This window comes from Chironomus tepperi, unplaced genomic scaffold, assembly GCF_022539635.2.
Source record: "Chironomus tepperi strain 1889 unplaced genomic scaffold, CSIRO-AGI_Ctep_v1 contig_87, whole genome shotgun sequence".
In the NCBI taxonomy this organism is placed as follows: Eukaryota; Metazoa; Arthropoda; class Insecta; order Diptera; family Chironomidae; genus Chironomus; species Chironomus tepperi.
The window spans coordinates 770,263-891,363 of NW_027226209.1; the positions used below are offsets into that span (position 1 = coordinate 770,263).

General features: G+C 32.3%; 2 protein-coding genes across 5 annotated transcripts; one reads left to right on the forward strand and one right to left on the reverse strand.

Annotated features, from left to right (window-relative positions):
• Positions 1-9,639: 9,639 nt before the first annotated feature.
• Cda5 (Chitin deacetylase-like 5) lies at positions 9,640-109,713 on the forward strand. 4 transcript variants are annotated; one of them, XM_070635247.1, is made up of 13 exons: positions 9,640-10,092; positions 90,834-91,393; positions 91,792-92,006; positions 94,831-94,988; positions 95,093-95,298; positions 97,132-97,184; positions 97,682-98,002; positions 98,594-101,740; positions 104,820-104,915; positions 105,086-105,279; positions 106,523-106,748; positions 108,181-108,817; positions 109,024-109,713. In XM_070635247.1, exons 1-13 carry the CDS (start codon positions 10,035-10,037, stop codon positions 109,192-109,194), a joined length of 6,042 nt encoding a protein of 2,013 aa, XP_070491348.1. In that variant the 5' UTR covers positions 9,640-10,034; the 3' UTR covers positions 109,195-109,713. The 4 variants fall into 4 exon arrangements, with proteins under 4 accessions (XP_070491348.1, XP_070491347.1, XP_070491346.1 ...); XM_070635246.1 differs by lacking the exons at positions 9,640-10,092; positions 106,523-106,748 and adding exons at positions 44,377-44,874; positions 105,355-105,580; XM_070635245.1 differs by lacking the exon at positions 9,640-10,092 and adding an exon at positions 44,377-44,874.
• On the reverse strand, positions 64,215-65,270 carry LOC139086686 (uncharacterized). Its single transcript, XM_070635266.1, has 2 exons — positions 64,934-65,270; positions 64,215-64,877 (listed from the first exon to the last, which is right to left on the reverse strand). The coding sequence occupies exons 1-2, from the start codon at positions 65,208-65,210 to the stop codon at positions 64,366-64,368; spliced, it is 789 nt and encodes a 262-aa protein (XP_070491367.1). The 5' UTR covers positions 65,211-65,270; the 3' UTR covers positions 64,215-64,365.
• Positions 109,714-121,101: the final 11,388 nt, after the last annotated feature.

The window sequence follows — 121,101 nt, forward strand, 5'->3', positions numbered from 1 at the left end:
GAATCATGCCCGGATCGTTAGGTTCACTATGCCACTGCTGCTTTTTTGCTTCTTAATTCAGCTACAATTACATTCCAAAGATTGCCCGAGTTGACAGGTCTTTTTTTTTTGTCTAGTTGTATGCCTGGTCAAGATGCGATTTAGTCGTTTTTAGAACAAGACAGTTGTATGACCCTTGCAAACAGTGAGCATACTCGTCAAAATAAGCGTACTCATGAGTATACTCAATCAATATAATGAAGCATGCTCAATTTTCTGATCATAATGTTCTTTTTTTCGTGTGATATTCATGAGTTTGCTCATTGCCTCTTCTGACTACTCAAATAAGAAACTGTCCACTCATTAAGTGGCTAATCACTCTCAACAATTCAGTCTATAAATTGAGAATGTTTTGCCATCTATTGAGATATGTATGAAAATATTTACAGTTGATGGATGTTGGTGTCATCTATGCTGGTATTTCAGACATTTACAAGCATTTTCCTTGTATCAAAATCTAGTTACAAAACATGCAATTCAACAAATATTTTAATACGAACATTTTTAACAATCACAAGCTGCTGAAAGAACATTGAAGCCACTTACAACTCATTGATTGTCCAACTCTGACGTCGTTCTGTATTACACAAGCCGAGATCATATTAATTACACATTCTATGAATCTTTTCAGTTCTAATTATTCTTTCATGACTTATTTCATTACTATAATTTTTTCTAGAAACTGTAAACTTGCCAGTCAGCCATTCAGTATACTCTGTCAATACGAGATTTTGTTTCAAAGTCGTATAGTAGGTGTGCCACGACCCAATGTTCCAAGATTTTGCAAAGTATATAAAAAAAAACAGCATAAGAAATAGCAATTCAATTTTAATTGCAATTCATTGAAAATATCATGTCCATTCACTCGCCATAGTGTTATAGTTTCGTTGTGGCTGCCAAACCTCTTTCGCCAACAGTCATTATCAGAACAATACTAGAGCTCTACTATGACCTTTATGCCTTTTACCTACTCTTATTTTCAATTTCTGTTTTTTTGTTTCTTCTCGACAATATGGCATATACAGGCAAGCAGCATAATCTAAATAAAGCAAAAAAAAAATTATTGAGTTATAGCTAAATATTTAAACGGTGTGTTTTATGGTCTTTGTTCATGCCATTATGAGCTGTGTGTTATTTTTTTGTTTTTTGTACTATAATATTTTATTTTATTTCAATTTTTTTTTTTTATATTTTGCCAATTGTAAAGAAGGCGAGAAAATGTAGCAATAAGGAAATAGAATCAATAACGAAAAAAAAAACATATTTACTGGTCATATAATGCGATTGTATTACAATTTTGAATGCCTTACATTGTGATCTATTATGCAACATTTGCATTTTTTTTCCTAATAAACATTTAATATTAAATTGAATTTGATCCAATTTTTATCTCTACGGCATATCGATCTGTATAGTTCAATTCTCTCTTTCACTTTACCTGTGCTGCACATTAAGCAAGCTCAGAAATGTCCAATTCATTATATTTTTTTTTGCTTTGCAATGGCTTGATCATGTCGTTTATGATTGATAAATTTCATTGGAAACCTTTTAAGATTTCATTTCTCGTCTATAATTAGGGTGTTCAATGCCTTTTATCTTTAATTCCGAAATATTTCGATGTCGGGTGTATAATAATATCATTGAAGGAGGTCAAAAATATAATTGACCATTTCCATATTTTTGTGCGTTTGCTAATGGAAAGGAATTCCGCGAATATAATAAATTTCACCAAATATGAATTTTGGATTTCTAATTGAATATTATGAGTGGTGGGAGCTTTCTTATGAATTAGTGATTCTTATGAAATTTTGGACAATGATTCAATTTTCAACATTCTTTAAGCATTCCTTAGTAGGTTGAATCAGAGCTGTTAGATAGGAAATGTGTCTAGTTGCATCATGACAGCTGCCATCTATGCATTTCTAAGTGGAAGCAAAATATCTGGCTATGATCAGACATAACCTGGGTAAAGGCAATATCCAGCTAGAAATTATATTAATAAACAGTCTAGACACTTTTGAAAATTTAACAGGTTTAAAAAAAAAGTCATATCTACGACATGTCCACAGGTTGAATGGTAACAACTCTTCTAGCGTTAGCCTACAATGTGTTTTCTCAATTTCGAGACCCGGACCGGGATTTTCCGAGAAATCATCTGGAACTGGGAAATCGGGAAAGCATAGCCCACAAGCGTTTATATGTAGAAACAAGCAAAAACATGCGAAGACTTGCAAATTTCACATTAGCATATTTTTGCATGTGCTTGCATGGGCATGTGACTTAGGCGAATTCTAATAATTTACTTTGGAGCAGATGTAACTTTTCCGGATGTTTAGTACAATTCGGCATAAGATCGGCGTGACTCTAACTTGATGCAGGATTCGATTTAAGTCCAACAACTTGCCAGAGTCACACTGGTTTGATGTCAGACTTTGAATTGATTAACCGAATTGAGATATTTGTGTCTAGAAGATATTCTACAACTACTCTATATCCATCAGACTCAAGAAAATATGAAACAATTCCCATGCAGACTCCATGACTCGGTCTAGATTCCCTAGCCAGCAACACCCTATATCTATAAAATAATTTTATTTACTTAATCATCGATATTTTCTGCTCTTATTTTATATTTTTATTACCATTCAAACTTTAACAGCCTCATGCGACCATTTAATGTATGAAATGATTTCAGTTTAATAAGCTAAGAGATTGAATGTAAATGTAGGAATTAATTGGATGAAAAATTTCTTAACTAAAATGCAAGACACATTTCGCATTAAGTTTTGTTATCATTAAATGGGTGTTTCGATTCTTTTTCATAATATTGCTAAAGATATTTTTGACATGCAAGCTACGTAATTTCTTTTGCCGTCGAGGAACAGTTGAGAAAACTCATTTTGGATTTTGAAGGCTGATTAAAAGAATTGGAATGAATGTGTGGTGGAAAATTTCTTAATGGAATTGTTTGGAAGGAGACATGGTCAGAAATAGACGTGTGTTCAGTAGTAGGGGGAGCTAGTTTGACCACTAACCCCTTTCCCCGTCCTTTTGGAAAAAAATTCTTCATGTTGGTTGGATTTTTAGAAGCGAAATGATCAAAAGTCTAGTTAGGGGGAGGAGACTTAGTGTCAGAGGCTTAATCAGCGGGGAGGGGACTTAGTGCCAGAGAATTATTCAGGAAGAAGGAGACTTAGTGTCAGAAGCGCAGTCAGGGGAGACCTAGTGCCAAAGGCTTAGGTAGATGAGGATGGGAATTAATGTCAGTGTCGCAGGAGGAAGGGGACATAGTATAAAGGATGAAGCCTGGGACCAGTGGATTTAGTGTCAGGGAAGTTGCTATGGGGACATAGATCGCCAAAATTATGGGGGAAATTTTTATGGTTTTTTTTCCACCAAAAAATTGAAGAAGGTTGGGGTTTTAACCCCTAATCCAAATCTTTCCCTAAATACGTCCCTGCTAAATGTTGTCATGCCCCTCGTCGGAGACGATTTCTTCAATTTTCTAGAGTTTTTTGAGGGCAATCAAAAGCTTCAAAATATTTTATAATGTTTAAGAATTCTACCAGCAAAATCAATGCCGGAGGTTCTTAAACTCAATGTGAATGACCTTAAACAATGTTTCAAGTTTTTCCATTAAATTTCTCATTTCTTAGAAGAACGGACCAGATTTTATTGTCTGCATGATACTCAAACCTTCATTAAGATCAAGTTCAATCTTTCATTGCTGCCTACATATTTAAAAAACCATTAAAATTGCTCAAACTTAATTTCCATGCGCTCCACATCTCAACCATTTTATCGACCAACTTTAACTTAATCCCCAACATTATGATTACAGTTCAAAAAGGTGATTACAAAATTTCTTTATAAAATATTGAAAAGTGCTGTTACTTACATGTTGCAAACCTGGCAAGCATTTGACATCTATAAGAGTCCATAGATTTATTTGAACGATATTTTGTGTGCGCAACATTTTCTCTCTATCTCTCATTTCACGACAAGTTGATTGAATTTTTAATTTTCTTGTAAAACTGGATAGAAAAAAAACGATGAAAGTGAAAAATTGCACAAAAAAAAGACTCTATCAACATGAAAAATATATTAAGTTGTCGACATGTGTGCTTTATTTTTTATTTTTATTTAGAGACATTTGTCTTGTGTGCATGTTAAAGATCTAAGACTCGAAAGAATTAATCTTTAATTTTGTTTGACGTATTCACCATATTTCAATCATGTTTAATTGAAATCGAAAATAAATTAGCATCTATCAAAAAAATTGTTGCATACATGGAAGTGCTCTTTGTGGCTATTTGAGAGGTTTCTGCGTTGTATCTTTTGGCTCGGTTGATTGATATTCTAGATGTTAGATGGAATGCTAAAGAATTATTTGAAGGCTCAATGCAAACCATATCTAATAAAGAATAATATAGATTTGCATGCTATTTCCTGAAGTTTAAATAAATTAATAATTTTAAAAAACAGATTGACTGTAAAGTTAGACACTTGGGAATGAAATTTATTGGTTTAAACCTATCGCTGACCAAACTGTTATTCCTACCTCTATTTCTATCGTAATATCTACTCCTATCCCTACACCTGTTTCTGCTCACTTCCTTTCTTTATCCCTATACTTATCCCTATCTTTGCCCCTATCCCTGCCCCTACCCATACTACTGCCACTGTTCCTATCTCTTCCAATCTCTGTTAATACCTCTATTTCTATCCTTATCTCTATCACTCCTTCTATTTTAGGCATACATATTATCATACCTTCTACCTACCCCAAGGCATATCAATTGGTATAGGCATAGATCACAGCTTGAAGTCGACTTGAATTTTATATGAAGTTAAGTTAGTTTTTTCATACAAAATTTGAGTCGACTTTAAGTTTTGGTATAGGACCAGGAGTAAGTGTACATCAAGAAACCGCCCCTCAGCCTACCCTCCCCCTCGAAGCACCCAAATCAAAGTTTTATTATGATTTCTCTTAAGCTGCACATCAATATATTTACACACGTTTCATCCGCATGAATAATTCCTTCATCTTCATACAAAAATTTAATCCAAATGAAAGCGAATGTTGAGAATCTTGCCATGCCATCGCATTGCTGCACATCTAGCCTTATTATTGTCAGAACTACATAGAAGAGCCTTGTAAGTTCAACTTTTGCTTATTCTATTTTTATCACATTCTGAGAGCTACATGATGAGACAGACAACATGATTTCTCGGACCTTGAAAGCATTTAACATTCCAAACAAGTTGATTGAGAATCAAAAGGAATCAACAGCACTAAAAACTATGTGTGTAACTAATTTGTCAAACTATTTCAATCCGATAGATATGCATTTACGGCTGAACATTACTTAATTTTTCCATCAATCGACTCCCGTATCTCTGATTAAGACTTCACTCTAGTAGCTGTAAAATCTATCAACATAGTTTCGCTAACCGATGAAACTAAATTTTACCACGTGCCAATAAACAACATGGTTAACACGATCTATTCGAAGCAGTCAAGCGTCTTCAAAAGTGTTAATACACTTGTGCCACATGGTCAATTGAAAGTGATTATAATGATAAATGTTCATATAGTTGCAACAAGCAAATCGATCGAAAACGTGTTAACGTAATTAAGAAATGGAAAATGTAATCAAAAAGTAAATTAAGTGTAGCAGCCACTGACTGGCAATAAATTATTAAATGAAATATGGTCTGTAACATCCTCATCCAGAACTGCCTGCAAATATAGTCATTGTTGTGGAAACTGTTTGTTGCGGCACGCTAATTGGCCGTTAAATTTTTGTGAAAATGCTATGAATCCAGGCGTCGATTTCTCTGGTGCTTGTGTGGCATGGTAGACCACTGGTCCGGTACAATGGTACACCTGGTATGGCAAAATACTATCACCGTCCCAGTGATGTATCTTTACTGAAGCATGTTGTACCATTTTATAGCTTGTCCTATTGTGCCGTAACATTCCGTACCGCTTCATATCATGCCGTACCGTTAAGTATCGTGTCGAACCGTTCCATTATGTGCTGTACCATTCCGTAATGTGCCGTACCATTCCATAACCTGCCGTACCAATCCGTGATGTACTGTATCATTTCGTAACGTGCCGTTCAAGATCGTACCGTACTATTCAGTATCATGCCTTACCGTTCAGTATCGTTCTGTATTCTTGTTCCGTATTGTCGTTCAACATCGTGCCGTATGTTTCATGCTCTACCATTTTGTAACAACTATACTGGACCGTATAATATTACCATCGGCGAAATTGACCCTTGTTTATAACCAACGAGTACCCAAGAACCGTGGCACAAAAAAGCTTGAACAACCATGCCAATAAACTAATAAAATTATGATTTAAAGTTCTACTGAATTGCAAACGTCAAAAGTTTTTATTATGGCAATTTATCACAATAAAACACATCAAATTATTGTTCTAAATTTTGTAAGACTTTATTAATGCCAACGCTGTCAGTCAATTTTCGTGCTAAATTTCACATCAACTATTTATTGCAAAATTTATTTATTTTTAACAAACAATAAACCTAATAAAAATTGAATAGAATTGTGATTTTTATGATGAGCTTAAATAAATTATGATTAATTTAAGTATGGAATGCTCTGTTCTGTAACGATCAAACAAAAGGAATCAAATAAAAATCAACTTCATATATATTTTTTACGATATGAATCTTTATGTTAAAGTGTGAATTCTTTAAATAATTGTTGAATAATAAATATTATTGTATAAGCACACAGCACATCATGATATGATATATACAATGTACAAAAAAACCGCAAAAATGTGTTAATTGTGAATGAGTTAATATACTTCAAAACTCTTCCTTAATTAGTCAATTGAATAGAAATTCTCACAGTCATTGCATATTATGTAGGAACAAGGCTCCCGCAGATTATAATCTTCAATAATCTTTCTATGAAGATTATAATCTTAAATAATCTTTGTATGAAGATTATTAAAGATTATAATCTTTGTATGGAAGATTATAATCTTTGAAAATTTTGTATGAAGATTATAATCTTTAATAATCTTTGTATGGAGATTATAATCTTTTCCATACAAATCCTTTTAAAGATTATAATCTTCAACTTTAATGTCATATTAAGTTTTTAACTATTACGAAAGTGTAATTTATATTAAACTGTCGAAAAAAGCCGAATTTAGCTTTAGTATTTATATCTATAATGAAAAATTATTCGGAAAAGCCAAATTTTACTTCAATTTTGTTATTTGTCAGGAAAACCCCGCGAAAAACCTGTCAGAAAAGTCGAATTTGACCACGTGTTTCCCATTTACGATGGAAAACTCCTCAGAAAAATCTAATTTGGCCTTAGTTTTCTTAATTAAGATGGAAAACTTCTCAGAAAAGTCGAATTTGGCCTTGGTTTTTCCTAATTAAGATGAAAAACTCCTCACGAAAGTCAAATTTGGCCTTAACTTTCCAATTTGAGGTGAGTAACTCCTCAGAAAAGCACAATTTTGCAAAGGTTTCTTCAGTTAAGGTGGTAAACTTCTTAGTAAATCCAAATTGGAGTGTAAAACCACACAGAAAAGTCAGATTTCGCTTAAGTTTTCTTATACTGATTACAAAAATTCTCGAAAATGTAAATTTTTGTTTCAATTTTCTTAAAACCAGGGTGAAATATTCCTGAAAATAGAATTTTTCGCATCGATTTTCATTGTAGTTTAGTGAAAAACCAGTTTGAAACTTAATATAAAGTGTACAGTTAGCAAAAGCTCAGAAAATATATAATTTCGCAGAAAATGTTTATTTTCCTTATATTTGAAATTAAATTCACTGTATTAGAAGATTATAATCTTCTATATGAAGATTATTTTCAAGATTATAATCTTTCTATGAAGATTATTAAAGATTATAATCTTTGTATGAAGATTATTTGAGATTATAATCTTTGTATGAAGATTATTTCGGATTATAATCTTTGTATGGAAGATTATAATCTTGAAAATCATTTTGTATGAAGATTATAATCTGCGGGAGCCTTGTGTAGGAAGTACAAAAACACAGCACAAATTCATATTCTAATCACTTGACAATCAGCTGTCATTTAGCTTTATGAGCATTGCTATTATGCGTTGTACGCTTATGTTTTCTGTTTGTTGTTTGGGTTTTAATGTTGTCTAGCGAGTTGTGTAAGTTGTGTAAGTTGTTATGCTTGCTGGTTGATTTTTCCATAGAAATCTGAGTCTTACTTGTCTGACTGAATTGTTTGAAAAAAAGCTCATTAAGCATATGAAAAATTCAGATCCAGAAAAAGCTTTGGTTATCATCAAACAATTTTTCAAGTTCAAGAACTCAAATTTGAAATGCAGACCACGACAAGCTTTACTTGCAGAGCTCTAACTCGATGTCAAATTTTGTATTAAGTTGAGTAGACTTAAATAGAATTTTACATTTGATCGGATTGGATAAAAATACGTTATAGCTAATTAAAGGCAAGTTAGTGTCTAGATCACTGATTGGCAACCTGTGTTTCGCTGTAAACTAGTGTGAGACTAAATTTTTTGAAAATCTCATGAATCTTATGCTGGTTGCGGTTTTAATCGAAGTTTACCACCAAAGTGTGCAAAGGTTGTCCAGCACTAATCTAGTTAATGACAAGCTTTAACTAAAGCTTCGCGAGATCAAGTCCATATTTCCATTCTCGAGATTTATCGAGACCGAAACTTCTAAGATTTTCCTTTTAGACTTGGTTTAGGTCTCGAAAATTCTCTACCTGAGAGAGTTGACTTCGTGCTCTGTTGATTAGCAATAATCATAAATCAAAGTGACAAATTGCTCTATCGTGTTCTAATTATATAGCAATTGACTTGTAATCACAGTGTTCAGGAACCATAATACTGGTTTAATGTGTAACTGGATCATTTGTGCTTTGAAATTTTTTAATTACAATGTATAGAAAATTAAATGTGGAATTTAACTGCAAACTTTTGAATCTTATGTTCAATATTCATGTCAACTTTCGATTTCATTTAAATTAGTTATAACTTATTCTGATGAGTTTCATATAAGCCCACTACAGTGAATTTACGGATCACGTGTTTGTTCCCATTCTATTTACATTTTTCTAAAAGCGTTCTTTCATGTCACGTTGTCTAACTCTCAGTTCCCGTCTAAATAGGAGCTTTGGAACTGAATATTCTATAACTTTCAACCAACTATTGTTAAACAAACATCAAGGTAAAGCAAAGTCGTTTCACAAACTTTTCATTGCCCCACAAATCGAAAATCACCTACAAATACAACACTTTACAGCTCGGGCTATGTTTCTCATATCACTCTACCCAGCACTAAGCTTTACATTTGCTATAAAACCAAACCAAACAAAAACAAATACAACGAAACAAATTCACCTATTTGCAAATACATTCAAGCCACACTAAGTCAGTCAATTCTTTTTTTCTTTTCTGCATTCACTCAGCTTTATGCTTTAAAGTTTCATTTTCATTTCAATCGAGAGTGGTAACAAAAAAATAAAATAATAACAAATTTCGTCTTAATAGAAAAAAATTGAAGCTCGTCTCAGTTGAATTGAAGTGCTTGCGCGAATATGAACTAACGGATCAGGTCGCTTAAATTTATTTAAAAAACTGCCGAAAATTTTTTTTAGAACAATTCTTAATGACATTAATCGATACATGATAAGCGAACGTCCATTGATATGAAGAGAAAGAAAATTTAAAATTTATAGCTGAATAAAAAAGGAAAAGTTTAATTTATTGCCGTGAATTTTCTAAAGAGAAAGAAAAAAAAGTGAAAATATCTTTTTATCTTAACATCACAAGAGTGCATTTTACAATATAAGAGATATCCATTACAATCAATAAATATACATAAGAAGAAGAGCTTACTCTCTTTTCATACACGATAGAAGTGAAAAAAAAGTAAAGAAAAATTTCAAGTGAAACTAGAATTCAAAATAAAGTTTTGCTCAAAATGAGGTCAATATGTGGATTATTTTGTCTTCTCGCAGCATTTATGCTTGCTAATTCAGGTTGGTAGATGAGTGAGAAAAATTGATTAAAAATATTTAAATTTTAAATTAATTCTGTGTTGTGAAGGTAAAACGTAGGAAAAATGTACATATAAATGTATATCTTTTTTACTGTGCCTTGTGTCTAATGCATTCATGATCTGAAAACATTATTGCATTAATTTGTGGCTTTGCGGCTGTATTGCCACACATTTTATGTGACGTTCAATTCTTTATTCAGTTTTGATTCAGTTTTGTGGGGTTGTGCATGAATGATGTACATGAAAAATCGGTTTTTAAGTCGAGTTCGGTCATGAACTTCAGGTATGCATTTTCTGCAGTGTAGATGTGCAGGACTGCAATTTTGGACTGTACCTCATAGTTTATACCCGGCTCCAAGCCGGCGTATTATATCTGTTGGCCTGCAATTTTGGATGAACTCTAACTTTATGTATTTTTCGTTTCTAACTGCCGGCCTGCAGATAGTCAGAAAATGCCGGCCTGCACATAGAAAAAGCAAGCCTACAGACAACAGTCGGGTTACAGCCGAAAACTGCAGGCCTGCTCATCTAAAATGCAAGAAATTCCGGTCTGCGTTTTTGACCAAACCCAAATTTTAAGTCATGCATCCACAGTCTTTCATGTCTTGAGCTACTCATGTGTAACTATTTGTAGCTACTCAGGACAAGGAATAACTCCTAAAATTCCAACCAAAATAGATCATGCTTATCTAAATGAGCAATTTATTTGAGCATGCGATTTTAAGATCAAAAGCACACTCCAGAGGTGTACCCCGAAGGCGGGGTTCTGTTTTGAAAATTAGTTGTACCGAACGCAAAAATTGAGGGTTTTTGGACTTTTTCCTCGAAAAGTCCTAACAAAACTCTCAAACACTACTCAAACCCTTGAATACGCCACTGACATCCTCTTTGCCTGTTAGGCTGTTAGAGAAATATTAGACGTCATAATTGCATGAACTCCACAGCGATATCATTGAACTACTGTGGCTGTTAATTGGACTTTAAGGCATTTATCAATCACTGTCTCCATGTATGTATGTAGAGTGAATATAAAGAGCAAATTTTTTTAGTTTATGCCATTAATTAAACTATTTTTTTTTCTTTTTATCAAAATTGCCAATTAGAGGTAAAGTCAATTAATATCATTATGCGTATATAATTTTTATATAATAATCTCTGCTTCATATTTTACGAGATGATTCTTATCATCATTAAATAATACAACTCACATGATTTTTAATAATTGTTTCCTTAAAAGCACCTGCAAATTGTGAAAACATGAAAATTGTGTGGCATAAATATTTCATAAAATTCTTATTATGTGCAGAACTTGAGCGCTATTTTCTGTAAATGAACTAAATGAGGGCTTTTGAGGGACATAAAAATCAGACAATGTGCTTATCAGATAGTTTTCACATTATAATTGCACATAAATTGTATAGACTTAAGTCAGGACTTTACACGAAAAAGTTTCGCACCTTGACACCGTTTATGGGCATTTTGATCTGGATAAGAAATGAGATGAAGGGCTGACTTACTGTTTATGACTTCTGTTTATTGGAAATTGTATTGAAATTTATGGTTGAAGCATAAAATTTAAGCAGTTATCGGCATCGCTTTTTGTATTATTGCCGGGTAATATTGGGTTACTTGCATAATGATAAGGCAAGGAATATAAGTTACTTGATTATTTTGGAATTTCAATTTGTGTTTAAAAAATGCAGCTTACTTTATGCATTTTGGTTTTGAATATAATGGGAAGGTTGATCCATTTTTGCATAAAAATCTTGAGCATCATAATAAGTTGATCTCGAGCAATACAATATATTTGCTAAGGTATTAACCAAAATGCATAAATCGGTTAACCCATCCAAGAGCCAATCCTATGTCGGCATGATTCTGACATGGTGTTGTATTTAAAGCAAACTCGAAACCAAGTCAGAGTCATGCAGGTCTGTGGTTTGATTGATGGTCGATTTCTATTAGTGTATGTTGCTGGGTCCGCGGCAAGACATAAATGAACCTTGATGACACCGTAACTGTTATTTCTTGTTCATTTTCTATCCCTTGTTCTAAAGCAATTACAACAAATTTCATACATTGTGGCTATTCATCTTTGACATACATACACATGTCATCTGAATCTTACTTCACATGTCATATTGTCAACGACAAAACAGACAAAAATTCCTCATCTCAAAAAACTCGCTCATAAAAATAAAATATGAATAGCATCAAAATCAATCTGAATTTATAAAATTGAAAAAAAAAAAGCCTACGTTGAATATAGCGTGAGCAGAAACAAACAAGAAAACGACATTGCAGTATAATTTTTTTTAAAATGCAACGATTTGATTTGCTTTTGCAGTGTGACAGAATTCAAAATTTATAAGCATAAACACACATTCGAAGTTGTTAAAAAAACACAAGAATTGCATAATGCCGTGCACATTGCAAATCATGTCGCATGTCAAAAATAATACTTTTTCCTATCACGAGCTTCTTTTGATTTATTCCTGACGCATATGTGGCACAAAATGCGACAATAATCATCCACTGACTATTTATGATTTGTAAAACATACAAACCGTACAAAAAATATAGTAAAAAATCATTCACGTTCCATTAAAATGCATTATTAATTGAGCGAGAAAATTTTTGGACGTTTAAATGATTGTGAGGTAATCTTACTCATCGTGTGGATATGCCGAGTGACACAATATGAATAAGGGTCTGTCATGGAGCTTTTGGGGCTTCGTTAAAACTCTTTTATCAGCATTGAATGGAAGGTGTTTTCGTTTGGAGTTAATATGGCTCCTGACGGTCGTCCTGAGTGACACAAATGCAGAAGGCTCCGCCATGAACCTCAAATGTGGACTGCAAAATAAAGCTCTAAACCTCTATTATTGACACCAAATGGATACCAACTCTATGTGACAGCCATATTGACCCCAAACGGAGCCGGCTTCCATTCGGTGCTAATAAAAGAGGTAACGTCCTCCTTGAGAGTGCCTTCCTCATTTGTGCAGCTCGGATATCTCACCTCATGTTTGTATCTTGATAGATTTTAATTAAGATGAATGTATTTCGCCGAATGAGTGAGCAGCCCATGTGTTTCGTTTTTACAATGCGATGATTTATGAATGAAAATTTAACACAGAAGCCTTATAAGTATATACAGCAATTTAAATTTTAATCAGCAAAAAAAAAAATTAGTAACGAATTTGCTTTTGGACTTTAAATTGCTATTTCAATTATGTCTGTACGAAGAAGCGAAAGTTTTTCTTTCTGTGAAAATTTTTAATTCAGCTTCTTCTTTCTTTTGCCTCATGCATTTTAAAATTTGTTGATTTTTATCATCCCATTTGCTGTTTAGGTTGGTAATTTGTTTTTAAATGCGCTACTACTGACATTGAAACTGACAATTAAGATTGCAAGATAGAACGCCCTCTGAAAGATGTGCGCGGTGTTTATGTTGCATTGAATTTGAATCAATGCATTTTAATGTGATGAATTTTTGTGTTATTCCCGAGGTGCAAATGATCAGTTATTGAGAATTGTTGAATGTAAAATTGAGATTTTGGTGCATGAAGTCAATCGAATTTTGTCATATTTGATCGATATTCAAATTAAGTTTTATCCAAAATTGCAAGCTTGCAGACACAAAACGCAGGCCTGCAGTCTTGGACAAACTATGATATTCAATCGAAAACTGCAGATCTACGGAACTAAAATGCTGGAAATGTAGAGCTGTAGTTCTTGTTCGAACCCTATTAAAATTAATTTCATTAACTGAAATTCAGTCGAAATCCGGTCGGTCCCATTCATCAAGATATAATTCACAAATTTTCTTTTAAAACTAAATTTTTGTAAAATACCGGCTATAATCCGGAAAGTATACGATGGAAAAATATCGAAATATTCTCATATGCCGGCTAGGAGACGTATTAGGTAAACTAAGCGTCACACTTTGCTTCTGTACACATTTTTCGCATTTTCTAGGTCTTGTCTCTGCTGGATATTGTGATATAGATGGATGTTGAGTCGATAGTATCATGTTGATGAATGCTAGTTTATAATGATGATCGTATCAGGTTCATTAACTTATAGCATTTAATGTGACAGATATCTGCTGACATCCAAACCTCCATATTGCACACCTGTTCAACATTTTAAGCAATAGAATTTCAAATTCTATGTTTTAATATTCATAAGTTACTATGACGTCATTAATCATGAGCCATTTATTTGTTGGTCGCTTAAAAACACATTTTGTGTACCTTAAAGCTTCCTAAAATAGTCTAGAACCATTCCTTTAATGCTCACAGGCAGTATTCAATTTCTTCGTGGCTTCCCTGAAGGTTAAATTTATTGGCGATGATGATCCACAATTAATGTAGCAACAATGATGGCAAATTTAATGAATTGCTAAGTTTAGCGATCAAAACTACTGTTTGATTGCTCAATTAAATTTGCATAATGTCGTTCAAATAGAATGTGATTCACATTTAACTATTCATGCCATTATGAAGAAAAAAGGAGGCACAAAAAAATGAAGATAACCCGTGAGAATTCCGTAGCTCTCTATTTTGCATATCAGTAATATCAAAATGAATCTTCGACACAACTACGGGAATGTAATGAATGCTGAGACATGACATAAACATAAAAGTTTAATGACCAATTGTGAATTGATTTCACTTTCGGTTGTGGCAATAGGAATGCTTTAAAAAAACAAATAAAGATAAATTCTTACCTACTGCTCTCTATATTTGGGTCAGTTACCGACTCTTGCTGGGTTAATGCAGTGATAGTTGACTGGTGTGTCGTGGCACTCAGACAATCTAAAGACAATGCTTTTGTATGTGCTGAAAGTTATCCAATACTGGATTATTGCATTCGAGATGGAAATCTGTTGCTTATTTTTTTGCGGTTTCCTTTTTCGGTGCTTTACAATTTTAATAATATTCCATAACATTCCAAACTGTAAGATGCCATTACACAATATATATTTGCTTTAAATCTCAACACATTTCTCGTTCACGTTTTATGCTGAATCTGTTAATGAGTTACAATTTCTTTCTTTTCAAGCATTAAATTGAATTTCATGTCCATTCTCGATTTTTTAATTATTCAATTCTTATAATTGATTTTAAAATTGAAATTTCCGTCAGTCTTTCTTTCTCTGTTTTAATTACCATTGAATGGGGAGCTCTAAATGAGGAATTAAATAAATACAGCAAGAAAAACACGCAAGATTTTAAAATTCATTAAAACTTGATTTTATGCTAAATTTAAATTTCTTTATGACATAATTTTGAATTAATCGCTGGCCATACCGGTGCAGAATGCTAAGCTTGCAGTAAATAATCATTTAGCATCAAAAAGAATAGATTGAACTATTAATAAAGCTTAATAAATTTGATAATTATGGATATAAAATACACGTCCGGCTTGCATCTGTGATGGTGAATAGATTTTGATTCAATGACTTCTGGACTTGACTCGTGTTTGCTGTGTTTTTAATTAAGATTCTTAGAGTTTTTTCTTCAACATTCTTGACTGTTCGGCTAGAAAAAAAAGAATGCTCGAATAGCTTTTTTTTTTTTTTTTTTAAAATAAACTTTTTATTCATTAAATTTTTAACTTAATTATGTACAAAGTTTGGATACATTTTATTTGTATTTAAATTTTTAAAGGATTCTGACTTATCGCCTTCATCACTTAGTTTTTGATTTTATTTTGAAATTGTTTTGCTTTAATTTATGTTGTGGTTTATTCGGTGTTTCGCGACGCAAGACGAGTGTTGAAGTTCGCTTGCAACTTTCCGACGTAGTCCTCAATAGAGGGTATTTTTGCTTCAGTATGTAGATCTGATATCCTTTCATATCTTGTTTTGTTGAGAACAATTCTCAAGAATTTGTTTTGTAGTACTTGTAGTTTTTGTAGATGTGTTTTTGCCATCCGTTCATATGCTGGACAGCCGTATGTGAAGATGGGTCTCACGGCTAGCTTGTAGATGAGAAGTTTGTTTCGAACGTCGAGATGTGAGTTCCTGCTGATGAGGGGATAAAGTAGTCTTAGTGCAGTGTGAGCTCTGTTGGTCACATATTCTACATGCTGCTTTAATGTCACTCTCTTGTCGATTATCATTCCCAGATATTTAGCTTCGGTTTCCCATTTGATGTTTTCGTTGAGGAATTTGATGTTGTCTCTAGGAAGTTGCCTGGAGTACCTATTTGTGATGAATAAGGCTTGAGTCTTCTGTTTGTTGAGATTTATTTTCCATTTGTTCATGTATTGTTGTACTTTTCTTCCAGTGTGTTGTAGATGTGTTACAATATCGGCTGAGTTTTCTGCAGAATGATACAATGCAGTATCATCTGCGAAGAGTGCGATATTGTTGGTTGTTTCTCTTACAATATCATATGTGTAGATGTTGTAGAGAGTTGGTGAAAGCACTGCTCCTTGTGGTACTCCGAATTTGATTTCATTGGTTTCTGAGAACTGACCTTTAATAAAAACTGAGAAAGTTCTTTCACTTAGGAAAGATCTTACAGTTTTTATAAGTGGTAGTGGAAACCCTAATTTGATCATTTTAAACAAGAGTCCGTTATGCCAGACTCTGTCAAATGCTTTCTCCACATCTAGGAAGATCATTCCTGTTGATTTCTTCCTGCTTATGTTTTCCTTTGCTGTTTTGATTACTTTGATGAGTTGGTGAGATGTTGATCGTCCTGTGCGAAAGCCACACTGTTGAGTCGGAATGATGTTGTTATCCTCCAGATGCTCGTTTATTCTATTCAGCAATACTCTCTCCAATATTTTGCTTAGGGAACTAAGCAAGCTTATTGGCCTATAGCTGCTCACTTCGTTTGCTGGTTTGCCAGGTTTTGGGATCGGGATTACTTTAGCTTTTTTCCAAACTTTCGGAAAATAGTTAAGTTTGAGACACGTGTTGATGATGAACTTCAAATATTCGAAGCCTTTTGGTGGAAGATTTTTGAGGAGTATGTTGTTGACATCGTCTAATCCTGGTGCTTTAGGATTTTTCAGATTTCTTACAATGTATGAGATTTCCTCTACATTTGTAAGTTCTGTGCAGTCACTATTTTCTCCTTCCAATGCTTCCTTCACTGCGTTGTCTACTTCCTGGGTATGTACTGGGTTGTTGTCCTCAAGTGGATTTTCGTGAGCTTTACGAAAATAGTCACTGAGAACGCTGGCTTTTTCCTTATTAGTGATGAACGTTCTATCTGCATCAATCAACGGTGGCATCGATTTTGAACCTTTCTTGCAATGCTTTGCAATCCTCCAGACTGTTTGGTTTGATGGTTGGATTTCTGAAAGCCGCTTATTCCAGTTTGTATTTTTGAGTTCCTTAATTTTGTCTTTGATGACTTTCTGTAGAATGTTTAATTCAGTTTTGATTTGATTATCTCTGCTACGTTGCCATCTTCGTCGAAGACTTCTTTTCGTCCTGATTAAGTCTTTGATTTCTGGTGTGAGCTTTGTCGATTCAAAGTTGATCTTTTTCTTCTTCACAGTTTTGTTTCTGGAATCCATGATGAGTTCTGAGAATACTTTGATATGATGTTCTATCTCCTCTACTGTGTTGCATGGGTTTTCCAGAGTGCTGTCTTCGATGCGACGAGTTATATACGATTTGAATTTTTTCCAGTTGGCATTTCTGTAGTCATATCTGTAAACTGTGTTGTCTGTTCTGTCAACTTTGGATGTCCTGATTTGAAAATACACAGCGCAATGGTCACTCATTGCCTCTGTGCATTTTAGTTCTGTAGTGTTCAGACTGGAATTTGAGAGCATCAGGTCGATTGTTGATACAGATTTCGTCGGATCTTCTGGATAATACGTTGGTGAATCGGGGTAGTAGATCATGAACTCCCCGGACATATCCTGTAGTATTGTCCCGGCTTTGTTTGCTACGTTGCAATTCCACTCTCGATGTTTTGCATTGAAGTCTCCGCAGATGTAGTAGTTTCCTCTGATGTTTGTTATTTTGTTGATGTCATCTCTTAGGTGATCGTCTATTTCCCTTCCTTTGCATCCTCCTGGAAGATAGACGGAGAGGATGTGGCAGCTTATTGATTCGTTGATGAAGACTTTTATTCCGATGCATTCTATTAGCTTTGTGTTGTAACTTGGTTGAAGCTGATGTTTTAGATTTCTTTTGACAATGATCGCAACACCACCTTTTGGTCTATCAATGCGATCAAATCGATGAATTACGTAGTCAGGATGCGAGTCTACTTTGGAGTTTGGTTTTAGGAATGTTTCCGATATGCACGCAACATCAACGTTTTGCATGCTGAGGTAGTCGAGAAATGCTAACATCTTATCTGCAAGGCTGTTAGCATTCCAGTAAATTACGTTGATTCTTTGGTGACTACAATCCATGTTGACTCATGTAGATTTTGGCAACTTTTTGGCCGATGGCTTGTTGTACCTGTTCCTCTTTTAGGTACTCTGGCTTTTTGGTGATGATTTCGATGAATGAGTTGATGAAGAACATGCATTCATCGATTGTGCCTTGGGCTGGTGAAATTTGTTCCTTTGTATTACCACTGGATGAAGGTTCAGGATCGACCTTGTTTGTTTCCAAGGTTAGTGAATTGAAGTCTAGGTCCATAATTTCTACAACCTGCGTTGAGTTCTGTTGATGATTGTTATTGGTCTTTGGCTTTGACCTGTTGTTATTTCCATTCCTTCCCCTTCTCCTGTTTCTTCGTGTTTTGTTTTGATTTCCCTGATTTGAGGGTTTCTGTTGTGGATGATTATTTTGCGATTTTATGGTGACTGGTGCGGAGGTTTCAGAAGCTGGTTTTCTAGATGTTGTTGGTACCGGTTCTGGGATACTCCTAGCTGGTCTTTGTGATGTAAATTGATCAGATCCGCCTGATCGTTCACCTGCTTTTGATGTTGGTGGAGCATTCCTTTGTTGTCCAGCAGGATTTCGTGAATTCCTTTGTTGTTCACCTGATGGTCTGTTTTGATTTCGGTTGTTGTCGTTCATTGATTTAGCTTTCCACTTCTCGATTATTTGTTTCCTGATGTTGCATTCTTGTGAGATTGCTGTATGTTTCTCGCCGCAGAAGTGACACTTTAGTTTTTCGATTGGGACCTTGTTGGTTTCAATCGAAATGTAAGGACAGGTTTTTGAATCATGCTGTTCAGAGCATCTGAAACAGATTAGTGGTTTGTTACAACCACGTTGTCCATGACCAAACTGCAAACATTTCGAACAGAAAGAAGGTCCGTTACGCTTGTTGTTGTATTTAGCCCATTTTACTTTGAAGCCGTAGACACAGTTAACCTTTCGAAGGTTTTCCAAAATGTTACCTTCCTGTACTTTATTAAAATACAGAAGGTAGTTCTGGTCGTCGTCGTTTTCGTGTCTCCTTTGTTTCATTGTCATTTTGACAATTTTAACTGGTGATATGTTTTCCGTTTTCAACTCCTTTTCCAAGTCTACGATCTCCATCATTGGAAGTCCGTAGAGCACGAATTTCATCTGTGGTTCCTGGTTTGCATAGGTGTGAAAGTGGTGTTGTTTTTCTCTGAGGAGTTTGATGAATCTGTCGTAGTCGTCCCAACTCTCCGTTGATACAACTTTTGTTTTGAGTTTATCCTTTTTGACGTTGATCATAAAACTCCTGGGTTGGTTGTTGATCTGGTTCATCAACCTTCTGATCTCCTGTCCTCCACCACTAGTTATATGGATCGGTGGTGGTTTTGGTTTCTGCTGTGATGTTACGTTGTTGTCTTTCGATGATGATGATATTTCACTTTGTTTTGGTTGTTCTGGTGCTTTGCTGTTATCTCCGCTGAAGTTGAACAATCTGTCATCGTACAGATTCGTCCTGGCATTTGAGAAGTCAAATTGTTTTTTGTTGTCATCTTTCTTTTTGCTAGCACTAGATATCTTTTTGGCTGGCGCACTGAAGATTTCAAGTTGGCTGCGACGTTTTTCTGCCCTTAATGGTTGGACGAATTGATCCATTGTTGTCTGTTTTGTTTTGAGATTTTCCATCTCAATGTCATGTTGCTTTTCGTTGTTTATATCCTCGGTGATGAGAGTTGTCACGGGTGCTGAATCTTGTTGTTGAGATTCAGGTTGTTTTTCCGAAAGTTTTTGGTTACTTTCCTCGTTGTTGAGATTTGTTGTTGTTTCTACCATTTTGCCGAACAAGTCAAAACACGTCTGAACAAGTTGAACTGAGATTCGAAACTTTAATCTCTGTTGTTGTTATCTGGAGCTTTTGAGAATTTTGAATTAATTGCGGAGCGAATCAAAAACACGTCTGTTCCCTTTGACGGACCGACGTGAACTGAATGCTCGAATAGCACGAAGAAGTGAAAGTAAATTTTTGATGTAAAACTGTTCTGAAAACAGCCATCATGCTGACTTTAAGATACCATCACGTCTTACCGTTAACACAGGGACGTACATAGTGACAATATTGTGCCAGGGACGTAACGAGTTTTAAGTGGGATGAGGCTTGGATAGGGCTTGTCCCCCAAAACTCCATACCTGTTGGGTTCGAAGATTGTTGGTTCCTAACATTACCTTGTCTATTCTGACTGTGGGATGCAACCCTTCAGTCGAGATTGTAGGATTATAATCTATTCTTTCAAATCCATATACCGGTACAGATCTCGGTTGGCATCCACGTGCCATTTAGTCAGGTTTGGAGTCCGATTTCTTCTTCCTCAATCCTCTATTGTGCGACTTGGAATGTTTCATTCTTAGATGCTGGAATTTTCTAGATTTTTAAAAAAAAATCCTGAATTACGTTTGCCTTTATGTGACTAAAGACACATACGTAGAATATTTTATAGCATATGGATGGCTTAACCTCTGCCAATTGCAGAAGCAATCATTATTTACACACAAAAATGTGAATTGTCTTTCACAGCTTCAAACAGTCAAATAATTCCAAAGATCTATGCTCAAACCTTTTAGCTCTTCTATATAAATAGCAGCTGCTAAATATCACCAACATTCCAATAAATTTAAGGTCTTAAAAATCAATTACCCAAAATATTATTCAAATCCCAATGTTAACCTTTCATCACTATAATCATCGACTCATCACCTTAGCTACCTTGACTTTAGAAATGAAGTTCAGATAATAACAAATAGGAAGCGTGAGCCGACCAATTTTGGAATTGGAGCTCGTGAAAAACATTCAAAAAAATCGCACATAATCAGCGATTATTGTAATAAAATTTTCATATCATTAACCTTCACTTCTGTAGCAGCTTCCCAAAAAAAAGTGAAAAATTTTGATGCCTAAAGCACTAAAAAAAGCGAAAGTTGAGCATCAAATGAAATAAAATTAAAAACATTTATCGATGATGTCTTAAAATGCAGTTTAAATGTCATCTTATTTCTTATGCTGTAGGTTATGTCTTCAACCACGCGCTTCAATTTGATTTGCATAAAATTATAGAGACAGAAAGACGAATAACAATGAATCTCATTGCATTTTTTCAATGTCACTTGTTTACTTCATTTAATTAACTTTGATGCTTTATTCCTCTGATGGTGTGTTTGTTGTCGTCTCATTTAATTCGAGTCAACATGAAAGGGAAGGAAAAATGTGATAAATTTTTTATTTTTAATAGCGGACTGTTTTTTCGATCGAGGAAATTGATTTTTTCCGTCCATCCTGTGTAGTGATTATTGATGGCAGTAAAAGTTATTGTGATTAATTAAAATTGTTGGAATTCTTTAATGCGTTCTGTGACTTTTTGCCACATCACTGGTCATAAAGATCAACTATGGCCTCGATTAGATGATGCTTAGAGATGAATCTGTCACTGAATACCGCTTGCTATTACTTAGTGTATAAATTACTTTAAAATATTCTGATCTTCAAGATTCAGAGCTGCACTAAGGCTTTTCATGGCTAATGATTGTTTAACAAGTGAAGGTGCGTCAAACCTCTACACTTAGTAGCAACTAGGGTTGTCAATTACAAATACCAATATTTGGGTATTTGGTCCATTTTGAAACTATTTGGGTCACCAAATAATTTGTATTTTCAAACCAAATAATTTGTATCTACCAATATAAGAGTTAAATGTAAAGCAAGTATGAATTTTTTCCGGAAAATCATTAAGTATAAAATTTTGAAATACTTTTTTAGAATTTTTGACCATTGTTTTGATTAAATATTCAGTGATTACAAAAATTTAACACATGTTGTGATTTTGAAAGTCATGACGAAGAGATAGAAAATCGCACTTCATGTCATTTGATTAGAATGCTGCAGTCATGAATAGACTTAGCTCTAGATTATTCAAAAATACTAAAAAATAGGACTAAGAAGTTAGAGGAGCGCTATATTTCATTGAAGTCCATTCAACCTACGTCAACAAGTTTTGAACGAACCTTCTGTGCATAATGTTTTAGGTCGAAATTTCCTAATCATATGACTGAAGAGAAGTCAATATTTTATTATTGTTCTTTGGAAAACAATCAATTTCATTACTTCTAAGTGAATTGTTTTACTAATTGTACACTAAGCGTGAATATTCAGGCAATTTTTTGAAAATTCAGATGTTTTTAGGGTCATATTCATGCTTTTGAAAATATTTGGTATTTGTACAATATTTGGGGGTCTCGATATTTGGGTATTTGGTATTTGTACAAATAGTAAAAACCCAAATAATTGACAACTCTAGTAGCAACTTTAACTTAAAGTGGGATAAGGTGGGATAAGAGTCATTTCTTTGATGATATTACTGTCTGCATCCTACAATGGAACACTGTGAGCTGCGTTACAAGTACAAATGATTTGAGAACGTCAAGTGACAGTTGCTTCTGCCGAGTTTCGAACTCATGATCGCAGAGTCAGTGTTTCGATAATTAGTTACCTAAGTACTAAACCATTCCGCTACCAAGGCGCTTCGACTTACTACATTGGGTATGCGCGTACTCCCTATTTGCGTATAAATTCTCTTTTCGGATATGAACTCCTTAATCGGGTATATCCTCAAAAAGGAATTCCATAAGAGTTTTGGATTCTTGAACTTCTTCTAATACGTATCTAGGACAAAACAATTGCAACCTTAGAACCAACCCTGTGTGTTTTCTTTTTCCATAATCAATCTGCATTTCTATACCAATGCAACAATAATCGAACTTCATTCCCGATTCCAAGAAATCCCTAAAAACATATTACTCAGCATGTTCAACTTTAATGATTGATTAATTGCTTACCATTCAAATTAAGTTATCTGAAGTTGTCGCAATAAACGCACTACAGCCAATCAACCATCCCATACGCAATTCCATCTCCAATATTGACTCATTACTTTGTTTACCATAATTTCCGTCTCCTTTATTGCACTTCATTTATTTATTTTTGCATAAAAAAAAGTCCAATATGTATGACATGCGATACATAATTTTTTCAATAAGTTTCCAATCGATTATGAAGTAATTAATGTCTGGATATAACAATCAATAAATTTAGTCATGTATTATAAAATTTCCGCTACATTTAAAATAGTGTTGTAAGTAACACCATATTTTATTAATATTTTTGTAGACTATTATGCGTAATAAGCCTATAATATGCCAATTCCATCCATTTTCATTCGAAGAAGAAAAAAAGTTTCACTTTCGTTTGCGACAATTTACATAAAATTGTCTCTTTTTTCTGTTTTCAATGCCAGTTATTTTCAATTAACAACAGAAAATATGCATCACAATGCAATAAGTAAATAAATAGATGTAATCAATAAATTGCGGATGTTACTTGTACAAAATTAGCAATTAACTGTTCAATGATCTTTCTCTTTGTCGTGATCGGTGAACAATTAGATGCAATAATAGGATGAAAACCTGTTTATCAGCTTATCGATAAGCATGGCAATAAATTCGTGTTTTGTCTCATATCAGTCATAATGTGTGTATTAGAGTATCAATTCAATGGTAATGGGGTTTGTTCAGAAGTGATGTCTTTTGTGAATAGAGATTTTTGATTCAAAACTTTGCAAAAATATAAGTGAATCAAGGAGAAATCAAGAGTTAATCAAGGAGGAATCGAATGGGAATCATGGGAAATCAAGATGGAATCAAGGAGGAATCAAGAGGCAGTCAAGGAGGAATCAAGTGGTAGTAAAAAGGTAATCAAAGGAGAATCTAATGGAGATCATTGGGAATCAAGGGGGAGTCAAGGGGGAATCAAAAGACAATCAAGGGGTAATCAAGGGATATTCAAAGGGGAATCAAGGGGCAGTTAAGGGTTAATCAAGGGGTACTCAAGGGGCAATCAAGAGCTAATCAAGGAAGAAACAAGGGGCAATCAAGAAGGACCCTAATGGGAATCATGGAGCATCAAGGGGGAATCAAGGAGTAATCAAGGGGGAATCAGCAGAGAATCTAAGGAGAATCAAGTAAGAATCTAGAGGAAATCAAGGGGGAATCAATGGTAGATTTTGTGTCGAATGCAAGAATTCAGTCGAGAGGGGATAATGGCTGTGGATTTTTGTCTCGAAAACGAAGCTTCAGAATTCAAAGTCCTTAATTCCTCCTATTCCTCGAACACACTCCTGCTGACCAATTGACAAGAACACATCACTTCCAAACAAACCCCATGATGATTTTACCATTTTAAAATAACTCTTACAAAATGACCATTTTCTCTTTCTGATTACTGCATTCTCTTTTTGATATAATAATATTTTATTACAATTTCATTGATGTCATCTCAGTCAATGATTGTAAAAAATTGTCGGCATGACCAACTGCTATGTGTTGAGGTAGATCCGGATATTTCTTGAAATTACTGCTGCTCGTGTTTAAAATTATAGATCACCCGGTTTTTTTTGCTGTTGTCCGATAGAAATGACAAAATATGTACTGTAGTAACAGTTGGAGGTAGTCATGAAGAAATAAATTAACATGATTTTGTTAATTTACAATTAATTTATTTCGCTAAAATGTATGTTTCCTGGGTTGACGTGCAAAAATGTTGATTTTAATTTGAAATCAGTGGCGATCTGTTTGGAATGTTTTGTGTCTGGGGATTTTCTTGTTTGGTTAAATGGGATAAATTTGTAAAATATTTAATTAAAATCTAGACAAGAGACAGAGATACTGTTGTGCTGTTTATGCGTCACAAGGCTAATTGTTGTATGGCAAGTGAGGGTTCGTTAGTCATTCTATTCAAATCTAGTTCTATACTCGAATAGAACAAGTTCATTGTATGGTGACAGATTTAAGTTGAAATCGTCATCAAGTCATAGTCACGTTGGTGTTTGGTCTGATTTTTGATTCATTATATGACATTTGCCTTTATGACTTTGATGACATTACTGCTTGTAATATCCAAAAGAAGGATATGAGCTGCATTTGCGGTAAACATGATTCAAAAATGGACAGATAATGCCTAGAGTCAAGGGGATCAGGGTACAATGGTCAAATAATGAAGAACGAAACTCTTCTGTCCCTGACACATCTTTGACTCACTAGAAACCAAAGCTCGAGCTTATCTTGGATTTTGTATGAAGTCAAGTCGACTTTTACGTACAAATTCTGACTTTCGACTTTGAGCTTCACATTAGATGAGAAACTAGATGAAAATCCGTTAATTCCATACAAATACGACCTAGTTCCTCAACCTAGTTGTCAATTAAGATCTTAAGCTTCATGAATTAATAAACTCAAAACTTTAAATATTAGCTCTAACATAAATTGCAAACAAAGTAAATCCCACAAATAATTGCAAAATTTCAATTGAAAGTAAATGAATAAAATTTAATTTTAACATTACTGGAAAGTGGAATTTCACAGCTTTACTTAGTTGCTACTGCAGACTGCTTGGTATCGAGTTATTTGTTTCAAGTCACTTAAACACTTATTGCTGATAAATAATTTATTACCATTTACATAGTCTCGTTAACGATGAAATAATGCCAATTGATATAAACTTTCCATCAACTTGAACTATTCAAATAATTCAGCAAATACCAAGTTCCATCAAAACATTTTCGGCTTCTCTTTGCTTTCAATAATTCTGCCTACTACCATTATTCATTATCAGACAATGCTGTTTTTTTTTTCAATAATATCTTATACAATGTCTTCATGTACACGCAGTCTGATGATGGATTACTTACCTTGGCATTTCAGTCTTTGCAGAAAGTGAAGATGATCATGACGAAGAATTCTTGAGTAGTAAAATGTTGCAAAATAGACATTAATTTCTCATGAGCATGCTATAGTGATAGGAAGAGATTTAAACGAGACTGGATGGAGAAAATATGAATGAAAATGGAAACTAAAAGTGCAAAAAAAAAAGAAATCTGATGTATCTTTAACTCTCTCAAAGCTATACATAAAATTGTAATGATCAGTTCCAATGCAACCGTTGCAAATTGGAAAACTTGATAAACATGTGTCTTAAGACTTTTTATATCCACCAATGACTACATATTCAATTACTTTCGTCGGAATTAAGTTTACAGGAAGATTAAAAAAATTATCGTCAAGGTTACGCATGACATCGTTATCGGATGTAATGAGTTTAAAAACAATTAAAGTCTTTAATGAATGCAGTCAGGTATATCCACTTTATTATTTATCATACCTATCATCGCTATCATAATATTTATACCTTTTATGATGCCATTTTTACTGTTTGACTGTCATTTGTTATTTAAGTAGATGAGATTCATATTAATAGGAATTTTAGTGGTAATGAAAAATTTATGGATATGAGTGTGGATCATAAAGGATTACTTTGTATATTTAAGGGTGTATTTGAAGCAAGAATCTGATTTGGATCTTTATTAAGTTGATTCTGTAAGAATGGACAAACTTCCGAGTGGATTTAGGATTGACTAATCGCAGTCTGTTCCATTCAAACCTCAAAAGTATTCCAAAATTATGACTTTATCCATAAAGATTGTTAGAAATTCCGAGTGGGCATAGGATCGACTTTTTGCAATATGTTCCATTTGAAATTCAAAAATACATCAAAACTTAGGTCATGGCTTATACCAAGCTAAAAATCCATAAAGATTGTTAGATTCTTGGAAAAGTATTGGTACGTACTTACTTGCTTACTTCTCTGGCCATAAGGATCAATTGTGATCCTCGGCCTCCCTCAGGTCTCATGGTTAGTAGCTAAGGATGGGCTCGTTAGCCCTACACATCTTATACTAACCTGATCTTTGTTCGACTCCACATCACATGTTTCTAGGATTGATAGTCTCAACCTCAAGACGATGTGGTTGGTACATGGTGTGCTAAGCTAAGTACAGTACGTGACTGCGTATGTTCCGCATTAATACGCCTTTTGCAAACCTTTGTTCTTAATGTACTAAAGTTAAAAACCTTGTAAAAACCTGATTCATTAGTATTGTAATTTTTATAATGATTCTCTCAAGTAGTCGGCTTTTGGACAAATCTCTTGAAAATCGTCGCATATACCATGCCCACAACATCTTATTTCATTAGAACAGACTCGAAAAAAGTATTTGAATGACTGAAAAAATGTCCAAATTTAGTCATTTCAATACAGTTGTCCTAAAGCACATTTACCTGCTCTAACCACCTCTTATAAAAGAACTATAAACATTTCTTTCTTATTAAAAAACTTGTACGACTCAATTTCTTGCTCTCAATTATAATTCCATTAAATTTCTTCGGCCCGTGTAAATGCAAATTTTATTGCCCACTTCTTCGTTATAATTTGCATTGTAATATTTCTTCATTTTTACTATAACTGCATGCAGATGACACGTCAAGATGAATAAAAAGGACAGTAAATAGCTTCTGACACACAAGATGCTTCCTACAACATTTATTGCACTAATTTGAGTAAAATTGAACTTGTAAAATGGAAATTTATGATACTAAGCTGTACTTTAAGCTTCATGTTTTCTGCACTTGCATGTGTTTGTAAATTATTCAATTATTTTGCATGTTATATCATCAGCTACAATTGATCCAGTAAGTTAATTTCTACGCACGCTACAATGCCTCTTATAATTACTAATTGATCATATTTAATGAATTTTATTATGCAAGTTGGTTAAGCATTAATTTTTTTTAAAGTTACCTACACAAATAACAAAAGAGAAATGTCAGTCGCGTATGAAAATGAGATCGATAGTAATCACGTGATGAAATGTAAATATTCTCGACAGTCTTGTTTAAAGGTTTATGAATTCCCGAAAGCATGATGAGTTTGCTAAGGCACTGCTACAGTTGTCGTATCTACGTTCTAGCGACACAAATGAAAAAGGCTCTGATACGAAGCCATTTGGGTGACACATAGGGGCAGCTTCCATTTAGTGTTTGTGTTGCTCGAGACAATTGGACCTAAAGTTGCCCTATCGACACTATAATGGCTGATTTTGATCTATTTTTCAGAAAAACGGCAATTCTTCGCATTATGTCGCTAAGGACGCTAAAACACCAAGTTGCCTTTTGGACACTTTGACGACTGATGTTGATCCATTTTGAAGCAACAACTGCGATTCACCATATTGTGTCGCAAGGGACGGTTGTTCCATTGACACTGTGACTGATCCATTTTGCCAAAACTGCAATTCACCACATTATGCTACTCGGGATTTATCATATTATTAATTCATATATATACCCCCTTGAATGTCACTGGTCTGTGCATAATCGTGTTATGAATGACTTTGCATATAGCGAATAATTAAATGATCAAATCACATTACAATCTGCCATACCCCAAAATTCATAAAGAAATGTTCCTTTCATGAACAGCTTAAATAAGAAAATAAAAACCACGTGTCATATGCGTAATGATTTATGCTCGTTACTCATTCACTTACTTTGTAGCATAAGCTTTTATGCCGCGACCACTAAATAGCCTCGCGACTTAACTTATTTTATGAGAACCTAGAGGTTAAGATCTATACAAAAAATTCACAGGCGATTAGATAATTTTAATGAATTGACTGCTACACTTATTTTTTTGCCTTATAAATGGCATTGAAGTAGCCCCTGACTTCTTTCACGATCACTAAAATGTGATTTGTTATAATTGTCTATATTATATTCGATTGATCATGATCATGCAAAACTGTAGATTTTTTTTTATCTGCTCAATTTTTGATTTCGATTCTTCCGTCATATGTATTATATTCATAAATCAATCTTATTCAGGACTTACATTTCAACTGGAATGATTTAAATTTTTGACAAATTCTTTTGATGTCATAAATAATTCATTATAGGCCATAGATACTTGGCATGCTTCTGAGCTGTTACATCGAATATTTAGTGCCGAGTAGCACAGTTTGATCGTTACTCGAGCTATATAAATGAAGAAGGCTTCGTCAAGTAGCTTTTAAGGCTTCGCTAAACTAAGTGTCATCCGGCTCCGTTTGGCGTCCATATGGCTGCCAAAAATAGACTGCTTCCATTTGGCCCTCTTCATTTGTGCTGGGTTTCTTACTAACTGGAACCATGCTCCGCCTTGGAGCCTATATTATTACAAAAAGCTTTCCATTTGACTCTATTGGCCAGTTAGAACCGCTGGGCTATAGCACCAGTTCGTTGCCGTATCAACAGTTGACTTCGACCCAAATTTAATGCAAAAAATCCAATTCACCACACTGTACTACCCGGTACTCATTTTTTTATCAAACACGTTCTATTTTTAAAAGCATTCATAACTCAATATTCAGCTCATATAAAAATGGAATGTTATATAATTTTTGAACCATTTATGTTAATATCCAGCATAACATTATTAGCTCATGAATTTTTAATTAATTAATCACATTTAATCAACATTATGAGATATTTTTGTCATTTATAATGATTGAGCATCTTATCTTTACCGCTTATGGTGGGCAATCGGCAATTTCCATGTGGCACACCTTTAATATAATTTTTTTTAAATGACTTTCTTGATCATTTGCTTGGAAAAAATCTCTTCCGGTACTTAAAAGAGTAAGACTAATTATTGTAGTTTTTGGGAGATTTGAAAAGGGGAATGCTTGTAAACTTGCATTATTAAGTATTTATAGGAATTACTGCAGAGCTCAAAGCTGACTTGAATTTATGTCGAATCGAGTTGATTTGAGTCTACTATATTGAATACAAGATCTGAGTTAACTTCCGAACAGACATGTGCTGAGGTAGCATTAAGGTACTATATGAGTATGCTCATTGTAAGTTAGTGATTTTAAGTTCTTGTATTTCAAATGAACTTCCATGTGGCTTCCAAATGGCTGCTAAATGAAGCTTCATACCGCATAGGCGCAAGTCTCGAATCGACTCTTACTTTCTTACTTCCTTGGCACTTGGTCGACTCAAGTCGGCTTTTTGATACAAAATCTGAGTCGACTTCGGAACTCTGCCTTTCTGTAATGAAGTGAGCATGTACGAATCATTCAAATCGGTCTAAGGTGGGAATCCCGTGTGCCCGTGTGCCCACAAAAGAGTAATACAAATAGTTGATCTATTGGCTAATTACATGACCACAGAGGTCTTTCTTTATCATAAGCAGACTAGCGTATATATGGCAGAAATATGACTCGATACCCAAGAGTCATTCTGCTAGACACCATAGTATACACTTCCAGTTCCAACATACAACAAATTACAAAATTAAATCTTCAAAGCTTCTCTAATCACTACAAAATAATTCAATAATTCCATCTCAAATTCAACAACTCTGCGAAAAAAAAGTCATCAAGCAATAAAGCTAATAATGTCAGCGAGTTGACGAAAGTCAACAAAATAACAGATGATATCTTTATTAAATCCATTATATTCACATGCTGCAGTTGGTAATTTTAACTTTCATGAAGAAATCATTAAGCGGCTTAGAGTCACAAAAAAAGCACTTATACAAACAAAAATATGTTCAATTTTTGACATTCCGGTAGGTATCACATGATGTTCAGTACATTATGATTCGCCACAGTACATGCAGGTCATATACAGTATATGGAAATAAAACCACAAAATGTATTGCAACAAAACAACATCTCAAATATAATGTAACCTTCCTTTTTTTTTTGCTTCTTTTATTCATGCCTTACATTCTCGATTCTCCTTCTAGGCTTGGTGGCATTTAAATCGTATTAAGATTTTTTTCTGTTGTTGTCTTTTCAATGATATGTGTATGTGAAATAATAAATTGTTTGTCATGAAATTGAAACGCTATTAAGTGCAGCTATTATTCTGCTTTATGTTTCACATTTAGCAGCTTCACAGTTGGCACTAAAAATAACTAATTTTTATTTCCACATATTTTCTCATATAACATTGCGGTGATGCCCTGCAATCAATAATATATTTTTTTGTTGCTGGCTTTTTTCATCTAGAGCAATTGGCCACAGCAGTACCTCGGATATCTTATGCGTCGTGTCTTTATGCTTTTTTTTTTTATTTTTTTCTTATACTATTTATCGCTGATCTGAATATTAATATTACTACTCTTTAAACGTCAACCGAAGTTCATCGATTTACTGCCCTTGAAACATTTTTTTTCCATTTCATTTCGCACTATTGTCCATATGTTTTCTTCTCCTTTTTGTTACTTACTGTTGAGACTATAGATTGTACATTTATGCGTTTTTTAATAAGCATAAAATCAACTGGCCAATATAGTCAATTTACTTTTACTTTATGTGGGTACGAAAGTCATTTTATTGCTGATTTGTGCGCTGAATTTTGAGAGGTATTGTTAAAAGTGATTGAATGGTTGGAGTCGGTTTGGGTATGTCCAAGGTTTGTCATTGTGGCGTTCACTATTAAGTGATGTCCTAGTGGGGACGAAAGAGGATGGAAGAGGACGTTAATGGGCAAAGTGGATTCAGTGGTGAACAAAGTGCTTTGGGGTTTTGAACATGGAACAAGCAGTAAAGCATAGTCTCCCAATAGGTGACTATGGAAATGCAGTCTTTTCCGAAGAATGGCGTGAATCTGACTTGAAGACGGCATTCACCCAAAGGTTCTCGATACCTAGAATTATGAGAGTTCCCTTGCATATTACGGCCTCGGTCTCGGTTTCAGTCACAGTCTCGGTCTTGGTCTCTAAAATCCGTTAAAACCGAAACTTCGGTAAACCTGATTTCACCGAGCTAGAGTCACTACGGCCTAGTGACAGATTATTCAGGATTTGTAAGCCGTGTGTCTCTCAGGTTCATTGCAGATCTTCCCTTCAAGAGCCAGAGTATGAGTCATTAATTCTCCATGAAATGCGCCATATGTCTCTATCACCCATCAACCTTACTCTTAACCGCTTTAAATCCATTTGCCGAAATAAACGAGACACATTTTTATTTAATATCATTTTCATGTCAATCGCAACTATGCATTGAATTTAATTATGTATGTATTTTGTGGATACTGATTGAAATAATTGGGCATCGTGTAGCTACAATTAGCGTAAATCAATTAACATTCACGTGAATTCAATTCGACTGGAATGAAAGAACAACAGCACAGAAACAAAAGGGATGTCAACCATTTGTCAGCTTGAAATTTAATTAATGGTCATTAAAGGATTGTTATGGCAACGAAATTGACACGAAATAAAGAAAAAGTGGAAGCAAAAGACAACTTGTGAGAAAGATTTGATTTTATAGCTTGAGCAGCCAAGACTTTCACAAATGTTCAGCATAGCACGATGAAACATTGAACGACATTCAAGGACGATGCTGAGTGGCAAGTGTGTGTGTGTATATGTTTTTGTTGTTGCATTTCATGAACCTATTGTACTTAGCCTGTAATGATGTAACAGTAATTCACTTAATGACTTTTTGACAGACATTCTTAGCATTTTTATAAATTACATTATAGATGTATATCGATACATCCAGCATAAATGAATGAGTTCATTATCCGTCCTTCGAGCATTTTTTTACTTACTGAGCATTTTTTTATTTTTGACGATTCCATTCATGTGTCATTAAATTATTTTTTAATTACTCATGACCGAGAAGCACAACTTGTTTGGTTACTTGCTTATTTTGTGCAACCATGTTCCTATGTGGAGTTTAGGGTATATCATAAAGCTCTGACTCTGATGCTGGCTCTGCCACTTACTTACTTCGCTGGTCGAAAAGATCAATTGTGGTCCATGAGGTCGCAATCCTGGAATACCACATAAAGGCACACATTTGACATTCGGAGTCAGATTTCGGATTCCCCAGTCTCCCAATATTTCTTTACTTTGGCACCGCAACGTTGCCCAAATGCCACCAAAGTGCCTTATTACGAACCATTTTTATAGCGAAAATTTACGATTTGTCGCAGTGTGCTGCTCGGGACGAGTTCAATAAAATTGTTAAAAGTGCACCTTTGAGGTGGATCAACATTCTTTAATTCAATAGCTCAATAGCTCGATTTATATTTTATATATTTTTATTGTAAGCAATTCCGCATGTTCAATAATATACAATGACTCAAGTGAATATTGATCATCCACTTGAGATCGTAGCAAGTGAGCATATGTTTTTTTGGGATTTTTTATATGGGGAAGTAAATTCCAATATGATCTCATAACATTGCACACAATTAGTATTTCTTTTTAACACATTATCCAATTACACTATATTTCATTCATTGGAAGAAATTGGAATCGATATACAAAAAAATCAATTGAATTTCTTGTCGTTATTTTGTTTAATTTCAATTTTATTATTTTTTTGCATATGAGCATACAACAATGTCAGTAAAAAAGCGATTGCATTTGCTTGCTAGCTGCTGCTGTTGTTATAGTTTTGGATTAAAAAAAAATTGCATAAGATTGAATGAATTAATGAGATCTGAGCTTTTGACATGTGCAATATTTAGGTGAAAAAAAAAATTTATGTAATTTATTGTTACAAATGCTGCATTACCATGCAAAATGTGGATTATTGAATGTGATTTGTCTATAAAATCTGGAATTTTATTGAACGGAATTGTAAAATTAAATTAAATTGTTTGACTTTAAGATGCCGGCTTTATGGGGGAAAGTTTTATTGGTTGTGTAATGTGGAATTATCTTTGGAATCTCATTAGTGACAGATTTTGTAGAGCAAGTTAATAAATGAGTGGATTTAGATTGAAATCAGTAAATTTCCTTAGCAACTCAATTAAATATCTAAGGCACCGCATAACGATAAGATATAAAAGTGCACTTATGGCTGTTTAACGGCTGAATTAAGTGCATTTAGATTTTTGTAGCTTCAGGGATGATTAAATTACATCTAGTTGAACTTACTTTAATAGTACAGGTCGGTTTATTGATCTAATGTCATGGATCCTGACCTAATCCGGTACTAAATCAGAGTCTTGCTGACCTAAAGGCGGATTTTTGATCAATTAATCAGATAGAATTTGTCAAACAAAATTGTGTACATTCGGGAAATATTAAAAATTTCCTTTCTTATACTCTCATTTGTCTTCTAATCTATTTTATTTAAGCTTTACTCTGAGTTACGCCAGCTTAGAAAATACACAACGTAAAAATAGCCAAAAATCCGACTTCAGATCAGAGTGACTCTAGGCTTAAGCAAGATTGAATGGAATCAGCCAGGGGCGTAGTCAGAATAATTCACTAATGCGGGCCCGACCATTTTTAGCGCATTTTTGAAACTTGTTTTCAAAAAGGTAGCTTAATAATGCACTTTGTTCGTTCGTTCGTTCGGTCGGCTGTTCGGCTGGAACGCGAGATCTCGAAAACTAGACATCGTAGAGAGCTCTAGTTTGTTTTAATAGCTTAGTTCTATCGAGTTATTGGGTTATCGGTCATTTAGAAATTTCAAATCAACGCATAAATACTATAAATAACAGTTTTTCATTTTCATTTACATCAACAACAAAAATTACAAAAGTTTTTATATGGGGAAGTAAATTCCAATATGATCTCATAACATTGCACACAATTAGTATTTCTTTTTAACACATTATCCAATTACACTATATTTCATTCATTGGAAGAAATTGGAATCGATATACAAAAAAAATCAATTGAATTTCTTGTCGCTATTTTGTTTAATTTCAATTTTATTATTTTTTTGCATATGAGTATACAACAATGTCAGTAAAAAAAAGCGATTGCATTTGCTTGCTAGCTGCTGCTGTTGTTATAGTTTTGGATTAAAAAAAAATTGCATAAGATTGAATGAATTAATGAGATCTGAGCTTTTGACATGTGCAATATTTAGGTCAAAAAAATTTATGTAATTTATTGTTACAAATGCTGCATTACCATGCAAAATGTGGATTATTGAATGTGATTTGTCTATAAAATCTGGAATTTTATTGAACGGAATTGTAAAATTAAATTAAATTGTTGGACTTTATGATGCCGGCTTTATGGGGGGAAAGTTTTATTGGTTGTGGAATGTGGAATTATCTTTGGAATCTCATTAGTGACAGATTTTGTAGAACAAGTTAATAAATGAATGGTTTTTAGATCTTAATCGGTAGATTTTATGAGCAACTCAATTAAGTATCTAAGAGACCGCAATGACGATAAGACATAAGAGTGCACTTATGGCGATTTAACGACTGCATTTGGTCCATTTAGATTTTAGTACTATTTTTACACGACGTAAAAATAGCCAAAAATTCGACTTCAGATCAGAATGACTTTAGACTTAAACAAGATTGAATGGAATCTAGTCAGGGGCGTAGCCAGAATAATTCACTAATGCGATCCCGACGATTTTTTTTTGAAACTTTTTTGAAAAGGCAAGTAAAAAATTTAATAAAAAATTGGTTCCAAAACAAACCGTTTTCCAATTCTCGGAGGAGGCTCGTGCCCCCAATATTCCCCATTGGCTACGCTCCTGACTCCAGAAAAGGTTCAAAGTCAAGTCAGTCAAGGGTCGGCACACGCGGAATGCCTTCCGTTCAGATAAACCAAAATTCAATATAACAAATCCACAAACATCCAGTAGATTACACATTCAATAGCCACTTCATGTCATAAGCTCAAAACTTATTTGACAGCTTTAACACCTTCGGTACCATTCGGTACTCGCTGTTCCCTATTTCCAAACAATACCATAAAGTAACTAATTCTCAACAAAAACAATAACAGTTGCTGTGAAAATAAACACAAATCTCATTGGCAATAATCCGTAATTCACAGTTGCTTGCTATTTTTCAATCCTTACTTGCCATAACTTTTTACTGCTCTTATTTAAATCAAACTTTTATTCTCCATATTCATAAAAATCAATTGCAAATTTGATTGGGAAATAAGTACACAGAAAGGCGTAAGTTTATAGATGAAAAACTCTTTTTTTATGATGTTTAAGCACAACATGCTTAAATTGCTGAATAATTTATTAAAGTCAAAGTGCTGTTTATTCTTATTATTTCATAATAAATTCGAATAAGGTAATAATAATATTATGAAAAAATTTCTTTATCATAATATAAAAAGAAGTATCGCGCCCATATTGTTCAACCGGAGAACTATTAATCCACATCAGGGTTCATGTTTAACTAAATTAAATTGATATTATTTTGTATTTAAAGAATAAGATAATGATATAATTGTTATATGCACTCTGTTGAAAATTATAATCTTAAACAATGAGCCTTTTACGGTCCATAAGGGGCTGTCTGGTTATTACGTAACATTTACTAGAATATAGGCTTAGATTCTAGGATATAGGCCTAGTATCTAGAATATAGGTCTAGTATCTTGGATATAGGCATTCTATAGAGGCTATAGGATGGTTCAATAGATCAAACCAAAGTGCCGATTTAGTTTATGGCAGTGGTGGGCAACCCTATATGCCGGAGCAACCGTGTGCGGTTTCGAAACAAGCGTACGATTAAGATGTGTCGCAAAAATAGATGGCTGCGAGCCACTGCTATATGCAAACCCAATAAAATGCTCAATTCCAGTGGTGTACAACCTATTAATTTTCGAACCACTCTTTGGTGTTAAGCCACGATCGAAACCACACACACCATACGGTTTATGTCATTTTCAGATATTTTCATGGTGGCGACACACAGTTTGCCCAACACTGTTCTATTCTATTCTAAGGGGGAAGGTGAGGATGTGTTACCCTCCAAACAATGAAACCCTACCGACCCCTCCATACCTTAAAAATCAATTTACCTCGTTACTTCACAATTGAACAGCTCCCCAAAAAGTATTATCGTTAAACTTTATGAAAAATGAAAGCAATAAAAACTTTTGCCCTGAATTTCAATTTATCACCTTTCCATAACATATTCGAGGTCGATATATAAATATGTATAATATGAGAAAAAATATATATTAATTATCGAGTAATTTAATTGAATCAAGAAGGGTGCCGCTCTATGGATTTGTGTCTTTGCCGCACATTATTTAATATTTTATTATTCCTTCTTTGTGTATGGAGACATACTGCATTCTTTTATATGAATTTAATAGATCTGCAAATAGTTGAATGTTGAAGGGAATTAATTTATGTTGAAGTGGTGGTATGGGAGTGATTAGAGCGCATTTTTAGGTATGGAATGTAAAGTTGTATTAGGTGTATGCCAAAGAGACAGAATTCTTTAGTTTTAGGTCTTCTTTGGGGTGTGTCTCAATAGAAGAGAGGTAGGACTCGATCTGGAATTGGACAAGTCTGGTAATCAATCAGAGATCCCACCCCAGACCAGCATGATCCTGACTTGCTGTCGAATTTGGATTAAATTTGACACCATGCCGAGTCACGCTGTGTTGGTGTCGGAATTTGAATCAATTACCGACTTATTCTATTCGATTGTTTGGAATCAATAGTGTTGGAATGGGTAGCTGGTTTGGTGACTGGATGATGTGGATGATTTCAATTACCAGACCTTGTGGAGAACTCGAGTTCAAGTCATTAGCTCAATACCATCAATTTATTGGCTTGTCGATTGTCTTAGAATCTTAAAAAATTCAAAATCCTTCCAAAATTTTCCCCTCGACAAAAATTTGAATTTTTTTCAACCGTTAATTTTCAAAATAATTCTGACAGTTATTTCCCCTGAAAAAAAGAATATTCGTCATTCAGAAAGTAAATTCACTTTCAAGCTATTCCACAACCCAGATCCAAAAATTTCTTAAGATCACTGCACACCATAAATAAAGCAGTTGATTAAAGCCTTGCTAGATAAAAATTAACAGTCCCACCTTTTCCAACCATCACCAAAGAGAACTTCGTACCACATTTTTATTTTTATATGCAGCAAAAAGGCATACATTAAATATATAAGAATTCCGAAAATGCTCATTAACAATTGTAAAAGGTTAAAGTATTGCAGGTTTAAGTCTTTTATGCCCGCAATAATTTTAAAGTTATTATTACTTTTCGAACTTAACGTTAAATAAAAAAAAATCTTTTGCAATATATGAATTATAATAACTAGAACAGGCTAGGATGGTGTGACTCATATCTGCAGCAATTCAATCTCAATTCACAGTTAAACACCATTTTGCTCGCATTCTGTGTCTCTCGGTGTAGCATATCCAATATAGATTTCCATTAAGCTATTTTTTCTGTGTGCATAATTGAATATTTGTGGTATGAAAGAAATTATTTGAATCGTTTAGCACATGAATGTCATTCGGAGTCGTGCCGAGTATAAGAGGAATTGGGCGTGATATACTGGCACATAGCGCGGCTCCAATAGATTGCAGTGTGCAAAAAAAAGTTAATTCATATGCTAAAAACAGACATTCCGTGTACAAAATAGAACGAATATAAATGAATGGAAATCGATTTTTATCAATATGTATGCTCTCAAAAAACTGGCGCTGTTGTTATATGGCTGGCTGTATTGTTGATTGGAGTGGAGAAGGTTGTTACCTATTTAAACATTGCGACATGCAGTACAAGAGGGAAAAAAAATGATATTGTTGATCTGTGTCTTATTTTTTTCCTTTCTTGCTCTCGACAATAATTATTATACTAATATGGGTCTGCCAACAACTAAATAATGATCTAATAAATATTCAGGCTTGACTTAGAAGTGAAAAAGAGAGAAACAGCGACTAAGATGATGAACAGTGTTGTGAGTCTTGTTTCGGATGTCGAAGGTAAATGGGGATTATGAATCATTTAGACAACATGCTGTCTGGTAAACTGTTTAGGTCTAAGGATAGATGAGGCCAGGAATGAGAATTTACTTTGACTTGGTCATGGCATCAAGACACTAATTTGTGTGTAATGCAGTTAGTTTGGGGCAATTAGGATCAAGGTAGAGTGGATTTGGCCCCAAAAATATTCCCTTTGGTACGCTCAGGTTCCCTGAATGCACTCTTGTGTTCAGGTATAGATAACAAGACATTCATATAAGTTATGTTACATCTTCGACAACTTAGGTTGAAAAGTGTCCCTGGATGAGCCTAGATGACAGCCATTTTGAGGAACAACTAAAATTTCATCTCAATTTAAGTCCAGGGTTTCTCAATCTTTTTAACAGACAAGACTCCAATGTAGGGTAGTTTAGAAGTCTTGAGTCCAAAAACCCTGCCAACCTTGTTCTAGCCATGACACATTAATGTATCGCAAAGCATAGCTTGAGAAGAACTGGTCTAAGCTTTCAAGTTTCTAAGTACACTTCAAAAATACTATTCTTGCCAAGTGGCTGCCAATTATACTCCTACCTTATCGTCATGGTGGAATCCATCAGAGTATGTCTGGACCACTGAATCCCCAAGATAACAACACTGACCATCGAAGACATAATAGAGCATAATAGTAATGCCGCTGTTTATTGTTGTTTTCATACTGTTGTTAAGTTTTTTTTTTGGTAAAGAGACAAACAAAAACAAGCCACTCAAAGGTCATACATTAACGTGTAAAGATCCCAATGTTTTGGTCATGTATGAAAGGCTGTAAAGCGCAAACTTCTGAAATTACAAACTTAATTCTGTAATGTGAGCATCTCAAGGCCCTTTAAAGTGCTTCATTTTACCTCTTTTGTTGACTCTATTTTAAGCCATTGTTATGGTAATTTCAGGAACTTTTTCAACACAATTCTTGCTGTGTCAAACTGCAAACTGCTTGCATTCATATTTAGTCCATTTGACTTCCTGGGTAGAGAGCCGCGCAAAACTTTCTGACAATCATCGCAACACGAAATGATTTGTTGTTGACCACAAAAATGCAGTAGCTGACGGCAAATAAAATGAAGTTCCTTTTAGAAATGTTTTCTTTTATGTCCAATACAGTAAGATTTATAGTCATGACACAAAAGAAGAACAGTGGTGAGGAAGCGTCAACAAAAGAGTCCGAAATTCGCGCACATTAAGCAAATTACTCATTCATTGATAATTAATTTTGACCATGAATTCTCTTGCATCCATTTTGTTAAGTGTCATTGTGCGCTTTAATGATGGCAAAATATGAGAAATATTATTATTCTGAGACAATTTATAGCATGAAATGGGCTTAATGAGTAAATTTGTGAATGCTGATGATAAATCATTTGGTTTATGGGTTTTTAAAGGGGGGAGAGGAAGTGATTGGGTTTTGTGGGAATTTTGTTGATGGTGATTTGAATCATGGAAGGAAGGAAGGAAGGTAGTGGAATTTGATTGATGATTCAGTGAATGAAAATGCGAAGAATGTCGAAAATTTTGAGATGGAATGTCTGCGATTTATGCAATTTTGGCCTATAAATGTTCAGATTTTTGGTTATATACTCTGGATTGCGTAATTATGAAGGAACTAGAGTCATATCCGAATAGTATAAATTAGATAATTGATCCGAAATTGGGCCAAAGTCCGGCTTGAATCTGATTTGATGCTAAATTCGGTTTATATCCGAGACCATGCCGTCAGACAGGCTGTCTGCTGCTGGTCTTTGGATTAATTGATCTACTTGTCCTATTGGAGTCATTCATACCTTGATTTGGGGTGTGGACAGAACTTCGTTGTTTCTTGGTTAAGGTTCCGTCAGTGACACATGTCTAATACACATACCTGAAGTAACACGTGTCTGGAAGTGGCTACCATTTAGCATTAATAAAAGAGCTTTGATGGAGCCCTAAAAGCTAAATGGCAACTCATGTGACAGAGTCTTATCAGGATCGTAACTGAGCAGCATATATCATTATTGTCGCTCGGGTCTAAACCCTCCAATAATCTCTAGACCATATCAATTAACTTTCCACCTTTGAATTTCTAAACACCAAACCAAATAAATATTCAGTCACTGCATAAATTGACAATTATTGCTTAACTTTTTCGAATGTCATTGAATGCCAAATCACGGATGCAAATCATTCAATTATTTTCATTCACATTTTCCGCTTAAAAAATTTTTCAAGAATCCGATCACCTTTTTCTGAGAGTTCAGGAAATAAATGACTATAAAATTGCGAAGGTTATTAGAAAGTAATTGCATGAGTCGATGCAAGTCAAGACATTTTTGTGGATTATAAATTGTTAATGGATTATTGGATTAAAATGATTTGTTTACGATAACATGAAAATGAATGCAGATTAAGAAGGCATTGAAATTAGTCAAATAATGGGTAAAAATTATTTCAAGGTGAAAAGTTGTGGATAAAAAAATGGGATTAAAACGTGTATAGAGACACTTACTGGAGATAGATTTGAAATGTGACTGAACTAGTTGGTAGTTCATTGACAAGGTTAGTAAAATTGTTGGAATTTTTGGTGACTCAGTGGTTGAAATTGACTGGATTGCTCTGGTTTGATATAAATTGTTCCGAAACTAGTTTAGCCTTGCGGAATCATATAGAAGCAGCTTCCATTTGGTGTTAATAACATCTTAATCAGTTTTGCACACTTCTTGTAATTAGAAATGATAAGATGTAAAGTTTGGACTTCATTTTCATGTCACTGCACTTTAAGAATCCATAAATTCAGCTTTAATGCTTATAAAGAGCATTCTGAAGCCTCTAAACCCCCATAATACAAAATACCAGAAGCCTTTAGACCTCCAGACCTCAAACTACAAAAGAATTCTCAAAACTCACTTCCACAATCCAAAAAAAGCACGTGAAATATTTCAATCAAACCATTGACTTCAAAACCAGACATAAATAGACATAAAGAAAAATAACTTAGGTCATTCATCCATAATGTCTTTTGTTAAGACTCAAGCATTGCGTGTTATTGCTTACAAAACCCCCAAAAAATTGTTATTTGTTTTAAAGCTAACGATTTTGATGATGATTCGATCATTTTCATTTCTCTTCTTCTATCTTATGAGCTGTAAAGTGCCAACATCCTCCAACAATAGTCATAATAATAGCGGTAACAATAGTAATCTATCCATTCAGTCTAAAGCACAAGCTCGCGCCAATTTTTGTTTTCGTCTACAATGAAAACCGCAAGATATCTCTAATAGGTTTTGTAGCTGTTGCTATTGCTATACACACAAAGTAATTTTTTCCTCAATTAGCCTCGTGCGGAATTCTTTGTTTTCTTTTTCATATTCTTTAACACTTCTTCAACAGCAACACAGTCAGTGGTAATGAAAATAATCATTAGATTAATCTGCACTATATGACATAAGATGAGCGACCTGCGAGGTGTTTTTTTTTGTTATTATTTAGTAAATTCAATTTCCTTCAGAACTTAATTCATTTAGATTGTCAATACAATAGCGGTTTAATTTAATTACAGCGTGGGATGCGGAAAATTGCAAAAATAATGGCAATAGAATTGGTGCCTGAAATGGTGAAGTGCTCGAATTAAATTTGATTTTTTTTATTTAAAGTGCATTTTTTTACATGAGAGCTCGTTAAGTCAACCACACAGAACAGATTGTTAATTATGATTTAATCTAAATCCAAAATTGGCTTTTTGTTGCAATGTTTTTAATGAATTTAGAGTTCTTTTGACTTCTTGTTTATGAGGTTTAAGAATTTGTATGGATGTAAATTGAGATAAAATTGAGATAATTTTGGGTTTTAAGGAGTTGATTGAAATAATGGCATGGTTTATGGAGTAGAATTTTGAATGCAAATTGTATGTAAATTATGTGTTGATTTAAGTTGAGTCCCGGATCTTGTTCAATTAATTTTGTTAGATTTTAAAGATGGATTCTGAAATTTTGAGGAATAATTCAATGAAATCTATTCAAAAACGCAATTTTTTCGGAAAACTAAGCCTAAGTGCCTATAAAATTTACTAAATTTCATTGAAAAATAGGATTAAGCAATGAATCACAGACCTGCATTTTCTTGCATATAAGGCATGTTCGCCTGCAGTTCTCGTCTGCACCTTATAGTCTATAAAAGACTGCATGCCTGCAGTTTTAGACCAAACCCATTGAAAAATGATGAAATTTAATGTAGAGCTTGAATTAGACTCAAGTTTTGTAAAGAAAAGTGGATTCGACTTCATATAAAATTCCGAATTTTAATATTTAATCCGGGACGTATTTGAAGGAACGAGGGATTTTTCAGTCAAAAATCCAAATCCCTCTTCCCCTCCATTTTTGTGTTCCATACAAAATCAGGACCAATGATTGATACTCGATCAATTTTCAACTTTTTTGTGAATATGAGTCATTTTGTAGATTAATACAAATCGTTTGTTGATTGTTCTATACAAACTATTAAATATCTCACCAGAAATGCATAGCCGTATTAACGTCAAGACGCAAAGTTGTCCTGACGACTGAAAATGACCCAATTTTGTTAAATGAAAATTTCGATTCACTAAATCATGCAGCTCGGGTAAATTATTGAATATTCAATATAAGTAAAGTATTGATCCCTGCTCATATGTAGACTCAATCCTACCAAAGATCGAAAATTCAGGAATTTGAGCCAATTATTGCATAATACCCCAACACATGCAAAATACCATTTGACACAAATATCCCCCATTTCCCAATTGTAAAACATGAACAGATCCGTTAAAGTATTAAAATACCATCCGGATACAATGAAGTAATTTGGTACAAAAATTACAAAATATAATAAACTGCTCATACCTGCAAAAAAAGAGCTCCAATTTACCATTTATACCTTGAAAAATCTAATCTCACAGAGTAAAAACTAGGAAGTATTGAATTGCATCTAGTTTGCTATAAAACATGTTGCTATAAAAAGTTAAGTCTCACAAATACAAATACAGCCATAAAAAATAGAGAAACAATTTAGCTACACACAAAATATACATGCGATACACAACAAGCTGAGAGCTTTGAGCTGTTTACGCTCATACAAAAAACTTTTCTGCTACAGTTTACATTTTTTTTTATTTTTTTTTTCTTCTCTTCGCAGACACGAAAAAAGACTTATTTTTTTTTGTTAAATCCATATGCTTCAGTCTATTTTCAGTGCTCACGCGATCGCGAGGCACATTTATTTTAATCTCGCTCGACTGGTCTGAAATATTTGAAAAAGCTAAAAAAAGTTTAATTTTATGTGAAAGGAAATTTTAAAATTCTTAGAAAAAAATTAAAAATGAGAAAGAAAAATTTAATCTTTTTCATATAAAAAAATAAAGCTTAAAGTAAATGAAGTGCAAGTGGTTAGTTTAAATATATTTTTATATTTATTTATCCAAAAATATGTGCTAATTTGCCTATACAAACTTTCGGCTACTGCATAAGAAGAAATTAAAAAAAATATTAAAATTGTGTAACTTCAACAAAAAAAAGTTTAATTTTGCAATACAAAGTCAGGCAAAAAAACACAACAAAGATTTCGACAGAAAATAAAGTCAAAACCGAACTGGTCGACAATCAATTTATCAAATAGGAACAAAAAAATAAAATAAAATATGAAAATGGGATTATCAAGTGGATTTCTAATATTCGCTGGAATATTGCTACTTAATTCAGGTGTGTAAGCGATACAGAAATAAAAAGATGCAATTTCTCGATGATTTTCACTTCTTGAAAGAAAATTTGCAATTATTTTACTTCACACATTCCGATTTGTTGAAGAAAAAAAGAAATAAAGAAGCTGATTTTTCACTTTCAATTGCTTGATGAGAAAGCTTTGGATCAAGTTAAACTAGCTCTTCGATATGTGTGTGCATTAAATTAAATTGACTGCGAGCTTCTGCTTAATATTTATGCTGGATGTGAATTTGTCCTTAGGGGGAATTTCGTGAAAATTTTTAAGTGATTTTCAATTTTATTGAATTTTGAATTTTATAGAATTTAAAATTTTAAAGAGTTTGAAGAAATGTGAATTGTTGAATTTATGTTTAAAAAAATTATTAAAGTTTAAACTAAAATTGAATTTTCACTGAAATTTTAAAATAGTTTCTGAATTAAAAATTATTTTAAAAATTGATTTTTAATATTTTAAATTTTAGATTAAAATTTTTAAAACATTTGATTGAAATTAACAATTTTAAATTTTAAAACATTTGAAATTTTAAATTAAAAATTTCAAAACTTTTGAAATTTTTAATCCTTAAAATTTTCAAATTTTTAATTTTTTAAATTTTTTAAATTCTCTAAATTTTGGGAATTTTAATTTTTTAGATTTTAAATATTTAAAAGTACGATATTTTAATCCAAAACATTTTCAAGTTTTGAAAAAATTCAAATATTAAATTTCAAATTGGAATTTTTATTGAATCGATTTTTATCAATTTTTATTTGAAGCTTAGTTTATGATATTTCAAAAATTATTATTTATTCAATATAAATTTAAATCAAATCATAATTTTTTCAAAACCTGATTTTATTTTGCATAAAATAAAATGATTTGCAAATTTTTCTAAAATACCAACTTATTGCAAAAATTTAAATAATTTTGATTAAAAATTTAATTTAAAAAAATTCAAACTTCAACAATAAATTCAATTAATGTCATCCAGAATCTGACAAAATCTCCATCAGGAATTTCTGCAAGCATTAATTATTTCTCTCCTGAAACTCATAAAAAAATCACCACTGAGCAGCTTTACTTTTTGTCATATGAAGCAACATTCAATTGAGTTAAAAGACTCAATGATGAAAAAAAACCATTTAATTGGTATTTTGCGCTAATTCACTTGTGCCATTGAAATAAAAAATATAAAATTTTTAATACTTACCTGAAAGCATAAAGATGAGAGTGAGAGAAAAGTTGCGTCATATCGTGACGATGATCGACAATTCGATTGTGCCGAGCTTCTTGAAAAAATTGAAAGAAATTTTTTATTTCTGTTGCAAAATAATAATAAAAAAAAGTTAAAAAATCTACACTCGTAATAATTTTAAATGAGTTATAGAAATAAAGTTATTATGTGACTATGGATGTCCATCAAGTAGAACGGTGACCTAAAGTTTAGTGAAAATAATATGTTTTTTGTGCTAATTTGTGAAAACAAGAAAACAATTTTTAAAAATTTTGTGAAGGTTCCTGCACCGAGATATGAGCATTTAAAGATGCAATTTTTGACGTTCTGGAAGTCAAAATGTAACTCCAACATAATAGCACCAAAAAATTTGAAACTTTGCTGTTATTTTGTGCAACCCATACCCAGTGAAATAAGCCAAAAATTTTTTTCAAAATAGCTACAAGTCATATCCATTTTTCGATTTAAGTGCCGAAAAAGTAGTGAAAAACTCGAAAAATTTTCACACTTTTTAATCTGAAATCTACAAACCTTCACCAAAATTCTTTAAATTTTGCCTGTTTTTTGTGCAAGAGTTACCTAACCAAATAAGCATAAAATAATTTTTGGATGTAGCTTATGTGGTAAGATATAGCCGTTTTCCCGTGCAACCTAAACTCAAAAAAATCAAAGTTTTTTACAATTTTGCATGGAAATTACGCAAGACTTTACCAAAATTATTGAAAATTCTCCTGAATATTGTGCATATATTAATTGTTCATAAAAAGTTTAGTTAAATATAATTTTTTAATTATATATAGAAATATAGCCATTTTCCTCTCCAAGAAGTGAAAAAATTAGTTTTTTTTTAGATTTTTAGCTCTAACTTCAACAGGAAGTAACAAAAATTTTTGTAACTTTGTCAGATTTATTTGCAAACATTACTTAATAAAGCAAAGCAAAAAGATTTTTTGAAAAAATTTATTTGAAAAATTATGGCAATTTTTTTCATATATGAAGGTGTAAAAAAGTATTAAAATCTCTATTTTTTCATATTTTTAACTCTCAGATATGCAAATCTTGATTAAAATTTATGAAACTTTTTTTGTTTCATTTAGTAATGATTGCAAATAAATCAGACAAAGTTACAAAAATTTTTGTTACTTCCTGTTGAAGTTAGAGCTAAAAATCTAAAAAAAATCTAATTTTTTCACTTCTTGGAGAGGAAAATGGCTATATTTCTATATATAATTAAAAAATTATATTTAACTAAACTTTTTATGAACAATTAATATATGCACAATATTCAGGAGAATTTTCAATAATTTTGGTAAAGTCTTGCGTAATTTCCATGCAAAATTGTAAAAAACTTTGATTTTTTTGAGTTTAGGTTGCACGGGAAAACGGCTATATCTTACCACATAAGCTACATCCAAAAATTATTTTATGCTTATTTGGTTAGGTAACTCTTGCACAAAAAACAGGCAAAATTTAAAGAATTTTGGTGAAGGTTTGTAGATTTCAGATTAAAAAGTGTGAAAATTTTTCGAGTTTTTCAAAACTTAAATCGAAAAATGGATATAACTCTGTAGCGGAACTATTTTGAAAAAAAATTTTTGGCTTATTTTACTGGGTATGGATTGCACAAAAAAACAGCAAAGTTTCAAATTTTTTGGTGCTGTTATGTTGGAGTTACATTTTGACTTTCAGAATGTCAAAAATTGCATCTTTAAATGCTCATATCTCGGTGCAGGAACCTTCACAAAATTTTTAAAAGTTGTTTTCTTGTTTTCACAAATTAGCACAAAAAACCCATATATAGTGTTTCACTAAACTCGTTAGGTCACCGTTCTACTTGATGGACACTGACTATGGATAGTTCAAAAAATTGTTGAACTAAATTAAATAATTTTGTTTTGAATTTGAGCAAGCAAATTGGTTTTCAAGACTTGCGTAAAATTGTGGCTGATTTTTGTGTATGAAAAGTGCAAGTTAAAGTTTTAGTTATTCTTATGAGATTTGAAAATAAAAAATTAAATTAAAAGTAGAAAAATAAGATTTTAAATTAATTTGAACTTAGAATTTTATTTAATTTTGAATTTTAAGATTTTAAATCTTAAATCTTAAATCTTAAGAATTTAATTAAAATTCAATTTTAAAAATTTAATTAAAATTGTATTTTAAAAATTTGATTAAAACTGAACTTTAAAAATTTAATTTAAAAAATTTAATTAAAATTGAATTTTAAAAATTTAATTAAAATTGAATTTTAGAGGCTTAATCTTAAATCTTAAAAATTTAGAATTCATTTAATTTTTTCTAAACTTAAAATTTGAATATTTTAAGTAAAGCTTAAATAAATTGAATTAAAAGAAACCAAATTCACAATTTCAAATAATTTTCAATTTCTCAAAAATCAAAAGCTATCAAATTCAAAAAGCTTTTAATTAAATAAATTCACTCGACTATATTAATTGGCAACTTGACACCAGCACTCAAAAATTTTATTTTTTTCTCAAAAATAATTCAAGTTATTCGATTTTTTTTATTATTTTAAATTTTTGCAATGTCTAACTTGATATCAAAAAATATATTTTTGGCAGCTTGATAGCCTTGATTTAAATAAACCAAAAATATATATCAAGCTTGAATTTTTGAAGGGTATAAAATACGAGTCAAATCTCATTCAGTTCAACAAACTACTCAATTTTATGTTGTTGATTTTTTAGAGAAAAATAAAGCCTTAAAGTCTGAAACAGGTCCACAGCATAGAAAACTAGAAAAATCTATGAGAATGAAATTAAACATTTTATTTGATTTCCTGCTATGATAATGAAAATTTATTCAAATTCTAGCCTATGATCCTCAAAGAATAGAGACTTAAGTTCCGTTATCATAGAACATAACGGATTCTATAGAATTTGAATATATATGGAGCTATATCGGGTGGCAAAATAAGCTGAATTTGAATTTTTGGTCATAAAAACCAAACTAGTCGTCACAGTACCGTTAGAGAGCAACTTGTGATCAGTGTGATGACGTGGTGGTACTCTAGTGATAGGTTGTGAGATTGTGAAGGATTGAATCCAAAGAAGAGGGTCGTGGTTGATCCTTAATGCTCTGGTGGAGCCTGCATATGAACCTACCTAGTGACTTTGGTGAATAGCTCACCCTAACTGACAAATTAGCATGCTTTAATGGTACAGAAATGCCACTACGGTACCTAAAAGTAGTCTCATTGCCTGTTAACTTCAAGCCATGCCAAAAAATGTCCAAAATCCAAAATAATTCAATTAAAACTTTATTAAATAACATTTTAATAACTTCATAATTGCTGCCAAAATTATTCAGTCTGTTTTCATTTAAAATGCTTACAATAAGCCACAAACAAAACCAAAAACAAATAGTTTCGAATAAAAATTACTCTTGCATATTACGAAATCTTTAATAATTTTTAAAATTAACCATTCAACTGCTCGTAAATTTAATTTATTAAGCATGTGTATAAATATGCTTAAAAAATTCAGTGCAAATTTTTCTTCTTAGAGCCACTTTTGTTTTTCGAGTTGTTTCTCTTATTGAGCGCGAAATTTTATGGACCGCAGATAATTTTTTAAAAGGAACTAGCTTTAAATATTGCGAGGAGAATGACCGTAGTTTATTAATTGAGTACCAAGCCCATCTACATATTGTTCAGTAGTTCTATGGACATTTTTATCTTTTTTATTTAATTTATATTGCAACTTTTATAATAAAAGTTAATCGTTAGTGCTGTAATTAAGTGTTATTGTCTCATAAATTTGAAATCGGAGGAATTTAAGAAGCGGTTTTGTTTGTTTTACTTTGTTGCGGTGATGTGGCTTTGTGGATTAGTGTTGGATACTGAAAACTGTCAATTCAATCTGCTAATCTCACGTTCGAATCCCAAAAATTCAATAATTTCACAATTTCAATTGAAAAACAGCATATAGTCCAATTTTAAAGATTAATATCCAGCAACGCCTCCTCAATCTGATATCCAACCACACGCCACGTTCTTTACAGTCCATATAAATTTCAGCAACTCATCGATCACCCAAGTGATAAATTTAATAACAAATTTATTGCCTTTCTTTTATCCCTCTTACATCAAAAAACCGCAGCAGTGAGAGGCTTTTTAGCGAATAACGCTTTCAGCTATCAAAATATTATGAAAATGAATGTACTTAGCTGTTTCTATGCCTTTATATTGCCATATAAGCTTATCAATAAATCACAAAAACAGCAATATTGAATTTATAAAAATTATGTTAAGGTGAAAAAAAAAGTTTTCGATTTGATAAAGTGAGAAGGAAAAATTGAAATGCCACAAGCTGTGTGGATCATTTATCAATGTGCTGTATGTGCTCATTAAATGGCGAGAGTTAGTGAGATGTGAGAAAAAAATTCTAAAAGTTTAAATGTTGCCAGAGATGGGAAGATTGTGAATTAAAGATTTGGAAAAGATTTTTGATGATTTTTAAGTGCTGGCTTGATCGACACAAATGAAGAAGGCTGGGACGGACCTTTTACGGATTTACTAAACCTATTTAGCAACACTACAGCTTTCAGTCTATATTTTTAAGTGTTTTAGTGAAATTTTGAGTTAAATTTAAGAACGGACTCAGAAATCAACATTAAAAGTCAGTTGGACTCGATTATAATTAACTTTAGTATCTCCTTAAACAAAACTTGTTCCTATTAAAATTGTTTATACCTGTGACATAACCTTCTAGAATTCCCTGTTGTAAATCTCTCGAAAAACTTCGAATTTCTGCAGAGTCATTGTAGCATAATCAAGTTCTGTATTTTATACTAAAACTGGAAATCAACTCAAATTTTATATGAAATTAAGCCGTAAAATTTTCTATACAAAATTTGATTCGAGTTGACTCGAATTCATGCAACATTCGGGTTTACTTCACGTTCTGCTGTATATAATTATTTTGAAGCCACAGCTCGTATTCCTTTCTCTGGCACAGAGTCTGCTCATGAATAATGTCTACTATTTTCTGATTAATAAGAGGATTGATAGCTGTATGTCATTTAAAAAAGTTACAAAGAGGTTCAAAATGTCTTATAAAACCCAATTTCTAGCAATCGTCATTTGTGAAAAATCCTTTTGCTCTTATTGCTGATCAAGGGCATAGCCAGAGGGCATTTTTGGCGACAAACTTTACCAGTTCAACTAGACCTTGTTATAGTCCATGTGATGTTTTTCTTGAATCAAAAAATTACATAGATTTACATTCCTTCTCTCCTCTGCAAGCAATGACAAGCTTGGTTTGATCTCCGACTGTAAACCATGAATCCCAAATCCACCAACTCTGAAACCTTCTCAATCTTAAATTAAATAAATTGTCTAAAAGAAATTTCAAGTTATCACCCGATATATATATTCTAACTATCACTTCCAATTCCTTTAATATCAAAGAACTTAAATGACCGAATAAGCAACGAACATTCTCAAATTCTCATCAAGAGCTGTATATTGTGGCTGTATAATAAAAAAATATAAAGAGAAAAGAAGTAAATTTGCATAATTTTAAAATAACATGTATAGATAAAATCTGAGCAAAAAAACTATACAGAGTCTTAAATTCAGCCAGAAAAACTCGTTTACTGACGAAATAAAATTGACTGCAAAAAAAAAAAATTAAGTTCAACCACTAAAAATACATTTTTGTATTACCGCAGATCAAGCTAATTTTAAATGAAATCGAAAGTAAAATTTTTCGATGTGATTAAAATTTCTGAATTGAGCGTGAAAATGCCAAATGTGTGCCTACATACGGACTAACAAATTACACAAATTGATTTAAAATGCACACAAAAAAAAGAGCAGTAGATAATAAATTTTTTAGTATTCAGCTATACACATGATATATGTGTGGATTGTTAAACGGTAGTCAGTTTCATTAGCAAAAAATGAATTCACTTCACGGCTATTTGACTTTTTTCCTCGCGCATGCTTATTTCCTTTACATTGAGGAAGGAAAAATAAAGTGGATGACTTTGACTAACTATTGGTCATTTAGAAAAATTTACGCATAGTTTTTCCACATTATTTAATGTTGTTTTGTTAGCTATTGCATATCAATTATTTCCTTTGTGTAATGGCTTATTGGTTGCTAATTAGCAATGGGGGGAAGTCGAGTAATTTTCTACTTAGTAGTGCTACATTGAATGATTGTTTGACTTTCGCGATAATTGGAAAATTGAGTAGGTTAAATGTTTGGAATTGTCAATTGATAATTCAATACAATGGTCATTGGAAATTAGTAGAAATCTATAGAAAATTGGGGAAATTTTTGAAAAGATGTTAGTTGATATTTAGAAATTGTTAATGGCATCTTGAGTAAAGAGTATATAAGGATTTGTAAGGAGTCTGAAATGGATATAGAGATTTGTGAGGAATCTGTTGAGGACTTAGGGCATTAAAAATACATAAGCTTCACAAATTTTTCAATAGGAACAGAAAGGTACCCCTCTGAGATGAGAGACAGATGATTAATCTTGCAAAATGTCAAATAATATTTAATAAATTAAAGAATTCTTAGTATTGAAAGGCAGACGACAAAAAAAGTGCAAGAAAAATTGTTGATGTGACTCTGACATGTAATTGGATTCTATAAAATTATTTCTTTGCTATGGGACTTTCAGGAAATGTTCCTGAAATGCAACTCACATAGAATTGGCTGAAAATCCGATCTCAACTCGATTTGACTGAGGCCTGAGGCAGGATTATTTAGAATCTAGTCTTGAGTCAGAGTCATGATTGTCTGTCGCTTGATATTTGAGCATTTTACCCACATATTTGCTTTCTGGCGTCAACATAAAGACTAAATCTAATCCAATCTCAAGATTCTGTTGACTAGTGAGACTCAATGCTTCATTCCTTAGCCATTTAAGAGTCATACGGGGCTCACAGTTCATTTGTATCTGTAAAGGCGTCTACTCCTATTTTGTGGCACTTAGGGAACACAAAGAAATTTAGAATCATCTTTAGATTTATCAAAAATCATCTCAAAATTCAGAAAAATTCTTTTGTAAAAATCAAACTTGATCAGCAACAAAATTAATCACAATTCTTTTGTAGTTTTCAATTTCCAAAAAATGCCACAGAAAAACCCGATTATATGACTTTATGACTTATCACCTTGCATGAACAACTTCTTGTCAAGTTTAAAAGAAGTAATATTTGGCACCTCAGGTCAATACCCCTGAACAAGATTTTCATGATTAAAGCTTAAACACGAAACGAAATTTAAGTCAGATTTCTTAAATAATTACTATGAATATAACCTTAATAATGCATGCTTACGTGCGACTAGTCTATGTGTTTATGCCTTTAATCAAAAGTTCTCGTTAATTCTATTTTTTATTATTATTTTCCCACTTAAAAGTCAACAAGAATTTTGTTTATTAATTTATCGCGCTATTATTAGGTGTGGTAATTGATGAATGTAACATTACCACTTTTAGATATATTCATGACTGAGACTTAATTGTAAATTAATCAAGGAATAGAATCTAAAATTGATTTTAATTGTTCTAAAATCTGCGAGAGACTTCCATGGACGTTAATTGAAAATAAAATTTATTATAAATTGTATGTGTATCACTTTAGGCAGTCACTCGTAGCGATTGCAATTTATTTCATTTTTTCCTTCTACTTCGCATTCGAGTCTCAAAACCAGTTTATTACAAATCATTAAAAATCTGTATTACCTTCAAGGTCGAATTGTGACTGTCGTTAAAACAAAAATATTTTCAGCTCCACTTAAACTGTTTAAATCACTTTTATGATGACGAATTTCCTGTGTTCAATTTCTACTCTTAATAAAGAAATTTAATTTTTTTAAATTAACCAAAAATGGAAGGAAAATTTTTTTTGAAGTTTAAAAAGTTGTGGGTCGTTCAAAAGTGACGTCTGTCGATTGAATAATGAGGGTTTTTGACTGATTTTGACTTGATGTCTTGGCAATAGTCTGAAAGAACAAACAACTTCAAATTGTCTTCATTACTTTAGTCAGGAGCTGAGTCAATGGTAGAGCAACCTTTTTTGTGTCCCGGTACACATTGTGGTCCCATAAGCCAAGACATCCTGTTCATGGAAATTACACAGCATATAGATTGCCCAACGCTGCCTTAGGCATTGAACACAACTTACGCACGAACCCCAAAATCCACAAAATTCAGGTCATTAACAATCCACAATTTAACTAGATGAGATGCATGATTTAGTGATGATATTTGAGGAAATATCTACTCAGCCCCCCGAAAAAAAAATTAAAAATTATTCATACACTTGCCTCATATAGACTTCCGTCATCGCAACATGCTTCATTACATTTCTCAATTTCAATTGAATAGCTAAAAAGCACCGCATGCGAAATTTTTCATAATTTTTAATGTATTCATTGTATTTAAAGCTTAAGTTGAAAAGTGAATTGGTTAATGCAAAAAAAAAAACTTCAATTCAAAATTATTCAAATTTTTAATAACATAAATAGAGAAAAAAGTTAATAGCATAACTGGGGGCTGTTTGGAGGTGATGTCTAAATGGCTATGGGGAAGCTTTTGGCATTGTTAATCCGGCATTATAATGGTTGTTGAATGTTTATTAGATACTTTATTGACTTTTGAGATCAATTATGATTTAAAGCTTCTCTTCGATGTTTCTTAAGTCTGGTTCTGTTGCTGGCTTCTGCCTCATCGCGACCAACTTTACTGCTAGCATTACAAATAGACAACATTGCATTTTTGGCAATCTAGAACAGTTTTCTTCGTTATTGATTGAGTTCAATCCCAATATTCAAAATTATTGTGTAGCCACGACAGTGTAGCTATGTTGCAGTGTAGCCCAGAAGGCATACAATATAGAAAATATTGAAAATCCGGCTCCAGTCAAGTGTGAGTCTTGCCAAATGCCAGATTTGATAAAATCTGCCTTCAAACCATAAATTAGTCAGTCTGGTAGAATTTTCGGCAATTTCTACTCTGTGTGTTTTCAAAGTACCCGTAACTTACACACAAACCCACAAAAACCAGAAGAAAATTATCAATACACAAAAATAATTCGCAAGTGAAACTTACGCACGTTTGGTGTTGCAAAAAAAAGACCTTATGGCAAAATGTAAGATAATACTTTGTTTCGGCATAACTAATTGAGATTTAATGGTACATCTAGTGACATAAATGTCAGCAATTAAGAATTGTGTACAACACAAACTTTTACATTTTTATACTCATAAAAATGTGAAGATACGCGAAAATATGATTTATAAATGCAATAAAGCTACTCTAGCTACTCTTTTTACTTTCCATCTCAAAAATTATCAGCTGATTTTCATCTTTACGACAAGAAAAGAAGTCAACAAAAATAGAAATTTCATGATTTTGTTCAGCCATAAAAAATTATTCTGATTTTATGTCCATTGTTATTAAAATTTATTGTGGTCATTCTGCATTTTTGACATTATTTACTAGCGAAATTGGTTGGTTTTCCAAAGAACTGCTAAACCGGTTGCTGAACACAAATACAATGATGCTTCTGTCAGGTGCAAAATTCATTTTATAACGTTCTGATCTGGCAACAAAGTGATTAGTTCTTTGAGCTTATAAATCTTATTTAGAGTGACTTTTTATTTGGATTAAAATGAATTTTAGAACTTGAAATTGCAAAATGCGGATTTTATGAAGTTTCCATTTTTGGAGCAAAAAATAATAATCCTAATTTGTAACCCGAGAAGCAGGATGCAGCAAATTTCGTGATTTGTATTAAAAATTTGACCAAAAACAGCGATTATGGTTCCATCAGGACACATTCACGTGTTATCAATAAAACTGCATCATCATACTCACTTATTTACTGTAATCAAGTTCCTACGTGAAGGAACTCTGTTACTGGTTCTGAGATATGGCGAAACCTTAACGATTACATTGCACGACTCGGATAAACCGGTCAACTTTACGATTTCTTGAGAAATTTTGATTGCATCCTATTCAAATTCAATGTTATAACACCCAGAATGAGAATGATCTGATATAATTATAACTCGATTTCGAAGAAATTGAAATAAACTAAATTTAATCTTAAATCTTTTAGAATTTCGTAAAGCTGATTATGCATAAAAAAGCTTGAGGCTAATGACCTGGAGTATCTTCCAGTCGATAAAACTTGATTCGAATTTTTTTTTATGTATTCTAAGTCAACTTATAGTTTTATTTTAGTAATATCCATAAAAATTGTGTTTTGTTTCTCTAAATTTCTGGAAATGGACGTTGAACCTGATGACATCACAGAGTTTTGAACAGGTTGTGATTAGTTGATTGGATTCTTTGTAATAAATTTAACGTTTGTGTAGCTTGTGAATATATTCGATTGATTAATATTAGTCTGTTCCACTTGGGGTCTTCAACGAATTTTCGAGATCGAGAATAAGAACTCTTAGTGGAATTTGCCAGAAGGTTGACTTGGCTTTGGCTTGGGACCAGATCTTATCGAATCTGGTCAGAAGCCGATGAAACGCTGGTCAGGCCCCAGATTTTGGCAAATTTGTACGTCTTTTGTGTTCCGGGTTTACATCTTTATATCTTATAAGACACCAGGTTTCAAAAATGTGGGCTTGAGTCAGTTTCATGCCGATTTTATACCCGATTCACATTTAATCCGACTTGACACTGGCCTAGTACTAGATTTAGACCACTTTTATCTTCCGGAAGAGTAGAAAGCTCAAGACACACTGAAATAAATAACCATTTAAAGCTCGTGCAAAACATAATCGTCTTGATCCCCTTCAGCAATAATTCTTGATTCAAACATCCTTGAAAATTTCACACTTAATCACAAAATTCAATCTCAGAATTGATTTATTAAGAATAAAATATAAGTTTATATTACACCATCACTGATCCCATTTATCATCAGACAACATTTAACACGTAAAGCTTATTGTAGCTTAAGCGTCAGCAACAAAAATTTTTCTCAATTTTTCCACGATATGATACTCGTCGACTTAATAAATTGGACTCACAATTTCACATGACATGATACTTGATCATGAAAAATAATCTCTAGACTCTTTTATGAAACATAATGCATCTTCGTAAGCTTCAAGTTGACCATCAATCGTAGCGCGAAAGACACAAAAAAAAAAGAAAATAAAAAAAAAATCTTTTGTTTCATTTCCTTGAATGTTAAGGTAGAAAAAGCAGTGAAAAATTAAATTAATAGCTGCAATAAAAGGTTAAAAGCATGAATGCACTTGAGACACTTGTCGACGCAAAAAGTCACAATGATTCGTGAGAGATCGCGTCACAACATAAAAAATGCTGAAAACGAAAGTGAAAATGCAGCTAATTATAGAGATAAAAAAATTTCAATTTCTTTTATTTCCATTGCATTTCCTCTTTAATTCACTTCTTTTTTTAGTTACTTGCATAATTTAATTTCTTTTTCTCTTTCTTTCTTCTATTCCGCAGGTAAGAATCACATGGAGTTCATTGAACACGGGTTGTAATGAACTTTTGGATTAAGTTCATCTTCTTCGTTATCATATTGGTTTGAATGCATATGTGAATGTGAGTGGATGTACCATAAGTAAGTGGATTATGCATCTGGAATATTAATTAAGTTGGAGTGCAGAGAGAGGATTAACATGCGATTTCGTGATTAAGATTCGTTTTTATCATGAAGTTGTCGGATAATGTTGGTATGATAATTATAGTCAAGTGAGAGTCACACTCAACTCAGAGAAATCAAGTTGTTTGGTGATGTAGTGGTTTAGTGGTCCTTAATTTGTGACATCGTTGGTTGCATCTATCAATTGTGGTCAAAGCTCAAAATCGACTCGAATATTGAGTCAAATCGACTTTAGTTGACTTGTCGACCCAAAATCTGAGTCGACTTCTAGCTGTGATTGTGGTTTATAGCCTTTCTCAGATAGTTTTAGAAGCTGACTATTTCCTGGTTTCATTCAGCTAATTTCCAATATCAAGCGCAATATTATCTCTATAAACAGCCTCTTTCCAAGAGTTCTATGGTCGCCCATGTGAGTTTAGGGTTTCTTGGTTGAAATTTAACCAGGACTGCCATTTTAAGATGGTAGATTCCCAATTTTGCACAGCTATATGACCCACAGTATGGCGATGCGACGTGTTAAACCGCAATTTGTGTGTCTTGAATCACAAAAACTGAATTGTCATGGCTAGAAGAGTGAAAAAGCACCTTTTCCAATTCTATCTTCCCTGGGATCAAACCTAGATCTTTAGGGTCGATAGACAGACATTGACCACTACCGACTCCAAAACTGATTCGTTTTCACAACCTCAAATTCAACCAGTCCCTTTTTAACATACTTTCAATATGCACAACTCTGCAACTCAAAAGAATGTAACAATAAATTCAAGAATTCATCCACGGTCTACAGAAATAAAAGGTGAATTGAAATTCAAAGAAAGCCGAAATGTGAATTAAAATTTTTTATTCACACACGTTTCATTCAACAAGACACAGACAAAAAAAAAGTCAAGTAAGTTTTATGTTAAGTGGCTTTAAGTAAGTGAGCAAGCAAATATTTAAGAAGTACATAAACTGAATAAATTGTTCCATTGTCAACTTATTTTTTTTTGGAGATCATTTTGACATAATTTGAATACAAATATTCGGTATTGTTTTAAGTTAATTGTTTCTGTTACGTCTTAGATGATTTTAGGGTACTTAAGTAAATTAATAGGAAACAATTGAGGGTATTAGACACAAATTAAAGCTTTTTATCAACAGAAACTTGAAATTTTTTTTTGCGTACCAAACCTTGACCTGTCCACTACATCTTGCACTTTACTCCATTCCATTTATGTCTCATTCATCAACCAGTCGTACAATCCAGTTTTTGTTTCATTTGTCCACGCTGCATATGAATGAATTAATAATTGTGTCTTGTTATAGTCATAATTAGGCTAGACTCATGAATATGTTTAAACCTCATTTTTTCGACTAAAGTGAAAGACTTTTATGCATAAAATGTATGTCTTATGATATAATAGCTCACCGGTCGCCAGCCTTTTGACTTCATTTTCGTTTAAAATGATCTACATATGAAAGAAGAAGCAGCGCAACACATTTTGGATACATTTAACTGTATTACCGACAGGTTTAACAATTGAATTAGATAATGGACTATGTGAAGCAGCCTTAAATCGCTTACGGCAGTCAAATACTTCATGCCAATTTCTGTCTATTTAAATAAAACTTTTTTTTGGATTATTTTATAAATGGTCTCTTTTAAATAACTTTACGTACCTTATTTAAATCGATTATTACAATTATTTCCCTGCATCATGAAAAGCTCTGCTGCTTTTCAACGAGATGTAATTGAATTTTTTTCTTATTTTCATGCTCATACAGTATAAATGAAGTGCAATAAATTGCATAAGATTTTTTTTTGTGTTATTTCGAATAAATTGTGAAACATTTTTTTCTTATGTTGCGGCTGTTTGCTGCTTGCTGCTGCTGCCACACATAAGTACACAAACTAATAACAAATTAAAGGCAGAGAGAAGAAAAAAATTCTTCTTTGTGGCTGACGATGAAATAAATACCTTCACTTGTTACACTACGGAATGTGACCTCGTGCCATCATGATTGTCAATTTTTTTTTTATACTTCTTGTGTTGTTTTTTATGCAGTCACGTGTTGAAATTAAAAGCTTATAATATTTTAAAAAAAGATCAATAAATGAAATTCATTAATTTCATCGTCAATTTGACAATGATTGAAATTTTATATGGTGATAAATTAACAATTTTTTAATGATTTTATCTTATGGATTTTTGTGGTCGAAAAGGTGGGCAGTTTTTGGGGTTTAGAGTGTCTTAATTGGGGTCATATTTCATTTAATTTATTTTCGGGGATTTTATCTTGTAGATCGTATTGAAAATTGGCTGGAATAGAGTTAAGTTTTAGTTGCTGGTGGATAGTGTCATAGGCTTATTTAATCATGACTAGTTCTTTTTAATCTACTTTGAATATTAAGGCATTCAGCAGTCGAAAAGGGTTATGTTTTTGACCAAATCATATCCTTGTGTCTCAACATACTTACATACTGTGCCAAAAACACGACGACCTAGTGTCAGATTTTGGATCGATTAATCGACTCAGAAGGCACACGATGGATAAAAGGCGGAAAATTTAATCCAGGTCGGCGTAACTCACGCGTGTGTCCAGATTCAGAGAAGCCTGGTTTCTAGACGGCGACCTGAGGCTCCAATTCTTACATATTATATACTGTGTGCCTCCTTGCTACCCTTATTAAATTTAAAATCTGTAAAAAGATCCAATTTTCCCACTTATCACCTCATCCATGCCTGAAAATCTTAAGCTTCACTTAAAACAAGCTCTTAAGTGACCATCAAAATTAACACTTAATTAATAAAAATTCTGATACCAAACAAAATCCATTAAAAAATTTATAACCCATTCACGTGACGCCCCAAACTTCTCAAATTTCCCATATTCACACCACATCCATCGTCGATTGCATAATTCCATTTAATTTCGGCTTATCTACCAAGTCATCATGCAGTCATCATTCATTTCATTATGCTTATAAAAATTCCTGGTGATGCCAAATGACGTAAAATTTATTATAAGTTATCCATAATATTCAACAAAAAAAAAAACTTGTAAATGTAGTTTTCGTGAATAAATTTCGTTATGCATATCAATGATCATCATTTTTTGCGATTATCAAAAGCAAAAGCGATCATTAAACACTTTTACCAATTTTCATTTACATCGGCTAAAAAGAAGATGGAAAAGAAGTAGAGTTTTATTGATAGGAGACCGAGCTGTGCATGAAAATCAGGGGAGTTATCTGATAGATGGTTGGCTTATGATCAGCTTGACCATAACTTCCATAACCGAAAGGGATACGGGATGAAAAGATCAAAAATAATGTCCACAGGCCTAATTTACAAGAATATGTTCAATGTACATCTTACGGTACCTAGTGAGCATGCTCAATAGGGCTTAACCGTATGGAAGCGGCTTAATGGTATGGATGAGAGTGAGCATACCATTCAGCCCCATTGAGCATGCTCACTGGTACCATAAGGTGCTCATTGGGCATATGCTTGTATGATAAGGAAGACCATCCAGAGTGAGGTTAGATTTTACCCAATCTGAAGCGGAACCAAAGTTTAGCCTCGGTCTTGGATACTCGTACTTATCAAATTTGACAATGATATACAGCCTAATCTACATACTTTTAGTAAATTGCTCTGTTTCTCGGGCTAGACTCAACATCTCACTTTATCTTAACACACTACAAAAAAAGCTATAATATTCAGCATAGAGAAATTGATTCGAAACTTTTTTATTTCATTTTCCTTTCTTCTCTTTGGCATCTTGCAGAGCATTGATCGAAATTTCACTTTTCATATCTCATAGTTGCTTCTTTCTCTTCATTTCTTAAATAAACAGTTTGCAAAGTGTGATATGATTAGTTTGCGTACGATCTCGTGTGTGTGTATATGTGTGTTTTGGACTAAAACAAAACATCTGTAAAATATATTGATGCGTATCTTAATGAAATGAAATGTTAAAAATATATGAGAGATGTGAACCACCTGCCATCACCTCCTCCTACTGTAATTACTATTTATTTACTTTTTTTTATTATTCCATTGCGCGTTTAAACGAGTGAAATAATTTTTTGAAGCATGTAATTCCTCCAGCCAATTATGAAATCTTTCTCCACATATCTGATGTATCTACACAGCTTACTCTCGTATAATAGATGCGTATTATTTTAATTATTATTAGCATATTTTCGTGTGTTTGTTTGATTAAACAAATTTTAAGATACAGCTATGACTCGATGTCTCATAACGTGTAACAATTACAAATGTTTGCTCGTAACTAATCGATTAAAATTTGTTAGTCACATGTTAACACAAAAAAATCTTATGTCACATGGCCTATGTAAACGAGTTACTGTCCCAGATGCCTAAAACATACCGCTTAACAATATCCGATATCATCACATATTGTCTTAATAAAATATATGATTATACAAATACATATCAGTTTGGTGCATCATCAACTTATTTTGCATAATTTTATCGTAGATTCATAGACAGTTTCGCCAAAATCGGATGTTGTTGAATAAGATATGATTGGTAATATTGACTCATTTCCTAAACTATTATTATCAATTTAAGACCCACCGTTGTGGTAGAAAAATATTTGTTAATAGTGATAAATTATGTGATTAAACTACTAGTTAGATATAGTAAATGAGATTCTGATCATGACACCTACATACTGTGTGCTTTTCAACAAGATTTTGGTTAAGTACTGAAATTGATTCTTGCTTATATGGATTGAAAACATGTAAATTTGATGGTGTATTTAGTCTATTTTGGGAAATTGGTCAAGATATTTAGGTAAATAGGAGATTTCTTGATCTTTAATCAGAATTCCATAATAAAAGAAGATTCCGAAAAGATCCTCGATCGACTCAAATGAAGAAGGCATTATTTGGCAACCATTTGGTCCCACTGCTTCATTCCTGTCGCTAATAACTTGACATCTGTTGAAAAATTCAATTTTGAGTGGTCTGTTCTCTTCTTACCCGTTTTCTCTTGACCGTCCACTCATAATTCATCCCAATTCAACTAGTATTCTTACTAGGCAGAAGGTGCTCGCTAGTGCATCGATACGCTTCAATGTGCAACTGGGGTTACCCCTGTAAGCTTGCCTTAAAAATCAGTATTTCTAAATCCTTTAAATCTACTGCAGTATGTTCCACTTGAGTTAAATTAAATTGTCCGTCAAAGCCAGCTTAAGCCTCGAAACAATTCGCCATTCCTTCTAACGACTGTCATAAATATAAAACAGCAAAGTCTCATCAATACACCATTAAGCTCCTAATCATTGTCAACGAAATTACCCTCAAAAATGAAAAACTCCACACAATAGAATTAGAAATTCATACTCAAAATTACCGCAAATGCGCTTCAATTTCCCCTCTAAATTAACGCATTTAAAAACAACTTTTCATTTTCATATTCATCATTATGTTATGCTTATATGTAAAGAGCGGCATTCATGGCTTAGTGAATCTTCACTTTTTTTTTTGCATTTACTAGCTGCAAAGTAAACACACATTTTATAACAATAAAAATAAATCGCATGTAGTACATTTCCAACTATAAATGTTGATGAATTAATCGACTCAACATTTTTTTGAAAAGAAAATTTTATTAAAAACAACATTTGAACATTATAATTAAGTCGAGCATTAAATCATCTAGTAAATCATCAAACTAAACTTTTACGCTATGCGATGTTATTGATTTTCATTAACATTTCAAGTTATAAATCAGCATGAACAGATGATGGTTGTTTTATGATAGGTAAAAGTGTCACAAATCGTAGTGATTACTCAATTTTATGGAACGACTGTGACTCTTTTTGTGCTTTAGTATTGAAACTTGATTGAGACTCTTTTCTATGTCTATGTCTATTTTGTGACATACATTAGTTAAGTGAGCTTCACTTTTGAGATTGTAGGGTTCGGACCGATCTGAAATGCTCACAGCGTGAGATAGTCAGAAAACAGTGCTCCTAGTGCACCACGTGACTCTGGTTTTGAGTAGGATTTGGAACTATCCTGCTTTCTGCTAGAATCACGCTTGTCTGGAGAAACTACCCTAACATGCAAATAGCATACTTTCTTAATACAAATAGATCACTACGTTACCTAAAAGCGGGCTCTTTGCCTGTTTGGGTTATTTTTTGGATTTTTTCCTGCCATGTGCCGGGAGCGACAACCTTTGCTTTATCATATACCACGTACTATGTTGATTGTTCCCCGAGACGCTGAAGTTCTTGATTCGAACTAAAGATCAAGTTCAACTGATAATCTAACTCAGTGGTGGACATAAAAGTTAATTAAGTGAGCTTGGTGATAATTCCCGATCGAAAGTACACACGGCTTACAGCACACAGGTTTGCTCACATCTAGTGCAAAGTGGCACTCAGACTGCCCACCACTGATCTAAAGCATTCAATATTCATTCAGACATTTTAGCCACGTATTAAATTTACAAAAAAATCCCAAAAATTTTATTTAAAACAACTTACAGATCATTACTATTCCTAACGATTTAAAACAGTATTTATTTGTATGTAAGCTTCAGACAAAGCTTCAGTTTAATAAGAACACATTATTCTTAGGCTTTACATAATTTAAGACGGACAATTCTGGTTAGTTATAACAGTTCCGTCCATTTTGAACTCCATGGATTTAAATCTTGGATCTGATTTGCTAACAAAAAGTGGATCTGCTGATTTTTGACGACTTACAATCATTCCCATGTGAATATAGAAGCCTTGTTGACCACCGCATGAGTAGAATACACCATTATCTCCATCATTATCTATAATTGTGGTTTTCATTGGCAATGGAATTGGTGGATTTCCTGGCAATGTGATTGTTGATGTAAATTCACCATAGCTTTTATTATTAATTGGACCAGACATGTTCTTGTAGACCCCTTGTGAGATTAGGGCTATATTTAAGTCTTCAATACCTCCTTGGGATGTTATATCAATATAAATGCATACGGGTGCAACTTCTGGCTTATTTGATACTAAATCAAAGTATACTTTTGTCACATACCATCTTCCAGTAGCTATTCCACTAAAATTTAATCCTTCTGGTGGTGGCAATGTTAGGCATGGCTTAGTTCTTGGAACAGCTAAATTAAAAAATTCATTAAAAAATATTTTAAATTTGTTTTGCTGTTTAACTTACCGCCTCCGGGTGCAGCACCTCCTTGAGGATCTCCTTGACCACCACCACCACCTCCTTGTGGATAGCCACCACCACCACCTTGCCCTTGCATTCCTTGTCCTCCTTGTGGAGGATAACCCCCTTGACCTTGCATTCCTGGGCCTCCTGGACCTCCTTGATAACCTCCAGGTCCACCAGGACTTCCTGGACCACCTCCGTATTGTGGATCTCCACCTCCTTGCATTCCTGGGCCACCTGGATATCCTCCACCGCCACCTGGCATTCCTGGATCTTGCATTTGTGCTTTAAGATATGCGAAGAAACATGATGTAAAAAATACTGTTAATTGAAGTTTATTCATGACTAAAACTAAAGCTGGTCTTGATATTTTTGAGCTATTTATATAGAAAATCATCACTTTTTTTATTCTTCAAATTAATCATATTGTCGAACAATAAAACATGTGGAATTGTGTAGCAACAGAATGTAACAAATTGGGAAAAACTGATTAAAGGAAGTGCCAAAGGTAAAACAATATCATCAAGTTCGCAAAAATAGAAAAAAATTACACATGTTAGGTTTGGGTGACTACTACTAATTTTACGTCTGAACAAGTGAAGCGTATTTTGAAGGGATTTAGTGATCTGTGTTGTGTGGTCAGTACTCAATTATGTATAGAAATGTGTAAAACCAAGACAATGTTTTGAATTGGGGGACATATCCGATTTATAAAAACGGAATCCCTAGTGAGACTCGAACCCACGTCCAAGAGTTTTCGATCACATGCTCCTACCACTGAGCTACCGGGTGATCGTGATATCCCGTTGATATGACATTAAAAGAATTCCATTCCAACACTGTGACCAATTGTGATCCATTGCCTAAGTCAGATGGTACCTGAAGCTGTTTTCTGTCTGCCGAGTGCAATCTTCTGTTAGTATCAACTGCTTCCTTGCCCAAAATCTTAATTAGGCCCTAGAATCGACACAAAAATTGAGCATCTAATCAACAAAAACCCAAACTGCATCAATACATCATTCAATCCATTCAAAAATGTTGTTAAATACAAGCTAAAACCTAAATAACCATAACGAATTAGTGACAACTTAAGTGCTTTTGATTGAGTCATTCAATGAAACAGTAGTAAAATATAGAGTAGTGAGGAATCTTCCATAAAAAGATTTAAATATTTATCTCGTAAAACGTCACAGCCAGCTGTTAAGTTTAGCAATGAAACTCATCAATTCTCACTAAAATGTCAAATTTGTTAATCATTGCTCTAAAAAAAATCATATTTCATGGGAACAAAGCCTGTCTTTTCTATGTGCGGCATCGCTTTATCTCTTAGCACAGTCACAATAATAGCATGTAGACACCCACATTACGTTAACTTAATTAACATCCATTTTCTTTCTGTTTTACTTTAACTTTTTTTTCTTCCACCTTCTTGAATGTCGAATGGATTCAAAAATTAAACTTGGATTTCTGGCATGAAATGTTGGTCAATGTTGCAATAATTTTTGAAAAACTTTCCTTTGTTGAAGCCAATTACGCATGAAAAAAAGTGACTTTCAATATTTTTTTTACTTTTGTTTGTGAGGAAATAATTTCATTCATCTTGAAATGGTGACCGGCATTAATTTTTGGTGCTTGCATCAGATTGAAGTGTGTGTTCCGTGGAATTGATGATGAGAATTAAAGTTGATGGATTTAATGAGGAAATGTTGAGTTTTGATGAAAAAAGTCTGCAAAAAATGCGCTGAAAATTTAACGGTCACAGATTTAAAATTTTTGAAATTTTTAACGGATTTTCAAAATTTTGAATTTTTGACTGATTTAAATTTTTGACAATTTTCAAATTTTTAATTTTTACCGAATTTTCAAATTTTAAAATTTTATAGCATTTTCTAATTTTGAATTTTTTAACGGATATTCCAAATTTTGAATTTTGGGCAAATATTCAAAGTTGAATTTTTAACGGATTTTAAAATTTTGAATTTTTACAAATTTTAAGTTTTTATAAAAATTTTAAAAATTCCATCCAATTACTTATCACAGCCATATCCCATTAACTTCACAATAATACGCTAAAAATTCTTCCAATTCGTATTCATTTCACATGCAAAACTGACGCAATTATGGCTGAGACTGTCGATTTACTATGCCAAAAATAGTATTACAACTTCTTTTAACTGATCACGCTTAATGAATACATTAAATTAACATCGTTAAAAGAGATCGAATGAGACAAAATAGTTTTGCTAGATGTGCAATGCTCGTGAATCTCTAGTTAATTAAAGATACTCATACCTAACATAGTGCCTTGATTGCAAAAAATTATGTGTGACAAATGTCATAAAAACAACAAAAAAATTTCAAATTAATTGCCCGTATCACATAAAGACACATGACATACAATCAAAATCCAATATCGTTCTGGATTGTTGAGCATTTACTTGATTTGAGAATTGCATCAAGTTTTACGTACCTTTTGTTATTATTTCACTTACTTACTGACTTATTCACGGTAATGATTTCGAAATTTAATCTTGCCTTTACATTATTGGATTACGACAATAACAAAAAAAAAAGTAGTTTAAATTTTTTTGTACATTTCGCAAGCGGAACAAAAGTGTCTCGTGTTTGTTACTGCTTGTGTCTTTTTTTGTTGGAATCAAATCGACAATCGCCATAACAATTAAGCTTTTGTTGATTTTTCATCTCAAAAATTTAAATTTAGTCATAAAAAATTGATCGCTTAAAATCCAAGAAAGTTGGAAATGGCAGCAACTTTTCTCTTTCTAGTGCTTGCAATTGCTGAAGGTCTTGCATGCTTCTTAGAATTTCACACTGAACTTGTTCTTTTAATTGTCTTTACGTAGTAAACTTGAGTTTTGTATTCAATTCCATCTTAATGTATTGTACCGTTAAGTTCTGCTCGGACATGCATTAAATTCTATATTTAAATGAAGATTGCCTTCAACGTCCATGAGAGGCATATGATCTTTAAGTGGTATTTAATTGATGTTAAGATTAAAAGAATCTTGTAGAATAACAAGACATTTGAAGATTTTTATGATTTTTGGCGCCTGCATGAAGGTATTGTTCAGCAATATTATGTGGTATTTGAGTCCATTCCTCTGGTACAAGTGCACATGTCACATACACCTGTATATGATTCAAAAAAGGACAGATGATAGTGTCGAGTCTCGATACCATGACCGCTTGGTCGGTATCCAATAATTAGGTACCGAAAAACGAAACCATTCCGTCACTGAGACACCTCGACTCACTTAAAATAATCTACAATACCTAAGAAATAAGAGGCTGCACTATGAATGAACGTGAAGCTTGATCGACTAATCTAATAGTTTGCAGCTAATCACTCTTAAATCATCCGAGAAGTTCTGTTAATTTGATATTTTATGGAAAGCTTCTTATACAAGCTTTTAGTTTAGGTCTTTAACAGAGATTAATGTTATTTATGTGTTTTGTCTGATAACATTTAGCAAATGAATATAAAAAACTCCATAATTACGTCAGTAATTTAGGTTTAATCTAGATAACCTTTTAATATTTCCATAAATTATCATTTAGGCCATTTTAAAGACATAGAAGAAGTTCATTTGAAATTTTAAAGAGTTTTTTTTTGGATTGATTTATTAGGTGTGCTTGTGTCCAGCATATCTTATAAATCAATGAAATTCAGTATGTTACATATAATGTCATTAACAAGCAAAGATACAGCATTTTTTTACCTTAATGGTCTTTCAGTACCATGGAAGCATGCTCTTTGTCTGTTAGAGTATGGAACGGGCAATGGAAACCTGAAAGTTAATGGGCAATTTCGATATTTCCACAGTCTAATATGAAACATCACCTTTGATTTTCTCTAGAAATTGAATAAATTTATTTCTCGTAGAATCAGAATCTTTGCCAAACTCAAAAGTCTCAGCCGATTTTGTTTTGATTCTATTTTCAATAATTTATAGCCCCAACAATATTAGCATAATTTCTCGAGAAAAAACAAATAGAACTCACTAAAATTCTTGACATTTTCGAATTTATCTAATTTTTTTAATGTTTCCTGTTTAGCTATTTGGATTTAAAAGATCCGGAGCTACGCGTTCCATGCGTCTCTGGGCTAATAACAGTGTAACGAGTGAGGGTTCATACTCAATCCTGGATCTACAGTTTATAGTAGGATCCAGGCCTCTTCTTTAAGACATTCCTCTCAATAATGCCCATCAAGTCACTTCGACTCCAATTTCCTGTTTGCCTGACCACAATTCACGCAGTTCCGAAATATAACCATGAATATTGCCATTCACGACCGTATCACAATTCGGAATTTCAAAGAGAAAAGGCTACATACAATCAGGGATTACAATTATGTATCAACAAAAAAAACCACGCGAAACTTGTTCATTGTGCAGCACCAAAAAATACAAATTGCTGAATCGAATTTATAGTAAATATTCATTATTCATTTGATTCGGAGGTGAAAATGAAAAGACCGAGCATGATATGCTAACAATTTAGCCAAAAATAGTTGTCAATCCTTGAGATCTATAGACTAATTTCCTAATTCAAGACTTGATTAATTACAGCATTTTTTTTTGTTAGTTTATGTCACCATTTAAGGTCTAACAAGGCAATGAGCATTCCTTAGTTCCCTCCAAGAAGCTGTAGCTTCTCATTAGGGTTATTTAAACATGTTCAATGCAAGTAACTTTATCGCGATTCTTTGTACATTAATTAAAAACATTTCAATGCAAATCGGATATGCACATAAATTTGTTCATTACTGTTTAAGTTTTGTGCTCTATTGTTTTATTGGTTTTCCGACACAATGAGCATCTATCTATTATTATCTTATACTTTATGTTTGTGTTTGTTCCGCTGTTGTTATCGATCGACATGTAAAAATATTCGAGGTTTTCTATGAAATTAATTTATTCAGAGTTGGTGAGCTCAAGAGAAGCTGGTAACTGGTTTTCTTTTAAAGATATGTAAAAAAATCTATTTATAGACAGTAATTCTGTGGTATTAAGTTTTCATTCAAGATACCACTAAGGATTGAGGTGCTACATCTATGATGTTTATTGTGTTTGTTTTAAGTTTAAGTTCTGTTTTTTGTCGCAATAATTTTTAAGATAATTTATATTTTAATGGGCACTTAATGCTGATTAGCAATTACGGTTGGCGTCTATAAGATCTAGATCTTAAAATATTAAATGTCCAGGATATGCGAGCAGATGCTAGGTATTTAACGACAGTTCATTATGCTGATAATAATGTTGACGTCCTGTTGGATATAGGAGCAAGTAAATTCATTCAAATTAAATAGCCAATGCCATTTATATATGCATGCAGCTGCTAGTCTTCATGATTCCAAGTGAATGATTGCAATATTTCAACTCAATCTTAGAGCTTGAAGTTGATTCGAATTTCATGAAGAGCCACAAGAATCATATTCTAAAGACCCCACCAGGAAAAGCTTGTTGTAAGTTACTCTTAATGAAATCATCCTTGCTATTAGCTTGAGGATTTTTTACATTTCTGGAATTTTTATTGTTCGAATCAGAATTACCCACCTCCCCCTCCGTGCTTACTTACTTCATCAGTCATACCGATCAACTGTGATCCATGACCTCTCTTAGTTGACGTCAAAAATTGACTCTACCGCTAGCTGTCCTTTGTCAATTGCCAATATCAAGTGCTACACTGTCTCTATCAATAGCCTCCTTCTAAGACCTCCTCCGTCACCTGAACGTAGTAAATGAACAGCTCTTTCCTTTAAACTAACTAATCAATTCTCTAGCTGCTGTTATTGCCAAGTCGACTCAACTCAACAATTCCATCCAAAACATGACTTAACTATGACAAGCCCCGCAGTCAATCATCCTTTACCTAATCATCAATTTTTTTTTAGACATTTTCAACACATTTGGTACATGAAACATTACAGAGATCAAGGTTAGATGAAAAGTTCCTTGCTTTTAACCTTATCACACACAGTTCCGAAGCTTTGAAATTTCTCGGTGTGATTCACAGTATGGCACTAAATATCAATGATTCCTCATCTCTTGCATAGTCAGACCTTTACATTGAGACTTATCATATTGTATCTTTAGTAAATTTTTTGAGATCAATTAACTATTAATATTAAGATGCAATAAGCTCCGTGAGAGATTTCAATGATATGTTTTCTGATGTAAATCTATCAAAAAATTGAGAAATATGTTTAATCGCACCTAATTGATCTTACCCTAACTCATCTAAGTTTTGCAATGATTTTTCTAACAATTATCAACCCTGACTGAATTGCGTGTGCATTGAAACTGCTTTAATTCAATTTTTCATGCCAAAAATAATGTTCCTATAATTATTTAATGCAATTTTTATGATGATTGAGTAATTTAGACAATTTTTATTAATCAAAAGAGGTCACATGCATGCTAATAAGAGTACTTGAATGTTTAATTTACTCAAATTATGATTCATAAAAGAAGTAAGTGTGATCCTTGATGCTGTATACACAATTATTTAATGTACATTAATCATTTATTGTGTGCGCGGTGCTTAAAAGACTCCAAAAAAATTTCTGATCCGATTTTTTCGATAATTTTTTTCTGTTTGTTTTCATATAAAGTTAAATATTTATTCGCATGCCTTTAACAATCGACACGTCAGCTGTAGAAAAATAATAAATTAATTTTTATTTTAGAGACGTGAAGATAAAGACCGTACCATATACATGTTTACATCTTCTTCTTCTTTTTCGTCAGTATTTTCAATGTCAGCCGACGTAGACTAAAAGACTTTTTTTTTGCTGCCGAGACATCTTCTTTTCATGCCTAATCTCTCATCACATGAAATCATCAAAATGCCATTTAATAATTCCTTCTTTACCGCTATAAGACATTACACGAGTTACGTTGACCTTTCGGTTTCTTGATGCTTCACATGACTTGAAACAAACAAAGACTTATTGACCATTTAGTTTGATTAATTGCTATTTATTACGCATTTTTAAATAATTTATGCACCTTACGATTTGTGTTTACATTTTATGACTGCGATGAGCGGAAAGCTACATTTTTTTGATTTAAAAAAGAAGTCATTAAAGGGTCGTAAATTGAATAAATGCGTCTAACGATAGCTAATTGTGAGGGAATTGTGGTTTACTGGACGTAAATTTATAAACAATTATTACCTTCGTTTATCGATCGTAATTGAATCATTAATTGAACGATTCTGGAAGAAAATGTCATATCTACAGTGAAGTGAATATTTCTGTGAAGAAAGCGACTTGGCATGCAAATTAAACAAAATTTGGAAGCATTTTGGTTGCTTAATAAGACAAAAGTATGTTGGAAGTTCAAAACGGAACTGCTTAGTTCCAATAAGCATTTGATTGACGACTGAAACAACAAAATTGTCTTTAAATGCTCATAATTCAATAATGGACTGATGAATATCCAAAATTCTTTCAGGTTTCTTTAGTATGAACAAAATGCTAAAAATTGGAAGCAGCAGTTCTGTCCTTTCAGGTCTGTAACATCATTTATTGTGCTTTCAAATTTTTGTAAACAATCAACTTTTAAATGAATATTTTTTCAAAAATACAACAGCTAGAAATATGCAGTAAGTACCAAAAGATCAGATTTTCAAAGTTCTACCAGCCAGTATCTAGTAATCAATGGAGAAATTCATAAATTTTGACAAAATTCAAAAAAAGTTTTTTTGGTTCACATAGAAATTGAAATTTTTTTCGCTACAAAACATTAAAACTTAAATAATATCAATGCTTGCTGACATTGGCTGAAAGTATTTTGAAAACCTGATCGTTTAGTACTTACTGTATATTTGTAGCTGTTGTCGTTTTTAAAAAAAATGAATTTTTAAATCGATGGATTACAGAAATTTGAAAAACGAAAAATGATGTTACAGGCCTAAAAAGACAGAACTACTGCTTCCAATATTTAGCATTTTGTTCATACTAAAGAAACCTGAAAGAATTTTGGATATTCATCAGTCCATTATTGAATTATGAGCATTTAAAGACAATTTTGTTGTTTCAGTCGTCAATCAAATGCTTATTGGAACTAAGCAGTTCCGTTTTGAACTTCCAACATACTTTTGTCTTATTAAGCAACCAAAATGCTTCCAAATTTTGTTTAATTTGCATGCCAAGTCGCTTTATTCACAGAAATATTAGCTTCACTGTAGATATGACATTTTCTTCCAGAATCGTTCAAATAAAAAATTGAATTTTTTTTATTGATGGAAAACAATTTTTCCTTCCTCATTGCTACTGAAACTATTTTTTTTACATTGTTGCAATCATTTTATGGGGTCGGTTGTAAATGAAGTGTGTCTTTGTCTTATTTAAATTTCAGAGCTCGAAAGTGAGCTATAAGTCGACTCAGATCTAGAACACACAATTTCACTACAATTTCAACCCATTTTTAAGAAAAACAGCTTGCTCCATTGTGCCGCTTGGGTTAAGAATCTACTAAAGTTCAATAAATAATAGACATTATACCCGAATAACTCCATTCCGGCACTTTTTTTTTATCAAATGAAAATCTGAAAATTTCCATTGTATTTAAATTGAAAAAATTTTCTTTCTTTCACTTCTCTTATTCAAATGTGCTCGGCTACTTTCAATAATTTTAAATCTATAATAGCAATGAGATTAATCTCATTTCAATCGTTTATGCTGCCTCACTTTCTGTTCATTTCCTTTCATACTTAATTTTGAATTGAAACAATATTTTTTTGATAAGCGTGAAGTTTTTTTTGTTCCTTCCTTTGATTCTTCTTCATCATGAATGTTTTCAACTTAATTAAATATTCATAAATCATTGTAATATGCAAAGAAGCTGCCGTGCATTGTTTGGAACTTCTTCTTACTTGTATGAATTTTCAACTTTTTACTTCAATTTGTAGCTTGTGTAAAATATGATAATGATAGCCATAATCAGCCATAATCATTAATAAATTGATATCAACACTGCAATTACTCAGAATTATTGGAACTAAGTCATTTATTATTAATTAATTTGTAGCCCGAATTGTCCATAAATATGTCTGAATTCATGTACGGAAAATAATTCATTTATTTCCTTTGTTACATGCCATATGGATCATAATGTAAGGCGTAAAATCATGGATGAAGGAATTTCGTAATAATTACATTGGTAGCATTGAACTGACCTTGCTACACATGCCCTGTAAAAAATGAAATATTGAAAGTGAAAAGAATTCTTTTTCATTTCTGTTTTGTGCCTCAATCTTCAATCTTTAGCTCATAAAGAAGAAGGTGGACATGAAAAGAACTTGAAATGAATGAGAAGTTGTGGACGAATTGGTTTTGAATGACACAAAGAGCAAAATAGGCAAATAATTACGATCATTAACTTAAAAAGTTCAATAACCATGAACTACATACTTCATTATTCATATGACTCACAAGTTTAAGCCTTAATCACTTACTTACTTTACATCCAAAACTCTTTTCAATTGATTGTGACTTCCTCCTTTCCTCCTTTCCTTCATGATCAATTTGATTAAATCTTGTCTGCACAAGTTCCATTGCTAATCAATATGATTATACTATTTAGTAAATTATATGCTGCCATAGTAGCTTCATACCTATCCATAAAGATCAAAGCTTTTAGAAAGATTCATTGCTTTTGATACATCTTTGGCATGTGAATGAACAAAGAAGCTCACAATCAATTATTTTATGAATTTTATTGCTACTTACCTTAAAAATACTGGTTATTGTGGTGATGTTGATGGATTCATAACATCCATCGGTTGATGATGATCGTGATCACTAGACTGTAATAAAACTATCAATTCCACGTTCCTTAGAAACATCTTTTTGACATAAATATTTCAATTTTTTTTTTGCTTCCTGATCTCGTTACATGATCTTCTTTCTCCAATTATGATGCAATTCTATGCGCTACTTTTGGTTGCATCAAAAACTGCACACAAAATATTATTTCTTTCCAATTTTTTATTTTGTGTGAGAAAATTGTGAGACTTTTGTGTTGTCAATTATTTGCTTCAACAGTTTTACTTGATGATGAGCTTGAGAACCTTTTTTTCACTGCCTTTCTTCTTCTTCTTTGCATTTAATTTTAAGTCAGTGTAAGATGTGTGAGGTAACTGAGTTTATTTTTATGGTGCAAGCAATAATAATGCCTGTCTATAGTACTTTTCATGTGCTTCGTTCCCACATTGCACATAGTTTTTAACTTTTTTCTAGCAACAAGCAAAAATACATATAATTTCTAGCTGAAAATTAAAGTCACTAACAGACACAAACAAAGGAAATTTCGAATTTTTTTGATTGTTTTTTTGAGGCAAAAGCCACCACGCAATTATTGGCAATAAAACGATAATAGTAACATGACCTCAATTTATTATGTAATATTTTCCATATATTGTGCATTGAACATGCACATCCATTACTACGAGAACTTCCTTTCGCTTCCGTTGTTTGTGCTTTCATCACGTGTGGTTTTGAAAAAATTTGCTATGGAATTTCTATTGGAATTTGAATTAAATTTGGAATCGTTCCAAAATGATGTCTATCAAGGCATTGCATATTTAAGATGCAGGTTGTATGCTTCATTTTGGTGCTGTTAACTTCTGTTTTCGTCCTCTTTTCCTCACAAATTCCTTCAAATTTTATTCATAATTGAATATAATGAGAATTTTTAAAATGATGCAGATTAGAAAGGCTTTTAAGGCCGGTCGTCATTAGCGGCTACATGGGATACCAAGATGCATACTTAACACCCGATTCTCTAAATGATAAACACAATTTCGGAATGAATCCCAAGCCAATTTCAATGCTGAGAGAAATTTAAATCAAGGAAATAATATCCATTGGAATTCAGCAATCCACAAATTTACCGACTGAGGAACTGCTCATCTAAGCTGTAAACTATAACAATAAAAAGTGAGAAATTCCAGTACTGCACCTAATCCATAATAAATCGTCAATTAACGAAAAATCATCAACAATAAATACCTAAAGGAATTTTAATTAAGCATGTTAAGCCTGATGCCTCATTAAAATAGCATTTAAGCATCAAATGCAGCCAACTTACATCGCTTCATCTTACTTGTTACACATGTACATATCACACACAATTCCTATAGTCTCTCATTTCCCTTCTTTTCTTTCTCCGCCTGCCTCTATCGTAAATCATGCTGATGTTACAATTGAGATGATGTTTAGTGCAAAAATTGCAGTTTAATGTAATGCTAACGAGAGAGTGAATTCAGAGCAGATTTTTTAATGCGCTTTAGTGGAATAAAGTCGATGGATGAATGAATGTTATGTAATGCATATTAAACGAAAATCAGTTCACATGGCAGCAGCACCAGCATATAGCAAAAAATGATACATTTTCTTCAATTTTATATTTATTATTTTTATTCTGGTTATTGCATGATACATTTATCTTGCTCATTACACCACAATTTCGTCATACTTAATGTCCACTTTCGGTTTTTTTACTTATTTTAAATTGGGTCTTTTGGTTGATGCCTCTTATTAATTGAAAAACAATTAATTCAATTAAATAACCTGAATATTTAGCAATAAATTGATTGTACATACATTTTATGTAATTATTACTTACACCGACCGACCTGCTGCCTTAAAAAAAACTTCTCTGTTTGTCAATGCTAATAAATTTTATTAAAGCGATATTAATTTCCTGCTTTTACTTTGACTTGTATAAATACGATAATAATAAAGCATTTCGTACGTGCTTGCATACCTTAAGATTTATTTTGTGTCAATCTAATTCATTTGCATAAGCTTTGATGTCCATTTGAGACTTGAGACAATAAAAAATCAATTTTTCATAGATTCCAGCATTTAAAAAAGTTATGAAATTCTCACAATAAATAATCTGTGCTGCCAGAACAGCTGAACAAGATTGAAAATTCAATTGGACATTTTTGAAGCATTTTTGTCCGGAATTTTTCATCTAAAATGTCCTTCAACTTCTTATGTTATGTATATGAGTAATCAACATTCATCAATGAAGTCATTGTACAAACAGCAGTTGAGCTACCAAACATTATGTGGCAAGGTACATGCACAATTTATGATCATTTATCAATTTAAACTTACAAAACTTGTCAAAATCTTGAATTGAATTGAGAAGGAGAAAATGAAGCATTTCTGATCGATTTTCATTTCAATTGCATGGATTTCATTAATTGCTTTAACTTTAGCAGTTCCATTTGACAATTTCTGCTTCCATTTCAATCATAGTTTTTTAGTGTATCAAGTCACATTTCTATTCAGTAATAAAAATTGGATAAAAAAGTTTGTTTTGTTAGGCACAAAAAAGTAAACAGTTTAATGTACAGCCATTGTGACTGAATGAGGAACATGATTTATGAAATAATGACTAGATATACAATGTAGGAGATAGAAAGCAGTTCAATATTCATGTAATGTGCTTAGCAATTTATCGTGGTATCATATATCAATACGTGATTAAGGCACACGCTAAGTATCATCAACATAAATGCAGCATAAATCTAGTCAAATTTCATAATTTTCATCTCCAATTATTTATGGAAGTTATTAGAATTAATTGGCATTTCTGTATGGATACTTATGTAATCTAATACGTTCAATCAATTAACAGTAGCATTAATCAACAGATTTTCTACATCCAAGTCCAAGTCTGAGTCAAGTGAAGAAAGAGAGAAAAAAAAAATCATTTCCATTTGTGGCTTTAAAGTTGTGCGATCTAAATTTTTCTACTTGACTTCTTAAGCCATTTTCATATTAAATTAATTAATGACCATGATTGTTAGTGTCAACCGCCATGCATGGAGAAATTGTAAGCTCTAGAAATGCCATTTTTATTCGTTGCATAATTATTTTGTTTGATGCTTTATGAACAATAACAGTAAATCCAACGCAAGCGTCTCATTCCATTAAGTCATCGTTCATTACTTGCTGCTTATTTCATTGTTAATCATCGATTATGGCAAATTTTAAAATTTAAATGTCGTCTTAATATGCTGCACATTCTCAATATCTTTTGTTGTCCACTTCAGATCGCCAATATTGTTGAAGGAAGGGAAACGACTCTCTTTTTGGAAAATAAATAAGCAAAGGCAAGAAGAACAAACAAAAAAATCGTGAACTTCATTTCAATTTTAATTTTTGTGCTTTTTTGCATTCTTCTTGTTCTTCTCATTTCAATTTTTATGTAGCAGTTCTTATTGTCCCTCAGTCTGAATTAATCACTGAGAAATTGGAGCAATATAATAATGCAATATTATGCTCAGTATACGATATGAAATCATTATTATGTTCAACATCTAGCAGTAATGTTTAATTTATCTCAGAATCGTGACATAAAGTATCTCAAAAATCAAACATTTGAACTGCGTCACTTAAAAAAATGTTGTTATTCTCTAAACATTCAATTCAACAAGGCTTTTGTCCAGTAAGTAGGTCTAAGTTTGTTTTTGAAATATTTTACTATCTACTTTATATTGTCCTCGAGATAATCGAATTGTGAATAACAAATAACATAGATAGATTGACTGATAGATCGATAGATCGCATGTTTGATGAAATAGCGAAATGCTTGTTTGATTATGTGGGCTTGTTGGGGACTTTTCTCAACGGGAGATTGCGAATTTTAATTTGATTTGATTGTGTAGATCAGTTGGTGTAATGTAGTGGAACATAAGATACAGGATGAAGGTGTGATTTCAGTGTCTTAATCTGGTATTGAATTTTGATAAATTTTTCATTACTTTATGATTGTGACTAAACGATAGCATCGTGTTGTTACTTACATCGCTGGTCGTACAGATCAAATATTATCTATGACCTCCTTTAGACGTCTCATAAAGTTGATTCTATCGCTGGCTTCCGTCTGCGAATTATCGATACCAAATGCTATGCTAACTCTATCTCTATCTCTCTGGAATCTTCGGTGAATCTGGCAAAACGCCGACCTGATGTTGGCCAGATGCCGGAACAGTTCCACTTGTGCTCTCCGGACTATGGATTAAATCTGTTTGAAAACTGTGATTTCCTAAAGTTTCAGTTTCGCCTAATTTTCGAGATCAAGACTGTTACTGATACAGAGACCGAGACCGAGACCGTGATCAAGACAACAATCTCAAGACCAAGATTATGAAGTCTATGTCCCAGCCTCAATAACCTTTATTGAAAACTTGCTAGGAATGCTTCATTATATTTCATTTTCCTAGTAGTAAGTGTTGCAAATTTCTTGGAAATTAAGCTTAAAATCGTGATTTCCTATTGGTCATCAAGAATGCTTAGAGCTCTTTTTGTGGCTATTCAGGTAGAAATCTAAAAAGGCCTAAAGAAATATTCAATTAAAAATTTTATGCAACCAATCCACAAAGTCCATTAAAATTTGCCCAACTCTTCAAATAAAAATTATTTTTAATTAATCTATAAATCCCCGAAAAATCGCGATGAAATTATGGATAAAATTTGAAGGACAAAAATCTATTTGCAACGCTCAGAAATGCTCAATGAACTTTATGATTTCGGTTTATTGAAATAAATCTTTCTTTTAATAGATTTTATATTTGCAACACCACACCGCAATGAATTAATCATTGAGAAAAATTATTAGCACTAGAAAATTGTACTAAACAACCAAATCAAAATTGAAATCTTTGCCAACAATTTTTAATGCCTTCATTTTGTTGCTGTTCGGTTATGAACTTATTGCAAGGTAATATTTAAAAATCTAATACGTGACTAATAAGTAAATAATTGTAATGGTAACAGGAGAGGAACTCAGGGTTGTTCGAAAGGGGTTCTTAGCTCTAAGTTGACTTAAAGTTATTGAAGAATTTGATTGAAGTTTGAAGTTTGGAAGGTGTGATTAGAGGCTCATCCTTTTGTTGAATTAGCCTTAACATTTTTGGATGAGATTTTTTAAATTCAACGCTTCATCTAAATTCCAAATAGCTTAATCTGAGTCATTTTCTCTCAAAATCTTAAACCTTCCAATTTGCATTAAATCTAGCATTTTAACAACTTTTATATAGAGCTAGTAAATATTTCTCGCAAAGGTCAAATTAATTAGCATTTTCTGGATTAAAATTTACTAATTAAAATTCTACTAACAGCCGGAAATTCCTAAATAATGAGGATTATCTATCAAAGTCTCTATACGAGATAAATTAATCCGTTATTTAGACAGATCAAACCAGGATCAAACTCGTTTGTTAAATAATTCAGGATTTAAATTCTACATTCTGATTATGATTAATCAAATTAAAGCAGAACTGGAATTCGACTTAAATATTTTATGGAATTTAGTCATCTTTTTCATATGGAATTTGAATCAACTTTGAGTTCTGAATCTACAGGAGAATATGAAATGGAATAAATGCTAATAGTGGACGTTTGCAGGCACGACATAGGCTTAATCAGAAGGCTCACAACGAGAATGGCCAGGATTTCCTGTGTCAACCCAATATGTTTCTTGTGTGTGCCCAAATTTAGTGAAATTCAGCATCATGTCAGAATTATGCCGACCGTCGTGCGGGTTTTAAGCTTTTTTCACACAGTATGCTTAAGGGCACTACATACTTGAGCTCCAATTTTTCCGCATCTCTCCGAAAAGTGCACGTCGTGAAAAAGTTGAAAAATAGTGTCATTTGTCTGGCATGACTCAGGTTTAGAGTCGAAGTCGCTAAAATTCGGCATCATGTGAGAGCCACATTGGCCTTAAAGACCACTTTATTCTGACTCTTTCACTCCAGCTCCAATTTATTGTAACTTAATCTGATATACCAAATAATCACTCCATCTCTGAAAGCTTTATCACCTCTGTCCATTATAAAATATATATCTATCTATCAGTGTAAATATTATCCATAATTTTCATCTAATGTAAATGCATACAAGGCTGAAAATTGCAATTGCAATGCCACAAATTATAAAGTAAAAATACTGGTAAGAGAACGTGATTGAAAACTAATTTTGGTCAGCTGTGAAAAAAATACAAAAAAAATAACACAAGATCGACTGAAAACTGCATATAGCATAATTTCCATGCAATTAATGATTGGTGGTAAAGAAGTAATCATAATTTACCTTAATTATTTCGTATCTCATGTGAATATTGCAGTTGTTGCTATTACATTTTGTGGTATTACATTGACTGTACACAATTGTTCTCCTTCTGTTTTGTTGCCTTGCCCATAACAATCCATGAATAATAAAGAATATAAAAATTAATTCAACAGCATTTTTGCATATCCTTCGCACTCGACAGCGAAACTTCATCACTGTCGAATGTTGTTAAACACTAAAAAAAACTGCATGAAGAATTAAATTGCAGTTTCACACGAGGAGAGGTTATTAATGATAAATGGCATTTACGTGTGCAAAATGCTCCATTTTAAAGTACGTCTTTTTTTTTGCAAACTACAAACCCAGTGCCGAAAGCAATAATCGTGATATCAAAAAGCGTTTTTCATTCCACGAGTTCCTCAATTTGCTACCAATATTACATAAAATATGCCCAAGCTCATAAATGGGTGGCAGAAAGTATAATTGGATTGCAGTTAACAATTTTTTTATTCGTATTGTTTGTGGATTCATGTTGCTCGAAACAAAGACCGAGGGATTACTTGAACCACGGTCGGTTGAAAAATTGACATCGCCAATAAAAAAAAGAAATGCGCATTTCGAACGTGCTTAGCACATACAATGACCCAGAAATTTACGCTTGTCATCTTATATAACAAATGCAATCAATTTATAAGACTATTTTCGTGATTTTCAACTCCTTTTTAGTGCAAAAATCGGTCACAGGAACTGACTTGTGGCTTTTATTTGCTTTTTGTGCATGCACATGTTGCCTTACTCGACTTGATTCATACTACTGGCCTGATTTCTTTAAATTAATGTAAAACGAATGCGATTTATAGATTATTGACCATTTCCGGTACAATACGATTTTAGTTGCTTGATTATTATGATTTGGTATTTTAAAAAAAATGTTCAATCGATTTTTATTAATGAGTGATTTGGAATTATACAGCCTTGATTTATGGAGTGTGAAAAATTTTGCTGGTTTTTGGGAATTTTTGAATAAATTTATATTTGGTATCATAGTTGTTGTTAGGTGCTTGATACCCGGAAAGTATATGGATTAGAAATGGCTGAAAATCCGGTCAAGGCTGACTTGGCTCTGGCCTTACTCGAACTTGATTCTGGCTTGAAGTCAACTTTCATCAAATTTAGCCTGGAGTCAAATTCACGCTTGCCTGAGGTTAGATTGTCATTTTTATCAATAGCGAAGTCTAACTTCTGGGATAGCTAATCGCATTGCTGTGGATCAATAAGTTTGTAATAGTCATTGATGATTTCATTTTAGAAGACAAGTGGTAGGCAGCAATAGAGCCACCTCTAGGTTTCATCTAACAGATTTCTCAATTTGTTGACATCAAATCAGTTCTAGAAACGATTGATCTGGCTTTGTAGGAAAAATGCTTTTCGAAAGCGACAGTTCTGATGAGCTTGATATGTGAATCCCTAACAGCCAAAGAGCATACTTTCATGATACAGATAGACGATTACGGTACCTTCAAGCGGTCTCTTTGTATATTAGGGTATAGTATCTGATAACAGAACGACTATATTGCTTTGAGCAGCTAGAGTGCATTATCAATAATTTATTCATATGCTGTTCTGATTGCAATACATGCGATCTCATTGTACGAGATACTTCTCAATGTTCTGATAATATGTAAATGAAGTTTAAACATAATCAATGATATTTGAGTAATTACTGTAATCAAATTTACTGAGAAACTTTTCAAAATCCAATAAGCAATTCAACTTTCAAATGCAATCTCAAATCATCAAATCATTGATCGATCATCTCAGATTACTTATTTGAATGATATTGAAACAAAATACTCTATAATCTGTTTCATTTTCATACAAAAATTTCATCAATTATCATATCAACGTATTTCCATCTACAGAGAAAATTGCTATCAAATTGAAGGCTTTAACATTTAAAAAAAGCAAATAATGCCTTGAAACTAATATTTTTGATTAATAACATGTAATTTGATGCTTCCCAGCTTTCAAACAAGGAAAAATCGCTCTAAATAATTCACAGCACGTATGTTTTATAACATGATTTACTAATGTTTGCTACAATTTCAAGCAGAATCAAACAATATTTATCCAAGAAAAAGTAAAAAAATGATAAATGACTCAACATGTAAAAAAACCCATTCATTTATTAAAAAAAGAGTAAATTTTTTGTGTTGTTTAACTAACTGAAGCTTAGAAAAATGTGAAAACAATTAGAGCTAATGTTGCTTGCTCATCGTGTGCCTTCAAACTCATCCGACAATGTCTTATTGTCTCTCTTTTCTCCACCAAGCACTTCAGCTGATGTGTTACAAAAGCCATCACGTTATATTGTTGGATGAAGGAATTAAGTAAAATTGCAAAACCATTTTCTTCTGTAACTCAGTCAATTTCACAGTGTAAGTCATTCCAACTTGTTATAAATTACATATTTGCTATTCTTTTAAACCGCAAAAAAAAAACAAAAAATATTTATGCACATGCAGTGTTCAGCATGCCTGTGAAACAAAAAAAAAAAGATATTCAGCTCCTCTATGTTGCAACTGGCGATGTTAGTTGTAAATTAATTTTTATGCTCTTAAATGTGAAGTGCATTCTGACAAAAATGAAAATGATGCAAGTGACCTAAAAAATAAATTTTCATCGCTACTCAGCAAGTGCATTGTGCCTGAGTAAATTGGAAATAATAATGAAAATTGGCGCAGCATGAAAGCTCAATAAATCTCTTCCGAAACATTAAATATATAGAGCAAGTCAGTTTGTATCACGCCGCCTTTTTTTCGTCAAGATCATTGTCATCATAAATTTATTTAATATAAAATTCACCTTGAATTTATAATTTTAAGTGTACCACTCAGGCATCCAACATTGTATCATGATAGGGCAGTGAGATAGTTTCTTTAATGTTAAAATATCGCCGTGAGAAAGTCAGCCTCTCAGTTAGTCTTTCTGTCACAATAAATATTGTTATACAAAATCTAAAGTTGATGCTTATTTTCGTCATCAGTGCTATCATCATCATAAAAATATGCTATGAAATATTTTATAGACAGCTGAAGTGAATTTTGAGAGATTTTACTGCCGCATTTGTGATGAATTTTAAAATATTTGTCAGATTTTTTTGGCTAAGTTTTGCAAGTTGTTGAGTGATTCTAGAGTTGAGTAATGTCGTAAATTTTAAATCTGTCAAAATTGTTTTATGATCTTACTGTAATGTAAAATGAACGGTTGAATGCGAAATTGTGCAAAATTTATGTTGATTTATCACTACAAAAGGTTGGAACAGCACAATCAAGTCGAAGTGCGCTTATTTGATGCATTGAAGACAAGACATTAGGAGGCCCGGCTAGGCTTCTTCATATTCGTCAAATGTTCTAGCTACGCAAAAACGGTACCGCGGTACTGATAATACGGTTACCGAGTAGAGCCCTAAGGTACAAATTTTGCTATTCGGGCTTTATTCCACTCAGCTTAGATGGTAAAAAATCTCAATCTAATTTCGCACTAATCCAAAGCTTCACTAAAATCACATAAACTTTTCTCAAGGAACAAAACCATAAAAATAAAATTAATTCACCGAAATAAAAATTACCTAAATGTGTTGCATTAAATTGAATTTTAACTTGACAACGTCGCTGTAACATTTTTTTTTTTCATCATTCTTCATTCAATTTGCAAATCAATTAAGATTCCATGCCTTATTAGTGCAAATAGCAAAAGAAGAAAAAAACTCATAATATTAAATTTACACCAAACATTTGTCATGACACCGTTTTGACTGTTCGGCACGACATTGCACTCCTTTTTATGAGCCTCAAAGGTGATACAATGAATAAACAAATCAATTTGTTATTTATATATTTTTGCAAATGATGCTGAATGTGTAGTGATTATGCGAAGTGAGTCTTTAAGTTAATTTACTAACACAAAACGCAATAAATTAATCTTTCGTAATTAAAACATTTTATTTAAATCACATTGAGCTGCCTTCAATATGAACGAAACAAAAGAAGAAGAAGTAAAATCAATTTTTGCATAAAAAAGACATCGCGGTGTTATAATTTTTATATATCCAGGCACTTGCTGTAGGCACTGTTTTTTATGCTTCAATTTATGTACTCTATATAGACATATATGCGGTGATTAAATTAATAAAAAGTTTTATGTGACGTTCTCAAGTGCTCGCTTTCGTATTTCCTCGCATTTTGCAATTACAAAGCGGCAGGCTTCATGATTATGATGAATAGATATTCGCGAATGTGATGTACCGCCCCGAAATTTTTTTATTAAAAATCATTAGTTTTATTGTTAGAGAGAAAACTTTACGTCGCACGTGTATTTGAAGATTATGAGATAGTTTCAACATTTTTTAGAAAGAAATTAAATTAAGATTGCTATCGATTTGAAATGAATTATTGGAGTGAAAGGCAAGTGTAAAAGTTGGCATGGGAAGGATATGGAGTTTATGAGGTGCAATTTTTAATTGTAGGGTTAATTTGTGATTTGGAAGAGAATTTTATGTCTAGTCATTCACTTGTTACGTTCACTTTTTGGAAATTTTTTCCAAGAACTTCATGCAACACCGCTAGCAATTCAATCTAATAATCAATTTGTAATTGATCCAACATAAACTGCATTCCAACTAAACACTGCATCTTACAAAATAAGCTAAATAAATGTTAAAGCAGAGGTGGAATTAAAAAGTCTTTTGTTCCATTAATTACAAAATAATAACAATTTGTGTGTGGCTATGAAATACATCGATATATATATCGATAGTAATTACAATGTTATATATTTAGGGCAGTCCATAAGATTGAAAGATTGTGAGACATGACCTTCCACAACAGTTTGATAAATTCAGTCTTCCTACTTTTGTAATAATAAGAGAAATAATTTCAATGCGGCGGCACAACCACAAAAATTGTCATGTTTTTGAAAGAAATTGACAAAATGGAAATTCCATGCATGTTTTTTGTAGACAATTATCTAAGTTAGGCTTATTGTCTATTATTTGTCAACTTGTGACAATTTTTACACTAATTGGTGTACGGCTTTGTAGAGCATAACTTTCCATTACAGCATAATATGCAAAAAAATTGAGGAAAAGAAGAAATTTTACACAAAAAGAAGTGTGAGCAGCATATTCATAGCTCATTTGCAATTATTTCAATTGAAATGGCACACATTCGATAGAAAATTACGTCGAAGTGTCTAATTTATGATCGAACATCAAGTGTAGCTCAAGCACTCCTCTATTGGTGGGACTTTATAGCACCAGCCAGCATCTCCAACCTTGCCAATTCATGTAATATATCGTTCATGTATGATTAAGATACATTTTTTTTATATTCAAGCCGCTATGCTCGCGTTTAAATGTCAATCAAATGTTTTAATGACTCGTCGTGATGATGGAGGTAGGGAAGGGATGGATACTTGGATGGATTGCTGAATTTGAAGTTGGAATTTGCATGAAATATTTAAAATTTATTTTGAATAGAAGGGTTTTGGAGTTCGAGACTCCTCTCTTTTAGTCGAGAATGCTTATGTTGCCTAGATCTTGGTCGCGATCCTTTCCTTAACATCCAGAAAGCATATGACATAGAAAAGGTCAAATAACCTGCTTCATGTTGATTTGTCTCTGATTTGGGACCAACTCAAAGCAGGCCCTGAACAAGGCGCACGCTGAGCTGAAATCAGTTCTTTAGCTTGTTTTACCCCATTTGCCTTTCGGTATACTTCAACAATCTTCAAAAGTTACATAGCAATATTCTTATCGAGTTCCTCCAAAAAGTACCCATCCCTTGCCAGATACTTATTGTCTTTCTATTGCAAATTCCGCCAAATGTAAGCAAAGCAAGTCAAAAGCAAGCCGAGTGAATGAGAAAGAGAGAGATAGAAAAATTATGACGGCAATTACTGACATTTGAGTGCTTCAAATTAGGCTTTTAAACTATTCTTATGATCGTAATAATGTTGATGACATGAGGCGTTCATATTTCATCGCACGCATACCTTTACAATATTTTTCTGGGAAATCATTATTATTGGAATTACAAAACATTTTATTTACTTTACTTGAGAAATGTAGCATGACTAAAAAATTCCATTTAAAGAAATTCTCAATAAGCCATTTTTTAATAAAGTGAAATATTTCAATTGAATTGCTTTTTACAATTGCTGCTTTGACTTTATTTTGTCGCTACTTATAATTTCCTTCTTATTTTACTTTTTTTTTTGACAAATATAAATAGCTGTACACAAAAGAAAATAATGAAAATGAAAATTAAGCATCGCGCATGAAAATCTTTTGTATTTAAAATAAATTTTTTATATAAACACACGAGACATGAAGTCAATGAAATGAGAAAAATTGTAATGTAAACCATGCAAAAGTCACGCAAAATCATTTACTCTGCATCTTGATTATAACTTTTTTTTGTATATTTATTCAATTCATAAAAGGTAAAATACATTTGGAATGGTAATAAATTTTGTAAAATTTTATTAAAATTTTTTGATGATTTTAAAGATTTATTTTGGATATTTTGAGCTGGCATTTAAGATGGGATTTTTTGAGATTGTGAAATCTTTACAGGTCTTTTTTTGATTTTTATCTATTAATAAGCTTTTGATGTGATCTTTATCAAATTGGAAAGACTTTTATCGACTGTAAATTTAACTTTTTAAGACTTAATTGTGAGTTAATTTAAACTTTTGCTTGATTTTTGGATCAATTTAAGAATTTTGCGTGATGTTAAAACATGCAAGACTTTGATAAGTTGAATCTCGTTAGGATAATTTCAATGGATTCATTATGTGTTGCCAGCAATTAGCGATTTCCTTTTGATGTTGATAAAAGGGATTTAGTGAAGCCTCTAGAGTTCTGTGGTGGAGTCTTTTTCATTTGTATTACTCGTGTCATGACTATGATGATCATATGTCATTGTAAATACATCCATCACAATGCATTGAGGACAATTATGCGATGTTTCTATCAAAAGATGGAAAACCAACGAATTGGGTTGGTTTCGCCAAGCGGATTTCATTTGTTTCCCAATAAACCACTACCTCGTCATCATAGTGATAACATTTGATGATGCACTGATCAGGACAGTCATTTAGCTTAACCCCAGCAATATCCTCAAAAATCTACAGCTCAAAATAACACTACTTATAAAAAAATTCCAAAAGTTCACAACACGGCATTCCAAAACATTCAATTCAACCTCTCATACCAGTCGGTAAAAAATTTCTCATAAACAATTTCGTCTACAAAAATACAAAAAACTATATTTACTCAATTTGTAAAAAATATTCACAAAATATCCCACAATTCTTTTTGATCTCTTGCGGTTATATGATCGTAAATTGGATAAAATTAAAAGATCATGATGCAATAATTTTTATGCGAAATATTCCCGTCCTCCCCTTAATTTTTATAGATTTCATCGTACGTCTGTTTACTTATTTTTTTGATCAGCTTTAGCACGTTTCGTACTTAAAGCATGTTGCTTTATATTTTAATTCGTTCATATATCATCTCTTTATATTGCAATTTAAGTCAATTTTAAATCGATTTATATCTCCAGACGATGATATTTTCTCTTGTTTTGTGGATATGTTGGATATAAATGAGATTGCCGGTTAATTGAAATATATTGTATGGTCGGAAACGATGTAAGATGACTGTGCATAGATAAACATGAGCTTTTTTTCCTCTTCTTCTTCTTTTTTGACCTGCATTACAATGCCAATCAATGATCATCTCCGTTGGCTGTTTTATTGATCCGACATTTCACTCCTGTAAAAGATATAAATCCATTGTAACCGTATAATAACGAAGCAGACAGACAATTTTTTCAAAAATTGTGAGAAACAGTCGTCATAATTTCAAGTGGGATGTGGTATTGCTTGATGATTGCATATATAAAGATTCATTAATGATGCCTCAGCGATAAATCATATTTATGTGAAAATTGTATAGTGCAGCATGACATCTTCTTTCTGTCTCTGTACATCAAAACTCATTCGACAATTTAAAATGAGGCACAATTTGTCGAAGTGTAAAAGGGAATCAACTGATTTCTCATAATTGATGCTTGAATGTCGTTCGTAATTGTAATTAATTAAGCAACAATCTTTTTGTGTTCGATTGTGTAATCCTTCTGGCTATTGTGTGATCATGTAATTTTGTCATTAACGTGACTTGGGTAATTACATGTGAAAATTATTAAGGACTGGAAATGGGACAAAAAACGAGTGGCTTTAGGGAATCTTTTCTGTGTGGGGTTAACAGATTGTTTATGTGCCATATAAAGTCTAGACTAGGCATTTTTCGGATACCAAAAGCTTACATTGATTAAAGCAATTATTTACAGCATAATGGTGATCATTATCTTATTGACATGACCATAATCACGAGGATCATGTTGTAAATCCACTGTCCTTGCAATTTTTTTCCCATTATCTTTCAGAATCCAACAATAATGGATATAATGTCTTGTTAAAACAGTTTATGGACACATCAATACATGTTTTAAGTATCCTACATGAATCTTGTGCGTATTGGGTGTCCATAAATTGATTTTAAGCACTTTAAAAGCAGTATACTAGGAAGACACACTTGACTTTACTTTGACTCAAGTTACAAGTCACAAGATCTAAGTTTTTGTCAGTTGGTTGTAAAGAAACCATCTTGATGACATCATTTGAATGCCCGCTGATAGGGAAATGATGTTTGAGTTGTCCAAATTTGAGAAGTTCACATCAGGATTTAGATTAGCCAAAATAAACAGCCATGCATCGACTTTACTTGAAGATGTGTATTTTTGAAATTATTTTGTCTAATTTCATGGGGTTAAATCAAACTCATGCCGAGAAGCTGAATTGACAGTATAATTAGAGCCAAGTGGCACCCAATCAGCGAAACCAATCAAAAATAGTCAATATTGGCCAATATCATCCTGAATAGGTCTAATCGGTTAATCAATAATTTGTCAAAGCTCTGACTTATTGGTTAGGTCATCCTAGTGCCATATATTTGATGGATCAACCGACTTTTGCTTTTCGGGTATTCTCTTTAATAAGCCAGTCAATATTCAGCATATAGCCATCCAAAAACCATCAAAATATATAGTTGTAACCTCCAACTCCACTGAAATTATTTTTCTCCTTTTTAATTGATGTCAATTTTACAAGCAATGTCATTTCACGCTTAAATACATTCCTGATGTAAAAGAAAAAGTTAATTCCTTCATTTTTGTCTCTTAATGTGCTTTACATTCTACAATAGTATAATGTGTGAATTGATATGCAGAAAGATTTATTATTGCATTAACAGCACTAAAAAAGTAGGGGGAGAGGAAATAAATTGACTTTATGGAATATTTTCACATAACATATCACCATATATACACCACAACCTGCCTCTACTTTTTGTAAGTAAATTGAATGAATTAAAAGTGTGTCATGGAATTTTTTTTTTTTCTGTTTTGTTGCCTTTTGAATTCTTGACTGAAGATATTATTTTTCCTCTCTTTGCGTTTATCTCTTTTTTTTGCGGTAAGACAATGCAATAGGTGCTGTTATATATGCTGTAATTGTTACTGATATATGCATGAATATTTGTTGCATATTGTATGCAAATGAATCCATGAATGAATGTCTAAAATCTATGCGAAAGCAATAAAATTAGAAAATTTATGAATCTAATGTTATTTTTTTGTGTATTTTTTAAAGATTTCACAAATGCACAAAGGCGGAACCAGAGTCCACGAGCGGGACCAACAGGAAGAGCATTAGGCTTAAATCCAAAAGGAACATCATCATCATCATCAGAATTTCAATGTCCAGAAGAATTTGGATATTTTCCACATCCATCCGATTGTAGTCTTTATTATGTGTGTGTGTTCGGTGGTGCATTACTTGAAAGTTGTACCGGTGGATTGATGTACAGTCATGAGCTTCAAACATGCGATTGGCCACGTAATGTTGGATGCGAAGTATCCGATGTTAGTCAACCAGCTCCAGCACCAGCTCGTGAGGTGACTCCACGAGTTCCACAAGTTTCAAGTCGAGTACGATTCTCATCTGTAAATAATGAACAATCAGCACCATCAGGCCCATCAGGTCCATCAGGTCCATCCGGTCCATCTGCTCCATCGGCTCCGTCAGCACCAGCACATATTCAACAAATCCAAACACTTCCACCACCACCAAATCAACAAAGAATTTCACCAAAACCTGTGATCACGTCAAGAGGACAGCCACCTAGTTTTACACAAGATGAGATTTTAAAGGTATTTACATTTAATGACTTAATTTAGAAATTGGAGGTTATCAGGGTGCGCCAATAGACCATTAAAGTTGTTAAGTGAAATCTACTGAACCAGTAGTTCTCGTTGACGTTCATTAATTTTTGCAATGAAAGCTAAAAAAGTAGCTGACAATACCAGCAGGATCAATTTCCTAAACTCATATTTTTAAATTTGACAACTGATGTCATTGCCAATCGCTGACCCTGATATTTTCGTGTAGTCTAATCTTAATTTTATGAGTTTTACGCAGTCTCATATCCAGTTTTTGTTAATCTATACTCAATAATTCTTTCGCATGTGTATGAATATAAGACACAATGCTGATTTATGGTCGTTCCTTATCTCATTCCATTCTATCTTTTTTTTTTAAAATTCTTTAGCAGCTTTACGAAGAAACACATGACACACTTCCACCAGCTGAAGAGGAAGAAACCGATAGAAATCAACGTGTTTACAGAGGTCAACCAAGTACAGTGACACAAGTTCAAAGAGATCGTGATGGTATCATTCATCAGCCAAGTCACAATGCAATTCCCACACAAAATAAAGTTGGATCATTTGCATTCACAAATTCACAAATTCCAACATTTACAAGGTAGGCTTTTATGTCTGTGCTATATTTTATTATAGTTTTATTATTTTATTCTGTGTAAGTTTTTAAAATCATCAGATTAAGTTCGTTTGTTTGTTGTTGATTAAAATTCATACATAAGAGAATAAGAAGAAGTAAATCCATAAAGAAGTTAAGTCTTTTCAGTAAACAAACAATGAATGAATGAGTAGTAACAAAATAATAGTAAAAAAAAAATTATAATAAATAAAACAGTTGACTTATTGTTATGTCTATCTCTATTGCACTAAACCCATCATAGTGAAGACGAATTACAAGACCTTGACATTACAAAACATAAAGTTTTGGACCGTAAACGACGCGACCTTTCATCTCATACTGACAGTAATGAAGAATCAAAAATTAAGACTGAGCATATAGAAAATGAGTCAGACGTAGATGATGACAGTACTAAAATAATAGAGAAAAGATCAAATGACGATGAGACACATGTGGCTAGTTTAGATGAAGTGTCAGAAATATTAGAAGGCTCTGAAAATAGCGACGATGTACAGAGACGAACACGTCAATTAAGACCGTCGATAATAAGTAGCCCGTGGAGAATATCAAATGGCCGAGCTGTGAATTTTTCGCCATCAAATCAAAATTCATTCGGAGCAAGTTTCAGTGGATTCCCAAGTGCACAATCTGGATTTTTATATAAAAGTGATGGTCGATTTTACCCGACAAATCCATTTAAGTCATCATCCGATAATTTTTCGCCTGTAATTAGTACATATAGTGGAAATAATAATAAAAATAAATATAATTTTCAATCATTTGGAAGCAACAGTGGATCAAGTAGTGGATATGCATATGAATCGTCAGACAGAGATCAGGAAGCAACGCCAAAATATAAACAATCATCAAAAATTCCATCACAGTCATCTGCTTTATTGCCACTGATTTATTCACTCGAGTCATTCGAACCAAAGGCTAAACAAACCACGACACCGCCACCCATTGAGTCACAAGATAATTATTCTTACTTTCATCTTGGCAAAGGCTCCTCATCACAAACTCAACAACATCAACAGCAGCAGCATCAGCATCAGTATCAAGTGAAAACCTATGCCTTTCCCGTTACTAATCAACAGCCACAGCAGACAACAACACAAAGATCATTCGTTTCATTTAACTCCGTTGGTGGCTTTTTTAATAATAATCAACAGCAGTCGAATCAAGGATTTTCGCCATTAAAGACTATACAGAGTAGCAGCGGTAGTAATAATAATAACAATAGTAATAAAGTAACACCAGCACCAATATATGAAGGAATAAAATCAGCATCGTCATATGATAGCCGCTATACATCACCAGCACCACCAAAAAAATCACAATCTACACCACATTATTCATCAAATGGATTTCTCAATAATTTAGGTTTTAATAAAAATGCAGCGACTGTTTACAATTTTGGCATTGACAGTGCGAAAGAACGCGAGAAGCAGCGTGAAGAGAAAGTAATTGAAATCACAACAAAGAAGCAGAGCTATAAACAACAACAATATCCAATACCAACAAGCACACCAAAATATTATCCATCGTATACGACACCAAATCAATTATTTGATGTTGATAAATTCATAGCTGAATTGAGAGAAACGCAAAGATTACAAAATGGTAAAAATGTTGCGAATAATCTATCACCACACAATATCCAGCAACAACAATCAATATACAAAATCAATAATACTAAAACACAATCGCATTTATTGAATAAGACACCAAATATACGATATCAATATTTTACAAGTCCATCGCCATCATCCACGACTGCTTCACCCGATGAATATTATTATGATGATGAGAACGAGGAAGTTGAGGCTACATATGATAATGGTGCTAATTTATCAAAATTTAAAGTTCAAAGTGACAAGGTCAACAGCAATAAAGATAATTATAGTAGTCAAACACTTAATAAGAAGCCTAATTTAATTAGCTCAAATGCAGCCACATATGATGATGATGAATATTATGAAGACTATGAGGATGAGGAAGAAGAATTTAAATTTTTACCACCTCCAGTAAATAAGCCTAAATATACACCAATGACTGAGACAATGGCACCACGTCCAATTAATGTTACCACACTTCGACCATACTACGTTAGTGGACAGACATTCAGCACACCATCACCAATATCCAGCACAATTCCGTCAATAATTAAATTCCCAGATGACGTTTTTCAAGCAATTCGTCCATTCACAAGCCTTGGTCCGAAAATTTATTCAAATGGTAATAATGGCAATAAAATCATAAAACCTAATCATCTCTCGGGCAGCTACGATATCACGAAAGTCTCAACAACAACACAAATTCCATACACGACAACAAAATTGACAACTAAAGCTCCAACAACAACAACAACAACAACAGAACGTACGACAACACGTAAGACAAAACTTAAAATAAAAACAAAAGCAACGACAGCTGGTAAAAAACAGCAAGTGACAAGTACCACAGTAAAGCCTACTCGGACGTCAGTGACGACGACTAGACGAAAACTTTATACGAGTAAAGCAAATAATAGGGGAACTTTAAGATTCAAGGCATCAACAAAACGACCTGACTTGACTAGACTTGAAATTGACGAAAAATTACCCAACAGGTAAATTAATTGATTCCAGTTACTTATGTGGCTTACAAATTTTTTTTATAATTTTCATTTATGTCGTTGGTTGGGCATTAATAATGTGTACATATCGGTATTTATTATTAATAAATATACTTATTGGAAATGATACAGCATAGATTGAAAATTGACAAGATATTAATGCCTTTTTTCTTAAATTTTTTTTTAAAACAGAGTTGAGCAATCGTCGCCTGCTCCTTCAGCATTCAACATTCCATCGAAAACGCAAATCACCCAAAACAAAAATTATTACAACACAAGCAATTACAACTCCAATTTTGATCCATATTATCCATCATATGATGACGGTGTAGATATTTACTCCGATGTCGGTAAGAAATTGATTTTTTTTTTCGTTGGATCTTACGACACACAACATTTTGTATGCTTTTGGACTGAATGATTAATTATTGATCCTTTTTATATTGCCGCTTAGATTACTCAAATATTTATAATCAACCAAAGTCAACGCCATCATCGACATATCGTCCAACGACAACACAATCGCCACAAACATTTGCAACAAGACCGCAAACTCAATCAACGACTTACTTGACACAAACTCCAGCACCACCAAAACAAAAGTATAATCAACAAAATATTTATTCATCGGCTGATTATGATGACGGTTTAAATGCTCAGGTTTGTAGCTTATTCAGTCATTTAAGTTTTTTAATTTATTTTGTAAGGGTTTCATAATGTTTTTGGGCTAATTCTTTAATAGAGCTTGAGGGGAACTCAGATTTTGTATTTAAAATTCATGTCAAATGGTCTCAACCCGAATTAGACAGAAAATGCTTAGAACTAGACATTATCTTGCCTCAAACTAGTTATAACGTATTTTGGTCTATTCGAGATTCTATACAGAATTAGAGTCGACTTCAAGCGCTATCTTTAATCTATGAAAGATGAATCAGTCTGAGATTATTTTTACCAGTATTAGGTATACTTAAATAATCACCAATATATTAAGACTGAAGATGCACTTAACCGAAAAAGCTACTGTTAGCTCTATCTACAGATTCTGGCTATGCCACTCTTTAATATATTTTAAAAGCCACTCATTTCAATTTCCTCTAAGAAATCACTTAAAACTGTCCCAATTCTTCAGAAAAGACACGCTTTTAAGAAGAAGAGCACTTCATTAAAATGCACAAATAAAATCATTATCAATATTCCATTAATTTTATGAGCGACAATTAGGAGATCTTCATCTCTAATACGAATTTGCAGAGATAAAATGTTCAAGTTTGCTATCACATAAATTATTCTATACGATCATAAAATCAAGAAACGACTTAATCAGGTTACAAAATTCTCAAGAATTTTTTATGTTTATATTGATATATATCATTCTAATACAGAGTTGTTGTTTGTTTTTATGAATGTATTAGAATGTGATTGTTAGCTATTTTGGAAGAAGATCCATTTATTGTACTTGGGTACCCGAGTAGCAATGGAACTTGTACTGTCAAATATATGTATTTATAAAGCCCTAGCTACGACGACAAATTTCCTTTTTGTCATTAAAATGTGCTATAACAGTGTAACGTTCATATAGAAAAGGACATTAAGTAGCTTGAAAAGCTCAAAAGAGTCAGCTTTCTTAAGCTAATGAGCCCACTTTATTTATGTGGAAGCTGCAACAGTCGTTACAGTGCAGTCAGGACACTTTTGAGTCCGACACCGTTACACAGTGATGCTTATGAGTAAACATTATGCCTTTCATGTATATTATTCGTCCATACAGCTAGCATTTAATCATCAACTAAGCTTCAGATTTATCAAAATTATCGTAGATATGTTAATGTCTTAATTTACCAACCGTGCATCATTTCTGTACCTCTCCACTAATTTGATAATCATTTCCAATCAAGAAACTTTCGATCAACTCAAATTGAGGATCAACTATATCTATCTAGTTCCAATACAGCTATCAATTCAAACCTAAGTGACAGCTGATAACCATGACTCTAAATTAAAATCATCTCTACACACCCCAATAAACTTTATTGCATTTATCCTCTATGAAATCATCAAACTGCTTTTTTATCTTTGATAACTCAGCGGCATTAGACATTTGAGCTATAAATTCAACAAATAAAGTTATTTAAGGAAAAATAAATATGTGTTAATATTTTAGCACTAAGAAGATCATAAAGCATTTCAAAGCCATTAAGATCCGCTAGTGCCGCGAAAAAAAAAAAAAACAAAAATTACACTTTATCGCAAATCAGACAGATAATTTTTCATGGCTGCATACCAAATTTTCCGGTGATGTAGTTTAAATTGTAAGACGTTAATCTCGTATGTAGTTTGGGCAACTACTGGTTAATAAATGTACAGTCATTAGTTATTTTCTCTTACTGGATTATTTACTATAGCTTAACATTGATTAATTGTAGACAGACAACAAAAAAATTAAAATGTAAATTTTTCTTATTTTTCTCCCATTCACAAAAAATTTGTGTCTAGTTGGAAGAAAGTGAACGATATGGACAGCAAGAGGAGGATTCATCAAATTTCAGGTAAGTCAAATTCCTTCGTTCAGTTTCGCTTTTAAATGCCATTGTCTTTCCTTCTATCTCTCAGCATGTCTAAATATTCATTTATTATACATAATCATTTGTGTTTATACATATTTATGCATAACATAATCATGTTTTACGTACAATAAGTAATTTGAAACATTTCTTTTTAAAAAAAATTAACCATTTTACTTATTGGCATTAATGAGTTTGACCATTAATATCATGTGATTTTTTTTTGTTTGTGAGAGAGTGAAAATTAACTTTAAATTTTGTATTTTTTGATCTCCAGCATTATCATAAGTTTTTAATGTGTTGTTAACTAATTACCCCTATTACTATTCTACCATGTGTGATATGAACTCTATTTTATATTAATTCGTTAATGTTTTTCTTCTATTTCTTCTCCTTTCTATCCAAAAAAAAATAAACTAATTGCTTTTAACAAATTTGGTCAAATTTGTGTGAAATATAAAATATTATTATAAAATATTAAGGGGAGACAGAAACGAATTGAGTCCTACATTTGACCGTAAATTGCCAAAAGTACAGTCACCATCGTCATTTTCGAATGGTCAAAAATATTCATCTGTACCGGCCATTGTGAAACTTTCAACACCCGAACCATTTTCCTATAAACCAACTGTACCTGTAACCCAGCGTTACTCCTCAACCTTCTCCACTACTCGGTCATACTCATCAACTAAATTCCCACAAACTTTCCCAACTACTACTTCTACTACTACAACTACTACAACTCCAAGAACTACTACTACTACTACTACTACTCAGGAGCCTCCTCAGTATTATCCGACAAGGTATTTTTCTATTTTTATTCATTCTACTCAATAACCTCCAGTGACCTGACTGGATTGTTTTTTCGTAGTATCGCTAGAACATTTATTTATTGCTTCATATGCCATTCGTAGAAAACTGACAATTTTTTCTATTAACTCATATTTGCTATTTGCTGAATTGCTATTTTGCTTGACATTAAAACAAATGATGCTGAAAATTTTCAATTTAATGCACATTAAACTCTTTGTTGATTAACCTGCTTGAAACCTTAACAATAAAAAATCATATACACATATTGCTGTAGATGAACACACTGTCTCCCCTAAGAGTATGAAGTCGTAATGTAGGTAATGAGTTTGATTAATTTAGTGTATGTTTTTTTGTGTGATGCTTAAAAAATTTATATTTGCTGGATGCATTTTTGAATTTGAGAAGTGGAAATTTCCTCAGTTGCTAACAAATAATTTTTTTGGATAAATGTAGTCAAAAGTGCACCCCAGTCAACAGCCTTCGGTGTTGTTAACAAAAAGTATTTTTGTTTTTCCTTTTTTTTTCTATATGCTAACTTTATGTATTCTATTCTATTTATTATTGTATGTGTTTTCCAACAGATCATCGCTGTCAGATGGTACCAACAAGACAGCTAATAATCGTTTAAAAATAACACTTTCTGCTCGCGCGGGTTCCCTTAATCCACTCCAGAAAGTTCATATTCCTTATAATGTCCCAATCCAATCCTTTCCACCTTCTCTTGTACCATCCATAAATTACACTGATACATTACCCTCGACGACTTTGACTAAGACAAGTACAAGCACTTTTTCAAGTAGTACTAGTACCACAAAATCTACAACAACTGTACAACCCTTAATTACTCCTCCCTCTGTGCAAGTTGTTAACATACAATTAATTAGTAATAGTAATAGTAACAATAATAACAATAATAATAAGTTTAATAGTAATAATAACAATAATAATAATCAAGAACCTTTACCTGACCATTATTATTATTCAGAACAGGATGGTCAATTTGATTATTATGATAATGTTGATGAGATATCCATTCCATCATCTAGCATTAAACCATTAGTAAATAATAACATTAAAAATCATCATTCATCATCATCATCATCATCATCATCATTTCCATCTAAATCATCTTCAAATTCTCTTTCTCAATCATCATCGCCGGTAAAAAGTTTTACAAATTATAATGTCGATTCCTATAAAATGCCAAATTTCTCAGAGCTTCGATACGATCAAAGCACATTAAAGTCATTTTTTATGAATTCTAATCCAACAACTGAAAATTTAATGTTGGCAAGTTTAAGACAATCGACAGTTGTTACCACAACACCGTCGACAACCACAACGACGAGCACCGAAAAGTCAACGAGTACTGTAAAAAGTCCATCAATTACTCGTGACTTTGAGGAGCAACGTCAAAGAATTTTATCATTTATTATTTCTGATAATCAACCTTCTAGCTTTAAGGCACCTAGTACAACAACAACGCAAAAATCCATTTTTATTGATAATACTAATAATTATAGTCATAGTGATCGCAGCTCTAACAAATACGAATATTTTAATGCTTTTGTAAATACGCAAAGCACACCAAAATCAATTGAAAGCACGACAACTTCGACAACAACGACGACGCCAAGAAATATTGTGCATAATTCAGTAATTAATCAGGCACCAAAAACGACAGTTTTAATATCTCGTGAACAATTGACACAGAATAATAATAAGCCAATAAGATTGACATTATCGTCATCATTGGACGGATTTGAAAAGAAAAAATTGACAAAAGATAAGGAATATAATAAAGGAACGATTGAAGAGATTCCATTGATTAAATCAAGACAGCCAGAAAGTCTTTACTTGAAACCAATTGAACCAACGACTTATTCACCTCCAAAATTCAGATTTACAACTGAAACAACTACAGAACCAACAACAACAACGACTTATTCACCTCCAAAATTCAGATATACTTCAGAAACGACTACAGAACCAACAACAACAACGACGACTACGACAACGACTGAAAAATTATTTGAAATTTTAAATGATGAGGTTGAAGATCCAGAAAGTTTTGTTATTCATTCAAGACGACGACCATACGTAAATGACTTTTTGACATCCAGTACAATTCCAACTAGATTCCCTCCCAGAACGACTACAACTGAGGCACCAACCTCAACAGAATCAACTACATTATTACCGACCTCTACACCGAGATCAATCGCACAAAGTTTCACATCTCGCGGTCTTGTCTTTAAAGAAATTCTTAATAAAACATTCGAGTCACAGACACCATCGAAGCCAGTTGTATCACCTTACATAAGTTTAGAAACACAAAGGCTAACAAATGCAATTCGTACGACACCGCGTACTAATTATGTCAATAATATTAACAATATTAACCGAGAATCGACAACGACGTCGACACAAAGTACGCCAGTATCAACTTATCGTAGTTATTTCCTTATAACTGCACCACCGAAAACTATTAACCATGATATTAACAATAACACATCAACAACGACAGTTCCTTCAACATATTTATTCCCCGAATCAAGTACAACAAAATTGGTCTCAAATTCCCCAACTGCATCGCCATTAATTTTAAGTACCGTTAAAGAAAGTTCCTCATCTGAACGTAAACGTGGCAAATATCGCCCATACTTTTCATTCACTTCATCCTCATCAAATTCACTTGATGATGAGGCAACGACTTATTCACCACGAATTAGATTTAATGCTCGAACTACCGAATCAACATTGCCAATTTCAAGCGAACAACCAGTGGCAGTGAGACGTAAAGTAATTCGATTAAAATCATCTCTCACGCCATCAGTCGATGCGCCACAAAGTTCATCAACAGAGCGTGTTGATGTCACGACTTATAATCCATCGAAGAAAAATACTTTTGATAAATTTGTACCATCATTGCCACGCGATTCAAGCGATATTAAGCCAATATTGACAAAATTAAATGAATTTATAAGTAAATTATCACATTCAGCTGATATATTTGGTACAACATCAAAGGGAAGCAGTTATAATGATTTAACGAATGAAAATGTTGCGTCAGTTGTTGAAGTTACTGAAAAGCCATTCTTTTACACTAGATTAAGTAATTTAAATAATAATAATAATAATAGTAATTTAAGAAATCTCACTGAATTGCATGATACAACAACGAAAAAATTCAGAGCAACAGTTGAAATGCCTGAAATGAATGTGCCGGAGGAGAAAAATGAGAAAAAAATTGTTAATTTATATAGTGATGATTCATATGATGAGGAAGAGAATGAAGAACGTCCATATATTGATATTATTGATGATCATGATGAATTCATTGGTGCTGTTAATGTTGAAAGTTCAACATTGTCTAGCACAGCAAGTCCATCTCCATCGAGATATTTTTACAATACATCCTTCAGTAGTACTTTACATGAGACACCGACCAGTACATTGACAACGACAAGTACAGTCAGAACGACGACATTACCAGAAATAACGTCCACGACAGTGACAACGACAGAGTCGACGACAACGACTGAAAACGTACTGAGTACATCAACGACAACTAATCCTAAAAGTTTGATCCCGCCGCGCGCTACGCGTGTTAACAATGCAATTAAATCATCAATAAGTGCTGGACTGCCACGCAGAAATTCAAATAGTGCCAGTATAAAATGTAATGATGTTTCCTCCAATGCAAAGTGCAACGAAATTCCCTCGAGGTACTACCAAAAAAAATCATTTACACACACACACACTAGTAATAAATTTTTAGAAAATTTTGAGTTTTTGTGCTTTAACTCAACGACGACATTATATAAAAAAAATCGACAATTTCTTTTCAGTTTTAATTTCATTTTTCTTTTTTGTTTTTTTAATTATGACACATGTACATATAAGTTATTGTATTATTATTTCTCCTCCTAATGCCTGTCTCTAGAGATACACACTGATAAGAAAAATAAGCCAAATAAATGACTTGCACTATGAACAGTTTGCACAAATCACTTTCAATTTATTTCTTACCATTTTGCACTAATAATTATCGAAAAGAAAAAGAATTAAAAAACTTTAAAATCCATCCTGCCAGGCAGCAATAAACATACAAATTGAGCTTAACGCACCCATAGTTTCAAATAAATTACACACTCAAATAAAAAATGAAAAATAAATGCTTTAGTAAAGCGCGGCTGGAACACAACTTTACTGTTTAATTTCTCATTAATTTCATTTAACATTAAGCAAAGATGGAATTGAGTCTTTTTTTGGTTTTGTTTGAATAATGATGTTTTGAGAATCAATTAGTTTATTTAGAATTTTTTGAAATGAATTTTGAATGTTTAAGCTCAAATTTAGAGTTTTTGTTTGAATTTTGAATGACTTTGATTCAATTTCAATTAAATTTAAAAGTTTGGTCAAAATTTGAACTTGTTGAAATTAAATTCGAAACAAATTAAAAGATTTTTGATTAATATTGTACTTATACATTTTGATTAAATTTTAAAAATTTTTGAACTTTAAAGCTCAATTTAGAAATTTTGATTCAAATTTCGAACTTTTTAGTTCAAATTCAAACTAAATTGAAATTATTTTTAATCTTTTAAACTTATAATTGAAATTTTGGTTCAAGTTTTGAACTTTTGTTCAAATTTAAGCCTGATTTAAATATTTTGATCATTTTAATTTATATTTGAACTTTTAAATTCAATTTTGAATTTTTGATTCAAATTGAAACATTTTTGGTTCAAATTTTGATCACAATTTTGAACTTTAAAGCTCAATTTAGAATTTAAAATTTGAAACTTCAAAGTTCAAAGTATTTTAACAAACAAAACCAAAAGAACTCACCCACAAATTGCACCTAATATGCATAAATTTAATATATTTTTCAACTTTATTTTCCAATCACAAACCCCCAATCATCCTTTAAATCCATTTCAATTATCCTCTGACGAACTATAAACCAAACCCCGCCAATGAATTTCAAACCGCAGTTCTATTTTTTGCTATTTCTATAATCTACATTTTTATCTTTTTGAATAATTTATTCTCATTTGTGAATAACAAAAAAATGCTTTTATTTATGTAAAAAAAGTCTCTGTCATACTTCTCCAGGACTTGACTTATGCCCATCATGTTACTAAATCTATGCTATATAAAAATAATAATAATAATCTGAAAAGAATTCTTAATTAATTACTAACTTAATTATTAATAATATTTGATTTTGATTGATGGAATGCATTGAAATGTATGGTAATGAAGTGTAGCGAAGGCAGCTTAGTTGCTACATGTCTAACTCTTTAAGGTTCTCATTCCACATGTTTTAATTTATGTGTTATTTACATATAAGATTCAAATTGAGATTTGCCAAGAAAAATGTACAAACAAACAATTAATAAATCAATTAAGATGAAATCTTGAAGTCAGTTGTGCTTGTAGCTGTTGTGTAATGAGATAATCACAACAAGAAGAACAAATGAAATTAATAGTTTTGAGCATGTTTTAATATTTGTTTGGTTTCTATTCGATTTTTCATTAATCATGAAATTGATTTTGTAAGAAAAATTATTGAAACAAGTTTAGTAAATTTTTACTTAAAATATAATAATCGTTACGAGGTAACTTATGGCAAATATTAAGAGTTATGTAAGAATGCTTTTAATCTATAAAAAGCATACGCACTGAATTTGAGAAATTTTGCACGTTATTACATAAAAAAATTGTTAGTTATGAAAAATTGCGTACGGAAAAAATGTTTAGGATATTACGAATATTTTTGTGTATTAATAATAAATTTTATTAGAGTGAGGTGTTAAGTCCATAAAAAGCTTTGTTGTAATTAAAGCTTATGGAATTCGAGTAGCTTAACATAATCGCTAGATCGCTGCTATGTCACCATGTTTATGGATAATACTTGAATCTGCCATGATGGTATTGTGTCGTCCAGATAGCTTCGATTCTTATTGTCATTATGATGATGAAGCGGTGTTCTAGCTCAATGACCCTCACAATCCGACTAGATAGCTAATCTAACTTTACGTTAACTTGCTGTATACTTAGAAATAATGAGCTAAAAATCACTATAACTAGTAAATATCAAGTAAATGTCTAGTTCTAATATATTCGGAAGTCGACTTCAAGCTCTTGTTTGTAGAACTGCCGGTTTACATCAAGACGACATTAGCCGTTTGTAGAACTAGTCATGATCCTGTTCATGATTCTTAGAATTTGGCACAGAGCAAGTCATCTTTAATAAAGTCTAAAATATGTAACTTTTAATTGAAGTGAAAGATTTTATGAGCACAGGCAGGTCTAGTTTAAATTTTGTGTTACATAACAATGCAATTTTGTGCAAAATCGGATAAAGCTTGATTGATTAGTATGACTTTTCATATCAAAACCCAATAAAAAGTTGAGTAACATCAGTATTCGTAATTTCATCATTAAAATTAATCGTAATATGTGTCAATCTACATCAATTTAACTAGTTCCTTCCTAACAATATCTAACAATCATAAAAAGAAGACATAGGAACTGCATAACTTTAACCATTCATTTCATAGCATTTACTAAATCAATCAAATTTTTTGTATATTTAAGTACTGTGTATTATAAACAAAATTTTTGTAAATATGGACATATCATTTCTAATTCATTTTTTATATTCATTCTTTCTTTTCTTTCTTCCTGCTCTTCTTCATATAAATAAATTACTTGCAATTTTCACATACAAAAAATTTATTAACCTTAAAAAAAATACAAAACTTTTTCTGCAAATATCAAAATTTGTACTTAAAGACCAACAAACAGAAATCCAAGTAGAGGCAGTTCCGCATATGCTGGTGAAACTCAATCAACAGTTACTCAAAATTCTGGACGTGGAACTTCTCCCACGTATGTTTATTTTATTATATATTTTCTATTCAATTTAAAATTCTATGCTGGAAATCTATAAATAATTAATGTCTTTATTTTCTTGCACATTAACACGCTACACGCTATATCCAATAATTCACATAAAAAAATCACACAAAACACAACAAAATTATGTTTTATTTCTATAGACGTACACGACCAACATTGAAGCCAGCACAAACTGTAATTAAGGATGCACAACAATTTGTTGATATCTATCGACATCCACCAACCCGCCCAGAACCTCTCTATCCACAACCAGTGCCAGATAAGACAGCTGCCAAGTGCCGTAAAGATGTTTGCTTACTTCCAGATTGTTATTGCGGCGGTAAAGATATTCCAGGTAATGTTCATGCTTCTTTATTTATTGATTTATGTAAAAAAAACTTAATTATAAATGGAAATTAATCACGTAAAGGTAAGTTACCGTTGGACGAAACACCACAATTAGTTCTCATCACATTCGAAGATTCCGTAAATGATGTACACAATAAAGTATTTGAAATGTTGTTTAATTCATCACGTCAGAATCCAAATGGATGTGAAATTAGAGCAACATTCTTTATATCACATGAATGGACCGATTATGGTCTAGTTCAAGATCTTTATGCTGATGGACATGAAATTGCTTCGCATTCAATTTCGTAAGTTTGATGAGAATCAAAATTATTTTTTTTTATTGTTCTGCTTCTGGCTTGAAACTTTTAATTTCTGATATTTTTGGTTGTTAGTTTTTCCATTTGAGACGATTTTTTGAGTAATTTTTGTGGATATTTAGTGGGTCTGAAGTTGAATTATTCATGTGCAGACTATGTAATTGCCTGTCCTAACAACAGACATAATTTAGTTTACTCAATTTTATGAGCATACTCGTTAGCATGTTCTTGTTAGTCCAAGCTATAGATTGTAATGGCTTGCAATTGGATGATAATTGACTTGTTGAATCATATCTTGCTGGATTGAGCACTAGAACATCACATCTAGCGATGCTTTTGGGTTTTCGGGACAGTATAAAGTTTAAGTCATCTTGAGATTGTTTCGATTTAGCTTCTGTCTGAATCTTGACAATTTATCAATGCCAAGACTGCAGAAACCAATAGTAATGCCTCGAATAGCTTTTAAATCCACCCGTGAGTTACCTAAATTCATCCAAATATCCACAAAAATCCATCTTTCCTCGACATTTTTCCATTCTTAACCAAATAATTATTTCAGCGCTTTTACATCCATCCATCAGCATTCTCCATGCATCATCAACATTCTTCGATATTATTTTATAATATATTTCCAAAAAAAACTTAATATTTCAGTTCATCTTAATTGAAGTTCCTCATTTGCTAATTTATCGATTTTATTTGTTCTTTTCTTTCTATCTTTTCTTCTCACTTCCTCCATAAATCCATTGCATATACTTATATTGTACTTAAAATAAATCAATCATCAACCACCATCATCATATTATTGCTTCCTACTCATCAATAAACCTGTTGTAAAACAATCGATATTCATATTCGATTAAAATTGAATAAAAAAATGTGTGCAATAACTCGCCAAAATGTGACGTAATAATTGGCAAAAATTTATAGGAGATATGCCAGTCGAACAAGTGCCACAGATCGTTCTATTAACCTTCGATGATTCCGTAAATGACTTGAATAAGCAACTCTACGCTGATCTTTTCTCTCGCGGACGTGTTAATCCAAATGGTTGTCCAATATCTGCAACATTTTATGTGTCACATGAATGGACTGACTATAGTCAAGTTCAAAATTTATATTCTGATGGTCATGAAATGGCATCACATACAGTCTCGTAAGTAAAACTGAAGAATATCAACTTGTTCTGCACGATGACACAAACAGCTGCACACAAATTATTATTTTTGATGTAGTTTTGCACACACAATTATACACAATTATAAGTTAAGCTTTTATAGACGATAATCAGGTTTGATAAAGCTGTTCAAATTCATTCACAACACAAAACACATTTTGCACTCATTATGTCATAATTTGTTAATTTTTTACATCCCACACACAAACATTGTTAGTAGTTATAATTTAATAATTTAACCTTATTATACCACAAATTATACTTACATATTAATATGCATGAAGTAAATTGTATAAGTAAAAGGTAGCAAGGTTCGCTCATTTCTGAGACGTGAATTGAGAGCAAAAAAATCGTTGATTTAATAAATTAAAATGTCTTGCATCACGGGAGATCTACAGAGAGGCGAAAAAATCATGTCTTGTTTAATTACGCAAAGTACTGAATATTTCAGTTATGGAGTGCCTCATATCTGTTGAAATTGTGTCATTAAAAAAGCTTGTTGAAAAGAAAAATTAAATTAAATTAATATTTAATTGACATTGATAATAAATTTAGCTATAAAAAGTCGTATTGCCTTATAAGTTCTGAAATAATGAAGAAAAAATGAAATATTTTGATAACGGAATCATGTGGAGTTAACTGCTAATTTTGTAAAGGTTTCCTTGAGGTTGCTTTACAAATGAATTGATTTCTTTAAATTTCCTGCCACAAATTAATGGTCTTAAACTGATCCGGAAGGCACACAACATGAAGAAGTCGGGTGATCGATCTAAATTCCATCAACAGATCGTCGTGACTCTTGCATGCTTACGGAGACAGTTATTACTCTAGCAAGGGACCAGATATTGGCAAATCTGACGTAAAGTTATAGTCAACCCGGCCTAACGACACTAGTTTTCGACGTCTTCATGTCATGTGCCTTTCGAGCGATCAAAACTGATAAAAATGTGATTTTGCAGTTCCACACCCTTTCTTCCTAATCGGAAAGAAGACACGCTGCATAAAAATGGTTGATAATCAAGCTCTACACCAGTATGACTCTAACTCTCAGCTTCAATCGGACGTATAAATTCGAGATTCAAATTTTTTTCTCAAGCCACGAGTCTAATCGAACTAGAACTCAATTAACAGCCACACAGAACACTTTTTTACCTCCAAGTTCCCTCCGACTGACTTCAAGGGGGTCTTCACAAGCTTGTACACTCGCCTCTACAAAATTCCTAAAAGCTCTCATTTTCTATTCAATTAGATTATAAAATTGCATCCATTAAATTAAATGAGCAAACCTTGGTCTAACCATTAAACTTAAATAGCCATACCCTCCCATATAATTTGATATAATTTTATTAATTTATTTGTTTTTCCTTTCTTTCATTAATCAAAAAATAACAACCAACATTAAATAATATAGACATAGTTTCGGTGAACAATTCTCATTGAAGAAGTGGGCACGTGAAATTGCCGGTCAACGTGAAATTTTATCAGCATATGGAGGTGTTAAACAAGAGGATATTCGCGGTATGAGAGCTCCATTCTTGTCAATCGGTGGCAACAAAATGTTTAAAATGTTGTACGACTTCAACTTCACTTATGATTCATCTATGCCTGTTTATGAAAATCGTCCACCAAGTTGGCCATATACACTTGACTACAAACTCTTCCATGACTGTATGATTCCACCATGTCCAACAAAGAGTTATCCAGGTGTGTGGGAAGTTCCCATGGTTATGTGGCAAGATCTTAACGGTGGACGTTGTTCAATGGGTGACGCTTGCTCTAATCCAGCTGATTCCGAGGGTGTTTACAAAATGATTATGAAGAACTTTGAACGTCATTACACAACAAATCGTGCACCATTTGGCTTGTTCTATCATGCAGCATGGTTCACACAACCACATCATAAAGAAGGTTTCATTCAATTCCTTGACGCAATCAATAGCATGAAGGACGTTTACATTGTTACAAATTGGCAAGCACTTCAATGGGTTCGTGATCCAACGCCACTATCGAGAATGCAATCATTCCAACCATTCCAATGCAATTATCAGGTGAGTAATGAGAAAATGGATAATTGGTTCATTTAATTGAGGTTGTGGATGAATGTAAGCGCATTTTTGGGAGATCTGTGAGATTTTCGATCGGTAAATATGTTGATTATAAAGACAAGTCTAAATATGATCTACAAAAATGCGCTAACCTGAAAATTTAATTACTTTTTCAACATCTCATTATCATTCATCTTGTCTATCAACAGGATCGTCCAAAGCGTTGTAATAATCCAAAAGTATGCAATCTCTGGCATAAGTCTGGCGTACGATACATGAGAACGTGTCAACCATGTCCAGAGATATATCCATGGACAGGTAAAACAGGTATCCGATCGTCAAGAATTGACAATGATCTTGAAGTTGTGGAGAGTACTTAAATTGATAAATTTAGAACAATATATGACAACACATCATCATCACCATTACCGTCATCAACAATTGTATTTATTAATTTGATAGTTCATTGAGCTGAATATGATTAATGTTTCTCTATCTTTAATGTATATTTTTTTATATCATTTTATGAAATTTTCAATAATATGGTTTATGTAATAGTAAACAAATCCTTCAATATGTCTTAATGAAATAAGTTACCTTTATCATATCTGCTTGTAACTTTCTTTCTATTTTATTATTGTATTTGATGTGATTAATCAAGATTAATAAGAATTATCTTCACTGAATTTCAATGAAATTAATTTTTTGCGAATATAAATTTTTTTGAGGTTAATCCGTTAATAGATTTGACTGGGATTTACCTCAAATACTGTAAATTGATTTTCATATTTTTGGCGCGATTGTGATAATTTATTAAGAAAATATTTGACAGTAAACTTTTGAGATTTTGCTGATGTAGTGAATAAAACAATATAAAATAACGATCGAATAAATGAAGAGTTAACGGTCATTTTGAATTTAAAATTAAGAGTTTTGAACTTGTTAGGTTCAATTTTTGACTTCAAAACTCAATTTTTGACTTCAAAACTTAATTCTTGACTTTGAAGTTCAACTTTTGCTTCAAAGTTCAATTTTTGAGTTCAAAATTCAAATTTGAAATGAAAACGACTGTTTAACTTCAAATTAACGAAAACAAACCTTAATCTATAAATTTCTGAGGAACTTTAATCCAAAATTTCTCAGAAATTAGAAAATCGAAACAAAAAATTCAGTGAGGAACGAAAAATCCAACTTTTAAAAATTTCAAAATTAATGACAAAATTCCTTAAATGCTTTTAGAATTTTTAAACTTGAAGTTTAAAATATTTTCTACAAATGCATCGAAGTCTGTCTTCTCCTTTCTATTTTGTCGAATATTTTGAATTATTTCTTTTGGATAAATTCTTTAAAAATTTCATTCTTGATTGATAGAAAAATCTGCTTAAATTCTTAATTAAATTAGTGATTGTGTGATTGTTTTGGGAAGTTAAGGATGATTTTCATTTGAGAATTGAGTCACATTCTTGAATGACTTGAAAGCTGCTTGTAAATTCAATGATAATGCCAGAAATTAAACTTCGATTCAATTTATAAGTCTGGTTTTAAACTATAATTATGAAATTAATGTACCATAAAATCGATAAATATGCAGCAACTGCCCATCAATTAACTACCCACAGTAATCATTCAGTCCCTGAGAATAAAATACTTAATATAATTATTATTATAATAATAAAAATTTGCATAATGAATTATGAATGTGGTGTTAATGGATGAATGAAATTGAAATCGTGAATGAATAGTTAGAATATTAAGGCTGTTAATGTCTAATTTAATAAAAAAATATTTGTATAAAAACTTGTATTAAAGAATCCATTATTTTTAAGATTTAAATGGCGAATGACATGTGCTGAAAAAAAGGAAATTTTATAAATTTGAAGGTAGAGATTGATATTGAAGGATGGGGAAGTTTTGGGAATTTCAAGGTTTAGTAAAATTTCAAAAATATAAAAATTTAAAACTCAAAAATTTCGAAGCTTTTTAAAAAAATTTTTTTTGACTTTTAAAACTCTTAAAAATTCAAATTTCAATTTTTTTCAAATTTCAATTTTAAAATCTTCTATTTAAAAATTCATAAAACTTCCTCAATTTTGAATATAAAGTCACTACCTAAAAACCAACTTACATAATTTTAAAGAGCCTTTAAAAAATTTTTTTTCAAATGCATTAATTTGCATTGAAAATTCCAATTTGTAAATATTTACTTAATTCTTTTTTGTGTAATAAAAATTGTAACAAAAAGAAATTCTCTCAAGCTATTCACAGCCTTTAATGGCTTGCAGTGGAACCCTAAAGACTTTAATGATTGCTTGAGATCAATTAGCATTTAGAATTTAAAAAGAAAAGAAAAATGTGGAAAAAATGCTAAGAATTAAATTTAAAATTAATTTAAATGCCATATCAACCTAGACGTGCACAAATTTTCTTTCTAGAAATTTATTAAAAAGTAAATCTTTTGTTGATAAAGTGTCCATAGAGCATCGTGTATTTTAATTTAAGCACAGCATGACGCAATGCATATTTTATCGACACAGAAATATATTAAAATAATATTTTTTGAATGCAAATTTACAAGATAAACTTTTTTGACTTAAAAATTAAACTTTTAAACTTTTTTTTTTCTTGAGATTGACTTTATTTACGATTTTAAGTGCGAATATTATTATTTTACCACTTTTACTCCTATTTTTGGATATACATATTCCAAGTTTTATTTCGTTTTATTTTTCTTACAATTTTCATATTATCTTGTAAATAGCCACACTTATTTTGTAATATTTTGTATATGTACTTATTATTAATGAGAACTACATTGCAATTTCATACTGCCTGTAATATCATATTTCCCTTATAATCCTTAAATAGAAACTAATCACAATGTTAGTTGATAGTAGAAGAATTATTATATTTCGATCGAATTTTTCTTTTGTGATTACTGATTATGCTTGTGTATACAGGAATTTTTTTTATTGTATTGTAAATGTTTTTTACATTCTAAAAGGAAATTTAGAATGAAAAAATCGATTGTAAAAAAGATGGATCAAAAATGAATAAGAATAAAAATAAAAATGAAAAGCAAAACTTTTTGTTATTTTGACGAATTTTTAAATTTGATTTTCAGAAGATTTTTAATATTTTCAGATTTTTTAGATATATGCCAGACTGTATCGTAAAATATTCATATGAAACTATCATATAAATCATAATTTTTAATGATTTTTGCTGTGATTTTTATGGTAGTTTTGATCTAAGATTTTGAATTTTTGACAGAACTAGTCATAATTCAAAAAACGAATTTTCACAAATCCCGAGCTGTACACATGAGAAAGGCTTCGTCATGAAGCTTTTAAGGCTCCACTAAAGCTCTTTTATTAAAATCGAATGAAAGTTGACTTCGTATGTTATCTAGATACCTGCCAATTAGAAGCGACCATATGCATGTTGAAGGCAGCATTCATTTGGTGAGTGTTTCAAAATCGCGTTACTTCCTCATCATTCTAAGAGTAAGATCATTTTTCCAGAACACTTTACATTCTGTATGACAAGATCCAGTATTCTGCAGGGCATAGTCTAACAACATCCATGATCTAAGATTTTATAAAATCAACACAAAGTATTAAAATCTAAATAAGACTTTGATTATGGTCACATTTGATTATTAACCAGATTATAAATCTATTTTATTAACACCAAATGGAAGCCGACTCTGTTTGGCGAACTGATAAAAATAGGCGGTTTCAATTTAGAGTAATGTAATATCCAAAGAGTTTTTAAAGCTCTGTTGTGAAGCCTTACATTCATTTGCAAAGCTCGGATACGCCACTGCTACTCAAAATGCAAATTAATCTTTTAATTTGATTTGACCAATAAAAATTGCTTTATCGTTGCTGCAGTTTTATTTGAGAAATTAACACATTTTTAAGTGCTTCCTCAAATTCAAAAATCACGAAAAATCTGACTTATCATTTTACTTCCTGGCATTTTTAAAATTCTCAAATGTTGCAAATATTTTGCATAATAAATCAGAATAAATCTGCATGTTGACATGCAATGGCTATAAATTATTTTATCGCTGGTCTTTCAAATAATCTATCTTGACACAAATATTGAAAAAACACCCACATCGAGCTATTTTCAGCTCTTTAATCTTGTTCTATAAAGCAATAAAAATCAATCAACAATTATTAATACATTTATTGGGAATCAGAGCCACTTAATAAAATCCCATTTAATTTTACATCCTCCATAATGAGTAAATCGATATTTTTTAATGGCTATAAATTGAAAGACAATTTAAGAACACAATTAAGCTTGATTCGAAAAATTGATGCTTAAAATCCAGCATAAATAGTTGTTTACAGCAATTTCCATTATCGTCCATAATTAAAGTTAATGCATTTAAAAATGCCCATTGACTGACTACAAAGCAGGCTAAAGACAAAACCATTTATTTAGTCGTAAATAAAAAGCATCTTCTTGTTGTTGCTGTGGAGGAAAATATAATGCAATGGATGATAAATAAATCGTATATGGATCGTATTTGTAATAATAGAGCTCACCAGTTTTGCCAGTAATTCATTTAAACTGCGAAAAAAATCATATTTTTTTGCCTCGTAAGATGATTCAATTGAACAATTACATCGAATTATCTCAACTTCCTTGTTTCTATGCGAAAATGGATAGTTTCACTTTCTGTGCTTTTGTTTTAGACTCATTTTCCGTACCGTGTGCTGTGGCTGTGCCATCTCCATGCAATAATAATTGTAAAATGTTATGGAATATTTAATATAATAATAATAAAATAAAATCATTGATTTCTTCAAATCGAGATGGAAATGATGATGATGTGATTGGTGACTAAGAGAGAGTGAGGAGGATTGAGTCAGTGGATGGACATTTTCAACATTTTGGTTAGATGAGTGTTTAGAAGAGTTGGCATGAAGGTAGAAATAATTAGCTAAACCAGTCAAATTACGGCTTATGTAGATGGTCCCTTCCATAGATCGCCAACTTTACCTTATAATTTCTTTCAGAGAATATCTCCTTCTGTTGATGGCCCCTTTCGCAGGTTGTCACCTTCCACCAAAGACTCTTTCCACAGGTTGCCACCTTCCACCAATGGTTCCTACTTCAGGTTGCAGAATTACATCAAAGACTTCTTCCGCATGTTGTCACCTCCTGAAGATAGTTCACTTACTAGTAAGTATATGTTCAATAATTACTTCTAATACAGGAGCAGGGACGCATTCTGGAATGTAGGGTTAAGGGATCAATTGTGTGGTCCATGGCTTCTTGTAGATGTCATCCGAAGCTTGAAAAACCAAATTGGTGGTTTTAAAGAAGGTGGGGTCTTTTAAAGCATTATTTCATTAGCACCAGAAGGATTGAATACACTTAGAACAGTCCCATCAATGCCCCAAGACAAGGAGCACCAAGCACTCTCTTCCGCTTTATTCGATTTCCAATATGAGTCTCGATCCCTTGAATAAAAAGCTCAAAAAGATGAAAATTAAAAAGTTTCTCAACTCCGGCTTTTAAATGCAACATGAAACTTGTTGTTTATTATATTTTATTTCCCCGACATTACTTCATGCGTATTATAATACAGAAATGAATAAATTTTGCAACGATCACCATTGACATCTGCAACCTTGATGATAAATTTGATCCTCCAATCTTCCTGCAATTTACTTTTTTTCATGAACAGAATGGAAACTTGTTAGACATTTAAGAAACAAATGCCGAGACACATGTTTATCAAGTTTTCCATTTCTTGCAATACTTGGATCGACTACAATTGTTATATGCACTTGTGAGAGCTAACTATGCATCAGATTTCTTTTTTTGCAAGCGTTAAGTTTCCATTTTCATTCACATTTTCTCTGTCATGTCTTGTCTCATTCATGTATCATCCTATCACATACTCAACATTATGCTCGCACATGTGCAATTAAATCATCTCTGTAGTTCGCCAATTTAAGACTTCTTAAGAATTTTTAATTGACTACTACAGACATGATGATGATGATGGTCTGCGAACATAAATGAAATGTCAAGGCGAATTAAGAGTGAGTGATAAAAAATAAATGCAATGATGGTCGTTAATCGACGCTTTGACTTCCATAAAAATCGGCAAAAATCATAAAAAATTTTGAAGACAAAGAAGACAGTGCATCCGTCAATAATATTCAGGATCATAAAAAGTGTCAACAGAAGAAATTAATATTTGGCAGGTGAGAAAGACAAAACCTTGCAGATGGAAAACAGGTCAGCAAAAATTTTGATATGCTGATAAAATTTTTTGAATGTAATTCGGATAGCCGAGCAGCACAATGCAGTCGTTAGAGCATTGATGGACAACCTTTTTTACGGCACACTTGGTGACAAGTCTTGACATAAATCATTCGACCATGACATTACCAAAAAATCTGGCAGCACACTAGTTTCGAAGTTCTTTAACTGCGTTAGAGCGTCACTCCTGACAGACAATGCTCTTATTATCTAAATGAACGTGCTCATAAGTATACTATACAATGCATACTCAAATTTGTGAGTAATCTAATGAATCCGTTCCTTGTTTGTTCGAGATCTCAAAAAGAACTAAGGATCCCAAAGTCTCGATCTCACCGTTTTGATGGCAAATGATTAAAGTATTCTGACATCTGGGCTGCTTTACGTTTATCCTCCTTGAAAATCGACGTTTTGTGCTGCTCGGGATGACATTTTAATTTCACAATATTTTTACTACTCTCGTTAATGATTTTATTAGGTATTAAACCAAAATATTTTAATAGGTCAATTAAGAGACCTAATTTACGATCCAATTTAATCCTAGAATATTACCGATAAAAGCCATATTTAGAGCTTTTCAATGACAATGGTGCTGTTTTAATTAAATTGTTTAAATATTGATACATAAAAAATTATGATATCTTGATTGGTGTCCATGAATATTTAGTAGAATTCTAAAGCTGTATGGTCAGTGCCCGTTTATGATCCGAATGACAGAAAAAATTGCTCTGTCTTGGTTTGTTCATTTTATAGATCAGAATCTGCAGAATCCATCTAGGCAATTTTGATCACCTTGAAATGTTCCTTATTAGTTATCCTGAACATCACTATTTACTTACTGAAGGAACACAGATTTACTAAAAGCAAGAATCAATCCAACTAATACAACTGAATTAATCGTCATATCAATTACTCCACAAAAGCACTTAGCTCTGTCACAACACAACCAACATGACGTTTGATACACAACATCTCATCTCAAAAAGGAGCTTTTATGTACAATCCAAATTTAATTACGATTCAATGTCAATAGTAGCTTATTTGGAGTTGGAACAATTGATAAACAAAGATTGTTACAATACTTTTATGGATCTTGTTTTACATTACAGTAAATTTCATGTTGCGTGCTATAACCAACTTCCATAGAGACTCATATCAGCAAGACATTTAGCGCTTTAAAAAAGTTATTGACCACATCATGCAATGCCAATGATTTATGACGTGCAATTCAACATCTTTCATTCAAACACGGTAGAGTTGTAACAATCCACAGACCATAAATGTTGATTCCATCAATGAACAGCTTTTGTTCTTTTTTGTAAATGACGAGTTGCCATTAAAAATTAGCAAATTTTTTATTTTATTGATTTGATATTTATGCTCAAACTTTAAATATTTTACTTTCAATTTATCAAGTCATAAAGGTATGACATATAAAGCCTTATCTCTATCCTACTCATTATACATAAACGTATTTAAAATAAACATATCATTACTTTTTTTGACAGATGATTTGCAAAATAAAAATGTGAGTAAAGTTTACAATTAAATGACATAATGAGAAACATTTGAATGAGTTGTTCCTATATCAATCAAATGATGTTTGACGAATTGCTTATGGGAGGTAAGAAAGTTTGGCAGATTTACGCACATGCGTCTTTTTGAATCTGATATTTTTGTTGCGGTTTTTGGGTTTTGATTTGTTTGAAGATTTTGAATGGAGATACTGTATTGTTTATTCATGAAGTATTGCAGGCATTTTTTGTGATTTGAAGCTGGGATGTGTATTGGATTTTATAATTAATTGGGGCAGTTGTCATTTTGACATGGCTGATAAAAGGCTGGAATTTAAATATGCTGATATGGAGATTAAAGTTTGACCAGTAAACCTGGTCTGGTACGGTACAATGGTATATCTGGTATTGTATCAATGTTATATCTCTTCACCGTACCAATGGACTACCCATACCGTCCATCCCTTGAAGACCTATTGCTTTAAAAGGTGAAAAATCGGAAACCAAGTCAGCGTAAGTCTAGCATGAGGCCGGATTTCATTGAATCTGTTTTCAGGCTAGAGTCATGTCGGCCTAGCTTTAGTTTTTCGTCATTCCTTAACTTTGTGTTTTTAGCGAAATGTCAGTATTTTAAAAGCAGTTTCTGGAAACACTTTGAACTCAGTTAGATCATATTTTGTGCTTTACGATGCTATCCAGAGCTTCCTCGAAGAATAATCGCATTTCTGCTTCGGTAACTTCGCTTCTTATCGTTAATACGGCGACGAAGCACTGCTCTAGTAAACATTGTGTGCTGTTTGGGTTTACCGGACCACCCATTAATTTAATCACCATAATTTCACCATAATCTTAGTATCACACGCACCAAATTGATCAAATAATGTTCGACAAATTGACTCCTTAAAACTTTTACTTTATTACTGCTCAAATCCATCCAAGTCTGATAAAATCGATTCCAAAACTGTCAAATGTCATTTAAGCAATTTAAAACTAATATAGACTACATCCAAATCAGATCTAATATTTGATTTACATGTGAGTCTACTTTTCTTGTTTATTCAAATTAGCCAAACTGCAAAAACTTTCATAAGCCCAATGACTTTATTTCACTCTCTGCTTATAAGCACATAATATCTTATTTAGCATTGATTTTTCGCAGATTATAGTCCAAATCACGACTGTGCTTATTATGTTATTGAAACAATTTAAGTTCCTTTCATTTAAATTATATATCGCATGAAAATCAAACAGATTTACACATGAATGTTTTAATTTAAAATGAGATTTAGTCTCGGAATCGCTAATTGATATTTCATATTTTAGATTAGTTTCTTCATTATTATTTGATTCATATTTGCAATATTGATGTTTGAGATAAATGACAAAATTGTTTCAATCACGTATTGATGTGCACGCAACATTCAATTTTCTTTATGACCTCGTAGACGGCGACCATTTATGATCATTTTGAAATATTTATGCATGAAAAATATGAAGTGAATTGAATTGAATTATTGAGCATGACTGAAATATCAATAAATGTAGGTATTTATTTCTTCTTGTAATTTCAGGAGATATTTTTCCCATGTGAATACATAATTTCTATTTTCGGTCATTTTTAATTGATAATAATTGATTCCAATTCGATCAGATTGTTGAAATTCTTTAATTAAAAAAAATTATTCCATGGGAAAATATTTTCAACATTGTTGATTAATAATTAAAATGTTGCAACTAAACGAATAGAAAATTCTACCGTTATTTTGTATGGTTTTGTACGAATTTGTACGGTTTTTAGCACTCGAAATTTGAATAAAAAATTAACGGAAAACATACAAAATTTTTATTGTTAATATCTGTTGATATTTGCTGAATTAATCAAGTAAATTTATATTATTTCTCTAAATTATAAACTAATTAACGTTAAAAATTGAAATTTGTGTTTTAAATTCAATTAGAAATCAATTTGTTTCTAACGGTTTTTGGAAATTCAAACATAAGTGCTAAAAGCAGGACACTGCTAAAATATGAATGCTAAAATCAGGACACTATCCGTTTACCCTGGGTTGCAACTTAATAATAAAGTTATTATTTTATTTTGTTAAGCTCAATTAAGCTGCTTCTGATCTAGATTTTGCAAAATGAAGATGTAACTTTTTGCAGAGTGCTGTTATATTCATAAGTCGATCTTTTGAAAGCGCATCTGGCGGAATTCGGCATCAGATCGATTTTTGGTCACTACCAAGTCGGAATCGATGTGAAACTGGTATCATGAGCCGATATGACGTTAATTCCATGCTACATAATTGGTATTTTTGATGCTAAGTATTATCCAGGATTTTCCGAATTAGTTTTCATCTTAAAAATGGAACAAAAATAGTGCCGTCAAGGCACCTTCCCTCAATAGGACAATGTAGCAGTACCAAAGCTCCTTGTATACCAAATGTTATTGACATACCTTCTCGTTATGTCTTCTGATAACACTAATTACATCATTATCGACTGAACTATGTTCCGGAACACAAATGTTAAAGGATATATTAAAAACCCATCCAAACTACCTCGTCTAAAGTAAGACAGCCCTTCACTCATTCCAGGATATGCAACCCACCATTTTCAAAATCAATTTGTACAATCTATATAAGTAAGTTTTGATTACTCTCTAAATATCAGCTAAATATTTTAAAGTCTAGACTAAAAATTTAATGATTTCATCGTAAACTTCAAAATACCACTTAATTAATGTCAGACGCAGAAGCTACTCTACTTCACATCATTCATTCGATACATTTGAAGGCAACTCGGCTGATATTTTCAAATACAAGCTACAACTTCCCCACTAAACTTCTGGTATTTCCTAAAATTTCTATGCATCAATTAGGAACACATCAATCTACTTTTATAGTTTCTCATTTAGGCCTTTACAAATGGAAGGAAAAAAATCATCTCAAACTATATTGCCATATTAAAAATCGATATTGATTAACTAGATTTATAGTTTTATTGATCCGCTCTTTTAGATCATTAAAATTGATGAAAGGAGTTTAATTTTTTTGCAATAAAATCATTTGATCGTGCTCTATTTAGATAAATATTTTGATTGTTTATTGATTTAGTTTTGAATCAAAACTTTTGATTAAATGAATGGAAAAAATTTGGATTGAGCGAAAGCGGAAGAAACTGATTATTGAATAGGATAAGAATTAATTGATTGATTTGTTTTATAAAATGAAGGCTAAGTAATCAATTAATTCACTTCGTAATATGATAAAATTGAATTTAAATTAATCAGAGTTTGAGTGATATTACTTGAATTAGGAGTTGAGGAGAAATTTGAATTTCGAGTAACACATATTAAAACTTCTTAAACTATTTTGCTGGATATTTAGATCAATTATGATATTGCTGGCCAATTCTCAATATGAAATGAAATCATGTTCCTATTAATCAGGAACTTTTGGGCTGTTTTTGTGATATTTTATTTTCTCCATATGCATTCATTTAATCACTTAGTAGTAAGATCACCTTTTAAAATGTCCAGCAAATCTCATGCAGATAACACATTGATAGAAATTTGTTGAGGTCGGTTAAGGTAGACTTTTAATTTCTTTACTGGCAACGTTTTGTCTGATTCAACAGTTCTAAATGAATTATTGATCAAACTGCCAAATATTCTAATATTTCCGAGGACCTTCCATATCAGTATTGTCAGTATGGTATCTATCTGTATCCAATACTAGACATTTTCTACGTGTTGGCAAAAGAATTTCCATTGGTTTAAACGTTGTTTAGTTACTGTCCTCTCATAAGAAATCGATTGATGACAGCTCTGGTTTTTATGTCACTAAAATACAAAAAAATTTTAAACCTGAAATTTGCATAACTTGAAATCTGAAAATCCAAAATCCAAAGAAGTGAGAAAAATAACTAGAAAAATTGTTTTTATTATTATTAAATACTTTTATTCTCAAAAATGCTTCAAATGTACTCGATTACAATTGTTTGCATGTGTTTTTAACAAGAATACCATATTTCGATGATGTTGCATTTCCATCATTTATTTTTTTATTTTTTGTGTGTACGATCTTTTATGCTTAATATTTTTGACAGAAAAAAATCTTAGCTTTAATATTGAGTAATATGAATTTTTTTTAAATTTTAAGAATTTCAACTCTGAGTTAATTCGGTTGCTGTATCTCATAATCAATCGTTGATCTCTCATTAATTTGTTTCCAACCACCAAGTATAATAATTTACTACATTCATCAAATTTTCTATTTAACATAAATAATCAATTCTTATTTTCTGATATTAAATATTACTCAACAAGCATATTGTCTAAAATTTTTCTTTTTGATATGCACATTTTCTGATGCATTTTTTCATTTTTTTTTTGTTCATCATTATTCTTTTATTCGTCATTTCTGTTCGTATAAAAAATTGTGTGAATAATAATTATTATTAAATTATGATATAAAAATT

Excerpts from the sequence above, each read along its gene's own strand:
- Cda5 (XM_070635246.1), top strand. The coding sequence starts at position 44,814 with ATGAAAATGGGATTATCAAGTGGATTTCTAATATTCGCTGGAATATTG. Across the intron at positions 95,299-97,131 it reads ATGACGGTTTAAATGCTCAG|TTGGAAGAAAGTGAACGATA; the intron begins GTTTGTAGCTTA and ends ATTTGTGTCTAG. Across the intron at positions 97,185-97,681 it reads GAGGATTCATCAAATTTCAG|GGGAGACAGAAACGAATTGA; the intron begins GTAAGTCAAATT and ends TAAAATATTAAG.
- LOC139086686 (XM_070635266.1), bottom strand. The coding sequence starts at position 65,210 with ATGCAAGATCCAGGAATGCCAGGTGGCGGTGGAGGATATCCAGGTGGC. Across the intron at positions 64,878-64,933 it reads AGGTGCTGCACCCGGAGGCG|CTGTTCCAAGAACTAAGCCA; the intron begins GTAAGTTAAACA and ends TTTTTAATTTAG.